The 144,179-nt window shown below is 39.0% G+C and overlaps 1 protein-coding gene across 3 annotated transcripts; it reads left to right on the forward strand.

Moving 5' to 3' along the window:
• Nucleotides 1–26,668: 26,668 nt before the first annotated feature.
• Nucleotides 26,669–115,522, forward strand: USP25 (ubiquitin specific peptidase 25). Of its 3 annotated transcripts, XM_056489687.1 has the most exons (26): nt 26,669–26,846; nt 47,576–47,653; nt 48,760–48,904; nt 57,826–57,949; nt 63,871–64,033; nt 76,787–76,873; nt 81,503–81,640; nt 82,531–82,607; nt 83,334–83,407; nt 84,856–85,004; nt 87,259–87,386; nt 88,155–88,250; nt 88,553–88,714; nt 91,117–91,325; nt 91,522–91,592; nt 94,965–95,193; nt 96,479–96,676; nt 98,104–98,243; nt 100,961–101,074; nt 102,839–102,934; nt 106,216–106,394; nt 107,115–107,193; nt 108,929–109,008; nt 113,466–113,589; nt 114,288–114,483; nt 114,926–115,522. In XM_056489687.1, exons 1-26 carry the CDS (start codon nt 26,802–26,804, stop codon nt 115,096–115,098), a joined length of 3,354 nt encoding a protein of 1,117 aa, XP_056345662.1. In that variant the 5' UTR covers nt 26,669–26,801; the 3' UTR covers nt 115,099–115,522. The 3 variants fall into 3 exon arrangements, with proteins under 3 accessions (XP_056345662.1, XP_056345671.1, XP_056345678.1); XM_056489696.1 differs by lacking the exons at nt 100,961–101,074; nt 102,839–102,934 and having other exon boundaries at nt 26,678–26,846; XM_056489703.1 differs by lacking the exons at nt 26,669–26,846; nt 47,576–47,653; nt 57,826–57,949 and having other exon boundaries at nt 48,816–48,904.
• Nucleotides 115,523–144,179: the final 28,657 nt, after the last annotated feature.

Consider the following 144,179-nt stretch of genomic DNA (forward strand, 5'->3'; position numbering starts at 1 on the left):
AAATGAGAAGGAGATTCCCTTTATGGCACCCTCATTAGCTGTCTTATTCTCAAGTGACTGAAAGGACTGATTAAATCAGTTTTAAGACACCATAAAAGAAGTCAGTCCTACTAATGGCTCAGCTCTGTCAGAGTGGGTTTTTCTGCAACCAAGAAGTTGAATCCAAGCACTGCTAAATGAAGATTTTGTGAAGTTGCTTTAGATTATGTTTATTATCAGGAATTTGGCATCTGCCAATTTAGCCTCTCATTTGTGAAGTGACATGCTTTTAAACTTGTCAAGAAAAATATTTGTCATTTAAAAAAAAATCTCTAAGAACTAACCCATCTGTAATTATTAGAGTTCTGTGCTCTTTATCTTACTGCCTGCCTTCCATGTCTTCTTTGATGGAGTTTTTCCTAGCATTCATAAATAATTGACACTGTTGATGATTTTTCCTAAAGTATGACATCTATCAAAGACCTTAAGAGCATGGCAAAGATAAAATAGCATAGTATAGTTTCTTACCCAGGGGAGAAATAAAAAATTCCAATTCCTGAAGATGCATGCCAGCTAGGATAGATTTGTCATTAGTATTATTATTACCTTCCTCTGTTGTCTGTCTTCCTTTCTGGTTTTGTTTGTTTGTTTTTGGGTTGTTGGGGTTTTTTTAATAGTGCTCAGTTTTTTTGTTAATAAGCAAGGCAAAACTTGAATCCTCCTGCACATTTGGGGTTTTGGGCTTTGTAGAAATATAAAGTAAATTCCTTTCAGAATGAATTCTTCTCAGTAAAAATTTCTTCTTGGAAAAATTTGTCAAGCATTGGAACAGACTACCCAAAAGTAGTGTCACCACCCCTGGAAGTGTTCAAGAAACGACTTGATGATGCACTCAGTGCCATGATCTAGTTTTCAGGCTAGAGATCTATCAAAGGCTGGACTAAATGATCTTGGAAGTCTTTTCCAACATAAATGATTCTGTGATCCTGCCTGGAAGGGCTTCCTGCTAAATTTTTTGCCACTAAACTGAAAGGAAGATGGGGCTGATCTCCTAGCCTATTTTCCTGTCAAAGTAGAAAACTCATAAATTATGACTTTGGCCTTCATGAAACAGGTCTGTTTTTCTAAAGTGAACACTTCCTTATCAGTGGTCTGAGACCCACAAACCCGTAGAGTCACTTTCCAGTGCATCATCAATACCCTGATACCGCCCACTAGCTTGGTTTGAGTGGAGTTTTCTTTGAGAACAAAGTATAAATATTTCTAGCTTGACCTTTGAAGACAACTGAGGTATTGCTTCTCTCTACTGTTTGTACTGAATTAAATCCTTTTCATGACTGACCCTGTGTCTGAAAATGAAGGGCTGACCTGTGTTAGTCCCAGCAAGAGTTACTGGCTGCCAGTGCCAGGTTCAGGCACTGCACACTAAAAAAACGCGGAGAAATGATACAAGATTCATACAATCTACAAGCTCACTGTAGTCTTAGATTAGCTATGAAGATTTAATCTGTTTATCAAAACAGTATGTAACTTATTAGAACATCACTGGCTTGGTTGATAAAAGAAATTGTCAAAAATGGTCTTCTGCAAGCTGTTCATCTCAGAACTACACTGTTATTTAACTTGTAAAAATTAAAAAAAAAAATAGAATTGTCAGACTGAGGGTAGCCCCTGGTAGTTGCTAACATCTCAGGGGAGAAAAGAATTAAGAAACTATTCAAGAAGACGTGGTGCACCTGCAAGATGTCTTTAAGTCAGGGATAAAAACCTGAAATTAGGTGGAAGGCAGTATTTGCAGATCTGTGTCTGAAAAAGGACACAGACTTTGTATGCTAAGACTGTAAGTAAGGTTTTAGAAGTAAGAGCCCTCTTCTGGAACTAAACAGATCTAGCATTATGAAAGTTGTTTTTTTTTTTCTGACTAAAAAGTGCTATATTGACAGACAGTATAACTGTCCTAGGACAAGGCAGCCCCCCTCCACTGTAGTAACAAGGAGATATTACTCAGGAGGTGATGGGGAGGTTTCATTTGGTGGTTTGTTTTGTTTTCTCTGCATCATGGTGAGATCACTGTCAAATGCTGTGTCCAATTCTGAAAATGGTGGCTTCGAAAGGATACTGACAAATTTGGAATGGTCTCAGAGAAGAGCTCTGAGAATTACTGGATCTGGAAAAGTCCAAGAATGAAAGATGAAGTGTATATATCAGTAAGCATATGCTGAGCTTGCACTTCAGCAGACTACTGGAGTTGCATACAAATAGATGAAACCAAAGGTTTGTTTTGTTTGTCATTACAAGAAAAAAAAAAAAAAAACACTCAGGATTTCCCATAGCAAGCTAAAGTTCAGCTGTTGTCAGTCCCTGCTGCTAGCTCCAATGGGAGCTGCGGCTCTGTGAAGAAAGAGCAGGGGCGAGGCGCAGAGGATCAAAGGCCAGGGCTGAGGGCAGCGCAGGTGAGAGCTCGGGCAGCTCCTGCGGGGCACGGCAGGACACACGGGGCGATCCAACAGGGACAGCCGCTCCAACACGTGCTGTGGGGCCGCACCTGGGCACGGGGGAGGAACGACTGCTCCAGCTTAAGCAAAGGGTTCAGCTCTGTCTTTGCTGCCTTCTCCTCAGCCCTCCTTGCCCAGGTACTGCCGCGGCCCTTCCCCAGGTGCCGAGCTGGGATGAGGCAGTGGCAGGGCAGCAGGACACGGGTGAACCACGGCTCTCGTGTGTTTGGGGCTGCCATCCCAAAAAAATCTGATCAGTGACCGTGTTCACCCTGACAACCCGCATGGTGGCTGTAAATCAGCGAGCCTGACCTGACTTATGAAAGCCTTAAATCCGTAGTAGGCAGGTATTTCCTTCACCTCTGGAACAGGCGGATTGACTTAAGGGAATTAACTACAAACATAGCGGCATCTCAGTAATCCCCTGGAAAACACTGCAGTGGGTGGGAAAATTAACAAGCACGGGTTCAGCGGAATCAGCAGCGAATCCCAAATCGTGCAGGCCGCACCGGGACCGTGAGGGCACCGCCGCTCCCGCCTCAGAGCTGGCCCAGAACAGGGCTCAAGCGGCTGCCCGGCCTTTCCTCCGGGTGTGCCCTCCCAAACGCGGCCCCTGCCCACGGCCGGCGGCTGCTCCACCACGAGGTGGCGGCGCGGGCCTGGGCTGTGGGGCCGGGACCGCCCTTCTCCGGCCGCCCTTTCCCTGCTGAGACCGCCCCGCTCCAGCCAGGACCGCCCTTGTCCGGCCGCCCTTTCCCTGCCGGGACCGCCTTTCTTCTAGCGGTGGTTGTGCCCTGCAGGACCCGCCGCGCTGCGAGCTCTGTGTGGAGCCCGCGGCCGGAGCGCTGTGCGGGATCGGTAGCTGAGAGTTTGCGTTTCACAAATCAGAATCGCAGGATACTGTGGTACTGCTCCAAACCATCTGCCAAGGCAGGGTCACCTGGTGCAGGTGCACAGAAATGTGTCCAGGCGGGTTGGAATGTCTCCAGAGAAGGAGACTCCACACCTTCCCTGGGCAGCTTCTCCAGTGCTCTGCCCCCTCAACAGAAAAAAGTTTTTCCTCATGTTGATGTAGAACTGCTTGTGTTTTAGTTTATAGACCCTGCTTCTTGTCCTGTTGCTGGGCACTGAAAAAACCTGACTCCAACCCGTTGGCACTCACCTTGGATATATTTGTATTTATTGATGAGCTCCCCTCTCAGCCTGCTCCAGACTACACAGGCCCAGCTCCTGCAGTCTCTCCTCATAAGAGAGATGCTCCATACCCATTATCAGCTTTAGTCAGATGGTTGCTGACCTATAATTGTTTTTTTTAGAACTACTTAGAGGATTGAAGATGTCGATTTGTGAGGCAATAACACTCTTTTACTATGGTGCCATTAGAAACTGCCTCAGGGAGATGCAAATACAGAGAGCTAGCTCCTGTAAATTCCTCATGGTAGTGTATTTAGCTGGATTAGTTCCTTTAAACACATCTCCTCAGGCTTAAGTTTTAAGATAGTGAGCAGTCTTGCTGAAGTTGGAGAAATAGAGAATTTGGTATGGAATTTCATTGAATCAGGACTAGGCTATATATTCAGCCTCTTCAAAACATTTTCTCTTTGGAATGTGGGTGGAAAACAGGTAGAAAACCCGTTTTACCTTCTTTGGATTTCCCCTGTACCCACAGCACAGCTGGTCAGCCTGCTAAAATGTGTGAGGAAAGTAGTAAAGATGCTGCCACGAGATGTAGTTCTGCCTCAGCATGACCTTAGACATTTGTTGGCTATAGCAAAGTTCTGCTCAATCCAAATGAAGGTCTGATAGGGATAGAGGTATGAATAATTTATTATAAATCTGTTATTGATGGCAAGAAAAGCAAGCTCTCTAAAAATGAGTGCAAGCCATGATGTTTATCTCAAGGATTCCATTACTCAAGCTGAGATAGCAACAAAGCACGTTGAAGGTTAATTATGGACCACATGATGGCAGCAACAGGTGAGATGTGGTAATCATGTCATCACCAGAGATGCTTTAGACACTTACATTTCCAAAGGTCTATATTTAAAAGATGAAGGGAGATACTGCAAAACCTAGGAAGCAGTGAGAGAGAAAGCATAAAAAAAATCTCACTGAATGAGCAATTCAAAGTGACTCTTGAGCCAGTGAAATACCATTCTGCTTGTCTAGCATGGGACATTTCATTTTAGCATATAGAGGAATTGAAGTGTCAGAATGAGTTTACAGAACAGAGATTAAACAATTAAACTTCATTCACACTTTCTGTTGTTAAAGAGAAAATATGCTGATTTATAATGATTATTAAAAATTACCATTTTATTTTGTTGGTTTATATATGGTTCTAGCTCTTTATTGCTGACCACAAATCTGAATTCCTAAGATAATTTTAAAGTCAGTTTCCTATGATGAAGGAAGTCTTGTCAGCTGTTAGATGGAGCCTGACTAATTAAGAAACTGCTTTCAGGCTCTGCTAGAAGATCATAGATTGTTCTTGATTTGCATCCTAATAAGAAATCATTGATGGTGTAAAAGAGCTCCTTTGGTTATTAAAATATGACCTGAATATTGCAACCTGTTACAGGTAAGCATGTGTTGATATGAAAGTGCCATGGAGAGGAAACATTCATCACACTTTTCAATTTTTTAGTTGCTTACAGTTCATACTGTCTCTGCAAATCAAATTAAGGGACTCTAGCATTCTTATTAAATTTACTGGTCAGGAGCTGAGGAACATTATTAAGTTCTTGCATTTGCTGCTTGAAATACGACAAGAAGCAAAGATGTGTAAGACACCAGTAAAGAGCAATTTTATGCCTGGTGCTTTCCAGCTCACCTCTTCAGATATTATTTACATATCATCACTAGTCCCTCTTCATGTTCTTGTTGTCACCTGCAGAAGAGGAGACACAGCACAGGCAGAGGGAAATAAATAATAAAAAGGATGAAATGCAAATGTAGGAGGCGGCAGAGTAATAATGAGATTTTATATAATTCTCTTTATTTCGATTCTTTCATAAAGCTGAAGTGAACGGTAACTGTAAATGAGGTGTTGCTTCCTTCCCTAGCTCAGAAATCCCTAAACTGTAGCACTATTAGCTGCCAGTCAGACTGGCATAAACCCCCAATCTGTCTCTGAGGCCCTGTGCATGTGTTACTACTGAGGGTAGTGTTACTAAGAGGTTGCTCATGCCCTTCTCTCACATGATGTAATTAATACAGGGCGAGTGACTCCAAAACCTAAGAGCAGCCAGAGAAGAGTAATTGTGGATTGTCCCAAATCTCAGAGAATGTGTGAGTGGATGGTGTTAATAGCCTGATTATGTAGCATAGATTATGAGGCATATAATTTTATTCCTTAAGGGGCAACTAATTTGATAGTGAGCACCTTGTGGGGGAAGATGGCTTTCTGGAGGAGCTGTGGGACTGGCCAGCTTTTATTCAGGGAGCACATAAATCCTGTTGGATGTTCCAAGTGTTCATGCCTGATCTGTAGTGCTCTGAGAGCATTTACAGGAACCCTGACTCACCAGGATGTCTCCTGCTCTTATTCTTTTTTAGGGCTTAGTGTTTTATGAAAGAAGTTCTACCTTGTTTATACCACTTCTGCATCTGTAGCAAGATTTGTATCAGATGTCACAGGCTCACTCCTTAGAAATGTCATATAGCAGACCTTTATGTTTCAGAGGAATAGCACTTGGAAAAATCAGCTCCAAAAATTTCAGTGACCTCTGAGCTATGTTAAAAGACCTATATTAGAACAGAGAACCAGCAGTAATTGTGTGCTCAGTTTTAGCTGCCCCAAAAAAGGTGCAATCATACACGTACACAGAAAGAGTCTGAGAAGAGACTATTCCTATAAAGTTTTATGTTTTTTAAAATTTTCCTTTCCGGTTATTGATGACATCTGCTTTGGAAGACTGTAATTGTTTATAATGTAACTTCTGTTCAATAACATTGCCTCAATTCTCTCTCAGTCAGCAATTCCTAAAACACAGTTTTGCCTAATCTATAGAAACATAACCGTGTGACAATTTCAGTGGAAGTTCAGCTTTATTTGGGCTGAACAGCTGGAAAAATTTTACTACATGATTTGCAAAAATGTTTCTGAGTTCTCTTAGAACCTCTCTGAGAGGTTTGCTTTTTTTTTTTTTAATTCATCTGATAGCTGCACAATAAACTAAATTATTATAACACCAGGAATCAACCAGAAATAATTTCAAGATACAAGGAGACTGTATATATGCAAATATCATGCAAGATATTTCATAATAACCCCTTCAAAATTGTAATTTGCAACTTGAAAGACTAAATAATCTGATTTTCTTAGAAGCGTATTTCAAATGCCTCTTGATTTGGAGCAACTGATACCTCCTAATTTGAGGGACCTTTTCAAGTCTGGACTAATCCCTGTTTCCTTTTTAAAACCAGAGAGAATGTGTAGGAGTTGTTGCTGTGAAGATGCATTACCATCTCAAAAGTGGCTGTTAAGAAATTATTTAGAAATAATAAACTGGAGTTATCAATACTTGAAGCAACCTTAATTTAGCCATTGAAGTAATGGAAGTAGCAATACAAGAGTTTGATAGAAGTAATTGGCTCTCAGCAGGTAAACTGGGTTAAACTCTATTCCTTCCTGCCATTGATGGCCTTTGATATAAACTTCTCACACTTGACCAGCCAGTTTCAGGTTAACTTTGGTATCTCTATAGTGCTGCTCTAGCTAAGTTCTCTTTGTGGGATAACTGCTCTAAGTTTCTAGCCTAAAATGGTTTCTGAATCTTCTTTTTTTATTTTTCCTTCATTCCAAAATAATAGTAATTCATGCTCATTCATAGAGCAAGACATATTTTTTCTTTTAGGAACATGGTATTTAAATTCTGTAGTCCAAGTTTATCTCATATAAAAGTTCATTTCCCATAGATTAAAACCCTGCCTTTCTTTCAGCTGCAAAAGGAGATTCAGATATTTAATTCTTGAGATCACCACCTCAAGCCTCAACATTGGAGATATCTAAAAACAGCAGATGAATTTCTTACTGTAGCAGCTGAAGCAGAATGAGTTAAGTATGGTGCCAAGGTAAATAACCCGTTTTAAGACATGTATTTTATGTCAAAAGATCCCTAACATTACACTCAAGTAATAGTCAATTACTGCTATCAAGAGTGTTATACTGCAGTGTGTAGTGGTTTCTATTCCATATGCTTAGAAAATGGGTCCAAAGACAGACATTCACATGAAAAATGCCCAGATTTTTATTGCTGTACCATCTGTGCTAAATAATTCTCTTGGTTTTTGTTTATATTAATGGCATCATGAAAACTGATGACAAAGAGAAGGGAAATAATCACAGGTTATTCAAAATTATTCCTGCAATAGCTGAAATTTGTAAATTTTTCAGATGAAATGTATTTAAACATTTGTCTCAAGGAAAGTTAATATTTTGAGCAGTGGTTTGAATGGAAGGGCAGGCCACAGATGTAGCTGAGAAGTGTATGGACCAATCAGAGCTATATTGTTCAGGTAATATCATACATACAATATTCCCTCAGAGCCTGTCCCTGCTGATTTTAAATTCTTCAAACGTCATTTTCCTTTCCTTCTCTGTGAGAGTGAAGAAAAAACTGTATATATGGATATTGTGTGTGTGTCTAGAACAACTTAGTGGAACTCTTAGTTCAAGAAATGAGATTTTAGTGTGAAATTTCGTTGGTGTGGGATGAGATTTAGTCATACAGTTTTGCAGAAAAGGCTTCCACAGTTCAAAGCCAGTTCTTGGAAAAGTTCTTTTCCTTGCCATGATCGTTTCTGTTAGAAGGATGCCATGATATATTTGTAGTTTTCTTTGAATTCAGAAAAAAATTTTACAGATACAGAATTGTAGTTATTTATAAAAATCCAAAGTATTATTGGATGGATTTGAGAATGGATGGCTAGATCTCAGAGTTTTGATGGTATCGTCATTTCTAAGTTGTTAATTATAATACTAATAATACTGAAGAGGTAAAATTACATGCAACAGGTGGAATCATTGGTTTCAATGGGTTTTGATATTACTTTTTCCATAAATTCCCAATGACTATGGTGTTATGTGCACTTGGCCTGTATCAGCCATGGTGTAGCAGAAGGACCAGGGCAGTGACTGTGCCCCTCTACTGGCACTGCTGAAGCCACACATCAAATCCTGTGTTCATTGAGTTTTGAGTTCCTCACTACAAGAAAGACATTGAGGTGTTGCATACAGGTCCTTGTAGGGAAGCTTTACATCAGGCATGAGGAAACTTTTCTTCACAGAAAGGGTTGTTAAGCATTGAAATAGGCTGCCCAGGGAAGTGTTGGAGTCACCATCCCTGGAGGTATTGAAAAGCTGTGTAGATGTGGCACTGAGGGATATGGTTTAGTGACAGCCTTGGCAATGCAGGCTTAATGGCTGGGCTCAAAAATCTTAAAGGTCTTTTCCAACCTTAACAATACCATGATTCTATCTGGGGAAGAATTGACCAGATGGAAGTCAAGCTAGAACCTGTAATAATGCTGGCCATGGATTTACGTACAGAATCATGAACGGGACTGGACTGCTGTAGAATGCATCTTGAGCTTTTTATTTTCCAGCATCAGTCTCATTACATGGTTAGGACAATGGGAAGATGCCAGCAGCTCATGTTCACAGCAGCAGCTGCAGAACTTGGTGTTACCACACACTTTGAAAGTTTTTTGACCAATCACAAAAAGCAAAAACGTAGTGACAGTAGTTTTATCCAACCACTATAAGTACATGTTATCTTCAGTTGAAACAATGCTTGCTTATTTTGAATACTTGTACTTATGCTTGTAAGCCTTACAATGCAATGCACACAGCTCCATTATTAAGTTTAGAACTTCTTAATATCTTGCTAGATATACTTTGCTGCAGCTTAGGGAGCTATTCCTGCCAAGTGTTAATACAAAGACTAGTGTTTTATTTGCCCTTGCTTTCTACATCTCATAGAACTTTTCTGGTGACAAATTTATGGCTACCACTTAGCACTAATTACAGTTCTGCTGTTTCTGAGGCTGCTTTTTGCAGCTTTCTCAGAACCCTCTAATTTTGAGGATTCCCACACTGTAATATCATTTTTTATCCTGAAGTCAGGTACTAACTCCAGACAATTTTAGACACCTGGTTTCAATGCTGAAAACTAGAATGCTAATCTCTCACATTTGTTAATAAAAAGCTCAGTGTTCTGGACTAAAAAGATGGGAGCTCCTGCAAGAGTCCTTCTGTTGTTACTCTGTTGCAGGATCTTCTCTATCTAGTCAGCAAGATATAGCTGACTAGATACCATTTCTTGATCACAAGTGAGGTACAACCATCTTAAAAACCTTAAAATAACTCCACAACTAAAAAAAAAAAAAACAAAAAAAAAAAAAAAAAAAAAAAAACAAAAACGAGGAGAATGCATTTATAAAACCATCAAAAATACTGGATTTGATATATTTTATTCTACACTAAGCTGTATCCTTAAACAAAAAGGTTACAAAGGTAAACACTGTCTGTCTCGATTCTAAGACCATAGTTGCAGAGAAACCTATCAGCTTATGTTCTCTGCCCTCCCCCTTTCTAATTTTGCAAATGCCTTTGTTCTGGAAAAGGGAGGAGACAGAGGCAATAATGAGAAAAGAGAGATGTATCTGCAATGTCTGTCTGCTGGGAAATAAATATATCCCATTGACTTTTCCATATTCCATATTTCAGCAAGGTGGCTGCCTTCTTCCCTGTGTGTTAATTAAAGAGTTGTAGAAGCAGTGAAGGCCCAGGCTTGCTGTTGCCCTTGTGTCACAGGGTTTATGCAGAGGGCAGGATCAGATGCGGCTGATCTCACATCTTGTCCTGCTCTGAGCTGTAACAGCCTCACAACTTCTGAGCACACAATGTGTGGGACCTGTCATTGCCTGACTTGGCCTGTGAGAAACCTGGAAATATCAGCATGACCAGTTCATTCTTCCTTTTTTGGGCTTTCTCTGCAGTCTTCTGTCCCAACCTTGAATGTTGCTGTAGTGTTTCAGAAAGCTGCTTCATGTGAAAATGGCCTGGCCTCTCCTAATTACAATAGCTCCTTGTTCTACTGCCAAGAAAATAACATCATCAGCTACTTGGATTATACAGAATATTACGGAATAAAGACAACAACAGAAATACACTGTTATTTTTCCTTCCTTATATCCTGCCTTGTGACAGGAGTCCCTCCCCCTGCTAAGTTCATTGGTTAACAATAAACAAAGATGCTTTTAGCAGCTGTCTCACTATAACCTCTGTCCTCTGTGGAGAGTAATATATACTAGAGCCATGATAGTGTTTAAAACTGGCTTACCATCATAATTTTGGTTTTTTTAGTAAACTTTATTTGACTTATAACCTCTCCTAAACAGAGATGTATCTTTTCTTGTATCTACATACAGTGGAGCATCTACAACTCAAATATTAAAGAATAGCTTAAATAATTTTTTAAACCGTTTTTTAAAACATTGACAGAGATAATTGTTCACTGAAGAGATACAGTGTCACCACAAAACTCTGGAAGTGACCAGAAGTTGTAGTTTAATTTGGGGATTTGGGCTTGCTTCTGCCTTTCATTCCTATTAATAGAAGGTATTGTTTCTCAGTGTTTTTGGAAATTATGTAAATATATTTGGCTGAATATCAAATACTGACTTATTAGAAACCTTTTTTTAAAAACCTTAGAAAATTGTCTGCTTTGCCCATGGGAAATGCTTTGAGGGAAGGATAACGACTTCACTTTCCCTACCTGTAGGTCACTAATTTTGGTCAACAAAATTAAGATTTTAATTTCCAAGGACTCCTGTAGTCCTCAGAGAGGAAGTTTATCTCTCGGGGAATTCCTGTGATCAGAGCTCTATCTCAGATATTCTGTGCCACCTTTCAGGGGAATCTTGTGGAGGTGAGGGGAGAGAAAATTGTGTCAGACACCTTCAACAGTGTGTGAGGGGTGGACGTGCCTTGGTGGTCCCAGTTTTTCAGTGCTGGAAGCTGGCTGGGGGTTTCTCCTGACAGGCTGCCAGATGCACAGATGGAGAGGGAGATGCCAGTTTCCACCTGCTGCTGTGCCCTGTCCCCTCCAGAGCTGATACAGAAAGGATGGTGAGTTGGAACATCTTGCGAGCCCAACACCTGAACTGTGGGACACAAGTTCACAGCCACCTTTTCTTTGGAATATCAGTCCATCCTTTCTCTTCTGTTACAGTTTCTCTGTTAACACCTGCCTTTTGTTTTTCAAAAATATTGTAGAAGAAGTATCTGCCATTTTGGGGCAAGATCTTCTTTCTCATGCTTATAGCAAGCAAGTTACATGACATTAAGATCTGACTAATGCTTTGTTCCAATTACGGTTGTCAGCTGTGGGTGATAATGTCTGCATTCAGCAAGCACTGACTCTGCCTTTGCACAGGAAGAATGGTCTCAGGAACATGTTCCAGCACTGCAGCCCTGCTGCCTTGCCACCTGCTGTCCCCACAGCTGTGTCAGCTGTGCCCATGAGGAGCCTGGTCACTTGGATCTGTGAGAATGGAGCTGCTCAGCTCTTTGAAGTCGTGGGTGCATATTCACTCATATCCAGAATTCAGATATACAAAACATCACAGTTTTGGTATCTACCCAAAACTGGACTTCAGGGGAGTGAGTCACCAAGAGATTTTGAGGTGCACTGACTGATTTAGACAGTTCTGTAGTTGGGCACTGACCTCCTGCATCTTTGTGACAAAAATCATGCAATTTGATCTTTTACACTGCACTGCTCCATCTTCTTAGTTTTTATTAAACTTTTATTCAAACAGAATGCTTTAAGTCTGTGGATCTTGAAATTCATTGCCAGATTCTTTAGTATTCATCATCCTCCTCTGGTAAAATTGCTCAGCTCTTCTACAGCAATTGAGACATGTAAAACTTCCTTGATGCTGAAACTTGGGTGAGTTCAGAAGTCAGAAGGATACTGTTTCTTCTGACCATAATGGCTGCACTGTTGCTTTTGCTGTCAGCAGTGTTTATTTTTATTAATAGATACTACTTTGTTTTGTTCTCATGTAGCCTAACATCTAAAGTAGCTGAGAATAAGGTTTTACCTAAAGAACATTTCATTTATAGAAGGCTATTTGAAATTACTGGTTTAATGAATGTATTGCAGCTTAACCAATAACCAATAACCTCACCTTGTTTCTGTGCAATTCCAGTTCTGCATAATAAAGAGAGGGCCATATGTATCCAGGGGAAACTGAATCACTTAAGCAGAAAATAAAGTCTGTCAAAACACTACATTAAAAAAAAAATGCTGTACATGCATCTTTTTTAATTGAGTTGAGTCAGTTGAGAGATTTCCAATGTATTCTGATTCTCTAATCCCTGGACCAAGTAAAAAAATGATCTGCCACTTCTCAAGCTAAAATACAAGTCACGAGTGAAACACATAGTCCTTTAAAGGAACAGTGAATATGTGTAAATTGGTGATGGTTTTAGAGCTCCTTGATTCAAGTCATCTCATGAATTTAGTTTATTGATTAAGAAATGCTGTGTCAGGAGCTTCACTGCCACCCTCCCCACAGAGATGGAACTTAAATTGCTAAAGTACAGGCTGACATGAAAAGGTTTTGAAGTCTACAGAGCTAAGCAGAGATGTGCCTGTATCTAAGAGTAGCTCTTATGATACATTTGGCTTAGCCCATGCAAAAGACCTCTAGTATTTCTGTCTTGTAATGAGGGCTTTAAAAACCTTCTCTCATAAAGAAGATATTTGAAGTGAGGGGAAGAAGCTTTTTAATGATTCTTTTCAGTGGGTCACTGCTCTGCAGTGGCTCTGCAGCAGCTCTCTAACTGCTATGGATTTTAACATTTTCTTGAGCACAGCTGGGCTTTCTTTGTTTCCTGGCATTTTTCATTCAGATATAAATAGCTACTAGAGCAATATTACCAAGAATGTCTTTAAAGAAGTAACTGATGAAGCCATAAAAAAAATCTTGAACTAAAGCTTTCCAGAAGAACTGCTATCATTTTCATGCCTCTGTTCTGAGTCTATCTAGAACTGTAAATTTAGGGAAAGAAATAGAAAGGTGTATGATAAGTATAGCAGACGGGATATTTAGTGTATCTTTTTAGAGATCCTTTTTCTTAATGCAGCATTATTTCTGTCAAAATTGAAATGCTTTGAAAAATATGCTAAGTTGATGTAAGTCTGCTCAAAGGAGAACTGATAAAGCATTAAAAAGTCCAGCAAAGAATATTTTTAAAATGTGACGTGTGTTATTTAATAGAATAAAAGAAATCTAAATTCTAGGGAATGTATTGCAGCAAGAGAACAACAAAAAATATTTGGTTTAAATAGGAAAGAATTGAAAATGGGAAAAAAAATCCTGTGAAACAGAAAATCCAGTTCCTGGCCAGGTCTGTTTAGTGAAAATTTCCTAAATCTGCAAATACTTTTGATTCATAGAATAATGAGTCATGATTCTGTAAATACTTTTGATTGATGGTTTTAAAGGGAGAGAAGATTCTTAAATGTCAGCTCTCAAATGCAAGTGGATTAAGATCTCCTGAGCCACCTGCTTGTTTTAATGGGGACGGCTTGATCACTGTGTGGAAGCTGTGTTCCACGTGTTCCTCAGAATGGTGCCTCAGCACTGAAGCTTAGTTGTGCCCTTCTCTGAAAGCTGGGTGAAGATATTTTCCCAAGCTGTAAATATCAATAGTCTTAGAAGAATTATGCTTTTGCAAAGCATAAAGCTCTCCATTGCCTGAAGTGTAGGCTACTGTTGTGCAGGAGGAAGGCGGAATGTTCGGAGTGGTGGTGTTTGTCTTCCCAAGTTATGTGTGATGAAGCCAAGCATTCCTGGGAATGGCTGGACACCTGCCCATGGGCAGTGGGGAATTAATTTTTTGTTCTGCTCTGCTTGTGCATATGGCTTTTGCTTTCCCCATGAAACTTTTATCTCAACCCACACGTGTTCTCACTTTTACCCCTCTGATTCTCTCCCCCATTCCACTGAGGGGGAGTGAGCATGTGCCAGTGCAGTGCTTAGGTGCTGGCTGGGATTAAAATTCTGTATATTTTAAACCGGGTATTACCTTTGAAGCCTAAAGAACATGTCAGATAAGCTGTTACCACATCTCACATGTCACCATGGAGTGCTGCACGATAGGTCTCACTGGGAGCTGGCCAGCGTTGGCAGCGGAAAGCTGGGAAACTGTTATTATAAAGGCCACCTTCATAACTGGAAGAGGTGTTGGAGGAGGCAGAGGCTTTTAGTGTGAAGGAAGCAGAGTCCATTCATTAGCTCTCCTTGCTATGTGGAAATTCAAACATGAAATAAAAAGGACTAGTTGTACTGTGCAACTCATCACTGTGCAATGAGCATTGCACCATGCTTTGACTATAACACCCACTAAATGTAATAATCATCTATGGGCCAGATTATCTTTTTCCTCTGAGGATTTTGACCTATTTCCTGTTGAAACAGATTTTTCTCATGTCCCATCCATGCATTTCCCATCAGTCTGTAAGATGAAGAAATATAGTCTGACAAATTAATTAACTGGAGTTCTCCTATGTAGGAGACCATGTAGGAGTGTATAGACCTTAGAGGAGTATTTGTCACCAAATGAACATGTCTGTGCTAGTTCAAAATGCCCTTCAAGCTATGTGTGAATTATTTCTCTGTTCAAATGAGTTACTCCTTCTTGTGGGTGGACTCAAGAATCTTGTCCTTCATCTTAATTTGTATACAGCAGATTCATGGCAGAGTAACTTAGTCATATGAAGGAATGCAGATAACACCTCCCTTGTACACCATGCAGAGCTGTTGTGAGCCAAGGAGTTGTACAGGTAACAGACTAGTAAAACCAGGCCTGGGATGTCTACCAAAACAATTGGGTTGCAAACTCTGCATAGTCAAGTTAATCTAATTTAGCTGTTTGTTCTTAATCATACATGTAATGTGTACAAGTTCACATTAAAGTTAGAATTAATTACATCTTTCAACTCATCCATCTAAATGAACAATGCTTTGTTTAATGCAGCTTTGTTTTTTTAAATATCCTCCCATTATGCAGCAACTGAATATTCCTGTTTTACCTTGGCTTTTGTGTGTGGGAGAGGCACTCTGGAAACTAAATATATCCAGTATTAATTAAACTATGTATCTCGGAAGGACAGCAGGATAATTCTTCTTTATAGTTTTATAATTAAATTTTTCTGAACATGAAAAAAAACTCAGCCAATTCAAAATTTTAAGTTCAATTTTAGATCTATCTTTACATCAGTGAGAGTGAGCAACAACTGGCTCCTGTATTTTACAACCTAGTACTTAGGAAAAGAGACTATTTTTGAAACTGAATTTTGCAAATACTCAGAAAACAGGAAGAAACAATGCACAGGGAAAGGATAAATGGAGAACAAAGCATGGAGGAAATAACAAACATTTTTGACATCTAAAGAAATGGGAGAGAAATACACATTAAATATGAATCTGAACATGAAAGTCTTGCTGAATTCTAAGAATGACTTGCAGTGTTAGCTCGTAATTTTCCTTTTATATTTCTTGCCCTGTTAATGCCCCACATATCCAACATTTGATCACCTTTGTGGTTATCTCCCTTCCTCTTGTCCCACATGAGCCAGCAAACTTACCCTGGCTCCCCTTGAAGCTGGCATATCCCATGTTTTGTTCCACAAGCCGTTTGCAGAGTTTCCATCATCCAGGATACAGCTGGTGGCTCTGACTAAGAAATGCTGAACACAAGGGCCAGTTTTTGCTCTCAGCTATCTGCAGTAACCATGGAAAGGTTCACTTCTACCTTGGATTCAACAGAATCCAAACCTGGAGGTACTGTGAACTGGATGATCTGAACTCAAGGGACTAGAATTTTCCCACTGAATTACTCTACTTACAAAGTCCCCAGTTCACCTGTCACACAGGTACCCTGTTTTTCATAACTTGTATTTATTCCTTGAACAAAGCAGTTTAGCCACTCTTGCAGCCCAGGGACAAGGAGGGGGACAGCCTTGCCAGTTGTGCTGAGGTTGTTAAGAGGCAGAACCCCTCCAGCTGTTTTGTGTGTCCTGTCCCTGCCACAGCTGGCCTGCAGGGATGGAGAACCTGCACGTGTCTCAGCAGAAAGTCTTCTTTCTTGGGCCAAACCAGCTTTTGTCAGCACTTTAAAGAAAATTGCTGGACTTTGCATCTGAGTCATGTACACACAGCCCCAGCAGCTGCTTTTCTGCAGGGATGGTTTTCCCTGGCAAACATGCGATAGCAAATTGTGGAGGGCCTAGAAGCAGCAGAAGGAAATAATTCACGAGTTTGCAAAGACTTCCAGACTTTTTTCCATGATATTTCAAAAGTCCATTCTTAGCCCCATATAACAGACAACAGATATCTATTACAATCATTCTCAACCAAATGAAAAAAAAATGTGGCAAACAAGCACCAAAGATTACAAATATCTATTTTCCAAAACTGCCTGTAATTATGCAAAGTCAATTTTATGCAAAAAGTGGCGCCACCTAAGTGGCAACATAACATATGCACACATTCAAAAAAGACAGTCTTTTCAAACAAACTATTGCCACAGTCATGCAATAGCTTGAGTCTTCAATTACAAGTTAATCTATCCTAGTGAAATGAATTCTTTAATGTGGGGATTGGGGTTTTTATGTTTTTCACTACTAAGAGTTTCTACTCTTCCAAGTTGAAACATTAAAGAGACATTATAGGAGAAGGCAGAGGTACCTCCATGTGTGGCAACATTACAGTAGTTTTGCTGCAGCTTTCCACTTGGCAAGGTAAGAAATCCAGTTTTAGATGGCTCAGATGTTACTGAAGCAGGCCTATAGCTAAAATCTTTTAATTTCTCACCCTAAACTCAGACACAAGCAGTAGCTTTTATACTAGCAACAGCCCTGATAGTTATGGTTTTCTCCAAATTACCCTCTTTTCTGTGTTTCCTGGCAAGTAGAGCTGGTCTTGTGGCATTGGGCTGCAGTGCTTTGCTGCATACCCAGAGAAAGCAGGACTGTTCCAGCTGTGGCAGTTCATATGTGCTGCCTGCTCTTGTAGCACGACGCATTTTCTTCATGCAGCCTCCCCAGGGAGCTGGGCTGAAGTTACAGCACTGTGGTTCAGAGTGAAAAGAAGAATGTGGTTCAATGCCTTAAAGAAGGAGGATACAAGTTTATATAGGCTGCAAACCCAGATGTTCATTATCTAGCTGGTGCAATGTAAAATCTAGTTGGTGCTTTGTACTGCTTGTATTTTGAAAGGTTCCAGAAAAGTCCATGGAAGGGGTTTTAGATGTGTTGGTGCAGGTACAATGATAGCTGTGTCAGAACCAGAAGGTGTTGCAACTTCCTAAGTAGTAATAATAGATGGGTTGATGCTGTCCACTTCCCTAGTTTGTCTTTTCCTGCTTTGTCATGAGGGTGTCTGTCTGGAAGGGCTAGAAAGCAGAAGACTCCTCTGTTTTGAAATATTTGCAGTTGTAAGCAGCCAAGAAGGAAATGAGTGCCTTGTCAGAGGCAGAGTGCTTCCCTGCAGTCTGAGTGACAAGCTGGGGTCCAAGCTCCACTGCATAGAAGGGGGAGTAGTGGTTTTGAAAGTTAAGAGTCTCAGTTGGCCTTTATAAATTTTCCTGGTCATCTGTGGCAATCTCAGGGATATGACTGTCAGTAAAGACACAGCATTCATGAACCTGAGTTTAGGTCACTTTAAAAAGTATAGCAGGCGTGAAGAATAGATCAAAATTGAATACATGAAAAATGACATTGATTCTAAAAAAATAGATTCATTCATCTGGGGCCTTTCAACACTGATTCTGAGGAAATAGAGGCCTTCATCTAGGGTCTTTCTAGATGAGTCCTAAATCCATGATCACTTGAGCCAAACTGACCCTACAGTTCATAACACTTGGTCTTAAAATAAAGATCCCAGACCCAAAGTTTCCCTTCCACTGAATTCACCTAGGGAAGATCCAAACTCATGTCATTGTGTGAATTAGTAAATACACCCTTTGAATCACAGAATCTTACACAAAGATGTTGAATTTGTCTATTACATTGGTCCACGTGGCTCCTCTGTGGTGACCAAAGGCCACTAAAGAAAAATTTAATTTTTTTTTAAATCATATAGCTGAAAGAAAACAAACAGCAACAACAAAACTCCCATATCATAAAGATGTGTTTACATGAACTTTTCACCTTACTATAGATGCACACTTGGTGGGATGGGTAGTCCCAAGTCTCTTGTCCTGTTTCTCTTGCTCTGTCTTCATGAGTGTGGAACTCGTATTTCCTGTGCAGCATGGTGACTTTTTGACAGGCCGATAAGGTGTGTTTGCAAGGGCTCCCAGTGTGGTGGAACACTGTACCCTGGCCACTTCCCAGGCAGCATTCTGCACAGCTTCCACACCAGTCACCTGCCTAACTTGGTGCAGAGAGCTGCTTGCCTTCATATTGTGGGGTTTTCCCACAGTCCTTGTGATTGTGTCATTCTACAGTTAATGCTTTGCCATGCCTGAGCTCTGTTTAGCCATTCCATCTCCCAGCCTTGGTTAACAGAAGTAGAGCAAGCCCTCAGAATGAACAGCTTTGCCCAGGTTTCTACGTGGACAACTAAACTAAGTGTATGAGACATGACCTCCTTGTAATGCTGACCAGCTACTGATGATAAACCTTCTCTGTCTCTGCCTTCACACTTAGCTAATCAATCTCCATCTTTTCCATGTGATTAACTATTTTATTATCTCAATTTTGTCCATTTTTATAACAAACACTTCCCTTTGGTTTTTTGCCTCTGGAGATTTTCTTGTTTCATTGACTCTCTGGAATACTATATTGAGCTTGTTTTAAATTGCAAAGTATGCCCATGTGTAGTGTGCCTCAATGAAACATGCACGAACTGCTGTTCCGAGCGGCTCCCGCTGTCATCTGTACAGAGTGTTTCTGAGGAGGCTGCTGCTCCCAAGTCCCCCAAGAGCTCTGCCTAATGTCACCACTTCAGTTCCTGTCTCCATTTTAAGCCATGGATTCTCCTTCTCCAAAGTTAACCCTTGCTGTAGCTGTTCAGCACAGAGTCCTAGCTAGTGTAGCACTCCCCCTCTTCTGCATGTTCAGTTCCATGGCAGTAAAGCTGACCCTGAGGATGGTTTTCTTTGAAAACTTGTACCAAATGTGCAATAGTGTAAGAAGCTGAATAGAGTTTTACTAGTGAATACTAAAGATCATCAATGAATGTCCCCACTGAGAAGCAAGTGCCACTGGAGATCATTTCTCAAACAGTCTGACTAATGCAATTTATGACCCTGTCTCATCTCCTCAGGCTCCTGTTTAGCTAATGTGTCATCCTTTCAATCTTATGTTTCACCCCAGCTGTCCATGTTTTTACATTTAAAGGCTTTGCATGAGCTGTGCCTGATACTGTAGTAGTAAAGGTCACTAAGCTGACTTTACTATTAGGTGGGTTTCATTTTTATATACTAAACGTGATGAGGAAGAGTCAAAGTGAAATCTGTTGACAAGATCAGCTTTAAATGTTGAACATATTAAATGACTTTGCTTTCAGTTGGTCTAGTCAGGTCAAGGGGGGTACTGGAAATCTCATTAGACTATATAAAGTGACAGATTTTGCGGCGCCAAGTGTACTCTTGGAGCTCAATATTGTCCCTCATGTGAATACACAAAGAGTAGAGTTGCATATTTATTTGGAGGTTGGCCTACAGCTGTGCCTATAGCAGCCACTGACAACAGTCACAACCACCCTCAATGCATCTCTGAGAGGGTTAATAGCAAATAAGGGGTCTTAAAGTGCTCTTATATATTGGTACAAAACTTCCTTTTTCTTTCTTTCTGGTAGGTAATATCCCCAGAATTAATTATTAAAATGATAACCTTTAAATCACCCAAATGAACACTGTGCTTAGATAAAACATGCCATGTATGTCAGGTGAAATGGTCTGCAGCTGTCAGCATTCTTCTGTACCATTTAGGCAAAGTAGGCTTGCTGGTTAAAACCATGACGAGAAAACAAAACACTTTTTTGTTTTCTTTTATGCCTTCTGACTTACAAAACTGCTATTTTTGCAGTCAGTAAATGTAGTCAGACACCATGGATCATTGAAGTAACATGGAGAATACACTATTTTCTGCCAAAATATGTTTTAGAAAGCATTTAGTTTCTATATGCAGGTAAAAAAATACAAGATGGTGTGAGCCTGATCATGCATATGTTAGTAATATTTTGTATCTACTTGATTTTTTACATAGAATCTTAGAGTCAGTAATAAGATACAAACCAAACAGACACTTATTTAAGAAAATGAAGGACATATTGTCCCACAACTGGATACAAAAGAGGGAATGTAAAAATGTAAACATGCAGTTCCTTTTGAGGAAACTTCTACACCTTTTACACAGTAGATTCATGTGATCCAGACTGAGAGTTATTAAGTTTAAAAATATATATTTGAATAGGCTGAGGGCATGAAAATTTTTTCAGTTATAAAAATCCTACAAGATCCTATTAAAATCCTTTCTTGGGAGAAAAAGAAGAGCTACAATTAAATCCTACTATGGAAGTCACGGATCTTTCGTTACATTTTTTACGGGATGGATACAATGAAACTTGTGCTAATGCCCACCATGGCCTATAGAAAACTGCCTGTCTACAGCTGAGTCAACTGAAAATTAAGATTTATAAGGGAAAAGAACACACTAAAAAGAGCAAAGGCCCATCTAAATTTTTAGACAAACAAATAGCTATCAGAAAAGTTTCCTAAGTGCTGAGGAAGCTCTTTCTGTGTGTGTGCTTCAACTCTGCCAGGGCTGAATACCTAAGAACATTCCCTAAATGGGAAGCAGTGGTATTCCCCAGTTCATCTTCCCAGACAGCACTTGATAGCTGAGCTCTGAGCATGCTGATGGGGTGAATCAATGTGGCATGCAGAGCCTTGAGTTCTTCATTTAAAAATACAGCCACTGAGGGAGGCAGTAATGATCTTTGTTCCGTATTTAAGGTCCTCACATTTAGAGTACTGTCCCAGTAGATGGAAGATTTGAGTGCTGCTCCCTCCTACACCGTCAGGGGTTTGGTGTCCACATTCCCCTCATTCCAGAGCCCTGGCCAAACAAGGAGGCTGCAGACCAAAGCTGTGATAAGGATGTGGGCTGGTTGGACCTGAGCAAGGATCATTAAGCTTTAGTTGTGAAACATGAATCCTTATGTAAAGCATCTTCCCACCCATTCAGAAGTATCTTCCCTGTCAGTAGCAGGGGTAGGATATTAGGCACGTGCCTTCCTCAGCAATTTAGAAGGCTGTAGGTTGCTGGATGTTGTACATCCCAGCTTGAAGCATCCAAGGCCATTCCATGCCTAGGACAGGGAACTTGGGTAACTAGCAGATGTATTTTAATATCACCCTAAGAACTCAATACCTGAAACCTATGCGAAATTATGCATTATGGTCTGGGGCCTTTATTTTCTTTATCTTTCATTGTGGGTGACTAGAAAGAAGGGCATGCAAAATGACAGAAGCAAACCATGGGAATTTTGTGTTAGTTCCATCAGCTTTGAATCCTACTTTTATGTGTGAATTACAGGATCCTGATGGAGAACAACCCTGTTTATCCACATAGACCATCAAATGTAAGGTCATTGTCTAAGAAAACAATTGTCAGTCATTATTCATTTAAGGAAGAGTGCAGCATTCATTTACATGACTGCATGTATGAGAATATTGTCCAGGAGTTGTGGACAGGCTGTCATCATGGTCCATGAGCATTTGTTTCAACAAAAAGCAAGAAATGACTGAGAAGCTGAATGGCAGAGAAGAATAGGGTGGTGTTTGCCACTTGGAAAAATACATGCAAAGTAAGAGTGGGAAAAAAAAAAAGTAGAACTGGTTTGATTGCTTTGTAATCCAAAATAAATTGTTTAGACCTTGAAGTGTGAGTGTTATACACTTATAGTGTGAAAAGTTATAAATGTTAAATAGTTTCAAAATAAACGTTATGTAATCATTAGGTAAAGTCTAAACCGGGGGAATGTTAATTATTATTTTGCTTAAAATGAATTCAGTGGAAATAGTGATTTGTTGTGAAACATGCTCATTTAAATGTTACCTTTTCAATGACAGAATAAAAGCATTTTGGAATTGGTTCTGTAACTTTCTACTCCTTGAAAAACACTGGGTAATGCCTATTGGAAGGACTAGTAGTCATTGCTGAGCTCTAAATTACTTTTAGCCACATACAAAAAAATGTTATGTCCTCTCAGGAAAGCCATGTGAAACAATATGATCAATGTGCAAGGGTGGTCAAGAAAGTAAATAAAACATGAAGATGGTTAGGGTAAAAAGAGCACTTTAACCAGGTTCTTGTAAAATCCATAATTTCTGTGGAATTCAGCTGCAATCACATGAACTCAGAAGTCTAAATATGAGAATTTTTATTTTGAATGTAGCACCTGACTTTAAGAAGGTATGTGAGCAAACATCTGCTGCCAGGAAGCAATTAGAAGGTCAGGGGCCTTCAATTTAAGGTCAATAAACAATGGAATATGAAGTTGTGTTTTGTAGAGCAGCAGAACCTACGTTCACCTCATTCTAGTTTTACTTCTAGGCTTTCAGAAGATGATTGCTCTCTTTCCTGAGCTACAACTTTGGTTAGTTTTTGTTGTGGTTCCCTTTGATAACAACCACGAGATCTTGCAGGTGCCAAAACAATGCTTGAATAGTTAGTAGTGACAGAAAGTAATTGCCAAATGATGATTTCAAAAGTGTCATGCTATAAAAGCTGCTTGAATGGCCGTGGTTTTTTCAGTTGGCTGCTGAACTATTTACTTCAGAGCCAAAATGCTCCAAGAGTGAAAGTGCCCCAAGATGGGGTTTATAAATGGGAATCCAGGGCAGCTCTTGTCCAGGTTAACTACAGAACCTGTGTTTGTAGCAGTGCTTTCTCATCCCAGTATAGTAGGTTACACATTTGGGAAAAGAAAACCAAGAAGTCCTGACTTCCCCAGCTGTAACTTATGCAGCCACAGTCTAATTAAAGCCCTAAATAAATGTTGCACTTAATTAAAGACAAACCCAAGTCTATTGAAAATGGAGTGAAATAATGAGCTATTTCTTGTTGTACATGATCTTTGTATACAATAAAACATATGCTAAAGTGTTTTGTGGTTGGCTGATGTTTTGGCTGCTCCTTGCAAAAATGAGAAAACAAGGATTCCTGTGAGCAGGCACAGGCTTTCCCTCCAACTGGCACTGTGCAGATCAGGAAGGCATGATCACTTACTGATTTGAGAAATAGGTGAAATGAAACTGCCATCGCTGAGCCTGGGTCACCCTCTGTTCTGGGCCAGCACAGCTGTTCCTGCAGCCAGTCAGTGAACCATTTTGGGGAACTGATCTAGCAGAGGAAAACAACCAATTTAGGGGGGAGGGGAGTCTGTGCTTGTATTTCAGGTGAATCACTTCTCAGCACTGCTGGTGAGGAGGTGCAGACGAGGGGGAGCCTTGCTCAGGGGACCAAGCAGCTGGAGGCAGAGGTTGTGCAACCTGTCACCAATTGTTTAACAACCAGACCATGTTTGGTAACAGCCAAACCCTGTAATATTGTTAAAAGATGAGGAGCATCTAAGGGGAAACTCGACAAACTTCTGTGAAAATATGCACACGCGCACACACATGCACATATATCATACTCTTCCTAAGCTGGCCCTGACAAAACCATTAGTGTTTTCTGATGAGATACACATTCCAGCCTTGTGCTCAATGTACTTCATAGAGAGCTTAAGCTGCAAACGGAACAGGGAACTCTGCTCACCCGGTTTCCAGCAACACCATAAGTACCCAAGTACGACACAATCCTTATTTGCATGGCTGTGGTTCAGATTATGTATTTCAATGGCAAATCCCTGTCTTGAGACTGAATTGCTCAGCCTTTTTTTATTTTAAAGAAAACTAGGAAACCGGAGCCCTTAAAAGTGATAATTTTATTGGGGTAGGGAAATTTAATGGAAGGTGATACTTTGTCATCCTACCCTGATTTAAAGAGAATTGAACAAAACGTAGGATTTCTTCTTTCTTTTTTGACACTTTTTCTTTTTTGGACACAGGAAAGCTATTAAATGAAACAGTGAAAACACTTGAAAAAGATATTGCAAGACAAATGTATTTCATTTAAATGCTAATTTGTTTATAATATTTTCAAGTAATGTAAATAATGATTAGTTTTCATGAGAGTTATCTGAACATAGCACACCTCAAAAACACAGTGAAGAAGTTGTAAAAATGTATACAAAAAAGCATGATTATATATTAGAAGAGGGTAGAGGAATTGGACTAGCACTCCTGTACAACTGCTACAGAAAAGTTTTTTAAGAAAAGCCCCAAGCTGCTACTGTTGTCTTCCTTACAAGTAGCCATCAGTCTGAGCAGTGACAAGTTCTGCTCCTATCTCTAGAAAAGTAATTTACAATTAATTTCTGATCCCGTTATATCATCTGCATACTTTCTTGTCTTTTGCACAATAAATTCTTTGGGAACATTAATTTTAAAAATTGCCTTGCATATTGCAGCACAAAAGGAAAAAACATTAAAACTGATACAATCTATGGGCAACAAACCTGAGAAGTGCAAATATTGATTACATTGCAACATCTCTTACACAGAAGCTACAGTGAAATAAAGCAGTGGCTGCAGGTTGTCATGGGCTGTGCTTGTGTTTTATTTAAAGTCCAGGATCTTCCAGCGATGTTATTACCTGATAACCCCAGTTTTAAAAAGATCCATACTCTACTGCGGGGAGAGGAGGGACTTGAATTACAGAGTCATAAAGACACTGTGTGACAGACAAGCAGTAGCCATAATTCATTTTGTTGCATTAGGCTCCCAGCTCGTGTTTTTAAGGTACTTGGGGCTCTCAGAATCGTGCTGCTCTCTGCAGCTTTTCCTACTGACTAAGCTTCACCAGCCTTGGAAATAGAACTGGGACACAGGTACCATGCAGGCATGTGGGGTGGGCTTCAATGCTGCCCTTCACTTGCTTCTGGGCAGATGTGTTTTGGCCAGCTGAATCTTTTTGCCCTGCTTGTGCTGATGCCCAAAGCAGAAGAACCCTTTCTTACTCTTTCGTTGGCACCCTAATGCAGGATGACAGAGGGACAATCTCTTCCCTAATACTATTTATCTGTGGTGCCAAAATTCACTGTGGGCTGCCATGCCCAGCTACCCCCCGCCCGCTTCCATTAGTGACATTCCTGTACGATTTGAATTCTGAACACCATCGCCTCACGGCTCCCCCAGTCAAATCCAGCCAAAGCTCAGGGAAAGGAAGACATGCAACTTTAGGATCCACCATTACTGTGTCTAGTTCTGGGCTTCTCAAGGAGCTCCTGGAGAGGCTACAAAGGTGGTAAGGGTCTGGAGCATCTCTCCTATGAGGAGAGCTGGGCCTCTGCTGGGTTAGTCTGGAGAAGACTGAGAGGGGACCCCATTAATGCATACAAAGATCTCCAGAGTGGGCGCCAAGAGGATGGTGGGGCTCAGCAACAGGGCAAGGAGCAGTGGCCATAAACTAAAACACAAGCAGTTCTACATCAATACGAGCAAGAACTTTTTTCTGCTGAGGGTGGCAGAGCACTTGGAGCAGCTGCCCAGGGAAGGTGCAGAGTCTCCTTCTCTGGAGACATTCCAAACCCACTTGGACACGTTCCTGTGTCACCCGCTCCTGGTGACCCTGCCTTGGCCATCTCCAATGTACCCTTTCAACCCGAACGATCCTGTGATTCTGCGATTCATTCGGTGACACGGTTTGTTGTCACTAGGAGCAGCTCAGAAATTCCCCGGCGATCCCCTGGAAAGCGGCGCCGCTCCGAGCTGCTCTCGGTTCCCCCGCAGCGGGGCAAACCTCGCCTTCCCCGAGGGCTCCTGCAGCCGGGAAGGACGCGGAGCCCTTCCCGGGGGAGGAGCGGGGCCGCCGCCGGGCGCTCGCAAGATGGAGGCGGGCGGTGCGACAGGGCGGGGAAGGGGCCGGGCGGGGGCTGCGCCCGGGGCAGGTGCGCGGGGCGGCGCCGCCGGGAGCCGCAGCCGGGCCGAGGGCGGCGCTCGGCGCTCCGGGAGCGGCAGCGGGGCCGGAGCGGGGCTGCGCCGCTCCCCCCGCCGGGCGGTGACTCGGGCTCCCCCTCCCGCCCCGCCTCCCGCCCCGCTCGCCCAGCCCGGGCCCGGCCCAGCCGCCGCCGCACGGCGCCGCCGCCACCCGCCGAGCCCGGGGCGCCGCCGGGAGCCGCGCGGGGGCCATGACGGTGGAGCAGAACGTGCTGCAGCCCGGCGGCGCCGCCAAGGTGAGTCTCCGCCGGGGCCCGGCCTGCAGCGGCTCCGCGTCCCCGCCGCGCCCGGGCCTGGCCGCGCCCGCTCCGGCCCCCGCCGGTTCCCCCCCGCGCCCGCGCCCGTGCCCGTGCCGAGCTTCTCCCGGGCCTTCCCCGTGCCGCGGCCTCGCCTGGGCCCCGCCGCTCCGGCGGCCGCGGAGCCGCAGCGGCGGCCGCTGCCGGCCCGGCCGCGGGTCATCGCGGCCCCGGGCTCGGCGCTGCCCTCGGGGGAGCCCCGGGCGGGCCTGTTGCGCTCGCAGGCCGCCGGGCAGAGCGGCGGCTCCGGGGCCGGGCGGGAGGAGCGCGGGGTCCCGGCCGAGCGCCCGCGGGCCCGGGGGGAGATGCTGCACATGCCCGGCGTGACCCTGCAGCGCCGGCATCCGCGCTCCAAAGGTGAACGCTATTTCCAGCGAGTGACGCGCTCCTGCTGGAGTGAAAAAGTGCCGGGTTTGGGGACTCGTGTTAACGTGCATCATGGAACGGGGTTAAGGAATGACGGCTCTTACTGTGCGCCAGGACTCTCTGTCAAAAGAAGAAAAAAAGGGATACCTTCTAAAGCTTTCCTTCGCTTGAGCTGAACTGTCAAGAGACATGTCTAAAACTAAATTGCAGTGCTTTTAAAATTATGTGTTTTAAAGGTAATTTGTAGGTTAAAGCAACTCTTAGTGGTATGACTGTTGCCTCTTCCCCTATTTTTCTTAATGTTCTAATGGCATGTGCTGCCTTCGTAAGAGGATAAAGGTATATGTGCTTTGGTGTAGTCGGTGTGGAAGTTAAATGGCTGCAGCCGTAAGAGTGGACAGTGGGAATGTGCTGATCGGGGTGGAATAGATTAAAGTGGTACAACTCGCATTTAAGAAGCTTTTTTGGAGGGAGGGCGTGTCTGGCCGAGGGCTGCTCTCGTACTTGGAAGTTGTTAGCAGTGATTTTGGCCGCTGCAGCAGGAAGGCAAGGGCTGAAGGGACAGATTTTGTTCCTCTCTCGGTGTTTTCAGCCGGGGTGTGCTCGCAGGAGAATGTAGCAGATTCACTGCTACATGTGCCTGCTGTGTTTGGAAACGGATGTTGTACATCTGACAATTTTAGTGAACAAGTATATCTTTTACAAAACCTCTTGTTAGTGGTTTACTTAATATATTGTAGTTATCACATCAGATACATAGTGCCTTCTGGACCCTGATCAGTGCTGCCTATTTGTGCTTTCTGACAATAATCCTGAAGGAGCTTTGTTAGTTTTCAGCTAAACTAGAAGGATCCTTAGTTTTTGGCTAAACTACTGCTTGTGGGTCAGTAGTTCAGATTCACTTGGGCTTCAAATTGAGGATAAGCCTGAAATGAGGTTGAAGATTGATTGTGGTATATACCAGGTAATCCATGCTGCAGTAAAAAATAAAGCCAGCAATAATTCTGAAGTTGTAATCAGTATCTGTGGGTGATGGTCACTTTTTTAACAGAGAAACTGAATAAAACATCAAGGTTTTTTAATGGCAGGGATTTTTTAAAAATAATTATTTCTGCTGAGTCGTCTGCAGATTATTTTATTATCTGCAATTGCTTGTTACCTGTTTTATCCTGAATTGTATGCATTTAGGGGATGGGGAGAAGATAAATCTTAAAAGTACTTTGTAAAAAAGCTTTATTTGACTCCAAAGTGAGTAGCTCATTGCTTAGTGAGATTAATGGCGAGCTAATTGGATGACAAACTTTAACATTGATCAGGTATTTGCATGTAAGAAGGCAAATGGTGAAGGTGCAGTGGGCTGATGGATGGATGGAAGGTGGAGAAACTACTATAGCACTAACTTATTGTTTTTCCCTTGAAAGAGGAAAAACCTGATCTCTGCAAATAAGGGAGTTTGTTCTGGACACTTCAAAGTTTGTTACAATTATTATCTGTTAGCGTGAAGAAGCCACATACAAGCAGAAGTATATTGGGTTTACAAGAGATGCCTAAGTCATCAGCATACCTTATTCAGAGCCATAGTTCCCAACATTGTTCATCAGATGTTTTCTCACTGTCATACAGGAAGCGTGTGTCAAACTTCAGCAGCACTTGGAGATGTAGGTTTGTATTAATAAATGCTCTAACTACAAACAGCCCATTTCCCACTGAAGCTATCTTTAGCTTATTGTGTAGTTAAAGCAGCTGCATCAGGTCAAAAGAAGTTTTTTCTTTCATCTCTACTGGTCATCTTGACCCATAGTTAAACTTGTAATTTATTTCCTGAAGCAAATAATTAATCATATTATTCTTGTTGCTCATGGCCCCTGTGTGTTTATCTGACATTGTTCAGTGTCTGAAGGTTATAGGTAATGTTCACAGTAAGACTAAAGCATGTGAATAAAGGTAAACAACTTGAGAAGTTTAAAAAAAAGTAGCTTCTTGTTTTGAGCAATCTCTGCTTCTGTCCTGTCCAATCCATATATTTTATTTTTTTTTTCTTTTTTATTGGGCATTTTGCTGCTGCGGAACTAAGGCACGTGTGTTGCAGGATTTCCCAAACTACATGGCTGGTGCCTGCATACATCAGTTTTTTCCTTCTGGAAGAAAATCTTCCCAGGCTGCCCCTCATGCTGTGCAGACCCTTCCCTTGGCCAGTGTCCCCTTCACAGCGAGTTCAGGGACTGGGTGAATGGTGATTTTTCTGGGAGCTGGAAGTTATGTTGTGGGGAGGTCAAATGTGTTTCAGCATTGTCTCAGCTCTGATAATTACTGTGATGGTCATCTGAAAACAGCAGATTGAAGAAGCTGGGTTTTAATTGGTGGCACTTAGCTGGCCTCTCAGCAATGCGTGTTATCAAGTTCTACTGCTTCTGGAGAGAGCCTGACATTTGGTTGATACATGGATTTAAAGGCTGTTTTATCTGTCCTTTGGTTTCCCACACCCGCTGTTATTTCAGACTTGTGATTGAGCAGTTCATTGGCAGTGTAATCTCAGGAATAGTAGAATAATAGTAGAATAGAGCTGTGTCAGCTCAGCTCATTTTTCTTTGTCTTAAAGAAGCACAAACTTTTAAGGATATTTACCACTTGAAATAATGCCTGGCTTAAAGCAAGGTGTGGTACTAAATTCTTCTCTTGGTTTTTTTTTTTGGGATAAAAAGGAAAAATTGTGCTAGCTCCTTCGTGCTTCTGCTGTGCTTGTCCACTGGTTTTGATGTACTTATTATTTAAAGATTTAGTTAATAATATGGCACTGAGTTGTTTTTGGTTTTTTTTTCCCTACAAGCAATAGCTGCTTCATGCAAAGGATGATAGAGTCATCTGTCTCCACCAATTGGCATGATGCAGTCCTGAATGGCAGGAAGTGATTGCAAAGTATCTACTTTGAGCACCTGGTATGCAAAGAAGTTATCTTGGGAGCTGTGTACTCTTTTTTTACCCCCCATCTTAATAGATGGCAACCTTCCAAGGATTTAAAATCCAAACCTTTAAAATCTCTGTATTTTGAGAGTTGGAAATCAGGGTTGTCTGGTGGATCCAAGAGGCTGCAGGCTCCCCCTCTCATCATAGGCAAGAGCCACTCTTGCCTGTGACCAACATGCAGGTGCCCCTCTGCACCTGAGAAATGGCTCCTGGTCATGGAATGAGGATGGTTTCTGCATGTCCCCATGAATGAATGTCTGTGTTTGGACTGTGTGACAGACAGGCTTGGAGGGCTTGAATATGGGGGGTTACAGCTGCCAGTGCTGGTACTCAGAGCTTACCTCCTTGTCCAGGATGAGCAGAATAACAACACTGTTTTACTGAAAGTGTTTGCACCAGCTACTAAGTCGTTTGCAAACATTATTTAAAGTACTGTGGAGTTAGGCATCTTGTTCTGTATTTTAGAAGTTCATATAAAAAGACTTTATAATGTTTGTAGTTACACCTTTGACTCAGATTCCTGTTGTTATATCTGAAAGCTAGAGCAAGGTGCAAAGGGCAGTGATTCAAAGTAACTTTGAAAGCCCTTGTCAAACTGGTCTGCTGAATGCCTTCTGGTTTTGTGACTGTTCTGATGGATTTTGGTGGGAGAGGGTGGAGGTGAGGTTAGTTTTTTTTTTCTTTTTCTTTTTTTCAAGCTTGCTGAATCTTGGTATAGTATGGTATGAATCAGCACCTTTATGAAACCTTTAACAGCAGTTTAAAACTTTCTGCTTTCAGAAAACCTTTCACAGAAATTCAGTAATGATTTTGATTGTGTTTGCAAGAGTTTACAAGTGTAGTGCTATCATTAGAATTTTTCTGAAATAATGTTTTTGAATATGTTCAATCCACACCTTGAAAGAAAGATACTGCTTCAGAAACATGAAAGTGTAAAGTTTATAGATTTTCCTGGAAAGCTTTTATAGTGTTATTTTAAAATATCTGTAATGAATCCTTAACACACATTCCCTCCTCCCTCCCCAAATTTTTAGGATAACCCTGTATTCACAGCTACTATGAGCAGCAGCTACAAAAGATGGTAAAACCCACAAGTTTCTATGAAAAGGTCAAAAAAGCAAATTACCCATATCTTAAAATAGAAAAGTATTTTACATTTTAAAAAGTGCTTCATAAAGATAAGTGGAAGGATAATTGAACAATTGCCTTTCTTACACCCTTGTGCCTAAGAAGATATGTTGTGGCCAGCATCTCCTTAATTCTGTGGAGATACAGCTGGTGTCCATGGACGTGGCAACTAAAGGGGAATGAAAGGTAGAACAGAAGACAAAATTTTTGTTCTATTTCTGGCTGAATCTTCTCTTCTTCCCTGCTGAAGGACCCATCCAAGAGTTGAGAGCCCAGTTTTTCAGTCTCTGAGCAGCTGGCTCTATAGCTCCAGTGATGTGAATGGTGAGGTTCAGGGATGTCGTGGGTGCTGGGGACAATGTGGCCAGGTTGGTAAATCAACCTGTGGCCCCAGGGGACTTGGAGGATGCCTTTTCAGGCTGGGCCCAGATCTTTGCAGAACCAGCAGGGAGGTCCCTGACACTCACCTGTGCCAGGAGCTGTCTGAGGAATTGCATCAGTCACCCCCATACAGCCATTGCTGGCAGTGCCAGTGACAGGGGGATTATTGAGGTGCCCAGAGCTGCCTAAAGAAATATTAAAATAATACTACTCTTTGCTTTCTCTAGTGAAGATACTGATTTTCAGCTCCCAGCTGGTCAAGAGTCAAATGTGACATTCCTGGTATTCCTTAGCATAAAAAGTAAACAAAAAGCTTAAGAGCTGTGTCTTCACTTACATGTTTCCATGTAGGAACAAATTCCTTTAAAGGCCTGAATTTTTGCTTTTGTTTTTCTGGTTGTGTTTTTGGTTTTTTAAGAATTGATTTTTCTATTCTTGTTAGGGAACAGAACTCTTAAAAATCTGAGGGGGATGTGTGTATATGTGTGAGTTCCTGGGACATGACTGAGAGAAAAATTCTTTTCTACTTCCTCTGAGTAGAAAAGCCACAGGTGTAGGAGCAGATTTTCTTGTAAAGTAAGCTGATGGCTTTCAGTTTCTAGTTCTCTTGTGATAACCACTGTGATTATTGTAAAGTGGGTGGAGGTTGCCTTGAATGACAGTGAAGGGTTGTGTGTCTATATTTCCTTTTGTTTTTTGTTAGGGTTTTTTGTTTGTTTCTTTGTCTGCTTGGGATGTTTTTAGCTGTCTTTATTATTAAACTTCCTCATCAAACCCTGGTGACCAGTGTGATGGTCTGCAGTCAGCAAATGATCACCTCCAAATTGGAAGAATTCAGATTCTCAGCGGAGGCCTGTTGATGTGTGCCTGGGGTAGCAGCACGATTCAAATCACAAGTTAGAGTATTAGGTGAGTAATGTAGGAGAGGCTGTTGTGACAATGTATTTCAAAAAGATTTTATGAATTCAGGGTAGAGTTCAGTCTTGTTTTTCACATTATGAAATGGAGGTGGCTTTTCACTTTATCAGTTGGGGTGCTGTTAAAGAAGTCAACATCTACCTAGAGTGGAAAATATTAGACTGGAGTGAAAATGGGTTCCGTTTCAGTAGTCAAGTGAATCTAATGTCACTCAGGTGTGACTTCTGCTAGGGACCTTAGTGTGTGATACATAGGATGAAAGCTCCCTCCATTCCCTTTGGGACTGTGATGTGTCCAGTGTTCTAGTTACTAGGTGGTCAACCATAATTAATAGGGAAAAGCTAATACTGTGAATCACAGGGGATAATTGCATGCAAAACCATGCAAGTTGAAAGCTCAGCTTTTTTATTATTTGAAAACGAGAGAGAATGCTAAAGCTGTGGGGTTGAAGGAAAGAAGAGGTGGTGAGATGCCTTCCTGCAGAGCATACCTTGCATGATAGTACAAACTCAGGCTTTGTGCCAAGTAAAGGTACAAACTCAGGCTTAATGCCAAGCAAGAGGAAATACTTTTGGCTGTTTCCTCAGGCTGATGAATGCCATCTCTCGCTGTTTCTTGTGAACACTTCTAATTCTTATTTTGGCAACACAGTGTGTTCTGAGCAGCACTTGTCAGATTTTTCCATATTACTTTACATTAATACTGTGCTGAATATTTATGTTATGTTATGTTATCATAAGCTGTATTGTGCCTGCACACCTCAGCCAAGCTTGCAGGTAAAATCAGGAGCAGCTGTAGTGTGTGCTGTGGTGCCCATCTAAAATGTTGCTTTCTTCCACCATTGCAGTTTGTTCTCTCTTTGTATTGCAGGGTTTACATTTTTTTATTGCTAGATTTCTGCAGGACTTCAAAACTTGCAATTCACCAAGAGCTCTACAGACCACTAGTGGAAAATTTTCATGAAACTTCTTTTTGAATGATCGTGTCCATACAATCTTCATGCTCTGTCACCACCCCATTTTTCAGAAATGGATAAAGTATCTCTTGGCTGCAGAGTCTGTGTTCTGGAGTGGCTGTGGGGGTGTGCTGACTCCTGCTGACACTCATAGGACTCTAACTTCTGGTAGAGGGATGGCTTTAGCATACTGTACTACACAGTAGTTTTTCTGTGGGTGTTGTGCAGAATCTGTGGGTTTGGGCTTTCAAGTGAATGAAATGTTAAGCAACATTGTCTCAAAATGTTGAGGTTGCTGCAAAGGAAGAACTGTGTCCTATGATGGTGTAGAGGACAGATTGACATAAAATGTCATGAGCTGGACATTGTGATGACTTCAGTTGTGACAGGCTTTCTGGGTTCTCTTCTATTTAATTATAGAGTGGTTTTCCAATGTATTAATAATGTCATTCATTCTAAGCATTTGAAAATCATAATGAAAATAATTTTTCAGACTAAACTCTTGCAATTTAAGAAGGCACTATTTTTTTTTTTTCCAGTTGGGTTGCATAGTTTTCATTGTTTTGTAAATGTCATTAGCTTTTCTTTGCCATAAAGGATGAAATTCGGGAGCATGTTGAAAGCTATCAGCATGAGAGTTTCCCTGAAATCTGGTGTTACCTGCTGATGGGACTTCAACAGGAGCAGCACTGTTGTGAGCAGTAGCACCACCGAGTCCACATTTTTAAGGTATCTCTCCTCCTAAGGGTGTTGGAGAGGTAGAATCCAAAGCACATGTGATGTGGAACAGCTTGAAGGCTGAAGTGTGCCTAGGTTAGCTTTGAAAACATCATCTGACACAGAATTGTATATGCAAAACACTTTTCTTTTAAGGGCATCGGAAATATTGGTATGCAAATTCTAACAAGTTTTATTCTGAGATGCGCAGCTTTGACTTGATGCTTTTGTTTATAGCTGGTTTCTGAATTATTTTACCTGGTCAAAAGAAATTATACTCTGCACAGTATTTCTTTTAAAATGTTTCTGTTATCAACTAATTGGCAAAAGTCAAGCTTATCAAAGTTTAGGTGCCAAGAAAATGCAGATTGTGCTTAAAATATCCTTGACTAAAGCTTTTTTAGACATCAGGTGAAAGCATATTTTCAGCTTTACAGTAAGCCGAGGTAGACAGAGCAACATATTTAATAAAAGCTTGTCAGAGAAACATTAGTGTTTTCAAGGCATGTTTTCAAGGAGCTATTTAAATCTAATTGGCCCTTGTATTTTACCATGCACAGAATTTGTGGAAATGAATGCATGTGATATAATGGCATTCCATCCCCCTGTGGCTTCATCCTGCTAATTGTCATCATTTCACTGGTGTTGTACCCAAAATCCAGAGGGCTCCCTTTAGAAGAGAGAAATGTTCACTTCACATTAGGGCCTGAGTCTGTGGTGTAAAACTTCTGGATCGTGATTTATGCAGCTGTATTTCATGCCAGTTTTTACTTTTGTTGAATAATAAATGGCAGGCTTGAGGTCACACGTGGTTTATGAGATAACTCTCCTTCTCACAGCTGTGTGACTCCAAGGAAAGTCAGATATCTGTGCTTGAAATTTCTATTCCTGTTCTTAAACCCAAAATGGCACTTTCTGATTTTCAATCAAATTTCCATTAAAACATAAAGCCACTTAAAAAAGTTGAATTAGCTGTGTTTTTACTGGGACTAAGCTGGGGAAAAAATGGAGAGTGTCACACTGAAATTGAAAATAGTATTCATTTACATTCAGGTGTGTGCTGTGAGAGTGCTTTAAAGTAAGCATCTGGAAAAGGCTGGGTGTACACTGACACATGTCATTTCTTCATTCTTTTCAGAAGAGGAGATGGCAGGAACAGACTTTTGGTTTTGGTTTCATTTTATTCTTCTGAAAGTTAGTTACTTTGAAACAGAAATTTCTCCTGGGACCACAGTTGTTGGAAGAGTACTTTTCTTTTTTTCCCCCCTAACACTTTACAGTGCATAGGTATAAATGGCCTGCTTAGAGGACTGAATACTATATTGTATCCCAGAAATCTTAGGTTATGACTGAGAAAGTGTTCCTGTACTTTGCAGATATTAACTTTTGCTTTGTTTGGATATAGAACCATGGGAAAATATATGAGAACATTTTAAAGTTTGTAAATGTGATTTTTTTTTTTTTAAAGCTAAGTAGCTTTATAGACAGCTTGCTCAGGGATTTCCCTTCTTGGTGTTACCTATTTTCCCATCTGTCAGCTGCTGTTCTTCAAATTCGGCTTGTATCTTATGTAATTTCCTGCCTTTTGAGGACCTTATTTTTTTTGTTTAGAGACGTTCCCACTACCATGTAGTTTTCTTACTTTAGAATGTTTTAATTATTTGGTGGTAGCAATTGACAAGTTTTATTTAATTCTGGCATCTAAACTTACAACTTTTTTTTTTTTTTTTTTTTTTTTTTTTTTTTTGGTGGGGTACTAGAATTAGTCTTCTCTGTCTGTATCCCATTACTTGTTTGGAAATTAAAAAAATAACCAACAGCTTACTGGCAAATTTTAAAAGTTCTCTCTGGTCCTGCACATGTTTTACGGGACTTGGTGCTGAAAGCCACAGGTCTCTTGTGACAGCCCTGTCTGGATCACAGTTGTCCCCTCGCCTGCCTGAGCTGCCTTTTTGGGTACAGTCTGCTGCTCTACAGGGTAAGCTCTGGATTTATTAATGGTGAAGATAGACAAATTTCCCCATCAACACCAGTTCCAGCTCTTGCTAAGTTACTGTGTTGCCTTGAAGCTTTTTCTGGGGCTGATTTTAAGGTGACTGGTAAATGTGCTAGTGCTGAGTGGGGGCTGTGTGCAGTGCACAGGCTCTGCTGAGTTGTTAGAGGCAGGGAAGGTACTGAGTGCCTTGTGACCTAACTGAATAGAAAAGGATTGAAGATTTTACTATCAGAGTTTATCATCTGTTGTTTGATGGAGAATGTGTTGGCATAATGCTGCTGCTAAGGAGGCTGCACAGAGTTTAAATTTTTGTTTCAAATAATTTTCCAAAAATGTGAACTTATTAGAGGAGTATTTCATACTGCTTTTATTCAAGTTAGCTTCTGAGGCTTCAGGTAGGTGTGTGGTGATAGCAGAAACTAATTCTTGCTGATATTGTTATGACACCACTGACACAGAGCAAGCTGGCAGGGCTGAATTACAGCAAGTAGTGCTTATGAACTAAAGTTGTCATAGATTTCTTGAGACCATGTCTGAACGTATTAGAATGTAGCAGCTTCAGCTTTCTGTGGGAGGTGAGGCAAATGTGTGTTTCAATATAAGGTAATTCAAAGTCCATTAAAAAGCCCCCCCCAAAACTTAAAACAATATTTTTTTTTCCTTTTTTCATGAAAGAAAATGGCCTAGAAAATTTCAGTTGCCCTCTGTGGAGAGCAATGCTGAATCTACTATTTCTTTAATTGTGAGGTAGTAAAATTACATGCTGATCCCTGGTACAGATCTCACCATGTCTTTGAATACTGTGGTGTCTCTGTGTTTGAGGTTCATTTCACCATCACCTTCATCCATAGAGGTTATTACCCAATGTGAGTGAAAGCTGCTGGGTGCCCTTCCCAGGCTGTGGTGTGGCAGTGGCCTTTCTGCAAGGACACAGCACATGCCAGCACCTTCCTGGTGCTTGACCCAGGAAAGGCTGTCTCACCCCAGAAGCTGAAGTGCTGTCAGAAGCCTGTCACCTTGCAGTTCAACACTGCCCCAGATTTCACATGGCTTAATGCTCTCTGTAGGCTGATTGTTGCGCCTTGTGTGTGTCCTTGCCCGCGTGCCCTTCTCCAGGCTAAAAACATTTCTCTTCACACAATTTCTGTTTAGATGATTAGTGGAGGACAGGATAAGCTATCAAGTAATTTTACTGAATGCTGCAAACAGTGGTGTGTGACTTTCCTGGTGTAATTTTGTCTTACAGTGCACCAGCAGTTGGGGAGGGGGTGACCAATTAATCTATGGGATGAGTTCGCCTCTGGCAGACCTCACTGCTGTGGAGTGGAGGTGCCCCACTCTGTTTTTCTTCCCAAGCCCTCTGTGTTGTCTCCTCTAACTTCTTGTGGCCCAAGATGTGGGCAGGAGCAGGCAATGTGATCAGGAGCTCCCTGCTGGCTGACCAAAGTGCTAGGAAGCCTGGGGATGCTGCTGAGGTTTTTGGAAATCCCTGGGGCCAGGCAAAGCTGCTGGAGGTGGCCTTGAGCTGTTTCTTGCAAGGGGCAGGAGGGCAGACGTGCCTGGGTACGTGCTCACTCTGTGATTACAAGGCATGTTTCTGTAGGAAATCATGTTGCTAATTTTTTTTTAATTGGACTGAATGGAAGAGCCTTTATTGAAAGGCTTTCTGTTAAGGCTTTCAGTTGTTTGATTTTTTCCCCCCTTCCTATTCAAAACAGACAGCTGAGCTCTTTCCCCAAATGTGTCCCTTCTATTGAATACAGTGGACTCTTTGTAATACAGACCTTTCTGTGAAAAAGTGCAATTTAAATTTTATTTACAATTTCTTTGCTGTACTGTGCTGAATTTTGTGTGGAAAAATTGTGAAATCTTCCTGGTATCGCTTACCTAGGGCATGTAGCAGAGTTGTTTGAGGTGAAGTGGAAGCTTTGATCTTTGTGCCATTAACAGCTGCAGTAAATGAAATCCTTCTGGATGTGCGCACCTAAAGCAGGGGGTGGAGAACAGTATATGGCATTTTGGCCCGTGCAGGAGTGGGTCTGATTGTGCATGTTCATCTGAGAGAAATGTACACCAGGAGCACCACATCTGTCACTGAGGGATTTTTAATTCATCTCCCATTGGTGTAAATTTTCTGCAATAGTGCTGAAGTAGAATGAGGACTGCAGGCAGCTTTCCCCCCCATCAGTTTCTCTCACTAGTTAAAAGAAGAATTAAAGTAATGGCAGTGAAAAAACTCATTCTTGTAAAGCTACTGCTCCACAACAGTTGAACCCAGTGGAAATTGATGCAGTCTTTGTTTCATCCCCTCAGTTGTCTCGCCCCTGGTTCTCACTAAGTTGTCAGGAAATTAATGAATGCAGAGAGTGACTCTCTGATGGTTTATTGAGAGCCTGGCCTGGCTTACCAGAGGTTTGGGTGCTGGCTCCCAGGGACCAGTGGCATCTGGCAACACCAGCCTGGGCTGGCCAGCACTGGCAGGAGCTACAGCCTGGGAAGAACAGCTGACTCCTTGGAAGTAGCTTGTGGTGTGACAGCTCCTCTGAGTGTTATTGTTTGTAAGTATTGCAGAGCCTGGGATCCCACTGATCTGAGGACACTTGGAATTTCCAGAGTTGGTTTGTTTGCTCCTAGAATAGTTGCCCTTGTTATCATAATAACAGAGTGAGGAGGATGAATGGGGCTAGCTTGGTGTTTCCTTGGGAGCTTTTCTATATTATGCAGAGCAGGGTGAGGTTGTCATGATGCCTGTTTGGAGAAGAACAGCCTTATAAATATGCTGAATGTTTGGATGGGCTAGTGGGACTGCCTTTTCCACTTGGGGAGTTAGGCCTGTGAGAGGACTGTGAGGAGTGTCCAACATGAGCCAGAATAGCTTGTATTTCATGTGATAGGTTAAACTGGATTGGAATGCAAAGGAAAATATCTCAAAGTGTAAAAATGTGGATCTCGTGGCAGTGTTGTTTCAGCCCAGAAAGACAAGAGTGAACATTTTAATAGTGGCTGCAGTTAAATTATACCCTAGGCAATAGTCTTTCCTGTGAGGAGAAAACTTAAGTCTTGGTGGTGCTGCCTGATCAGACCCTGTAAAATGAGCTGTTTATGCATGATTGTAAGTATCTGTGAACAAAAGCAAAAAATAAAGACATAAACTTTTAGAACAGAAAGTAGCCAGATGGGATTGTAAAAATACCATAGAATCATAGAATTATCTAGATTGGAAGGGATCTGAATGCTCATTTTGTTTCAACCCCCTGTACCATGGGCAGGGACACCTTCCACTAGACCAGGTTTCTCAGAGCCCCATCCAGCCTGGCCTTGAATAGTCCCAAGGATGGGGCATCCACAGCTTCTCTGGGCAGCTGTGCCAGTGCCTCACTGCCCTGACAGTCAAGAATTTCTTCCAAATATTAATCTAAACCTACTCTCAGTTTAACATCATTCTGCCTTGCCCTGTCACTCCAGGCCCTTGTAAATAGTCTCTTTCCACCTTTCCTTAGACTTCCTTCAGGTACTGGAAGGCTACAATTATCTTGAAGTCTTCCCTTTTTCAGCCTGAATAGCCCCATTTCTCTCAGCCTTTCCTCATATGTGTGTATGTGTATCCTGCTTTAGCAGAGTGTTGATGACCTCCAGAAGCCCCTTCCAACCCCTACCCCTGTGGCTCTGTTTGTGTATTTATGTATACACAGTTTGCAGTGTATCTGTTGTCTTTCACCCTCCTCCTCCTTTCCATCTGTAACATTGCCTCTGACTGACCCCACTGGTTTTAGTTTGCCATGGCTTGTTCATGTTTTTGGCAGGTCACTTGGTGTTAGGAGGTGGGATGGGCTGTGAACCACTGGTAGCTGCTTTCCATGGTGAGCTCTTGGAGGAATCCCCCTGAATTTTGTGTAGTTTACAGATAATACATGCTGGTGCTTTGAAAGGCTCCCTCCTGCTGTCACTAACTAATCACCCAACAGACTTGAATTGGAGCAGAGAGATTTTTTGCTAATTACTGTCACAGTCACTGGAGTATGTAAGAATCAAAAGCAATTTTTGTGAATCAGATTTTCCTGTGGCAGTTCCATTGAATACAACCTGAAGTTTAAGTTGTGTCTAGTTAAGTGAAACTGAAGATCTCATTTGTTTTAGTGTAGTTAATTAATTTCAGAGCTGCTGTCATTACTATTGGGAAGCTCACTGTTATGCTGAGCAGGGTATGGAGAAATCATGATGGTTTAAAACACACAGACCTCAAAATTCTCAGTAACTTTACATTTCTGACACCTCTTTGTTTTCAGTAAGTACTAAGGTTGCTATCATTTCTTGATTATCATCCTGTCACTGAGGTTCATTTGGGACTAGCTATCAGTAATAACTAGAAACACAGAGTCAAGCAATAGTGTTCATAAATCAGTTCATAGACTAATTTTAAAACTTCCCCCTGTGAACTGAGCAGGTGGTTTTCCTGCTCATTGCAAGAGTATTCCCCATGCAGGTGATGGTTTGGCTCATAACTTCTGGGTGGTTTTATGTAAATAACTGTCAGAGGTGGTTTGCCTTATATTTAGTGTCAGAGAATACAAACCAAACTCCTCAAGCCTCTCCTTAAAACCTTATTTCAAAATCTTTAACTATTAGCTTGAATAAAGACAAACAGATATATGCTGAGAGTGAAGTTCTTTTATTTTTTTCTTTTTCTTTTTTAGCCACACAAGAGGGTCAGAATTGTGAGTGTTTATATAAATGCATGATCTCACGTTGTGTAGAAGCCTTAATATCAAACATTGAAATTCATTGAAAAGTCACTCGTTAAAGCATGGAAATCTTATGAGGATATTCTGTGTGTTGTCTAGGATCAATATAGGTTACATAAAGCTATGATTAAGTAGAATCCTTAATTTACTTGCACACTTAGGTAGTGCACTCAAGCCTTTCCTCCCTTTAAGTTTTATTTGGGCTAGGCTGTGGTTGGCTGAAAGTTCCTGCCATGCACTGTGTCCTTTTGCTCCTTGAAATAAGTTTTTGCTCTCAGTCCAGTTGCACTTTGTACAGGCTGCTGCTGTAATTGTCAGATTTTGGCAGCCTGTGCAGAGCTGTCCTAGACTGAAAATCTGCTGTCTTTGTGCATGTCCTTTGCTCTCCACAGGTGATTTTTGTCTGAACCAAAGCTGAGGTGCATTTTGCATTAGAGTGTGTGTAAAAATACATCTCTACCTACTTTCTTCGAGGATACAATGTCATATAAGAGGCTTCTCTTTTCATACCTGAACAAAAGGAAGCTCAGTGAGCAGATGCTGGGCAAGGGAGCCTAATTCTGTTGTGCTTTAAGGAACACCTTAGAGCAGTTGCAGAGATTTAACTTGGTTTTTGCACTTGCAAATTGGTGCTTTAAAACATATATGCATCCATATAGCCACTTTCTAATTTATGTATTTTTATAAATACGTTTATTCTGCTCATGGAGAAAAATCTTGAGGACAGAGCTGGGAAAAGCAAGGCTTTCTGGAACTGACTGCATGTTTTCCCTGTGTTTCAACTCCATATTTTCATGGAAAGAGTTAGTTTTTGTTTGCCTATTTGGAACTTGTCCAACAGCATATTTAGAAAATGGTTAATGTATCTGTGTTGCTGGAAGCTGTAATGTACAGCAGTGTCTGTGGGCCTTTCAGCTATTCCTGGGAGATATGATTAATGTGGCAGAAAATTATATTCACAGTAGTAATTGAGGGTCTTTAGTATGCTTGTCCTTTGTATGTTAAACTATTTCTGTTTGTGTGTTTGTAGCAGAAACTTAAAGCCTGTTTAGAGAGGATTACATTCATATAAGCTCTCAGTGTTCTTCTCTTTACAGCAGCATCATATGAGAAAACCAGATTATTAGCTACTTGTCTGCAAGCAATGACATTAGCAGGTCCTCTGCAGCTCAGGCTTCATTTGAATTGTCTTTAATATAAAATACTTGTGCAATGTCATTTGATATTTCCTCCAATAAATAGGTCTTACAAATCAGTGTTGCATTAGAAAGTGAAGAAAGTGGAATTTGTGTGGAGGGCCTGAGTCAAGATGCCATTCTCAGCATTTGCATTTTCCTCTTTGGTTCTGTCTCTAATAAAAAGTATTCATCCCTCAGGAATCAGAATCATGGCCTGGGTTGGAAGGCACCTTAAAGATCATCTCATTCCAACCTCCCTGTCATGGGCAGTGACACCTTACACTAGACCAGGGTGTGCAGAGCCCCATCCAGTAGCCTGGCCTTGAACCCTTTTGGGGTTGGGGCACCCACAGCCTCCCAGGGCAACCTGTTCTAGTGCCTCACCACCCTCCCAGAAAATAATGTTTTCTTGATACACAATCTAAATGTACTCTTTGTCAGTTTGAAACTTGCCCCTTGTCCTGTCACTCCAGGCCCTTGTAAATAATCTCTCTCCATTTTCCTTGCAGGCTCCTCTCATGTGGTGGAAAGCTGTAAGTCACCCCTAAGCCATCTCTGTTCAAGGCTGAACAATCCAAATTCTCTCAGCCTTTCCCCACAGGAGAAGCATTTCCATATTTCTAATCAGCTTGGTGCCCCTAGAGCACTTTCATTATGTACTATTGAAATGTGAGCTGTGTTGTGAAGCCATAGATCCTGTTTTCTCCTGCTAATGGTTGGATCATCTCATTCATTCCTGAACATACAACTTTATCTGTGCTTGGGAATGGAAAAGGGTTGTTTTATCTTCTGAGTTTTTAAGTGTTTGTCTTGCAAATACAAATATTTGGATGCTGCCATGAATAAAGCCAAAGTGTTCATGTGCTTCATCAGAAGCTAGAGAGAGGACAAAATAAACAGATCAAAATGAGGCTTATTGTCCCCTAAAATTTATCTTCACTGTAATTCAGTATTAGTCAGTTTATGAGATTTGCCTTGTTCAAAAAAGCGTTTGTGTAATTTAGCTTTTCCTTTGATTGTAGGAAGTTATCAGAGTTTACAGTACTGTTGTGGAACTAATTTGGGCACAGTATCTCCCTAAGCTGATAGTAGTGCAGATCCTTTTCTGCTTCACTGGTGCTGGCACAGCTACTGAATATGCTATTGTGTGAGGTTAGGAACCAGATAATCTTAATTGGGCATTTCCTGAGAACGAGGGAGGGATGGCTGAAAAAGGAGAGACTTGGAAATAAGGGCATGCATTCCTAATACACAAATTCGGCTTCCATCCAGGAAAATGGGAGAATTTCCTGTTAGTTAAAATCTTCCAAGAGCTGAAAGCCTGAAGATACATAGTGCATACCTCAGGGAGCCAGAGGAAAGGGAAAGGCTGGGAACAGTTGTGCATGAAAGCCCCAGGGACATTGTGGGGGGACTGAGGGGTGTGAACAGCTGGATCCCCAGGCAGCCACAGCATCAGTGAAACATCTCCTTTGTGTGGCCAAGGACTTGGGGTACCCTGCAGCAGCTGTACCAGCACAGTCTGATGACCCAGATCAGGTCCTGGGAGCTTTTCAGAGTTGAGTCAAATGCTGTTCAGGCTCCATGGAGAATGGGTGTGTGTGTGTGACATGTGTGCACATATGTCCTAATACTGCAGATATTCATGGAGTCTTGACTCACTAAACTGGAGGAGCTCTGCTGGAGAAAAGATACAGAATCAGTCATGTAAATTTGAGGATAGGATGGCAAACAGAAGTAGGTACAGGCAGATTGGAAAGAATGGAGGATCTGGTTTTTGTCTCCATTTGAAAAGAGAGGCTGCTTAATAAACTGAATTAAAGTACAGTGAATTATAATTGAAAATTTGCTGAGGCAAGGTTGGAAGAAATAAAGAATCAAGAAAGATCTATGTTGAAAAAATACTGCAGCTTTTTTGTGTTAGAACTGGTGATTGTGATCTGAAACTTCCCTCACTGACCTGACTTCATGAACATGCATTGGTACTTCATTTTTTATCTTTGTTTTAGCATAGGGTGAACTCTCTTAGGCATTTTTGGTTTTAGCCTGAGAGTGAATTATTATTATAATTGTTTTAATGTATCTATGTGGTTTTAGACATTTGATGGTCTATATGCTACAGTTACTTCAGCTTGTTAGCCCAAGATTCTCGAGCTTTTAAGGTGAATGTAATCAGAATGAGCATTAATTAGGAGTAAGAAGAGTGGCTTGCTTTATATGTAGAAGTCTGTCTGTAGTACTGTATTTCTTCTTGTACTTCTTGTCATACAAAAGAGACTTAACTGTTTGGCAGTTGCACTAGAAGTTAATCTCCAAGCTTCAGTCATGGGTAATAGCAGCATAAGCTTTCTGTATGCCACAATAACCAGAGCTAAAGGAATATTATTCAAAATAAATAAAATTTAGCCATTTTTGCTTTGCAAAGTAGTACAGATGCACTAAAGTCACATCAAGAGTTAAGTAATATAAGCACTCTGGATATGGTTGCAATTGTTTAATAAGTGTCTTAAGTGAAAAAAAAGAAAAAAGCAGAAAACTGAATCTCATCTTCTGATGGTGAATGAGGAAAGGGTTTGATAGTTGCCTGCTCTGTCACTTGTAATGAAAAGAAATTAACTTGTGTTAATACAGTTTCATGGGTAATAACATACTGTCATTATAACAGTGAAGGAGAATTATGAAAAGTTGAACATCCAGTTGCAGGAAAGGTCAATGCACAGTAAAGATGATGGATGTAGTTACATCAGATTTGTGAGGATGAGGGCAGATGGTGAATTTGTGGAAGAGAAGGCCACCAGTCAGAGTTTTTAGCTGCCTTATGCAGTTTTACAGTTGTTTCTGAACATCTGGTAGTCTATTAGCAAGTATTAAAAGAAGATGTTGATCAGGTGGAAATAATTTCAATTACATTCCTTCTAGAAAGGGAATGTGTCCATTCTTGAACTTATGTGTGATTTGAAGTAAATAAATAAAAATTAGTGGCAACTTGTCCACATTTAGCTGAAGCAACAGTAATGTCTAAACCAGACAAGTGCCCCAAAGCTCCATTTAAGGTATTCAGGAGAACTGTTGATTTTCCTCTTAATTCCTGTCACTTCTAACAGTGATGCTTATGTATTCCCCATGTTGTTCTTTTAATTGCCAGTCAGAAATTCTGGATCTGAGTACCTGAACCTCTTGGCCCTAAGAACAAGTGTAGTTAGATACTTAAATCATCTCTTGATGAGAAAGGAGCATTTCTGGGTGCAGTTCTGATCTGTTAAATGTGTATGTCCATGGGAAGGGGGACTTGAAACACAGCTTTTATGCTGGAATCCTGAAATGTGGATAGAAACTACAGATGTCTAAGTTTATAAGTCACAGCTGTGCTCATAAATTAACAGCCAATATTTTGAACTGCTAAGAGCTTGTTTGTTGGTAAACTGTCTCTTCTGTCTTTTCCCAGTCTCTGTGAACGATGAATATCCTCCAATCACCCTTTTCAAGTGTTGTATATATTGTGGAAGATACAGTAATCTGTTATAACTTGTTGTTATAATAATTCATAGTGAAACTATTTTCTCTTTTGTTCACCATCATGTTGATGGCAAATAAAATAAGAAATCCACTTTATTTCCATGACCTTGAATTGCTGCTGCCAGTTTTAATGCTGCTGTAATTATTTTTCCCGAATACTCTTTTTCAGTTCTTTGACTCTTACCAGTCTTAGAGGCAGGAAAGCAAATTTATAGGAGAAACAAGTCGTGGCTTTGTACAGTGCTATGAAATGCACAGAGTAAACAAATGAGGGGATGAGAGATTGGGATAGAGTGGGAGTTTGTTTTCCTGCATCACTTTACTTTTCTTGTGAAGGGTTTTTAAAAGGAACAGAAAAAAGAAAGAGGCAAATTGGATTGTTAGCAGTGTCTCTTAGGATCATAAATGAAGGGAAGATTGTGTATGTAATTCATAAACATCCTGAACTATACGCCTTCTATTTCAATTTATTAGGGCATGAAGTAGTGCCTGCCAGGTTAATTTCTCACTGAGGAATTCAGCATTCATGCAGATCTTAATTTCCTCCTCTATACAAAGAGTGATAAGGGAAGAATAAGGGTATTTGAATATTTGATTCCAGATAATTCAGTTTAAAGATAAGTATTTTAGAAGAAGCTGCAAGGCAATTATAGCTTCTATTTTAAAATGAATTTAGAGAGTAGCAGGAGAATGTTTATTTGTTCCTGATAGGAAATACGCTTTTTTCATGCAAACAAAACCTTGTACTTTGCAAAAATTTTCTTTCATGGATGAAATTACTGTTTTGAGTTCAGGATGTGGTAGGCAAAGAATAAAAAAGAAAAACTATTTGCAAATGTTTTTTCTCCATTTCCCATCTGCCAAAGGAACAATTGAATTTGTTATTATGGAACAATGGTCAGTGCTCTGTGTTTTCATGGTTTTAATGGTTAAGATGCTTTTAATGGTTAACAGGAGTTCAAGGATTGTTCCAGTTAGTGTCTGATTTTTGCTTCTGTGATGGGATAGCTGAGCCTGAGCAGAGTGAATCATCTGTTGGCTTTTAACAGGGGTGGGACCAGATTTTTATTTAAATAAAAACAAAACCAAGCCTCAAAATTCTTATGGAGTGAATATTTAAGAGACCCAGAACCTTTTCTTTTTCTAATTCCAAATGTTGCTTTAAACTCAGTCTTGGGTGCTGACTTAAGTGATTTGGGAGAGTTGGATTCAACTGGTCTAGGAAGGCAATTTGGATGGATTCCTAAAGTTCTGTTTCAGTATCAAGAAACTTGTTTTGTTTGGAAACTTTATAGTATTTCTCTTTAAGCACCTCACTGATCAGCAAAGTTGAATTTCCTGGTTTTGTGGTTGGAATGACTAGGAATTATTTATATTAGGGAAATAATGGGGTTGAGAATAGCTGAGAGCTAAAGAAGTTGATTTTGGTGGGTGTTCAGTCAGCTATTTCCACTACTGCCTTTGGAGACCAAAGCTGTGGTGTTTAATTTATTTAGAAGGGTCAATTGTGGCTTTATATAGGCTTCTTAAACTCATATTGCATAAACTTACCCGTTTTTTTTTTTTGTTTAAAAAAATCCAAAACTAAGCAAACCCACCAAAATGCAGAATCATTACATTTGGGCATTAAAAGTGCCCAAATTGCAGAAACTAAGACAAACTCAAGTAATGAAGGTTCTACCCTTTTGTGGTGCATAAACCTCATATGGATATGCTTTTAATGTTTGTAGAGGAGTGTACTCTGTTAAGAATTGGTTTTGCTGTTATTTGGCTCTAATCTTATTTGGATGATCTGTTTTTATTTTTAGCACCAGCAAACATTTTTAAATCAGCTGAGGGAGATCACCGGTATCAATGACATCCAGGTACTACAACAGGCACTGAAGGTAAGATAACTGACTTGTAGCTGAATGCACCTGAATGCATCTTAACTCTGTGAAAGCCATAAATCCCACCCTTTCTTGCTCCTGTCCTTCTCTTCCTTCCCTTCTTCTCCTCCCTTCCTTTTTCCCTTCCCAGCTTGAATTTATTTCAGGGAGAAAGAAAAGCTAATAATGATAGCTTGTTCACTTTACAGTGAATCTTGTTCTCTTTTGGTGCTGATGTAAAAATGAATCAAATGTTCAAAAATGAAAAGACAGGAGTGTTATGACTTGCCTTTAACCTTTGTATGAATTGTTTTGGGATACATTGGTGCTACTACAGATGGTCAGCTTCTGAGGAATCGAGTGGTGTTTTCTTGTCAAGGTGTGGCTGTTTTCTATCATGCACAGGCCTTGCTCACTGTGTAGAATGAAGAACTCTGCTTAAACTTGCCAGCCTCTGCTAACTTGGTATTGTTTTAATGTTTTTTCAACCATTGTAGTTTATTTCACAGCACAGAAGAGTTCTTTGATGCAAGGAGAAAATGGCAGATCTCTCTGTATTCTGTTTTCATATACATAAATATATATATAAAAATTTTAAACGTTCTTTGTCTCCCTCAAGCAGATTTTTTTGCCATTTATACATGGTAAATGAGGATTTAGTAATTTAAATCAAAAATATATATCACACAAAAATAGGCAGTTGTAGTTAGCATAAGTCATGTGTGCAGCTGTTTATCAAAATCTCTGGCTTTAAAAATGAAACTATATTTTCAGAAGAATTCACCTGACTCCTGTTGAAGTTGGCCTCCAGGGAATGTGCTGGTTATGTTTGGTGAGAGGTTGACCTACACTGCAAGGCGTTTTTTTTCTTTCCTGAAATGAGTGGAATTCAACCAAAACTTTTTTTTTTTTATTTTATTTAAGATGTTTTATCTTTTATTTTGGTTAAAAATAGTGAAATATGCAGAGTATGTCAAGTTTTCAAACTTTGAGTCAGTATTTTACCTGACAGTGCAGTGGCTATTGATTTGAAGTTGCTAATCATGTCCTTTGCTTTTAAGGAAAAGTAAAGAAAGTGTGAGGGGACTCTAACTTCTTGGATTTTTTTTTTTTTATGCTTAAAGGACAGCAATGGTAATCTGGAGTTGGCTGTGGCTTTTCTCACTGCAAAGAATGCCAAGGTGCCCCAGCTAGAGGAGGCAACTTACTACCAAACAGCTCTTCCTGGGAATGACAGATACATCAGCGTGGGCAGCCAGGCAGACACCAGTAGGTATTTTTCTTTTCATAAGTTTAGTTTAAAGGCATGGGAGATAAAACCTTGCCTGTGACATAACTGTTAATCTGCAGATAATTCTTATTTATCAATTCTTAGATTATTATGTATTCTTTCTTTTCTTATTTCAGTGGGGTTTTTTTGTTGTTTTTGTTTTTTTTTGTTTTTTTTTTTTTTTTTTTTGTTTTGTTTTGTTTTGTTTTTTTTCTTTTTTTCTTTTTTTTTTTTAATTTGAGTGACCTTTAGGCATTACCTTTACCTGTATGTATGGTACTGATCAAAGGGTGAATAACTGGGCTTTCCATGTTTTATTTTCCTTTTATTTCCCCCCCCCATATTACAGACTTTATTTTGGGGTATGCAGTGAATAATTTAAGGCAAAAGCTGGGTACTCCTCTGTCAAAACAAAATTGGAGGAGAGTCTGTCATTGTTTGTCTTAATATGCTAAAGCTTAATATTCTTAAGAGTAGCTTCTCCCTGACAGGAATGGCTTTCCCAAAGGGAGAAATGGGAGGTTAATTGTGAATTTTGTACTAAAGGAGTAGGTATTTTATATATGAAATTAGCATGAACTATACTTGATTTTAAATAATTTAATTTAGTTGATAAATGAGGTCCCACAACCTAAGTCTTGCAGGTTCCTCTGCTTCCATGTATAGTTGTATTTATGGGGAGAAAAAGTAAATGTGTTCTGCAAATGAATATATGAAATAACATAGAAGTAAAAGTCAAAGAAAGTTTTGTAGTGGGATTGACAGCTGTATAATCTGAGTTTCTTGATGCTGTAGTTAGTTTACAATGCAATGCAAATGAAGAATATTTTGATTATATATCAGTTCTTTGACCATACGTGTAGTACACTTATGTAGATTTTATTAAACAAGTATAATTATTTAGTGCCTCCTGCAGTAGGTTTTTCCCCCTTTGTTTTGCTTATGATGGCTTCAATATAAAGAAGTTTAGTTAGATCTCTCTATCAATTGTACAATTATTTTTTGTCTATTGTATTTGTATTTTTTGTGTAGAACCTTCACATGAACTTTTTAAACTTTTTTTTATTAGAGATGCATTTATTCTCAGCATGTCTGATCTGAAAACAGATTTAAATCCTTGGTATTAATAGCAGCCCTGTATAAAGTGTCCTGAGTGCATTATAGATAGTTATGTTATCCATTTACTAAGTTGTGGTGGATGGCTTAGGGTTTTTTGTGTGTTTTTTCTTTTAACTCCTTTGGAAAGAAAACACACACAACCTTCCTCATACTTTTAATTTTCAGTGTCAGAAAATTGCCTTTGAGGAAATGAAGGTTATTAAGAGCAAACTCACCACTGTGTCATAGTTTCTAGTACTGACAACCTACTATGGCAGTGGAATAGTAAGCTGGATTCTCTTGGAGTCTGTGTTTAATTAGATTTAATAGCAATCCCATTAATAGAAGTATTTAGTTTTGCTGTTACTTGCTGTGCTGTACAACCTTACTGAAGAAATAGGGTGACAAGGGATATGAATCAAACCTGCAAGAGCCCACATTACCCATGGCAGATGGTCCAGCTGAGAAGAGTAGGTCTTGAGCTGTGCATTCCAAGGTGAATTTCAAGATTCTCTTTTCTGGAGAGCTGAAGGCAGATTCTTTACAGTTATACAGCACGACAAGTCAGTGATCAAGAAACACCAACAGCTGTGGAAAAAGTAGGTTTTTAGTTTATTTTTTTTTAAACATCATTAGCATCTGGTCAGGTCCTCACTGGCGGCAAAGATGAGAGCCCTTGGTCAGTCTTTGCTGTTTTACACTGAAAACACATAATGAGATAATGTTGTGAACTTTTCATCACATTGGAGGACATACAAGGCAAGAACTGAACACCTATAGCAGAACAAAAGCCCTAAACCAGTGTGATCATGAAGCCCACCCAGGCTGCTGTAGAGATCTAGTGAATGCTGCTGGAAGAAGGCCAAGTCTCAGAGCCCTCTGTTAGTAAACACTGTTGTGTAAGGGAGTGTGAAAGAGAGTGACTTGTGAGGAGAGAGGGGAAGGGATGGAAAACCTTCAGCAGATGTCTTTCACCATCAGCTCTCCCTTCTGCAAAAGAATTTATTAGGAGTTCTCAGTGGCTGTGCTGAGTTGCTGACAGGATCTTGTCTCTCAAATTTGATTCCCTTTATTAGCCCACCTAGGTAAAATTACATGAATTAATTATTACTCAGTCTTACTGTTCCTCACTGCTTAACTGCCTCTGTGTATTTGGAACTTTGGATGTCAAGAGTCACCAATCTTTGGGGTCCCACCAAGTATCCAAACTGGGGATGAGAGTCATAGATAAATACCAGAGCTGTCTTTCATGCCACAGAAAACCTCCAGCCATTTACATCGGCCACTGAATTTATTCCTTGCATAAAGATATGTCAGATGTGTGTTCTGTGAGCTTGACTGGCTACATTTCTTTGACATGGTTATTTAGTTAAGGGGTAAAATGAAAATACTGATGTGTACCATAACAGCCAGAATTGTGCGCTGGCTCTTCCAAAAGTGACAGTGGTTGTAAGTGGTTTGAGAGTTGCATCCTGGATGGTAGGAGGTATAAGGAAATCTGGTTTGCCTTACTACCAAATGTAACATTTCAGCAGCTGCAACAAAAGAATAGGTTTTTATTAAATCTTCCCCATCTGTTAAACAAAGACTGACTTGCACAGTCAGTGTTACTCATGATGACTGCCTTTTTGTCTGTTCAAAATGGCATGTGCAAGCACCTGCAAATGTAGTATTATTTTCACATCAACAGTGATGCCAGCTTAATCTGATCCTTTTGCAAAGGTGGTTTTAGAATTTTGGCTTTTTTTTTTTCCTTCTTGCACTCTGTGAGGAGAAGGTGCTTAAGCATTAGGCCTGCAATGTACAGATGCACACTTTTCAGTCTAAGTTAATTTTAACGTTCCACTTTGTAAAAAAAATCCTATGCATTGTACTTAGAAATGAGCAAGAGAAGTTTAGTAGTACTTCCAAAAATTTTCACTTTATTTAATTCTCTAGAAACATTTTTTTCCCATTTGAAGTAATTTTATGTATTTTCCTCTATGGCTGCACAACAGAACTGTTGGATTGCTAAGAATATATTCATTTTCTTATTATTATTGAAGGAACTTGAAGAACCCAGGGTTAAAGGAAGGAACAGAATGAAGAGATGTATTTTGGAAGTTGTGTTGTGTTCCAATGCTGTCAGGACAAATTTTCTCCTTTCCTTCTTTTGAAAACTCAGCTATTTTTCATTAAAACTGAATTATTAGTCTTTGCAATTGCACATTCCATAGCCAAAACAAAAGATTTCAAGCCGTTTTATAAGGGCATATTACAGTGTAGCTATGAAATGCCACACACAGCAATTGGAGGATTGTAGACTTCATGGCTTCTGGCTTTTTATCTTCCTGTTCTTACTTTGAGCCTTTGCATATGCTTCAAAAGTCACTCAATCCTTTGCTGAGAGTTAGAGTTTAGATTCAATGGTACCTAAATCCTCCTGAGGTTATGTTTATAAAACATTTCTTACTGTTCCATTCTAGAGACTCTGAAATGTTTATAGGGTAATTTCTTCTGAAACTTCACTGTCCCTACATTTAGATTCCTAGTGTCTTGCATAAATCCCTTACTCCTTGTATGCCCCCTGTGGAAATTATAGTACACTTCATTCCTTTTATCTCAGATGGAGTATTGGTGCTTGAAGACAGTGTTCAGGACTTCTCTCAGATCTAAACAAAGCAGCCTAAGTTCCTTTTAAGTATTTGGATGCATTTCCTATACCTATTGTCTTTTTTTTTCTTTCCATCTATGCCTTCTTTAGTATGCTTTTTTTTTTCTGAGCTATGGCACTCAAAACAATAATGAAGACATCAGCTTAGTTCTTAAGAAAAATAGGTGAATCTATAAATACCCACATAGTACTCTGACAGAAGTGTAACACTTCCTATTTTCTTCAGTGCTGGGATGATGTGAATTGCAGATTGAACATAAGTCTGCTGTAGCTCCTGGATCCTTCTTGGCACAAGTCCTAGTCAGTCCTCATTCTCTAGCTGTTCATTTATTGTTTCTGTGAGTAGAGTTTGACAGTGGCTTCTTCTGTCACCTTTCCTAACTCAGCCATTGCTATGTGTCTTCATCACATTTCCTTCTCTTTAAAGGATTATTTGTGTCACGTCCATCTGGTTCCTGGGAGTTTTTCCAGTTCAGTATGTCAAAATCCCTGCTTCAGTATGTCAAGAGTCTTGTACCTTGAGGTCCTCTTTTTATCTTAGAGATTCACATGTTGCTTTGTGCCATGATTACCTCTATCCTTCCCCATCAGTGTGAGACTCGTTGGTTTAAGGTGTTATAATTGTAGGATGTTGTAAATATAGCTGAGATGAGGCAGCTGTGGGATAGTGGTGACCAATATTTACAAGCTCCTGCACCAGTACAGCAGTTTGAGTTGGCTGAATTGTTTCAGGGGTACTGGATGCTCTGCCCCCATCCAGTTTTAACCAAAATTTGCACAGACAGCCACCTAAGTTCCTTTCAAACTTCACGTTAGGAGCCTGAGACCACTGTGAATTTAACTTCACAGAATAGGTGGCAGTTTGTAGGATCTTGCTTAGCTCTGCTTGTAATAAATTAACCAGATTTAGCCTCAACTCCATTTTAAAGTTTTTGCATTGTTGATGTGTTGAAATTGGAGTGTAGCTGCTGGATTTTCGTACTTTGCACTACTCTGTTAAACCCATCAAGGCTGCCCCTTCATTTTTTCTCTCCTCCTTCCAGTTGTTGCATCACTGTGGATGTTCATTGCCTGTCCCTGAGTTCAATTGCTACTTCTGATCTGTCCCTCATGCTGGGTTTCCCAGCCTACTTAAGTTTGAAGTTCCTACTCTCTGCCTCCTCCTTGTATAAGTACCAAGTCAACAACACAGTAATTATTTTAATGACCTAGGCAATAACCAAGTAAGAACCATTTATTTGAATGATGATAGAAACTTCCTAAGTAAACAGATTAATAGGTATTTTTTTTTAGGGAAGATTTATGGGGATACATAGAGTATGTGCATTTATTATATATACACTAATGTATTTGTCCCAGATTTCAATATACAACTTAAAATTGTTTTGTAGAATTACAGTGTCAAACTCTCTGAACCTTATGTATCAGAAGGGTACATTATTATATAATAATAATGTTGCAAACCAAGAATACATTTCTTAGTACAGCAGATGGTTGATTATGAATGATAATTTTTGTTGAATAAAAACACATGCACTAAGACAGACTGTGTTGATGAGAAGTTTCTTCGCTCATGGAGAATTTTTGCATAAGCAAACTTTATTTACTAGTCATGGCCTGGTTAAGAATGTTTGCATTTTCTAAGGCAATTTGACATTAAAATAATAAGTACCTTTATGAGGATGAGCCAGTGAGAACTGAAGTGTTCTGTGGGCTAAATGAGAAGAGTATTACAAAACTGGGATGTGTAAATTAAAGTCAGGTAACTAAATTTTGACAAGTGGCATTATTATTACACCTTTATGAAATTTATCCTTCAGCCTATCACAGAAAAACTTGTCTATGTTATAAAAACTTTGAGTAAAAGTCATCTTTTTTGTTTTTCTTCAAACTCATACTTAAAACAGAAATCTGTTGATCAGACAGGAAACTTCAGCAGCTCAGTTTCATGTTTTACTACTAATAGCTGTAAAATTAACATCCCCAGACAAGAATTTATAAAACATGAAGATACTTTAAAACAAAAACAAGAAAGAAAAGAAAACATGAATTTCATGTATTATATGCACACTTGTATAATGTATAGCCATATGACAGGAATGCAGAATGTGGAGACAAGGTAATATATAAAAAATTATAAATATTTAGTTTTGGCTTTTTAGGATGAAGAGTTTAGTCTCAGACTTACTCTTCTTTTAATACTTCCATTGAAGTCCTCTTTATCATCTTATTTAGGATTCAAGTTGTATGTGAGGTGTTGCAGCTTAATGAATTACTGTGTTACCTATAAATACATTAGCTTAAATGTCAAAACCATTTTTATTTTACATTTGCTGTGAGCTAAAAGCTTGTGTGAACTAGGTTACCATGGGTGAGCTGATATTTATAAATGTATTTTTGTGACATTTATGCTAGGTAAACCCTCTGTGACATGAATCAATTGCACCACTCACATGTAGTGGTGATACCTGGCAGTGTGTCTTCACTTCTGTTGGCTTTTTTTCATATAGAGCAGGAGCAATGTATGAATAGAACATTTCTGAAGAGAATCCTATGAGGTCTGCTCCAAAACCCTTGCATGACAAAATAAGCTCTTTTGGCTCATCATTAATTTTAATATTAAAATGCTAAATCTTTTACTTCTGCTTGCTTTTGGGAAGCAAACAGAAGTAAGAGATTTAGGGTTTTAATATTAAAATTATGTCGTTGATGTTGATATGAATGGTAATAAACATCTAAACACGTAAGATGGTGGTATAGATTAATAAAAATCAGAGCTAGGGAGTTGCAGAGAAATTGAGTGTTTTAATGGAAGTGTGAGTTGGAGCTGATCCAGATAGATTTGTGTATATTGGGAGAGGTTTTGTTAAATGCATCATTTTCACCTACTTTAAGAGTTCTTTTCTAGAAAATAGTCCCCATAGAGAAGCTGACTTCTTAATCTATCATTCTTTATTGTCATATAAAAATGTCATCACTCTTTTCTGACTAGAGACTTGCTCAAGGAACATTCCTCTGTAGGGAAGTGACCAGAGCAATCCCATACTTGTCCATCAGCACGTGTGGCTGCTGGTTGTGACCACTATTCCTAACTTGATAAATACAGCTTGGCTTCAGGGAAGATGAGGTGCTGTGTGTGGCTTCTTGTGAATGTGCAGAAAATACAGCACAAGCACCACATTTTAGAGCATAATAGGTAGTGTGTGTGTGTGGTGAGGGGATCCTCTCCTTTCTGTCAGCCTCTCTAGTCTCCTTCTGCTCTCAGGCTGCAGGACAGAGCCAGGTTTGTGTGTCACCCAGGCTGAAATAGTTTTGGTTTTTTTCTCCCAAATGATGTTCTCAGCATGGCAGCATATTTATCAAAACTTCTCAAATTCTGCAGCAGGTGGTGGTAATTGTTTTAGTACATCTGAAGGAGAATTTCAGGCATCTGAGTTGAAGTACCCTCCTCTTATGCTGGAAGATCTGAGCTGACTGTAGAAGGCCTAAGAATAAAATTAGGAAGTGCTGCTTTTATAGCAATAGTGTTTTTCCATACTTCTAGATCATGGCAGATTGCCCAGTGTACTCTGCAGGTAAGAGTGCTCTCTTTAAAGGCCCACTAAATAAAATAGAAGTTCAACCATTATTTGAAGAAAACAGAAGTTGCTGATGTTAACAGAAGAGTTTCTTTACAAGTTCTTTCTGGTTTCAGCTTTCTGTAAGGACAGGTCATCCCATTTTCTGTTCATGCATGACTATGGCAGTGATTTTTATATACAAAGTTTAGTGTTTTGTTCTGATCCAATGAGAAATGTCCCAAAAAAGAAAGCTGAGGGGAATAGGAGAAACTACAATCTCTACAGCAGGGCTGGCCCATACAGGAGAAAAGAGAAAAGTCAGAACGTAGACAGACAAGCTCTTTGGAGTAATTGGGTTGGCCTGTGGAAGGAGAAATGCTGACAAGCCTCTTGTCTCTGTGAGCAATTGCCAGTTTCCAATCTGTATCTCTCTCTCAGAGCTTTTCGGCTTCTAGTGGCCAAACCCCAGGCTGGAGTCAAGTCTCTTTCGCAACTTCTTGGGTAAACTTTGCCTTGGAAGAGGAAGACTCAAACCAGCCAATGCTCCATGTGCATGTCTGTCTGATATTGCACACAAAAGCCCCTTTTGCACTTTTACTTTTTTTCTGTCCATCTGACTTGGAAAATGAGACTTCTGACCCTTGAAATGGTCATAACTGGTGACCTTGGCATTTTTGAAGGTCTCATGCAGCTGGAGGACATTCCTGTAGTCTCCAGCTGCTCTAAAAGCTTGGCTATGCCTGATGGGGGCATGATTTGTGTTGTGATATATAGTGGGTTCCCATCTGAATTGGAAGCAGAGGTGTTGCTGCAGCCCTCAGGAAATAAGGAGGTTTATGGGAGATGTCAGTCTTTGATCCTTTTTATAATAAGAGTTGGTGAAGAAGGCAGAAGTAGAGCTGTTATCAGTCAGTAATCCATCCTGTATTCCTCATGTATCTGAGTATGGATCTTCATTTTGTCTCCAGTATTTGTTTTTTCCATGTTGAGATGGGATACTTTCAGTACATGAAATCGAATTTAAATATGTTCAGAAAAGGAATGCACAAACAGGATAGAAAATAATTAGGTTGAGTAAGGAACTCTCCCACTTGTTATGAAACTGTGTGAAAGTATTTGGCTCACCAGGGTGCAGAAATACTTGCAGAATTTGGGGCTGCATTGGGAAAACTTCATTGCATGTTCCTTCACGAGGAGGAAATATCAATTCTGCTCAATTAAGGTATCCTTTTTAACTAAGGTCCTCTTCATCATGTGTTCCCTGAAGCAACTGATCTCAGTAGCTGAAGTAATGCATTTAAGTGTATTGCTTTAAGAAGGCTTTCAGAAAACATGTATTCCTAAATTTGTCCCATAGCTTTGTGAAACTTAAGAACATTAGGAGCAACAACTACAGCCCATCATGCCAAGAGTGAGCTGCTGAGGTTTTTATCTGGCTTGGAAGCAGAAGGGGGCTGTTAGCAGGGTTAGTGGTTGGAAGAGTGTAGGGCACAGGAGGGATGGACTGGAATGGTGCTCAGCAATCCACGTGGGCTCTCTCCTCTACAGTAAGATTTACCTTTCATTCTGTTTCACTTTTAATTTTGAGAAAGATAGTTTTGCTTTTCAGATGTGATTGATCTCACTGGAGATGATAAAGATGATCTTCAGAGGGCAATTGCCTTGAGTTTGGAGGAATCAAACAGGGCATTCAGGGAGACTGGAATAACAGATGAGGAACAAGCCATTAGCAGGTAAACAACCAACTTATATAAAGCAGAAATTAAATTAAAGAGTTGGAGATTGGCCTGTATTGCTTTTTTAAACTTTTAACAAATAATAACTTGTTTACTTTTACTTGTGCTACTGATATGCCTGGCTTCAGGATGCTGCTTTAATGTATTGTATGTTCTACACTGGAAAATAGTCTATTGTGTGTGGACTAGGATTTAATAGTATGTTTCATATTTATGTATTTCTTTAAATATGGAGGAAGTGGCTGGAGATAGAGAATGTGTGGTCATATTTAAATAGGACCTAAACCCAGAAGTTTCTCTTGTGTACCAGGTAAAAAGCAACAAAACCAAAATATAATTAAGAAGCTAATAAATACTTTGTTCTGTTTTTTGCAGTGTTCATTTTACAATAACACTTTCTTCTCTCTATGCTAAGGCTGAGATTGGGGGAGTGGGTATTAATATTATGACTTGAGGATACTGAGAGCAGCTGCTGCATTTTAGCAGATGAAGAATGTTATTAACCTATTTAACAAATAAGATTTATAGGCTTTGGGTGAAGTTCTGGATTTAAAGTTTTATAAACTTAACTCTCATTTGGGTGTGATAAGAGTCTTTGAGCTAACTTTTGATAAGATTTTATGATAACTTTTTGTACAGTGTATGTTTTTTTGGTAATGTTGATGCAATTATGAAATATTTGGGGCTAAACCTGAGTGTAGAGTTCTGTGGGAGGGATGTTGTTACGTTTTTTCAATGTGTAACTGGCCTTGAGGAGAATGTTGAGTTTTTTATTTGTGGCTGACCTTGTTCTAGGGGAAACAGGCAATGATTTGATCCTTGATAGGCAGTAAAGTACTGCCTCCTTGTAAGAGACCAATTTTATAAAAAAATAATTTAGATGGGGGAGATTAAGCACAATAATTCTTTTTCTCAGTTCATTGTGTTTGACAGGCTAAATGACTTATTAGAAAATTCCATTTCTGAGAATATGGATATTTTATTGCTTTATTTATATTACTTTATCAACAGTAATTTTCTTTCCTCTTTTTGAAAAATAAATATGCTAATTGTGAGAATAAACATGCACTTCTGCCCTCCACCCAGCATTTATGAAAAAAGTCATCTTGTTATATGAATTTAGGATAACATTTTAGGAGGGAAGAGTCAGATGAAAGGGATTTTTATTCTCATTAACAACTGGAAGAAGCATTTAAGGGGCTGGTTTTTCTAAAACCTCAGTATGTGCATATATACAAGATGATGGTGGAAGTTCTGTCCAGTTTTTTTCAGAAGATCAGCTCTTGCATGTTCCTTTTTGAAAAGCAGAATTGTTGTGATTAGAGAGTTGTGATTTAGGCATTAAGATGGACCCATTTCTGGAGATGGAAAATTATCTCCCTCTTTTTACTTACCCAAGCCTTGACTGTTTCTGCTGTGCTCAGTTCTTGGGATCCTTGAATATTTGGGATTTTTTTGCTGTAGACTTTGTTTTTCACTTTTGAAACTGAAAACCCCTCTTTGGTCCTATCTGCTTAGCCCATAACTTAGTATTATAAACACTTTCTCCTTAAATTACAGTGTATATTTTTCTGGCTGAAGAAAATAACAAAGGATGCCTTATCTTTTCTGTATGTACAAAGGCATCTAGACAGTCTGGTTATTTGTAGAGAAAGTGTTGATCTTCTGAAATAGGGACTTGCATCTAATGGCAAAATTGCACACAGTAACAGGTGCAATATCAAATGAAGAGCTTGTTTCAGGTCATGTGCCCCTTGGTCCACTGCACCATGTTTTCTATGCTTGCTGGAGGGTTCATTGGACCATTTGTTGCACAAATTCATTTCACAAAGCCATAAAAAATTCACAGAAGGATCCATAGTATTTCATGACACAAGGAAGGGAATGGGACTTTGCTTGTGAATGGGGGCAGAGAAGAATGAGGATCTTGAAGGTTTTGGCATCGTTGGGACATTAGATCAACTCAGTAACGTAGCAAGAAGCGCCCTGAGCTCATGGCAAATTATGTCAGCCTTGAACAAATACAGGAAGTTCAGAATTCTTGAATTCTTGATTCAAACTGTTCAATCAGTTTCCTTAAGGACAGAACTTCAAACTGGATTTATTACAAAAAAGCAAAGAAAAGAAACCATCCCCCCTTCATAGTTAACACCCTGCAGAAGAATGTTGGCACTCCAATAGAAAGCACAGGATCTGTGCAGAATTTTTCAAAACAAAATGTAGAACACTGTGGTTGTAAACAAGTCAAGCTACAACCATTTACTTTTGATTTTCTAGATAAAACAAGAAGCAGAAATCAAATAGGAGGTCAATAATAAGCAAATTTAAACTGTGGAAATGTATAATTTTTAAGAATGTAGGCCATGTGCATATTTAAATAGTTTTTGCTGTTGTGGGTATTTTTTTCAAAGGTATTTGTAGTGGTTGGAACCTAATTTGTGCAGATTTTGTTAGGGTTTCCAAGGGAGAATTAATGGAATTTTTTTACTTATGTAATTAATGTTGTAATGCACATAGAATTTGTCTTCCTGAATGTAATTGCTTTAGAATACCTACTGAGGGCTGATCTGATTACTGTGTAGGTGTTGAGAGGAGTGAAATGTCCAGGTGTCTGAGCTGAACATCTTGTACATGGCACGTTTAAAGTCTTTTCCTGTTTCCTCTTTAAATCTCCCAGAAAAATGTGCATGATCAGGGTATTTCCTATTGTGAAGAAGTTTCTCCTGTTTATATTACTTTTCCTGGATTGAAGGAGTCTGAAGCTGGCCAAATAGGGATTCACTAGGGAAGCCAGTGAGATATTACTGGAAGGAGAAATCAGCTGGCCTGTGTTGTGCCTGTGGTACTATCCATATAAAAATTATTCTGTGCTGTCAGTGCATAAAAGGTGTGCGCAGCCCCTGGGCTTTTTTTTAAAATCAGGGTCAATGAAACTGCTGGGGCCTCTGCACTGTGGTTAAGCATTGTGTGTGTAGATCCAAGGTGGGGTTGTGGAATGCTGTAGAGTCAGGAATATATTCCTGGATATCCAGCTGTAAGACCAACACAATACAAATACCTCCCCATGCTCTTTTAGCTGAGTAACCTGACAGAGTGGGCTTTTCTGCAGCATGTTGTGTGGGCTTCCTTGGAGTGGTTTGACTGAATCTTTGTGCTGTGGGCTTGCCTTGCCCTGGCCTTTCTGCTTTGTCTGGTGGGCACCCTGCAGTTCTGCAAAGCTGCTTTGCTGTGCCCAGCTTTTTCCAGAGAAATAAAACACTGCTTTCAAGTCTCATGCCAAGCCTGGCACTAACTAACTCGTGCTACAGCAGTTCCCTCCAAACAGGGTTCCAGCCCTTGGAGGTGGGGGAGCTGTAGGTCTTGTGAATCTGGGAGTTTGCCAAACCCTGCATGTAGCTAGCTGATGGAGCTGATGGCTCTGTGCTGCTGTGCCCAAGTGGGGCTTCAGTTCTGTCTTCACAATTGCTAAATCCTTGCAATAACTCTCTGGAAGGATGCTTGTTTTGTCAAGCAGTGTAAGATTCTTGATCCGGGTGATATCCCAAATTTGTGACTCTATAAATGTAAGACAGTGAGCATTTTATGAGATCCTCACTGTGCTAATAAATACATTTATTTTTGTAGCTTTTGAGCTGATCATTAGGTTCCTATTTACTGTGCTCACTGTACTTTATTTCACTTATCATTTTTGATTTATAACTGCATTACAGCTATCCTTAGGTCTGAAAATTAATTCAGCACGTAGAATGTGCAGTTATTGCATGTGCTTTCTGAGGACAGAGAATGTTATAAGTAGAATTAAGGAAAAAATACCATGGTGCCTTCAGAAGCAAATATTTTACATGGAAACACATTTCAGGTCAAGCTAGAGATGAGTAAATCCCTTACCTGCTAAAGAAAAAATTCAAATACAAGAAAAATTTTAGTAGGTAATTAAGTTGATGAATGGTAATACACATGGGGTCAGGGAACCGTTTCAGTTGGAGAGTATTTATTTTTCTGAATTTGAATCTTGAAATACCTTGAAATATTCTAGAACTTCTGGGGGGAGCAAAAAATAGAAGCTTGATTGTTTACCTGAAACACAAGTGGTATGAAGTAGGTATTGTAGTCCTGTTACATTAAGGTCCCTTCAATTTAGTTAAACAAGATTTTAAGCAATTCTACCTGCATGGCAAATTATTTGAATTATGTATAGCATTTTAAAATTGATTTTTAATGTCCCCATTGACCAACTTTTGCTCTCAAAGCAGAGATACACAGGTTGTCTAACACTTTAGAAAGACTGTATTGATGAAAAGGGAAATGAATTTGACTGTTTCTTTATATTTTGGGGGTTTCTTAGCAGAAAAAAAACTGTCAGAAAAGGCTCTTAGAACAGTCACGGTCAGGTTCCATCCCTGTGCAGTGTTTGAAGAGATGTCAGAACAGAAACTCTTAGTGGATTATATGCTGTTTTTAAGGTGGTGTAAAAAACTAAATCAATTAATCCTTAGGAAATTACCAAATTTAGGTTCTTCCCGAGACAGATACAAAAGTGATGTATGTATCAAATGGTCTCTCAAATTGAGAATGCCTCTCTTTTACTGTATTCTTTCTGAAATAAGTATCAATGACAAGTTAGTATGTTGCCCAGTGCAGTGATCTGCAGTAAATTAATATAATGCTTCATAGTTCTTGGTAAGATAGCTTTTCTTTCTTTGGCAGGAACATAGCTTGAGTTAAAGATGTAGGTAGGAAATTGAGAGGTTATGGGGAGAGGGACTGTCTGTTTGTATGTTTTTCCAAAGATGTTCAACTTTATCCTTTAGGAGCTCCCTTTACAGACCAACCTAAACCTGCCTTTCTTTGGTGATTAGTCAGTCTAGAACTGAGAGGGGCAACTCTTTGTGCTGCTCAGACTGCTTAGATGCTTGTGATGCAGCCTGTGAAATCCTGTGCTTGGTGTTGGAGAGCAGCTCAGCCTTTTGTGTGGGACTTGGTTTGGATGGCTGGGGACAGTGGCTACTGTGTCAGTAATGCACATGCCAGACTCAGGACTTATGAGTTAGAGCCACTGTTACATGACCTCAATGCATCTATCTCCATCTTTCTACTTAAAATACACCTACCACAAATTACTTAAAAGGTGTATTTTGTCTCCAGGCTAAGGATAAGTGCTGATACAGAAATAATGTTCAAGAGTTCAATGTTCTTGAGTTCAAGAGCTTCCATCAGATCTTAGTGTCATGTGAATATGGATATTCAGCATAAATCACATAGGAACAGTTTCCAGCAAAGAAAGTGGTCATTGAAGCATACAATTAGAGTGTTGGGTAGCATTTGAAAAATTGCAGGGAGATGTCTTTCCATGGCTCAAAATAATTACTTGCCATGTAAAGTGATTAACACAGTTGCATAAGTTGCAAAAATGAAAACTAAGAAAATTACCCTTGTTTTTGAAAGTTGCCTACCTAGCTTTGGCTTCCTGTCAGTAAATGAAAGATTGGTGACTTTGTGCTTCACTTAGCAATAAAAGCATTTGAGGATGAAAGCACTGTACTATTAGTGCTGCCTAGAATTTGTCCATCCTGTTTGAATCTGTTTCTTAAATAATTGATGACTTGTAGACATGGCTCTTGTATCTAGAGCTTTTACAGGAGTTTCATGCACTCACCAATACCATTTTCCAAAGGGTAATGGAATTGCTGTAGCATAGCTAGAAGTTAAATAGCATTTTTGAAGACACGTTATTGCATATATTGCTCACTAACAATAAGTGACTGATGTCATTTTGATGTCTGTATTGCTACCTTAATGTAATTTACTGCTTGGTGGGGTGGTTTTTTTTTTTTTTTTTTTTTTTTCTGTTTTTTTTTTTTTTTTTCTGGGGTGTTTGTTTTTTTTCTCACATTTTTCTCTCCCTTCTGTTCCTGAAGAGTTCTAGAAGCCAGTATTGCAGAAAATAAAGCGAGTTTAAAGAGGACACATCCAGAGGTGTGGAGTGACTCTCCAAACCCTTATGATCGAAAGCGGCAAGACAACTGCCCAGTGGGGTTAAAGAATGTTGGCAACACCTGCTGGTTTAGTGCTGTCATACAGGTAAGCACTCTTCAATCAGCTGTGTGCATTCTTCTCTGTATCTGTTGGGAGGTGAGTCAGCTCTTTTTAAGTGCATAAATTAAAATAATCTCTTTTCCTGAGAAGTTTAGGCCACTGCATGAAATGTTTTTACACGTTATTTATTGCATCTCTGAATGTCTCTATCAATAAGTCAGATTTGAAAGTAGAAAGGACTGGTAGCATATCTAAGTGAAGCTTCAAAATGTTTCTTATTAAGAAGTTGATGAAGACAAGGAGTTGATTCTCTGAAGCTCTGAAGCTCTGGGCTTATGCAGCTCATGCTGACATCAGTGACAATTGTGGATGCCTAGAAACATGGGAAGACTGGATTTCAGATGAGGAACTAATTTTTTTTTTTATTTTTTTTTTTAATATTAAAAGGATCACATGCAAATGACTGAAAGGGGGTGGCTGACAATGGAGGTGGGTGGAAGAAATGAGATAAACACTCCATGACTGGAGGTGTTCAAATGGCTACAGCTGGATAGGGTAAAAGGAGGAATAAAGAAGGAAACTTCAGAAGAATGAAGGAGGAGGTCTGGTATGGATGCAATTGCAACCGGTTTGTGTTGTTTTATGTAGTAGAATCAATGTGTGTGCCTTTTGTTTAAAGATAGGGTGAGTAGGGAAATGAGTACACTATGGCAACTTGCCTGCTGAAAGCTAATATTCTAATATCAATAATTGGCATACATCAACTTTATGAATCCATCTTTTAGGAGATGTATGTTTCTGTAAATAATCTTTAGATCTACTGAAAAACATTTTAACCTACAGAAAACTGATAGTGAAATTGGAATGCAACAGTGGGAAATTTATTTTTAGTCTACTGGAAACAAATGTTGTAGTCTACAAGAAAGAAATGTATTGTAACTTTTCACAGTCTGAAGTTTTGAGAGACAGAAAATAGAATATTTAATACCCATTTTTAACAAATTATTCAGGCTGAAGCACTTCACATAAACTAATACTATTACTTTTGTACTGACTGTTGAAAGATGGCTGTTGTACTTCAGGCTGAGTCCATTTAGATCAATGTTCTGCCCAGCAATTTCCACAAATGGATGCTTTCAGGGGAGTACAAACAGTATGCATGATACTGCTCTGGTAAAACACTCCTGAGCCTCCCACTACTTTTCTTTTATCTTATCCTAAGATGTGAGTGTAGTGTGAACTGGGGGTGGTATAAAGGAGATACAGACTCCTCAGGAAAGACAAGTAGGGATGACAAGGAGAGGCACTGCCTTCCACCTGAAGGAGTAGCTCAAATGTGTGTGGTACTTGCATGGAACGAGGTAGCATTTTAAGATGAGAGTCTGTGGATCAGGTACAGAGGAGGGGCTGGTAGAAGTGCCACCAGGATTAGTCTGCTACAGACTACCCTCCTCAGGATGAGGATGTGCACACAGCCTTCTTTAAAGGCAAGGAAGTCTCTGGATTCCAGTCAGTGGTTCCCATGGGAAACTTTAATCAACATCCTGACCCATGCTGGATCCAACACAGCAGGACACAAGCAAACCAGATTTCTGGAGGGTATGAGGAGCAGCTTCTTGGTATGACTAGCTGTATGGGGCCACTAGGGGTGATGCCAGCTGAATCTGCTGTTCCCCAAAAATGGGAGAGCTGAAGCTGGAGTAATGTGGGTACTCTTCACTGCAGCAACCATGAAATAGTAGACTGCAAGATGCTAATGGGAACAAGAAAGGAATAACAGGACCCAGAGCCAGTGTTCAGGAGAGCAGACTTTATCTTCTAGAAGTATCTGGGGTTCCACAGGTGGCAGCCTGGAAGGGCAGAGATGCTTAGGAAGGCTAACAGCATTCCCTTATTGCCAGAGTGGTCCATTCTGCTCTCAGGGAGCTCATAGCCAAGCTTCAGGCAGGCAGTGTACAGGATCTGCAGGCAGAGAGGGGCTGCTGAGGAGACTGGAAATGTCCAGGCATAAAGGAATGGTATTAGTAAAGTGAAAGCTAACCTGAGTTGATGTCTCAAAGGTTGTCTAGGGTAACAAGCAAAGGTTTTGGTGTTATACTGGTTGTAAAGGGCTGAGCAAGGAGAGTGTTGCTGAATAGAGCAGATGAGGCACTCTGTGCCTTGCTTTGCCTCAGTTTTTACCAGTGAGATCTCCAAGACCACTGTTCATAGTTGAGGGAATTCTGAACAGGAGTTAAGGATTTGAGTGAGAGATTACTTGGGGAAACTTGACTCGTACAAGTCCACGGGACCCACTGAGCTGTGCCCACTGAGAGACAGTGGCAAGAGGTCTTAGCAAGGCAATTCTCTCTCATTTTTGCAAAGAGAATAAAAGAGTCTTCTGATGTACTTGAGCCAGATTTTTAGAGCAGTGCATATTGGGAGGATGAGAGGCAATAGGAGTCATTAAGATAAGGAAGATAAAGCCTGGATATAAAGAAGCATTTTTTTCCCACAAAGACAGGCAGGCAGTGGAGGATGCCTATAGAGGCTGTGCAGGGTTTGTCAGACCTTGGAAAGTTTGAAGATGCCTGAAAAAACGCCCTGAATAGCCTGGTCTGATCTCATAGGTCAATAATGTGAATAATGCTAGTTAGTTTGGTACCCATCATCTTCTATAAATTCCAGTGTTGCTTTCCACCATGTACCTCACTGTATATATAGTTTTGAATTTAGCTTTCTTCTTACTCTGTCTCATAGGATGTTTTTGTCAGTTCATGTTTTCCAACTCCTGTCTCTACCATGCTGCAAATCTCTTTACTAAGCAGACATGGTCAAAACTTGCTGTCCTTTTCAAATCACTTCTGAATTTTACTTGCCAATGCAGAGTTGGTGAATTTGCAGTAACCTCCCTTCAGGCTGGAACAGATGGTTATTCCTCTCTTAATTTTTGATTGCCTATTTGTTTGTACCTGGACCTTCCATCTCACCTCATTGGTGCTTAGTTAAAAGCTTATTTTGAATGAATTCTTCCAAATTTCCCCTCAACTCCCAATAGACTGCATAAATTGGATTACTGTTTTGCATGTACTGCTTGACTTGGAGGTTTTTGAGGTGGGTCATTTTGTTTGTTGGTTTGGTTTTGTATTTTTAATGGGAAGGGTTTACTTACCTGCATGTTGTGTGTAGGTAATGCTGTAGATAATGAAATTGAAAGATTTCTTTATTTGTTCTATTACCTTCTCCCTTCCCTCCCACTGAAGTTTTTTTGTTCTTAGGCCTCTTTTCTTTCAGCATTTAGTAATCTTATAGTTGTTTGAATTTTCCTGCAGATCTTTTGGTATTTCCCTTGTTTGTCTTTCCTCATTTCCTTATTCCATTGGATGCATAGCTATTTTTGCAATAGCAGAAACATTGTCTTTGTCCTAACAGAAGCAAAGATTTTATTTCTATGAAGATCTTTATGGTGCTCATGTGACTTGGTGTTTTACCCTCTCTGTGTAATCAGATTTTACATTCCTAGCAGTCCCAAATCTAAAGGACTGATTTTATGTACATGTGCATTTCTATTAAAGACTTTTTTATGTAGGAAACTGAGAATCTTTAAGTAAATGTTTTTATGGAAACTTGAATTCTTAATTTGTTAACCACAGAGATAAGAGCTGAGGGCAGAGCATGTAAAAGCCTATGCTAGACCTATGATCTCATGTTATTTATACCCAGTGTGCAACTTTATACCTTGAAAACAGATTAGAAAGAGACCTAGCTAGTTCTTATGGTCACCAGCCATACCATGTGAAAGTCTGTGGTGTCTGGAATTATAATGGCTTGATCCTAAAAGATAATAAAACTTCTGGAGTTAGGTCTATGGAATGTAATTCAAGCAAACCATCGAAAGATTTATAACTTCACTTGGTTGAAAATTTAGGTTATTAATATTGTCTGTCAGCCAGGAAGATTTATGTTTTGAGCAACCATCCCAGGAAATTTAATGCATGTTAATTTAGAACATTAGCTAATACCATATTTATTTATCCACAGACAGATTGGCTACTTGGGTTGCATTGACTATGTAGAAGTATTTTCTTGATTTCTTTGGGAGGCTTTTGTAACCTGACACATCACATAGGTCAACAATATCTAAATGTTAACTACTGTCAGTCACAATGATATATTGTGTAATATAATCTAAAACTAAATTGCAAAGAAAGAAAAGCCTTCTATTTAAGGAGTGCTTGTTAAGGAAAAAAGGGTTTTGACATTTTGATGCTTTCCTTTTGCAATGTATGTTTTTTATAGGCACCAATTAACTGACTTTGTGAAATAATGTCATAAATGGTTTGTGTATTTGCCTTAAGAGTGTGAAATTCCTGAAGACACGTTTGTATTGAGTGACAGCAAACTCTCAAGATTCAAACATCACTGGAAATGTTGCCTTTACCCTGTATTTATTTGTGCCTTAGAGAAATAGGCACATGTGGAAGTCATCCTCCTCTGCAGGGGAAGAAGGGAGTCTCTCTTCAGAGGGCTCTGAAACAAAGTTTTGCTTTCAACAGTTACATTCAGCAGGGTTAGAATGAGCAGTAGTATTTTTCCTACAATGTAACTTCTAAAAGTCTTGCTCTTGAGGACTTCTGACTTGATAATAACATGAATTTAAAACTGAGTCCCCAAAAGAGTATGTCAAAACAAAACTGTATTAAATCATGTTCATTTCTTCCTTACCTGCCAAGAAATGAATCAAGTTCCTCAACGTTTTTTCTACCTCTTCTTAAACTTGTAATAAACCTACATTTGGGACACGAGTTCAGCCATGCATGATTTTGCTACTGTTTAGTTAGGTGAACATTTATTAAAGGATCCATAAATCTTGAGGCTTTAGAATACTTCTTTGTTGGTTGTGTGTTGTTTTTTAATTTATTAATTTTTAAAATTTCTCATTATTATATTATATATTATATATTATATATTATATATTATATATTATATATTATATATTATATATTATATATTATATATTATATATTATATATTATATATTATATATTATATATTATATATCATATATTATATAATATTATGCTCTTGAAATAGAACTTAAGACATCAAGTTCTTTAAAGAAACAAAACACAAGTGTTCCACTGTATGTTTTTACTTTCCTGCAGTAGATTTTAGTGGCCCCCTTGTGAAAAAGTAACGTCACAGTTTTTCTTGGCTGTAAGAGTTTACAGCCTGAAAATGGCTTAGAAATAATAAATTAATGGAGCCTGTGGAGTGGTTCCTTCATCCCATGCTGAGCACAACTTAAGAGTTTTCAGGACATGGGATGCAGAGGGGAAGTAACTCACAGGACATGGATATGTTGCCGGGATCATATCTTAGCCTTCCTTTCTGTGCAAGTTTTCCCCCAGATGTTTTAGTTTAAAACACTGCACCATAGTTAACTTTATCTTTTGAAGTTCCAAGTGGGCTTCTGGTCATGTGCAAGAAGCAATGTCCTGGCAGGACCAGCCCTGTGGAAAAGGTGCCATGGGAGATGCCCAGATCATTCCGAGAATGTCACTGAGTTGGTGTGCCAAGGTGGATGGCTGTGGGAGAAGGAAAATGTGTGGGGAATCAGTGAAAACTGTACTGAGTGCTGCTGTTTCCCCTTTCTCCTGTCCCATTCCTCATGTACCATGTGCAGTCTCTCCTCCAGTCTCATGACTTGCAGAGGGCTGGATTGCAGCTCCTCCCTTTACCAAATGAGGTATCCCAACAGGACAGCTGGGGCTTGGCATCCCCCCACACTCCTTTCTCTGTGAGTTTATCACAGTCTGATAAGTTTTCTTCCTCCAAAAGTGCATAGCTTACTGAATGAAGTTAACAAGCATAAATCTCCAAGGGTACTCTTTAACTTCTGTTTTCTGGGTCCCTAACACCAATTCTGGCATTTTACTCTGTTGCATTGTGTTTGAGAGCAGCCTTCTTGTTTTCCTGATGTCAGTATATTTGGGGTCAGGATCTCCTTTGATCCTAGACTTCTAGTTCTGGGAAGTAGTGAACCAGCTTGATGGGTGAGAATCAAGCAATTATTTCCTTCCTAGTTGGTAGCTCAGCTACTTACCAATATTGTTCTTTTTGAAAGCAGCCTACCACAACTATCTATCTTTTACATTGCTTTATGTTTCTTATTTGTCATGATGGATGCAAAGGGTTGTGATGGATGATGTGGTAGTGCATTAATACCAAAAAGCCTAGGATTATATTATTAAATGTATACATTTCTACATCATACATGAGTACCTGACTTCCCTGGGCATGCAGTGCAAGGTTGTAGGCTGAAGAACATTCAGCGCTCAATCCCCATATGAGTTAAAATGGTCATTGATGGAGTATTTTTTTTCCACTATTTCCACAGTGGGACAGCATGAGGCAGGGGTTGGTGGGGGATATGATGTAAACTGTTCTGTAGAGTTTCATGGGCAGAGGAATAAAGGTGTTGGAAATTTAGTTTCTTGCTTGCCATTTCTCTCACTCCCTCTGTTTCTCTGTAAAGTGAACCTGTCCCTTCCAAATTCAGTCATCCTATGATATTTGCTCACAGGGTATTCCTTTTCCTGCTTTTTGTGCTTCTGTAGTCTCTGGTTCCCTCAGGTTGCTTGTGTGATATTTCAAACTTTTACCTTAAATTTGGTGATTGGTAATATTGCAAAATTTGTCACAAAGGCATGGGGAGCTTTAATGGATCATTGCTTTCACTTTGACTCATAAATAGTTGTGCATGTAATTAAAATAAAGGATACAGGATACATTGTTTAGGTGTGTTATTTAAATTTACATCACTAAATTTGGGCAAGAAGTTGAAAACTGTAACCATGTAAGGAAATGTTGGCTGTGATTTTTTTTTTTGTCCTAACAGATTTTTTTTTTTTTTTTTTGCTTGACCATGTAATAGAGGAGTGGTTGGATGGCATTTCTTAGTATGTGCCAAGACACAAGCATAAAGTGAATTCTTCTGGACACATATCATACTTAGCTGTCTTCTGAATTGCAGTAATGTTCTGAGTTTGTTGCTATAAACAAGTAAATGTTCTCTAAATGCAGGCTGGTAATTCCATGGTGAGCTGTTTGTTTAAAATGTTGACTTAACCCAAGCCTGCTAGAGGTCTTAGTTTGGCTTTGTAGCTCAAACAGTGTGCAAGCTGTTTTCCATCTTCTTCCATGTTGCACCTCAGCCTTCTGGAGATGTAAGACATGATAGCTTAAAACTGCAATTTATACCTAGGTTTTCAGCAGTTTGGAATGCTTATTGGTTGTTTGTTTATAGATAAAAATGTCCTTTTAGAGGTGCTATTCAAAGCTTTTGAGACCTGGGATTGAATCTGTGAGTCTCAAATTGCTAAATGTTTTCCTCATCAGTACACCTGTACATGTTGGGTGATTGTGCTGAAGTTCAGCCATCAGGCAGTGTCATATCTGTCCATAGGAGCTTTTGTTTCAGAGGGGAAGAGAAATAGAAAACTCCTCTTTCTATACTTTCACAGTGAAGTTTGAACAGGAACCTGCTCAAGTCCGAGCTTTGAAGCTGCTTTGCTCACTTCCCTTCTGTCTTCCTTATGTGAAATTGTCTAAAGAATGCAAGAGAAGCTTTAGACTGTGCCAAATCCTCAGTGTATATAAAGAGGCACAAAACTATGTTTTGAGTGGCTTCCTGATTTTCTTAATGCCTATTATTAGTCTCTGCTCTGGAAACAGGATTTACCACTTAAGAGGAATTAGACACAAACAGGTGGAGGGGGAGACAACCCCAGAGTAAGTTATAAGGAGGAGCAGAGTAGAAGGGAGTGTTGTGTCCAGCAGAGCAACCAGTGCAGTAGCAACAAGCAGCCACTTTATGGACTTTGTTGTGAGAAAGTACTTTCAAGAATATGAACCAAAAAGGAAAAAAAAAAAATCGATAAATAGGAAAAGTCTGGAAAACCTTAAAGAGGAGAGAGAAGTGATTCTTCCAGTTTAGAACCAAAGAATGGCCTGGGTTGGAGGAGATCTTAAAGATTAACTGTTTCCATCCCCTGCCATGGGCAGGGACACCTTCCACTAGACCAGGTTGCTCAGAGCTCCATCCATCCAGGCCCTGAACACTTTCAGGGATGGGACCTATGCCAGTGCATCATCATCTTCCTAGTGAAGTATGTCTTCCTGGTATCTTATCTAAACCTATTCTGTGGGTGTGAATCCATTCCCTCTTGTCCTGTCACTCCAGGATAGTCTCTCTCCATCTTTCCTGTAGACTCACTTAAGGTGCTAGAAATCCACAGTTAGGTCATCCTGAAGCCTTCTCTTCAGGCTGAACAGTCCCAATTCTTTCAAGATATAGGGATATAGAGTCCAAAAGGCTTGCAAGCTGGTGAGAACTGGACTCAGCTGTCATTGAAGTTGCTTGTGTTTTTACTCTCCACATTTTCCAGTATGGAGCTATGGGCACTAATATTCAGAGGCATGCAGGAATATTAAATCATTAAGTGGTGCAATATTTAGGAGTACTTTTACTTTAAACTTTAGCACTTCAAATATTGGGAACTAGTAAACTCCATATTCTTGAGTCTTTTGTAGGAAACATGGCAATCATGCAGGTAGGACCATGTATTCCATAGCTCTATGTTTTTCTTTGAGTTAACATGGATAAAATGTTAACCCTAATAATACTCAATCTTCCTACTAAAACTGGCTCTATATATCTTAAACCACCAAAATTGTTCATAAAGTGAAGTAAGCATAAATCTAATTGTCATGTTGGCAGAGGCAAACTATTCCAAATAATATACTTTATGACATAGGGCTCTATGTTTGCTTTTTATTATTAGAACAGTAATGATGCTTGTTACACAAAGTGAAGGTAGATATGGTATTGGCTATGCGGCTTTAAATAAAAAATTAGTTAAATAAATAAATGTCAAATTGGAAATGCATAGAAGGCTCCAGATGACTACATGAGGAAAATGGGTGTTGTGATGTGCTAACACATACAAGTTTTCAACTTTTACAATATCATGTTTTAGCTAAATGCCAATACCTAAAGGAATTTGGTTTAGGAGCTCTGTGGGAGTGCATGCCTTTCTTTTTCCCTTCCAAGAGTTGCTTTTCAAGCTCTCCTAGTATGATATATTTAGTTTTTGGATTTCTTCCTTCTGTCCTATCTCCCTTTGCTTTCCAAGTTTAACCTTTACAAATTCAATGGGAAGCTGTCTGTGTTCATAGTATTATGAACTTCAGCTTTTCAAGCAAACTTGTATAAAGCTGATGCATATTAAAAATGCACAGTTCTTGTGCACATTTATTTTCCTTTTTCTTGTTTTTTGTTCTCAGTGCTGGAAACAAATGCAGAATTGGAAGTCAAAGAGAACCAAATGTTTTAATCAATTTGTTAGTGAAATAGCTGTTTTTAGTGGCCAGTGCTTACAAACTTGCAAGAATCCACCAGAAAGCTTTCTGCAACAGCTTGTTGTATGATCTTATATCTAGACTCAGAAGCAGGATTTTCCTACCAGTGTTATTGGTGTTAGTAACTTTATTAATTTAGGTCTGCTGGTGGCTTTTAATGACCTGTGTTGCATGCTAGGCATTTATACATTTAATATGCTGACTAATTTATATTCTTGCAGCATTAATGCAGCACTGCAGTTCTTGAATGTTAAGAATTTTTCCTTTACTCAGTCAACCTAAATTTTGGCAAGGTCCTTTTATTTGATAATCCTAGACTTTAAGGGAGGAAAAAGGAATAAGCAGAATGTTTTAAGGGAAACCAAGGCAACTTACATTGAGCTCAAGCACAATTTCTAAATGTAAGTAAACATTACTCATAAAAGTGAATGTGTTAGTACCTTACAGTGTAGAAATTACAACTCTTCCTAGTTCTCTCTGGTATAACTGAAAATACATTATAACCACTTATTATAGAGCAGGGCAAAGTCACAAAGTCTTGTTGCTGCTCAGTATTGTTGGTGTGAATGCCTTAAACTGAGACTGGATTGCTGTTCTTGTTTATTCTGATTTACTTTTACTGTCTTGTTCATCCCCCAAAACTGATAGAAAACAAGGCAGTATTCCAAAAATCTGTTGGTGTTCATGGCAGTTTGAATTGGTGTAACTTATCTTGGCTTGGCCTAGTTTCCAGATGACAGTTTTTAAATGGTTTAAATGCACTGGGGGAAAAAGCCACAAACCCACCTTGTAGAGAGGTTTTCTTTCATGCATAAGTTTTGCACACTTTAGTCAGTTGTAAAGGTATTTGATCAAGGGCAGTAGATGTGAAGTATCCCCCTTTCAGATGCAGCCTTTTTTCTTGTACTGATACTCCTGACACCTTTGTGCAGCTGAAGCCAAGTGGGTAAGAGGTGAGGTGCTGTTTCATGCACTGTGTTTGGAAAGCAAGTGTGTTTGGAGCTTTAGGCTAGGGTCAGTGCATGGCACTTGGGCCAGGGACAGTCTCTGCTTTGTCTCTTGGTGGCTGCAGAAGAGCAGCTTCTGCCTCATGGGCCACTTACCCTGGGTGCAGGGAGCCTGGACTGAAGTTGGCTCAGCAAACTGCAAAATGTTTTGCCTCACTCCTTTCTGGAGTGGTTGGCCTTGGGAGGGTTTAAGTGAGCAGGTTCCTCACTGAGATACTTCAGGGACAAAAATAGTTGTATTCAGACACTTGTTTACACTTACACTGAGAAATGATCTTTTTAAAATGAAGGTAGAAGTTTCCTTAAGTTGGTTTAGCTCAGTACAGGAGAGCTACAGCATGACACTGTTCTGTGTGCATTAGTGGTGTTGGCAGCAGATAAACTGTGAGGGCTCTGCTGCATCTCAAAACAACCATGCATAGTGTAACCTTTTCTGGCAAGAAGTTTAATGACTAAACATCATGCATAAGAAATTTTGAATAGAACAAGGCTGAAGAAGAAAAGAGCAAATTGGACAATCCCCTTAATTACTCTCAGCAGATTGCACAGATAGGTTTGTTCAGGTCAGTCGGAAAGCATGGGATTATATTCAGTAGAGTTCTGAATTAAAGAAACTGAATTTTTGTGAAAAACTTGTTGAATTGAATGCCAGGCAAAAATGCTAAACTTGAATACAGTTTTCTGTACATAATTTGTGTGTTTGTATTATGAAATTGGCCTGCTCAGCTGCTTGGCACTTTGATGGCACTTGGATTAGTTATGGAGAGAATTCACCCTTTGGACATTATATTTCAGCAGCTGGTTTATTTTGTACATAAAACATTGCTATGTTTTGCTTGATGAAGAGCCCACCAGTGGAATTCTATTACATCATGAGACATAACTTCAATTAGTATCAGCTTCTAGACTGACACTTGAATTAAATATTAACATTTTCTTTGCTTTGAGTAAGTAAACAAAGGACTCTGTTTTAATCTCCCATCTCTGCAAGGATGGATAAAAAGGGAACATGTATTTTGAACAGCAAAACAGGAGAAAAGTTTGACTATTCAGTTGTCTACCTTGATTCAGCAAGGTCAGAGAGGTCTTTTCTTGGCTGATGTTTTTGATACTTTTTACATCTAAAAAGAAGTGTGACAATGGTACCTCTTTGTTTTGTTGGAGATGCTGTATACTGTGGGGTGTGGGAAAAGGTTAGACTCTGGACAGGCTTTTTCACAAGGAAAATCAGGAACATTACAATTTTGCACAACCTTTTTTTCCCTACCAGTATGTTCTAAATTACTGGAATAAGTGCATAACCTCTTCACAATTTGTGTTTCACTTATTTGGCACTTTGGTGTTGAAAACTTGTTACACTGATGTGATCTGTGATTTAAGTCTTTACATGGGTAGGACAAATTCTGGGATCAAAGTCTATTGCTGGGGTAAGCAAACTCTGCCTTTTCAAAACAAATAGCTAAGATATGTGATAGAGTGGGAGGAGAGTTAATTATAGATTGAAAACCCAAGAAAGTAAGGAAGGCAGATCTTTCCTGTGCTCCTCTGAGTATGTTTAAGGTACTTCAGACCTTTCCTCCTACCCTGTCTTCATCAAAATGCTCTTCTGTAATGAAGTGATTTTTAGTTAAGATGTTTTTTATCTGTACAGAAAAGCACTGATGCAGTTCCACAAGTTCTGAGGCATCCAGTTTTCAGCCCAATGTGTTTCACTTTTATTGTTTGCAACCCAGAGTCATCTTGCTGTTGTACTCTCTTGGCTCCAGGCTCTGTGTTACACTCAGGAGTTCTTTGTGGGTGTGCTTGCAGACACCTGTTTTCATGTCCTAGACAGACAGACACCTGTCTATTCATGTGTCCATAAAATGGGAATGTTATCAGTCCCTTACCTGAAAAGTTGTATAACCCAATTTCCTTACTGTAATGTGCATCCCTCAGATCATACAGGAATGGGAGGACAGAATGCAAAATGTTCAGCTAATGCAAGTGGAATTAAGTTGCACATGCAGAGATGTATTCTGTGCACTGAGGAGTAGATGCTAGAGGGCCTACAAGATAAATTTTAGATGGCTAAACAGTGTTTCATGTCAATTTGAAAACTGACAGTTATACAATCCATAAAATTCCTGTTGTAAAATGTAATTTGCCTATCATGTAAAATTATTGTTCCTTTTATGTGATTAAGTGCAGAGATATTTTTTTATTGCACTGTTTTCTTGGCAAAAGTAATTGTCTTTTGGTGAAAATATGTTTAGCAATACTTTGCCTTCTGAAATAAAACTTAACATTGCATATGTTTAACACTTCATTTATTTTGCTAAGGCTTGTTTGGAAGAGTTTTGTATTGTTTGTAGAAGTGCTAAGATTTTCTTAATTTTTTTCTTTTCAGTCATTATTTAACCTACTGGAGTTTCGAAGACTAGTTTTGAATTTCAATCCTCCTGCAAACGCTCAAGATTTGCCCCGAAACCAAAAGGTAAAACAAGAAGCTGACTTCCTCTTGTGGCTGATGAGGGCATTTCTGTTTTGTACTTGAATTTTGCACTGTTCTCTAGCTCATATCAGCGTGGGTTTTAAAGGTGTCAGTTAACAGTTCTCTGAGCTTCCTGTTGTGGATCTTATATAAATGGCATCAGCCTCACAGCAGAGTATGGGGCAGGGTGCTGAGAGAGGCAGAGCATTTCTCATGTGAGTGTAACTTGTCTTAGCAAATGTATTTTATTTCAGTTCCCTCCCACTCATGATCCGACATTGAGCTTTCATTTATTAGCTTGTCTCTTGTGGTTTTTCAGGAGGTGATTATAAGTATAAATTTTCTCCTGTTTATCCTGGTACTCATATAGGACTGGGGAGGGGAAGGCCTTGCCTTAGGTTTCTTGTGGCTTCAGACTAGCAAGGGAGAATGGTCATGGAGTGGGGGACAAGACAGACCTGATTTTCTACCTTCACAAGCATCCTTTGAGGAGAGATACAAAGGGAGCCCCTTGGCTTCTGTGTTATGAAATGGGAAGGAAGAAGTGGAAAATGAGGTGGCTGCATGAAATGTGAAGACACTCGATTGCCTGATTTTTAGCAGGGACTTACAGAGCAATGAATTTTTGCATATCCGGAAATTAGAGATTAGAAGGGTTTAGGTTGAGAAGAACCTTAAAGATGAATTAGTTCCAACTCCAGTGCCATGTTCAGGTGCACCTTCCACTGGACCAGGTTGCTCAGATCTCCATCCAACCTGGCCTTGAACACTTCCAGGGATGGGGCATCCACAGCTTCTCTGGGCAACCTGTGCCAGTGCCTCACCACCCTTACAGTAAATTAATTAGACTGTTGCCCCTTTCTGTCAGATTTAAAGAAGGGGGTGTGTTGTCAGCCTTTTCTTAGTTGTTTGTCCCTTCAGGCTTGTCTGGCATGTTCACTATCAAAAGTAAGAGCTGTAATTAGAGAAGCGAAAGAAAACAGACAAAGAGAAGACAGTGTCCATTTCTAAACCTCTGGGTATGTTCATAAAAGGGATATTGAATGTTCAGTCAGGGCTGGATAATTTCTCCTCTGCCCAACCCCCTTCTTTCCTCACCACATTCAAAGTGCAAGAAGTCACTTTTTTGGTTGGAAAGCATATTTGCATTAGGTCATGAGATGGTGTGAAAATAAAACACAGGTAGTGCTCCCAACACAAGGTAGGGATGGGGCAGTGCATTTTAATAAGAAAGATAAGTCATGTTTTACGAAGAGTTGTGCTAAAATCTTTCTATTTTTAGATTGACTTTCTGCCCAGTATTTAATTTTTCATCATATAATTTGTTTTAGTAATATCCTTCAGTACTCAGAAATTCCATGTTCATTTTTCAGCATGTAAAAAGCAATTGACATCTAAAAAGTGGTATGAAATAGCTGATAACAAGCTGTTGTCTTCATAAACATCTTGCCCAAGCACCGACACTTGCAGCCAAATACCTTCAGCCATTCCAAAGTGCTTTATTTTAGAAATTCTGACCATGACAGACAATAAGTTTGTGTGGGATGGTGTGACACCAGGCAAGTGCATGGATATGTGCAGAAACCTTGTGTTCTGCAGGCCTGCTGGAAAGAATCTCTGGCAGTAGTTTGTGTTCTCTCCTTTCTTAACTAATATTCCAGAATGAAGTAACATTATTACTTGGTGTACTCGTCTGTCTTATCTACAGCTGCAAAAGGATTGAAGAGAATTTAGGATAAGGGATCGCTTTTCTTGTTTGGATTTAGGCAGAAGACATAAGCAAGCATGGCCCCAGATGTGGTGCCTTTATTTCTTTATAAGTCAAGGCAATTAGAGGCAAATTGATTTAGAGTCACAATATAAATTACCGGTTGACAATAGAAAAAAAAATAATAAAGTCCTGGAACTTACTTCCAACTTAGTTAAGACTATTTTGCCTCAGTTTTGGTTTTGTTTTTATTTTTATTCCGATATTAACTACCATATGTGACTGACATTTTCTGGGGTCAAATTTCCTTGCTAATAAAGGACATGTTTTAATAATCCCAGATTTTGAATACTTGGGTTTACATCCTGTTCTTCTTCCAGTTGGTGGGAATTAGAGTTTAATGCTAGGGTCATGACAACCTCTTGATTTAGAATTAAAGCATGTGGTTGTACTTCAGGGAATATTGCAGAGCAGAGTGTTTGTTCTTTCCCATCAATATATTGAATCCAAATGCTATGAATAATTTGGCATATAAACTTTTTAATCCAGAAGTAATTGGTATAAATTTTTACTTCAAAAATCCTCCAAACAAACAACAACCCCACCCTATTTGTCTCAGCTAATTAGGCTTTGATTTTTCTGGATTTGAGTATACACTTAAAATCTTCAATTTGATTTAATTAAAATTATTTAAATTTTAAAAAAAAATTGTCTTCCTTGGTTTTTTTTTTTTTTTTTCTGTAGAACAAATTCAGTTCTCTGTAGTTACTGCAGCTTCTTTGCTGTCCCAGTTCTCTTGTCTCTTGCTGTCACATGAACAGATCTTTTTGCTGTACACTGAGACCAGCTAAATATTTGTCCTCGGTGATATCTTCAGGAAGCATTTTATTATCAGAGGAAAGGGGTTACTGTGCTCCAGGTTAGCACATCCTTCTGCCTGTCCTGATATTATTGTAATATTATCATTATCTTACTCTCCTGGCAAACTGATTTGCCATAATGAATGTTTGCTATGTTTTAAATATGTAGGGTGCTTTAAAAGCATTTCTAATAGTGAGTTATTCCTGCATGTATTAAGAAATTATTTATGCAGGCAGGATAGGCGATAAAATGGAGAATGTCTTAATTACAAAATCTCCATACAATGCTTAGTTAAAAATTATTTTAATTCTTTTTTTGTTGGTGCATGTGCAGGATGCTTTAGAGGTGAGAGCTATACACTGTGCTGAGATCACTTCATCAGTTCTTTGTTTTGATGTGCAAGTCCTTTTGTGGAACTCGGTGCCTTATTTTAGGGATTGGCTCACCTGGGAGATTTTGGCCCATTTTGAAGATTTTAGAGTTTGTTCTGGTCAAGGGTCACATCTAATGCATTAAATTGAGCTTTTTCAAAAGCAGCAAGGATTTTCCTAGTTTTAGAGAACTTTTGTAGCTGTTGTAGATACTTGTGTTGGGTAATCCTACTGACATTGGTGAGCAGTTGTTCAAGCTACAAGTACAGCTAAAATTCAGCCAAAGTTGTAGTGTAAATTTGAGTAATGCAGTAATGTGCTATGTACATTATAATAATGCCTATGTACTTCAGATTTAATGAAAAGAAAGTAAGATCTGGAGTATTCTGTGGTTAATCATTTGAATTGTGCATATGAACTATCACTGGTATTGAAGCATCCATATAAAATGTATCTAAAATCTGAAATCCCATTTGTTTTAATAGAACACTTTATGAAAACAGCAAGAAAAATAGAATTTTTCAGTTTTATTTACTTCTTTTGTTGTTATATAGTGCTTTAAGTATCTAAATAGGAGACTGAGTTTGTTCTTAAGTTAGGATGATTTGATGCTGTATTAGAGTGGCACTTGAAGTGCAGCCTTTTCTGTGAACAGTATTTATAACTGGCAGGTATTTTGCCAGGTGGACTAGAAGAGCAAGTTAAATTCTGAGATTTACATGGCTGGAAGTATTTCCTAGGTATTACGTGGAACACATTGAATTCACTGTGCAATTTTTAAATCTAAAGTAAGCCAGATTTTACATACAAAAATCTTTCTGCCCCCTGGATTGACACAGGAGTGACTAAACAAGTCTGCTGTTTGATGAGCATCTGAACTAGTTTGTTATCAAGTAATTCCAGTTTGACCAGTATGAGACATCTGTGCTGCCTTTGAATGATACTTTGTTCTAAATACAAGTGGATATTACATGGGGTTTAATTTCACAAGTATTTGCCAGCTATCTACTCAAGAGTAGATATCCAATCTCCACAGCATTGGTAGCCTGTGATTTAATCTATGATATTTGTGTTTCAGTTTATTTGTTTTTCATTATGCAGGCAGAAGGTATTTCTTCTCTTCTGGAAACCAGCAAAAGAATGCCATAGTCACATGAACTGTACTTTGGAATTGGGTAGAAAGGAGAATAGCTATTTTACTTGTGTCAGGAGAAATAATAAAGGTTAATATAGACCTTAGAAATTTAGTCTTTAGTAAAAAATAAGCTTTAAAAAGGTGCTAAATAACGTGTAGGCTCATAAGAAATTCTTCTAGAGGTATGGAGTAATGCTAGTTACAATAAGTAATGCATATTGTTGCAGTGTGTTACTTAAGGCTTTGTCAGTCTGAAGAGAAATATTTTTCTCCTAAATGCAACTCTCCTTGTCCAGTTGTCAATTCAGGCCACTTCCAGACAAACAGTATAATCTAGATATGATTTCAGGGAGCTTTTAGTTTCTGAAATGGAATTTTCTTCACACTGAACTGCATTATTTTTTAATACTGACAAATAAAAGGCATGCAGCATTACCTTGGTAGTAATACAAGTAACATTATATATTATTATGACATTGCTCAGTTTATTGGGAAATGCTTCTGTTCAGTAGATTTCTGTTATCACTTTGTTAAATGTTTTTGTTTTTCACATACAGGAACATAGGAATCTGCCTTTCATGCGTGAATTGAGGTACTTGTTTGCACTTCTAGTTGGTTCAAAGAGAAAATATGTTGATCCATCAAGAGCAGTTGAAATCCTTAAAGATGCTTTTAAATCAAATGATTCCCAACAGGTAAACTCCATGTATTTTCAATCAAGTTTATGCATGTTTTTATATTGTAATATTTTATATTTATATTTTTATTTTTATTTATATATTTATATTGTGATAGGAGATACTTACCATGGACAACAGAATTTCAAAATGTCCACAGAAAAGCAACTTCTAATTAATCTGACCTTTTCCTATAATGTTATGTGATTTCTGGTTACATTTATTGGAAAGATTAAAAAAGTCCAGACAACAGGACTATTTTGTTCAATACACTTTCTTCCTATTATTTTAGAAATAGTTCAATATTCTTGCTTTTAGGATTTAGTTTAGCTTCTAAGACTGGGGGTTTTTTAAAAGAGAAATACTGCTCTGATCTGACAGTACATCCAGGGCTGTACTGTTAATATACAATCTCATTATACTGCTTGTTTAGATACTGGTTTGGAGGATCTAAATATTCATGTTCAGGATTATTACCCAAATCTTAATGTGCGTGTTCTCCTTTTTTTGGAGAAACATTATGTTTCTTCAGATGCTTTGTTTTTCCACATGAGGTTATGTGGCAGAGGTGTTTAGTCACAACAGCACTCTGAATTTAGTGTTTGATGAAAGTAATATTAGTCAGTGCTTGCTAGATACCAAAGGGTTTGAACAATGGGATTCACGAGATGCCTTTGGACTAGCATGGTGTGAAAGCTGAGCCCAAGTAACAAGGATCACAGGACAATGTCACTGCTGAGGAACACCAGAGCCACTCATAGAAAAAATTAATCATGGCACAGTCTTAGACATCGTGTTGTTTTGGAACACTGGTGGAGGGGGAAAGAATTTTGCTAAACTGATCTTGTAAGGTGACACTTTGTTGTGTTCTATTACATATGTGAACTGATGACTTTATTTTTTAACAGCAAGACGTTAGTGAATTTACACACAAATTATTAGATTGGCTAGAAGACGCCTTCCAAATTAAAGCTGAAGAAGAGAGGTAAGATGTTTTTTTTTTCTAGTTCTGTATGTTGAACATTTGGATGAGAGCAATCAAACCAAATGACTGAAAAGCCAATTCTCTCTATGGCTGAAAAAAAATTGACTCTGTAGCTTGTTTTAGTTAAGTGTGGCTTTTTCCATACATGTTAATACTTTTGGATTTTTTCCACAAGTTGTCTTTTTTCACCCTCTTATTTCATGTTAGAAATCTAGCTTCATTAAGTCCAGAGTATATAAAGAGTAGAGGTGTTTTGTAGATGATCAATTAAGCTTTTTTATTTTAATGCTATTTTGCTTTTTGATTCTGTAGTTAAAGCACTTCAAAACTCTGTCTCATCTCAGAAGTAAATACTCATTTTATTAGTGAACATCTGGAAACTCTTTTTGAATACATGATTTTTTTCTATAATGTTTCAAGAAACAGTTTTTACAAGGGTTTTGTAGAGTTTAACCACTCGTTATATTTGAATTGAGTATTAAATCTGGTTTGCATAGATTGTCTTAGAATGAAACGCTTTTGAAAATTAGTTTTTAGAATATACTTTTATCCGGAAATATCTGAATCCTTGTTATTGTCATTAGAGGAAAGTACAAAAATAAATTAACAGTAAAATGGGCATCCTTTTAATAATGAATTCAGAATAGTCTGTTCATAGCTTTGTAAGTCAAAGGTTGTATCTTTGATTTGGATTGTTTTGCACTAACACAGGTCCTGTTTTTTTAGGGATGGAGAGAAACCAAAGAACCCAATGGTGGAGTTGTTTTATGGACGATTTCTAGCAGTAGGTGTACTTGAAGGTATGCATCAGAATTTACTTGGACTTCTCTGGTCATGTCTGTTCTGTGCTTGTCCAAGCACACAGGAGACTGATGCAGGTTTTAGGATTTTAGCTACTTCTGCAGAAGCAGATGGGGAGAACACACATAGACGTTTGTCTTTGACAAATGGTTGGTCAGGTATGAGGCTGAGGAGCAATGCAGTGAGCTGCAGGGATCCACAAAGACTGTTTTCATAACCTTCAGGAGCTGAGTGTAGGTTCTCAGTGCAGCAGAAGTTGGGGTGAGATGCAGAGGGAAAATGCTTGGAAGAAATTATCTGGGTACTGTTACCACTTACTAACAGTGTACAGAAGGCAAGATACTGTATTTCACTGAGCACTTCTCTCATGCTTCCTCTGACTCATTTAATCCAATTTAAAACTTCAGCTATTGCATTTCCTTCTGCACAATTTCTCATATGGAAAACTCACCCTCCTAAAAGTACAGTTTGTTGGAAAACAAGTCAGTGGAAACCTGCTCAAGGGCAGTGTTGGAGGGAGCACTAAGGAGGTACAACAAGCTTCCCTTTATCTTATCTGTATGTAATTAGTAGATCTGCAGAATTGTACTGTTCTCTCTTTCCAAGAGCCTATGAAAGTATTTTTGAGTAATTTTGGTGTTGGTGATTCTTCCTCTCATCCAAATGAATGACTTTTGCATTCAAATGAAGCAGGTATAATTTTTAAAGTGGCTTCCAGGTTATTCCATGACCTTGAACATGTTTCTGAGTTGTCAGATTTCAGAATCATTCTGCAGATTTCTTGCTAGTAGCTAGCATTCTTCCTCCTTTATATTTAGCTACTTTTATCCCTTATGTTCTTATTTTAACAGAGAAGACTTGTAAAAATCAAACAAATTAAAAGAAACCTAGGAGATGCAAGACTTGTTACTGACTTTTAGGTTGAAATAACTTGTTCCTCATATTTCTCCTCATGCTTGCACTTACTTCTTTATACAGTGTTACCAAATTATAATCTTTTTTTCAGTACAGAAATGAGTGTTCTCTTTTGTGGCTTTTATTTGTAAAACGTACTTATACAAAGGGCTCTTTCAAATGAGCAATTCCACTGACTTTGCTAATACAATATACATTTGTATTATGAAGCTCCTATTTGTAGGGGAGGACTTTGATTTATATGTGTAAAACTTCCCCATATGTCTGTGGTGCCAAGTAATTTTGACTTTTGCTTATTACCAAAAGATGCTAAAACAATATAAAAATGGTCTGAAGAGGAGAATATAGTAATTTTCAATATTGTTTGAGCAACAGTTTTGAATAAGTTGTCTTTGGGCATATAATTAAATTGTTCAATAAGAAAATTTGGGTATTGTTCAGTAGACTAAATCAATTGACCTAGGATTTATAGGGGTTTTTTTAATGTAAATGTTTTTTCTAAAACATTAACTGTTCAATTTTTCATGTGAAGGTAAAAAATTTGAAAACACAGAAATGTTTGGCCAGTATCCACTACAGGTTAATGGCTTTAAAGATCTGCATGAGTGCCTAGAAGCTGCAATGATTGAAGGGGAAATTGAATCTCTCCATTCAGAAAACTCTGCAAAGTCTGGTCAGGAGGTGAGTTAAGTGTTTGTATGGACTTCTCTTGGGATGTTGTTGTAGTGCCCTTTATTTTTCTTTGGGTTTCCTGTCTGGTTTTTATGGTTCATGGCACCTGCTGTATAGGTGGAAATCCCCATTGCCTGTAAACGCAGAGCTACTTTCTCTTTACGCAGCTGTTCATGTTTCATCACAGTTATTTTAAAGATGGGAAATCTTATGAGATTTTTTCTTGCATAGAAAATTCAGGTATAATTTGTTCCTTAAAGTCAGTCTTCTGCAGTAACGAAGTTTTGCTTCCTTTAATCGTATCAAAGTACACACGGGTTTAATTGTGAAGCCTGGTGACACACACTAAAATCATCCTCCAGTCTGAAGTTCTGGTGCCAATTCTGTGTTTTAGAACAATTGTTTCATGGCATCTCTTTTACAATGAGCATATTTCCTGAAATATAATTTGAAGAAAACAGAATCTCATTAATTTCTTGGTATAATCCCAAGTTTAGTTTCTTTGTGCAAGGTGAAGAAACCTTGTATGTACCTACTACAAGAGCACAATTGTTCATCTTAAGAACTAAAGGTTGTCTTGCAGTTATAACCTGTGTGAATTCATGCATGCAATGTCAGTTCTGTTATAAATGCTTGACTAGAAATGTCAGACTTGGGTGTTGTGGGTTTTTTTGTTTTGGTTTTGAGGCTTTTTTACTTGTAATATTGGGAAACTGGGAAACAGCAGGATAGTGATGTATAGGTCTATACTGTTACTCTTCTAGTTCTGTGAAATTCTCAGCTTGTCTTTTTAGCATGTGGAAATAGAATTGAAATAGTCATATGACAGACTTACAGTGGTGGAAAAACTAAGAAAAGTAATATGTTAAGTCCAATTCTAGAAAAAACATTGCTTAATTTTTACCAGGGCCAAGTAAATTGGTTATGTTTCCCAGAAATCATCCATAGTAATATTGCTTCTTTTAGTAGCTGAGTTTCAATATAATGCCTGAAAGATGTTACAGTGCATTGGAAGGTTTGGAAGTACTAAAGAGCTCTGCATTTCTTGTAGCTTTAACATGGTTTCTCTCGACTGAATAAAGACTTCAAGTAACTTTTCTCAGAGCTGATTGATATCAAAGCTTAAAGAGAGCAATAATGTGGTGCTCACATGTGTTGAAAGATCTTCAAAGTAAAATTCTGGGTTTTTTCCATATTCTCACCATTGACTCTAATGGGGTATTTAGCATGACTATTATTAGTATTATTAGTAGTAGTATTGTTATCATGATACCTAAAAGCCTCAGTTATTGAGCAAGGTGTCAGCAAGTGAGCTAATGTAGGAACAGAAAAAAGAGACAATCTGTGTCCTGAGCAACTTGAAGCCTGCTTCAAGAGAATTTTAACCATGGGCACAGGAAGAAAAGGCTGTTTGCCAGGTGTTGTATGAAAAGACTGTTCAAGACATTTGGCTGAATAGGAGAACTTGAAGTGAGCCCTGAGTCAACTGCCACATCTGAGCTATGACACTGATGACAAATATATGTCAATGGTTTCTGCAGCAATCAGAAACTTCAGATGATGGTTAGACACCCAAAATTTATTAAATGGGTAGACTGTGATTGTTATGCTTGAGAATGGAGAGGAAGAAAAAGATCTTCAGTGCTGAAACTGGAGCTGGACTTGTAGTTGAGAAACTATGTAAAAAAAGAAATGAGGAGTGTGGATAAACCTCTGCTGAGTAGTCAAAGACAAATGGGGTAAGATGATGATAGCAGTGATTAGAGATATGAGTAGAATCTTTAAGCTGTTAGTATGGAGGAAATGTCAAACACTTGCTGATCCTGTTTCAGAGGGTATCATTAGAAGCTTTGAATGATACCAGGTGAATGAAAGGATCAGAAGTTGAGTCTGAGGAAGCAGGAAGAGCTGGTGTAAACAACTCTTTTGGTGTTATTGAGGAGTTAAGGGAACTTATCTTCCAGTTGGCAAGGCAGGTGGCCTCAGGCATGTGCTGACTTTTATATGAGCAAAATAAATGTGAGTAGAACAAGTATTTCTGCCTCCTCTGCTGGAACAGAGCAAAGCTCTTAAGCAGCATGGGCAACAAATGGTCTGTGATTACACTGAAGGGAGAAGGTGTTAGCATTGGAAAACTTAAGCTGACCCATCCTCTAAACCAGTTTCTCTCACAGCTGTGTCAGTCTGCAGGTATTGTATCATTATGACTGAATTTCTGCTATTGGAAGGCATTAATTTTGGGGATTTCTGTTTCTTCATCCAGCACTGGTTCACAGAGCTTCCTCCTGTCTTAACTTTTGAGCTATCAAGATTTGAGTTTAATCAAGCTTTGGGGAGACCAGAGAAGATACACAACAAATTAGAATTTCCTCCAATTTTGTATCTAGACAGGTATGGTATAATATTATCAACAAAATTGTGGTGTGAATATAAAATAAATCTTGTAAGTTTGTTAAAGTCTTATGCTCACTTCAATCATAGTAAATTTATGTTTTGTTTATACAAGTTAGGGTTTTCATGGGTTTCATCTGTTTCAGAAAATACACACAGATCACAATTTAAGACAAGGCTGCTTTGTGTCAAAAACCTGCTTCCACTTTCATTTATTGCTCAGTACTTGTATTTCATGTATTGCTAGGTACTAGGTACACAGGCAAGATACTCTGAAAAATCACATAATTTATGGGTGCATTTGGGAAACAGGGTGACAAGTGGGATATTTCATGGTGTTACACATACTCTTCAAACATGCAGTCGGTTCTCAGCATGAGTGCATGCAGTTTCTCTGTAGAGCAGAAATATCAGGATAACTTTCAGTTAGCTGCTGAATGTTGTTTATGAACCTAAATAATGCAACAGGAGTATTGCTGTGGTTGCCACTAAAACTACTTGATTTAGAGTATCTCTAAAAATGGCTTTCTAATACATGTTTGTCATCCATGGTATTAACAGAGCTTTTGACACTGGGGAAAAAGCATCATCTGAAAGTTGTGGAAGGGAAGGCTCACTTTCTTTTCAGTTCTGTTTTAGTCCTGAGTATATTGTAGGTTCTGGAAGGTGTGAGTTTTTATTAGTACTAAGCTGTATGGCTGATGGAGACAGATCTCAGTTTCACTATTGGGATACTATGGGCTGACGCTATTTTCTCATGTTTTACAGGTATATGCACAAAAACAGAGAAATAACAAGAATCAAACGAGATGAAATCAAGAGACTCAAAGAGTACCTCACAGTTTTACAGCAGAGATTAGAACGGTACTATAATAACTGTGTAAATGCAAATAATATTGTGGACTACATAGAATAACTCTTTGCAATTATATACTTTGTGCATAGTTATTTACCTGAGATCTCCTTTCTGTATCTCTTTTCTTTTACCCTTTCTTTTGAAGCTGTGTATAAGTGTTGTAATTCTGATTCATGAAACATGCTAGGAAAGGTTTTCTTTAATTAACTGCAGTCAATCAGAAAAAAAATACAATTTTTTTTTCTTTTTTTTTTTTTTTTTTTTTTTTGTATGTGTGAGTCATGGCATTAATACATTTTGTGGTTAACAGATATTTAAGCTATGGTTCTGGTCCTAAACGATTCCCCTTGGTAGATGTCCTGCAGTATGCCCTGGAGTTTGCCTCCAGCAAGCCGGTGTGCACGTCCCCCGTGGATGACCTGGGTGCCAGTGCCCCTGCCAGCGGCACACTGCCACCACAGATCCCCCCCAGGTAAGGGCTGCCTGCTGCTCCCCGGGGCAGAGGCCACAGCAAACCTGCCTCTGGGGGACAGGGAGCACGTTCAGCTGCTCTGTTCACCAGACCAATAAAACCAGGCATCTCCTAAGGGGGGTAGTGTAAAGTTTCTACACTTTTCTTTCAGCACAGCAGGCTTAAATAAACAAAAATGTTAATGACCTGGGTTTGTCTCATGCACTCACAAAAATGTCTTCACAAGGAGATTACCATTTTCAAGCATAGCCCAATTCCATCTACAATTCTAAATAGACAGAAGATTCTGGTGAGGTCATTGATTTCCGTGTGTATTGTTTAAGAATCTGAATTGAGCAGTGTGTATGTGCTGCATAGCATCAAGGTTTCTGGTGTGCAATTTATCTGTTACTTTTTGCCTGGGAGCTAAGCTCCTTTTCTGCTGTACAGTTTGCATATCTTACCAAATTTGTCAGGAACCTAGATAATCTGACTTCTTAAATGCAGAGTAGCTAAAGTACCAGAGAGAAAAATGTCCAATAGCATTGTTTTTCTCCCTGTTTGAGATAGTAACTCAGTTTAAGGTATTAAGTGTATGCTCAGTCAGTTTGCTCATGATGCATACCAGAAAAGGACCTGGGGTGCTGGTCAGCAGTGGCTGAATATGAGCCAGCAGTTCCCAGGTGGCCAAGAGGGCCAGTGGCACCTGGGCTGGATCAGCCATAGTGTGGCAGCAGGACCAGGGCAATGACTGTCCCTGTGCTGGGCACTGCTGAGGTCACACCTCAATCTTGTGTTCAGTTTTGGGCTCCTCACTGCCAGAAAAACATTGAGGTGCTGGAGCATGTTCATAGAAGGGCAGTGGAGCTGGGGAAGGGTTTGGAGCACAAGGCTGAGGAGCTGCTGAGGGAGCTGGAGAGACTCAATCTGGAGAAAAGGAGGTTCAAGGGAGAACTGATCACTCTCTACAACTCCCTGACAGGAGGTTGTAGCCAGGTGGGAGCCAACCTCTTCTCCCAGGTAACAAGTGACAGGACACAAGGAAAGGGCCTCAAGTTGCACTAGGGGAGGTTTAGATTGGACACTGAAAAATACTTTTTCACATAAAGGGTTGTCACATGTTGTAACAGGCTGCCCAGGGCAATGGTGGAGTCCTCTCTGGAGGTATTTAAAATATGTTTAGATGTGGCACTGAGAGTCATGGTTTAGTGGTGGACTTGGCAGTGCTGGGTTAATGGTTGGACTTGATCATCTTAGAAGTTTTCTCCAACCTAAGTAATTCTATGGTAATAGAGTTTAATTTAGGATTAAGTGGATAGTAACAATTAATAACATAGCTGTGTATGCTGTATTTGGACAGTAGGGTTCTGTCTTCTGGGTCAGTCAATGTTGTTAAATTTGTCATTCAGAGAAGTGAAGTACATTAATCTAAAAAGGCTTTAAAAATGTTTCCCATGCCTGACTGATATAATGCCACAGAAATTGTGATGATTGATAAGAGAAGACAAACTTCTGAAAGTTAGCATTGCTTGTGTGAAATGCAGTATCAAAAGTAATAAACTGCTCAAACTCCTGTATAGGAAGTTTGTTCTGTAGAAATGTAAGTATTGTGGCATTTTTGTCCATTTAAGACACTGCAGCATGCTACATGGAGTGATATTTTCAGCTTTTAATGTTCTCAGAACTTTCTAGACTCCTGAAGAATCCAAGTTCCTCAGGTTGTATCATGATGTTGTACACAAAGTAAAAATTCAGTGGCGTGCAAGAAAGATATTCAGATTCCTCTTATGTAGTGTAGTTATATAGATGTGATCTTGTTGATGGGAAGAGAAAGACCTGTAACAAGTCTTAATTTTTATTACCCTGCTGCTCTTGCAGAATTCTCTTAAGATGGCTGCTTAGCAGTTTAAGTTAGAGTGGTTTGGAACAAATTTAGATTGGTTGGTAGCACATTTCCGGTGGGGCATAAATATCAGAGGTGCCTTCATTATTGCTGTTCAGCTAAGAAGCTGTAGGTAAGACATTAGAAAAATTATGTCTGCTAGGAATAAGACACATGAAGGAAATTTGTGCTGATTGGATTTTATAGTCCTTGGCCATAAGACAAACTGCTGTGATTTCTCTCTCTGCCATTTGGCTGTAAATGTTTCAAACCACAGTGTATGACATGATTTGAAATTGTTCAGTAGTGTTTCAAATAAAGCAAACTTTGTTGTTGTGCTAATATGTAATGCACACAAAGCTTTCAGAATTTAAATACTAACTTCATGTTGCTGATGTAGTTACCTGTTCTGGATTGCATTTAGGAAATTGTTACCTTTAAAATGCCCGTTTTCAGATGAAAAGTTTATTTTTATGGTGTAACTTTTAGTCTTTCTATGTGATGATTAAATTCTTATATTTCATGTTTTGAATGAATGCAGCACAATAGAGCAGCAAGGGCCTTCATCATCAGATGTCCCAAGCACATCCCCTGTCCAAAGATCAGTAATACATAAACCATTCACACAATCACGGATTCCCCCTGACCTGCCCATGCATCCGGCCCCGAGGCACATCACGGAGGAGGAGCTGTCTGTCCTGGAGGGCTGTTTGCACCGCTGGAGGACTGAAGTAGAGAATGACACAAGAGGTAATGCACACACATGGGAATGCATTTGTCCAAGTGGGGGAAATCTTCCATCCAAGAAGGTTTAGCTTTTAGCTTGTAGATAGATGTACCACGTGTGAAATGCACCCCTGCTTGGCTTTTCTTGAGATAAAGATACAGTCATGTGCAATTATACAGCCTTGTGGAAGAGAGGTTCTTTCTTCTCTTTGTCTTTCAGATTTACAAGAAAGTATATCTAGAATACATCGGACAATTGAATTGATGTACTCTGACAAAACAATGGTCCAAGTAAGTACAGTTTTGGCATGAGATAATTGAAAATAGATCCTCTTTGGCACTTTTTAAAAGTTTTTAGATGCTTGAAAACACAGCAAGTATACAACAATTATGTAGTGTTTTGAGAAATTTCATTGGAAAGTCATAATGGGTTTTTTAAGCCCTTTAGTTGAGCAGAGTCAGATGAAAGACAGTGTTGCAGTATTTTACAGGTGACATGCTTAAATTCAGGCAACCGTGATGAAAAGCCCAAATATATTCTATCTCTGATCCCTGTTTTTTACCTGAATGCAGATTCATGCAACAAAACTTTCTTGCCCTGATTTGCCCATATTGCTCAGTAACCTTATGGCTTTAAGGTGGTGAAGCATTAGACACAGGAAAGTACTATTTTTACTTTGCTGCTTAGTGCCACTGTGTGTTGCAACTTCCATGCTAATGCACAGAAATTCAAGGCTGCTTAATTCCAGTGAGTGGTTTTGTTGCTATTGGCTTTTTTGTTTGTTGCTTTTTTGTTGTTGTTTTTTTAAACTTTAGATATTATATCAGTCACAACTTTGATTATTAGTCTAAGCTGTCTTCTAGCAAATTCTCATTCTGTGTAATCTTAATAGTGTTTTTAGAATGTTTTTCTATGGAGTTGTGGCTCCTCTGCTGTTTCTTATGTTCACATACTCATGTTCTCTCACTCTGACAGGTTTTAAGGTTAAGGATTACTTCCTCTGTTACTTTCTGTTAGTAAAAAGAACTATTTTCAGTCCAAGTAAGATCTGTTCAGCTTACAGTTTTCCGTGAGGTATGTTTTCATTTTGTACATGGCTTCTAATAGTTACTGGCAGCTGAACTCTGATGTTAAGGATTTCAGGCAGATTTACCTAGATGACTTTCTTTAAGCTTGCTACTAGCAGGCACTTTTTTTCCTTAATACTTGTGTTATAACAAGACTACAGGCTACATGTCATCTAACAGTAAAATTAATTAATTTGGTAACATGCATCTGAATAGTCCACCGGTGTTGACTTAGGTGTTACAGGAGGAAATACCTCTGGATAGCAAAGATGCTAGTCAGATGTCATTGCAAAAGAAAAAAGACATTACTTAGTAAAACACAAAGTAGGTGCTGAACCCATCTGAAATCACAGGCTGGAAGGGAAGCTGCCCTTCTGCAGTTCAGCTGGTTTGTCCCTGAGACTGTTTTGGCACAGTAGGAAGGAGGGCAGGTAGACAGAGCTTTTCCCTGCCTGCCTCTCTCTCGGGGTGATTTGAGAGCTGGGTATTGCCCCATTTCCTGGGAGCAGTTTCACAGTTCCCTCTGCACAATAGAATTGCAGGATTGCTGTCTTGAAGTCAAGTTCTAGGCACATAAAACTAGACACAATTTTAAGACAAACATATAATATTTGCAGGATGCTTCCTAGTGTATTTGTGAACAATTTGGGAAGCTCTTTGTTTTTGTTCTTTTGATTTTTAAGGATATACAGTAGTCCATAAAACATTTGTCAAATTGTCATATGAAATACATTCCCAAAATCTTCGTTGCATTCTCCTGAATGAATGTTTCATCAACTGCTTATTTATTTCCTTCCTTCTGTGAGCTTACTTTTGGGAAAGAGGCATAACTGGTTTTTTTTTGATGGGAGTTCATCTTGGATATAGCAGCCTTGACATACCTGTTCTGTAGCTACATGTGATGGGGTTGGTGAAGCTCCATTCTTGGTTCATGAGGAGTAAGTGTAAACGAAGAAGTTTAATGCCACTTATGTTCCTGTGTGCTATTAATTACTGTTGATATAATGGCTTATCACAAGAGATGCCTGTTGGCACTGAACTCATCTGTCCCCTGGTCACAGACCTCTGTGAGGAATCTTCCTGAAAGTTCAGTGTGCATTACTGACAGCTGCTTTTCATGACTTGGAGGAAAGGGTGGAGACTCTCAAGCTGATCCAGTTAGCATGGTTTTAAGTAAAACGATTTAAATTCAATGGGGATATTTAGTTCCTGATTTTAGGGTAAGAAAATTTTATTTTGACAACCTGTAAAGAGATACCTTTTTAAAAATCAGGATCTGCATACATTTTTGTGCATATGCACAGGCTTTCAGTAATTTTAAGGAGACTTTCACACTGGTTTAATAGCAGATGTTAAAAACCACAGAGCATTCAGATTTAAGGATTTCTTCTGTGTGTACTTCTTGTGTTTGGGAGATTTAGAGTGCATTTTTGTCTCTGGAATGATGGGCTGTTTTATTCCAGCTGCTCTACAGTTCAAGGGGAGTTTCAAAATCTCCAGCACTTGTATATAGCCTGGAAGAGCATGGTCAGGTTAAAAATAACTTCAGGGAGTTTTTCCAGTTACAGTTATGTGTATATTTACAGTTGTTGCAGTACTTGAATGATATTTGGGGGAGATACTGACTACACCTTGAGTTAAAGAGACTGTTTCTCTTCAGTCCAGATTGTGACATCAGTACAAGCTGGCTTTGGGGTTTTTGATCCCAGCTGAGCTGTTGTCATTAAGGCACACTTGTGCTTAGTGGGGCAACTCAGCTTTCCCTTTTATGTTGCATGTGCTATTCCAGCAAGTTAAAGTGTGTCAATCACTAAGATGTTTTCAAAAGATTTGTAAGTAAGGAAGAGTTCATTCATTCTGTTTCTCCTTCAGCTTCCCAATTACTTAGGTAGAACTAAGTTTCCCATTGTTCTTACTTGTTGGTTTACAGATGTTGCCTGGAATTAATTTTACACTGATCCTAGAAAGTGCTATTGTCCTTTGCCTCAGGAGGAGGAGAGGACCTTTTCAGGTCTTCAATGCTTTATTTAGCTTTTCCTGATACAGTTAAAATATTGGAAAACAGTTGTATTCCAATTCTAATGCACAAATTTTAGTTTTAGGTAACTGAAGCAGCTATTAATGTAAATAAATTCTTTTACTGTCACACAGAAAACACTGAGTTTATTACCTTGAATTTGCATGTGCCTTTCCAGACTTTTTGACAGGTTTGCCAGGTTGGAACTGAAGGAAGTCATAGACAGTTAAGGCTGACTTGAGGGGTTTTTGGTAGATACAATGAAGATAGGAATATTAAGGAGTTAAGAAAAGAGGATGTATGGCAGTAAAGACAGCAGAGTAGACATTTATGTCATACACTAATATTTTTAAAATTTCCTGTAACTAGTAGTGGTAAGTAACATAGTTCCAAGTCCTTATGCTTAGTGGATTGCTAGTTTTACTTGTTTTACCTCTGAGATGTGTTTTGATCCTGATTAACTTTATTTCAGTTGCTTTTATTTCGTGTAGCAATTATTGCTGGCATACAATAGAACTAAATGCTGTCAAGGAGGGTTTCACATTTGTTTTATATTTTGTTTTCTTTTTTTTTTTAAGGTTCCTTATAGGTTGCATGCTGTCTTAGTTCATGAGGGTCAAGCAAATGCAGGACACTACTGGGCATATATTTATGACCACCACCAGAACAGATGGATGAAATATAATGATATTTCTGTGACAAAGTCAACTTGGGAAGAGTTGGAACGGGACTCTTTTGGTGGTTACAGGAATGCCAGTGCATATTGTTTAATGTATATCAATGACAAGGAGCAGTACTTGATACAAGGTAATGTTATCAATACAGATTCTGCTTTAAATATATATATATATATATATTCTATGATATAGAATAGCTGAATACATTGGTAAAGCAAACTTCTTTCAGATGAAATTCCAGATTTTTGAAATGTTTTTAATAGTTATTGAAAGTTTTATTCCTGCTCCTAACTGTTAGATGACTTTTATGGGTGGAACAATTGCTGTTTAACTTACAGATCAATAAGGATAATGCCAGTGTTTCAGCATTATTAAGATAAAAAACAAACTGTATGCTAGTCTGTCAATATTTTAGAGAAGGGATTGCAGAATTTTGGAGGATTTATCTCAAGATTAGAAGAGAAGTATGGAAATAGAGAAATGAGCCTTTTGACATTTAAATCCTCATTTCACTGCTTTTTTCCCCCCTAAGCTTCAAAGCCCTGATACACTCTACTGGAGCATGGAAACTTGAAATCTTATGCAGTAAATTGAAATGTGAATAATTTACCCTACCAACCACACATCAAACCTGAGTAATACATGGGTTGGGAAATTCTTTTCAAGTCATGTAGGAGTATGTAGCTATAAGGCTTCATATGGAAGTGTTTTAAAGAGAGGACAGAGATCCCTTAGCACTAAGTTTTTGATAATGGTAGACAAAGAGGTATCTGTGAAAAGTGTCCAGAGATTCACTAGAAGGTCATGGAAAATATTCAGGTTCCTGTTTTTTTCATAGGGCAGAAGACTCAAGTGCTCATTTGTTCAGTTTTAAATGAGAGCCAGTATTACCTTTGACATTCTTGGGTTGCCACGTTGGTGTTGCATTTGCAGCCATAGGGTGTTTGGGCTCTGTAGGCTGCCTGTGCCATTCCAGTTAAATCTGAGACCTGCTCATTGCAGGGCAATTATTGCTGGTGGATCCCCTGGGATCTGGGATACCCCTGCAGAGACCATTCTCAAAGCAAAATGAAGATTGCTCAATTTAACTGGCTTTCTGAATTGCTGTAGATCCACTCTCCCACTCTCCCACTCTCCATCCCCTTTTCTCTTGGGTTGTTGAAGTTTAGTTGTGTCCAGCTCTCTGTAGCAGTAATACAGTCAAGCAGTGATGGGGATTTTGTGAGTATTTTCTGAATGTTCACTTAGAGTGCTCCACAGATAGTAAAACCAGTTAAAACTAATATAGTTTTGGAGGTTTGGTGTTACACTGTACATTTCTAGTAATTCACTTGAGGATATCTGTTGAACATACTTTCTACGTTCTTTTATCCTATTCTTTCTTTTTCTGAAACTTATATTTCATGTTACCACAGAGGAGTTTAACAAAGAAACGGGGCAGATCCTTGTTGGAATGGACACATTGCCTTCTGATCTAAGGGATTATGTCAAGGAAGACAATAAACGTTTTGAAAAAGAACTTGAAGAGTGGGATGCAGAACTTGCTCAGAAAGCACAGCAGGAGAAATTGTTATCTCAGATACCCAGGGCACCAGCACCCTCACCTGCTCCAGGTTAGCTGCTTCTTCGTGTTTGGAAAGGGAGTAGGACCAAAAATCACTGGGGCTTGCATGCATCATTTTACAATATAACAGAAGAAGAAAAAGTTAATTTTTGTAGTCTTGAATTACGGCTATTTACTTGGCTGGGGTAACTGTACTTGAAATATAGCCTGTTGGGGTGGGGTTTTGTATTTCTTTTTTATTTAAAGAAAATAATTAATTTTTCATTTATTCTTCTGCCTTTTCCCTTCCAGGTATTCTGAGCTTTTTTCTTTTTTTTTCCTGCATAGAAACTGAGACTTTTTAAGATAGGTCTCACCAGTCTGTTTTGAGTATTTGTTAGTCTGTAAATGATGTATTTCTTCTATTCAGGATTATTTAGTGTGAGACCTACATTCACACTTTAAATTAGAACAACCTTTAGATCTGAAGAGCAGAATAATGTCTTTGGTGTGGTGCATTGAATAGATTTAATTATAGTAGGGCCTGGTTAAGAAATTACTGTGTGGAAATGAGGGTGTTAAAATTACGGAAAAGATTCTGACCAGCAGCTGTGAGGCTTGTAGGAGCCCAGCAATAAGGACCACTGGCAATCTGATTATAAACCAGAGCTGCCAGGTTTTCGGTAACATCCACTTTTTGCTCCATTGCAGTAGGCTGTGCATTTTATAGGAAAGATGACATGATGAATTTTCTGTCCAGATGTTCTCATTGCTGTATTTGAGTCCTAAAGATTGAGCATGCATTTCTCATAACTGTGTGACTGCAAAATGAGTGTAGGAAGATCAGTGATTTAATGGCATTGTTTGTTTTGCAAACTCTACCAACAGTTGCTTCATCTTTTTTTATGAGTTCACAAGCACTTTGAGATTCATGCTATTTCTTTTGTTGGTAATGGAAAGTACAAAATGAATTTTTAGTCTTGCAAAATTTGTTTTCATCATGTAAGGAATATAAGACGTTATTTATACTAATCCATTTATTGCTCCCAAGTGGAGGAGACTGACATCTCCCTTAAGGCAGAAAAATATAATGTATTTATTATTTTACAAAGTAAAAATAAATCTTGCACTCAAGTGGCTGGAGGTCATTCCATATGTTGAGCCTGTATCCCACAGAAACTCCAGCTAGAACCTTGCCTTTGTTCTCAGTCATCCCTGATGATTGATTGATGAACACCCTTCACCCAAGAGCCTTAATGGGTCTATAAACAGGACAGATCTATTGTTCCTAATATAAAATCAGGTGCATTTGTAGGGAAGTGTTTAAAATGGCATGAGACACAGACTGGTGTAAAGTTGTATTTGTGAATTGTGACCTACCCTGCATTTACTGTGTGCTCACCTTACCTATGAGACAATGATCCAAATAAAACTAATCAATTTAAAATTCATGCTTATGTTAACACACAACATTGTTATCTTATTTCTGTCACTAAGTTCAAGCAGGAGAACCAGAGTATTTAGAACAGCCATCAAGAGCTGAAATTTCAAAGCACTTAAAAGAAGATTCTGTTCAAGCAATCAATAAAGCTTTAGCTGAACAAGAAGATAGAGGTCCAGAAGCTATAATGGATACGGTGAGGATATTTTGAAGCTTGAAATACTTATTTTGGTTTTATTTTGCAAGTGGAAATGATATAAAAACTGATAAAAGGATGTGAGTCTGGAAACTTTGAAGTAAAAGTTGCTTTTTCTTCAGGGACTGTCCAACACTAAAGTCCATCCAGAAACTGTGTACAACAGTAATGGCTCTAGTGCAAAAAAAATATTAAAATCAGTGTTCTCTATGAGATTAAAGTGCTTGTCAGGACTACAGCATATTGTTCAAATTACAATCAGCTGTTTAGGCCCACCATCTTTTAAAAATGTTCAATGATCCCATGTATTTTTGAGGAGTAAACATTGGCAGTCCATGTAAATGACTTGAAAAATATTGCTTTAGACATTCAGGTTTTTATCTGGGAAATATAAGAATATAATGGAGTTTCTTTTGACAGACCTGTGGAGGTTGATGTAGCTTTCAAGCATAAGGGGTTTTTCAACAGTATTCTGTAGCTTTAATGCAGATTCAAAACCTGATGAAAATAAATTTTTGTCATTCATAGAATGGCTGTATTATATGGCTATAATAATCAGTGTTGGGTGTTTGTTTTCACTTCATACAAATACTAAGAGGAATGGGACATTAACTATTTTATGCATTATTAATGAAACTAATATTTGACATTTTTTTTCTTCCCTCTAAGTATGTAGATAAATGACAAACGTGTTTGCCACAAAACTAAGTGCCATTAAAACAATATATGCATCTATCTTGGAACTATATCCATAAATGTACAGTATGGCTTCCTTAGGCATCCCTAGTAACCACTAAGGATATGAACAGTTCAGATCTGTGCAAAATGCTTTCTATGATCAGATGTGAAATCTCATTAAACAGAAGCAGTCTGGCCCCAGATACCTTACAATCTTTGAAAATTATGTGACAGCTTGTTGGCACCCTGTTGACTTGCTGTGTTTTCCAGCCTTCCTGTGGTGTCAGGAAGGCAGGGTAAGCACACTTCCTCTGCTAAACTGAAATCAAAGCTAACAGGGAAATTAATCTAACTCTGGGTGAAAAGATGCCCTGCCACTAAGGCCTTAGACTGCTGCATATTGGCCTTTTTTGAGTTCTCAGAACAGTTTAGTGGGAGGCTGTTAAATATGTGTTACTTCAGCTGAAAAGGTGGCTATGGAGATAGCAAAATTCATGATAAAATGTCCTTCATAAGGCTGTTCTACTTCCAGGGTTTGTGGGCACCATCCCAGTGGGATGTGAAAGTCTTAGACCTTTTTCCATGGATGAAGTGTTGTAGCTCAGGACAATGGCACTTGGCACAGTGGTCAGCCTTAGCACTTCACAAGACTGTGGTTGGGGAACACCACAGTCTGTTTAATGAGACAAAAGGAAAAAAAAAAAACAAACATGCAAACATTATTTAAAACAAATTACTTCAGCTGTTAAAATAAAAATTTCTAGTTAATTTGAAATCTAGTTAGACTCTGTTAACATTTAAAAGCTGTTCTCTGTATCCTCAAATTTCACTTATGCAGAATTGTGCTTCCTTCTCAGTGTATCAGCATACTTTCCAATTGTTCTGTTTCCATATGCATTCAGACATGCAGGCATATATTCCATTACTTCACTTTCACTTTGTCCATTTTTAAGAGAAGGAAAGCCAACATCAGCACATGTAACAGGATTGTAGTTTATTCACCACATATTCATTATGTCCATTTTATGCCTTTTGTCCTTTTGTTCTGCCCTGTGATTGCAGGGCAATGCTTCATTTGTATTTATACACTGTTGGGTGTAAATAGATACTGAGTATGTTTTTGGAATATTTGTTAAAAGGTGAAGCTGCTGTTACATTGTAGGACAAGTAGCATAGCACTTTCCAATTGCTTGGATTAGGGTTAGGGTTTAAATTCTGCAAATGTTGCAAACTGCCTATTATTCTGTGATAGACTATAAGAGCCAAGATTTGTCTCTGTTGTTGTTTAAAACTTAGTTTAACATACCAAGAATCTTAGTGACTAGGATAATCCCATTTTCTCCTTAATTACACTTCTAAAAAATAAACCAGTTGAATGCTCCTTTAAATATTCTTCAGAACATCCATCTTGATTGTTAGAGCCTTTTTTTTTTTTTTTTTTTTTTTTTAATTTTTTTTCTCCCAGAGCATTGGGAAATCTTAGCTTTTAGTTATATTTCTATCCTTTGGTGTGACTTCATGAGGTATTTCAGATATGAAGTATCTGACCTGGCCCTCTTCAAGGCTAGACTGGATGGGTCCCTGAGCAACCTGATATAGTGGGTGACATCTTTAGGACTAAATGATCTTTGAGGTCCCTTCCTAAACTATTCTGATATTTCATTATATGCTTAGTAATTTTGGCGTGAAATGTACAAAAAATGGTGGTTCACAGACTCATCCTTTGCCAAGTGACTTAAAATTATAATGAATATTTGAGTTGTAACACTGTAAAGATAGAATTAGTGAATAAAGGACAAATGAAATAAATTTAGTAATTATGGCTTAATTTTAAAATGTACCGCTTAAAAAGTATAATTATCACTTATTATCTAATTAGCTACAGTCTCTGAATTCTTTCAGAATTTCAGCAGTGGACATCATTGTACTAGAGATCAGCCTGTCACTTTGCATCTCTCCATAATTCTGCTGTATTTTCTGATGATGATGATGATTCCTTTTTTCCCCGAACACGTACTGATAATGGTTTTCTTCTGCAGAGCTCTGATAATGCCCCAGCTCAAGCAGCTCCTACCCAGCGAGTGGTAGAGGTGGCGATCCCTGATGTAGGGACTTTTGTGATTGAGTCAGAGGAGGGGGGTTATGACGATGAGGTACCTCTGATTGTGTGCACCGCTCCTCCTCGGTGCTTCCTTGTGCTGCCTGATGGGAGGTTTTGGCATGTTTGCACACTGTGGCACCTAACAGACTTCTGCAAAATAAATGCTTAGCGATTTTTTAATCTTTAACAATATCAGTTTGTCGTGAAATATGGAAGGAAAGCACTACAAACTCTAATTGGGCACGCTTTGCATGGTATCATTTACACTGGAGGTGTATTTGTCTCTTCAGCTGTGGAGGTTGAATGTTTGTGTTAGGCAGGTAGCCTTCAAAATACTAGTGATAGACTGCACACTGCTGCATTATTTAAAAGGTTACAGGACACTGAGGGATGTTCTTCATGTTTGTGCCTTCTTGTCATCCAGTAAAGCTCATGTTCAAGTCTGATTTCTTACTTGCCAAGGTTAAGCTTTTCAGATTAAATTGGCCATGGAAATAACCTAAAACTGACATGGCTGGTAGAACTGAACCTTGCAAACCTTAAAAATAATTCAGATTCAGCAGACATACCTGCTACTACTTGAGAAATAATTGAGAGGCTCATTGTTTTTTTGCTGCCCAGTTTCAGCAGTAGAAAGCAACACTGCCAGTCATCAAACTGACCTGCCTTGTCATTGCTTTCTCCGCTTTTGTTTTGGGTGGGAATAGGGTTGTAGGGTGGGAATAGGGTGCAGCCTGTATTCTCAGGTGTCTGAACATGGATTCTTGGGGGGGCTTTAGCTTCCCTAGAGAAATGGATATTTCAGGTCATTCTGCCCTGGAAGTGTGATAAGTTATAACTGGGAGGATGGGAATAAAATGGTTTGACATCATCACAGAGTTTAGCTTTTCACAGATGTGTAGTCTCCATCTTGAAAGAAATGAGGATTTAACTTCATATAATGACCTGCCTGCTTGTTTGTTTGTTTTTACTTTTGTCTCCATGCCATTTTCTTTCTAGAGGGTAACTTTCTTGACTATTTCCCTGTTTGTTTTGTGAGTGTATTCACCGTTTTTATGCTGCACCAGTAATACCTTGGGCAGGTAGAGAGGGAGTGTTTTCCTTTGCTTACAGATAAAAAAGGAGAAAAGCTTTTCTGAGTAGCTTGGATGTATCAAATTGTGTGTAACTGATGTGAATAACAGTGAGATATGTCTTGTGTTTCACTTGGTGTTTGTTAATTGTTTCGGGTTTGATGTTTAAGAAATTATCTACAGATGCATTAGGGATTGATTGCATTTGCAGCAGTGAGTCTTACTTTGACCTTGAAATATGCATAAAATACAGGTGGTATAGTTTACTGTGATTGTAGTATATTTGAAGTGTGATGGGATGATTTTTCTACTTGGAACTTTTTTTTTTTTTTTTGGAATCCTTAGATGGCCATGGGTAGCACTCATTCAGCGTGCAGTTTCTGCTTGGTACTAATGCTGAACTGTGCATGATCCTTTCCTGGAAAGTTTGGTCCATGTAATTTTTTTGACACAATTTTTTTTGTTTGTTTGTTTGTTTGTTTTGTTTTGTTTTTTTGTTGGTGGGTTTTTGGTTTTTTTTTCATTTTTTTGTAAGATGCCTTTAATGTTGCAGTAAAACTATATATACACATGCCATGATTTGATTTGCAGAATATGCTCACCAGATCTGTATTGAAATGTGCCGTATCAGTGTATGCATGCATTAAATTGCTTTTTCATCTTGCATGAGACTAAAAGCATATTGAATTCAGTCATTAAAATGTTAATCATTCAAAAATTTTACCTTAAATCCCTTGTGGCAGGTCATGCTGACCCCGAACATGCAAGGTATTATCATGGCTATAGGTAAAGCCAGGAATGTTTATGACAGGTGTGGGCCAGAAGCAGGGTTCTTTAAGGTACAACTAACCTTTTCAACTTTTTCTACTCTGACTTTTCCTGTTAGATATGCTACTCCCTCTATCCTTTTCTGCATATAGAGTCTTTTCCAGCATTTTATACTTGTCTATATCAATCCCTCATTTAGATACTTCTTCCTTGAAAAATAGACAGATATTTTTGCCCTTTTGATATCAGTAGCCCATATATCCTTGCTTCATTTTAGCTTTTTAATAATACTAGTGAGTAACATAATAACATGAAATCTTGATGTGTAATCAATAAAAGGGTGTGGGTTTTTTTCCTGTTAGTAATAAAACCCATGCCTTTACTAGACTGTGGGACATCAGGATTTTTTTACCCAGGGACTTTTAGTCATTTGTTGTTTATTTCAAAGAAGTTCTTGGTTTGTACTACTTGAAAGATTTTTAATAAATTTAAATTCCTTTCTTTTTTGTAACCACATAGGTGTCAATACTATTTTTTTAAACAATTTTTTATTACTGGGTATTAGGCATTGGTATTTTTATGGTGATTAGTCTTCACTGTGATGCCAGATTTAAAAATATGTTCATTTTCTTAAATACACAAACTTCTGAGCACCTTTAGCTATTGGCCTTTTGAATTTTCAGGGTATTAGAAAGGGAATTGCTTTGACATGATGTAAAGTGGAAAATACTCTCAAATGTGATTTGGAGAGGAGAAAGAAGTTTGCTTGTCATTGAGTAGCAGTCTGTTTTCTTCTTAATTGTTATGGTGTACTTTCACAAGAAGAAATTCTAAAAAGCAAACCCCCAAACAAGCAACAAACAAACAAACAACCCCATCTTCACCAACAAAAAGTGCTGCAACCCCTCAGTAAGGAAGTTGAAACCTCGTGGGTTGGTTGGTTTGTCTGTTGGTGTGGGTGTTTGAAGTGGATACTTAGAGAAAGGTTATAACCATAAAGTGTTTGCAGGGCTGTCTGTTAACTGTGCCTGATCTCAGGGAAGGGAGAGACACCTGCCACAGTCTCTGTTCAGAGAAATTTGGTTTGTTTGGGATTCAGTGCTGGTTGCCTTTTTTTTTTTTTTTCAAATTTATTAATGAAAATATATAAATTATTTTTAAAGCTGAAAAAAAAATTGTCATTTGATCAAATCACTCCTTACCAGAAAGCTCAATCATATCTAATTATGTTTTTTAATATAAAGGGTTTTTGATAATTTTAAAGCAGAAAATTGCTTCAAAATAAAATTATATTTAATACTTTAGAGTTATCAAAACAATGCTCAGTTGAAATGATTTTCAGTCTTTAATTTCAAATCCTTAAACATTTAGGCTTCATGTGGGCAGAATGTCTTTGAGTGAGAAAATGTTTTGACATAAAGTAGAAAACTTTCCTTACTCATTTTCTGCTGAATTGTGTTTGCAGTAGCTTAGAGGAGGTGAAACATGGTTCATTTTGAAGGAATGTATGAATGGATGCAGATGAAGTGGGGTTGTTTTGGGAATAAAAATCTTTGGTTTGGGATGCATCAGATGAAATCTCACATTTTCCAATAACTTACTATAAAAGCTTCTAAGATATCTTTTAATACTGTTACTGTATTATGTATACTATACACTAATTCCTTTATGTGTTTTTTAATGAAATTAGTGTTTTCAGAAAGCTGGGGGGGTTCTAGATCTTTGTTTTAATGTTACTCAGGTGAAACTCCTTTGGTGTGGGTCATTGTTACTGCCTAGGATTCACTCCCCCTCTAGATCTTAGGTTTAAGACATGACTAACATTCAGATATTTCTTGGTCAGTGAACTCTTCAAATCATTGTTCTTTAACCTTTATAGACAACTTCTTGCAGAATGTTTAAGATCTCTATATAATAAAGATCTTTAAGATCTTTATATAATATCCTCAGTGAGGAATAGAAAGCATAAAATTTTTCTACTGTCCCTTTTTCTGTTAGAGAAATGTTTTTCATTTTATTAAAGATTTCTGAATCTGTAGAATACCACATTATTTTAAAAATTATAAAAGTAATATAATTTTTTCCTACTTCTGAGTAATTATATGAAAAATAAATGTCTAATAGCTGTTTCATTTGCTTCCTCTATAAATAAGGTTTAATTATTAGCCATGTTGACTTTCTAATGGTAGAACTTCTGATGTAAGATAATAGAAGCTCTGTGGCTTTTGGCATTTATAATGTTGTCCTAAACATCCTTTTTAATGGCAATGCAATTCTGTGAGTATTTAAAGATATTGATGCAGAACATTCTCCTAAGTTTTAGAAATCTCCACATGCTCTATGTTTAAACCTGAATGATTATTACCCTACATGTTTAGTCCTGAAACAAAATATGTTATTAGCAGAGGATGGGAGCCCAAGTTTCTGATAGTTAAATGTCAGGTATTACAGCATTTGAAATACTGAACAGGGTTTTTTTTTAATGACTGCTTTAGTGCTTTACTTTGTGCATATGTTGTACTGAAACTTTGCTAATGTGTTAGGAAAACCATCTGGTCACCTCCCTGTTTTCAGAGGGAATTTATGGAATGTGTGTTAACATTTGTCACCATTTTTCTAATTATTTTTCTTGTTGCTCCTGTTCATGCTGGATAGTTTCAGTGAATAAAATCTAATGAACATATCAAATCATGTTCATTAAAACCTAATGTGCTGGCAAAGCTAGAAAAAATAACGATTAATGATTCTGATGACCTCTAAAATTTCTCTAAAATATTCAGTGAGGGCTGCATCCTGTCATATAGGGCAATACTGTTCATGTCGAATTATTATTTTCTTCAGAAATCCTATCATTTGTTTTTCATTTAAAGACATATTTCATTCCCATTTCCAAATCATACATGTTCACTAAACTTTCTGTAGGGTATTTTTTATTAATGTCTTTGCATTTAACTATGTATTAGAGGTACTTTTTATACCTTATGACACTTCAGAAAATTTCTTAAGGTCAAGTGTCTGGAATCTTATACTTGTCTTGGGCTTAGAGAAACCTCTCTAAGGATTGGATAAATCTCCTCTCAGGGAGACATGGCACAGGATTGGAACTACTTTTGAAGGGAAGGTTTACTTGGGTTTTGTCAGGCTTAACTGGTGAGAGAAAGTGCCAACTTGGCAATTTATCTGTGGTTTTGTTTTCTTTTAAAAAACTTAGTTTAGACTTTTGAGAAGGGTGGTCTATGAAACTGTTAAAAAATTTTATAGGCAAAATGCCATGGCACATAAACTATCTTGTGTCTGTGTTGTTTGAGTTAAAAACCAGAAGGAATAATGTCAATTTTTTTAAATTATGTAGGCAATTAAATTGGAATACACACGTCTGCTAAAATTAGCCCAGGAAGATCCACCACCTGAATGTGATTATCGTTTGCGTCATGCAATTGTTTACTTCATCCAAAACCAGGCACCAAAGAAGATAATTGAGAGAACATTGCTGGAGCAGTTTGGAGATCACAATCTCAGCTTTGATGAAAGGTAATAAGATCTGCACATCTCATTTCCTGTGTTCATGAACGTTCTCTGATGTGTGGAAACACCCCTTCACATTTGGCTGGTGTGTTTGGCTTTATCTCCTAGTTAATAGTTGCAAGTTTACTTTGCAGAACAAATCACGTTTATAAAAATTCCTATTAAAAGAGTAATCAAGAAGTTGAGTTTCTACTCATCTAAAATAAGTAGAAATGCTCAGTATTGTTCATAATTTTGCACATAGATTTCTCCACCTTCTTTTACTGTGTTTCCTCACTATCAGCAGTGGTGGCAAAGCCTTTCCAACTGGGTGAGTGATCATCCACTCAAAATTCCATCTACTTATTATATAAATAGGTAAATTAAAAGTTAGAAAATAGTCTGATTTCTGTGTAGGGAATAATCTTCTAAACTTCTGCAAAGTAATTGTCAGGGAATTTCAAACTATCTGAAATTTAAAATTAAAAGACTGAGCAATGTAGCAATTTAGCAAAATAAAAGAAATAATCCTTTAAATAGCGCAGGCCTCCATCACACATACTTCAAAAGTATGCCCTCTTCTGCTGATTATGCCATGCATAATAAAATGTACATTTTCCATGGCATTTTCACACTGGTTTGCATAAGGCTGTAGCTCATACTGTTTGAGGCTCCTGTCTTTGTAAGGATAATATCCTCTCTGAATTTCCAGTAATATTTCATGATTTTTTAATTGCTTTTTATAAGGTGCCGTAACATAATGAAGGTTGCTCAAGCCAAACTTGAAATGATAAAGCCAGATGAAGTAAACATGGAAGAATATGAGGTCAGTACTTCTCATGCTTTAAATTAAGTTGTAATGTGAAATAGTTATCAGTAAAGCTGAATTTTGTCTTCACAAATTTCTTCTTGTCTCAGACTGAGAAGATAAAACTGGCTATTTATTTAAAGACCCATTATTTGTCCAAAGGCTGCTCTTGAGCTGTTTTTTCCACATCTGTAATTCCAGTGTTTGAGCCATAAATAAATGTCAGGTTGCAATCTGTCCTTACTTTGTTAACGAGTCTTGACGTCACTAATAATATTTTGTAATTTATCACCACATGAGCCACATGGCTTTTTGTAGGCAGACACAACAGACAGGGAAGGAGGAAAAGTGGTCTGTGCCTAGCCTTGCTCATCCTGATAGCTGCATAGCAGGCACAGTCCCATTTGTGCTTTTCCTCCAGCTGTCTCTGCAGCCATTCTCATTTTCAGCAGATTCTTTTCTTTGCCAAGACCATGCATAACCAGCTTATGCATTTAATTTTTCCTCCTGTGTTGTTTAGAAAAACTTGGAGGGAAAGTGAGAGTGAATCTTAGACATTAAATAATCGTGACTAATAGTTGCTAAAATAATTCATCTCACATTTAAAGCTAAGCCTGGAGCTGATTTTGCAGCATCAGTTTCAAGTCTGAGTAATACTATTCATTAAAACCTCTTAACAGTGGGTATTTATGTCCTGGGCAGATTCCAGTGCACCACCTATAGCTCCTTATTCTGCTGGTAGGTCCAAACAACTTGATCAGGAGGATAATGGGGGTAATCTTTTCCTCACAAATCCAATAAAAAATATTTTAATTGCCATTTCTCATTACCAGGTTTAGGACCTGGTAGTAGATGCTGCTGCATTACAGCGTGCCTCCCTGGTTACTGATAGAGAAGGACCCTCTGAGTGGCATTTTAGTTGCATTTTCATGGCTGTGCAGGGCTCAGCATTTTATCATTTTCTGAATGATGCTGCACAGAGAGAACAAAAAATTCTGGACTTAGCTGTAAGAGTGTGAAGGGGGGATATCTTCTGTTCCTCTGCAGAAAAGTGCCCCTGGTTTCTCCGGTATAGTGAGATGGCATTTTATGGATGCTTTCTCAAGCTCTTTCTGTTGAATCTGCTAATAGCTGTGTCTTATGGTGTGTTGTCCCCTATTTTATCTTTATTGCACAGTTGAAAGTTAGCAGTTAACCCTCTGTAGAGAAAGTGCCTTTCTCACCTGTAGCATTTACCTGTAAAGTGAACCAGGAGTCACTTGGTATAAAATGGTGATGCAGTAAAATAAATGTTCTGCTCTGGCACCAACATCTCATCTGTGTTGCATTTGGGTTTGTTGTTTTTTTTTTAGCACCACCTATGTTCAGGCTTTTTCTATGTCATTCTTGTATTGAAAATCAAGCTTAATATCTGGCATATAAAAAAGCTTTTCAACACTTTCTGAATAGGGAAGAAAAAACAAGATCTTGTATAATTTTACCTGTGGCTTTCCTAAGATGCTTTGTGTTCCTTTCAAATGGTGATAGGTTCTGTAAGAATACTCTCATCTAGAAATGTTTAAGACATTTAAGAATTTTCTTTTTATTGAGAGAGGGTGGATTCAGGTGGACTTTCCACATATGCAAGCCTACTGGTGTCCTTAGTACTTACTGTGACATTGGATACTAAATTTAAGTGGAGGGGAGTTGTGTGTTTAAAAAAATAAATTATATTTTTGTTGATGAAGTTCTGTTTACCCTTTCTTACATGCAGAGATGGCATCAAGACTATAGACATTTCAGGGAAACAACCATGTTTCTCATGGTAGGATTGGAGTTTTTCCAAAAAAAGAGGTAAGTGGTAGAATAGAGCTCAAATGTAGTAGAACAATGTGAAGGCAAAATGTAATATTGATAAGTAAAGCTATGTTTTAAATTAAGAAGTGTTTAATGTATTCTTCATCTCAGATAAGCATTATTCAGTCTACTCATGTCTTCAGTCTTGCATCTTCCTATTCTTAATTTCCATTTCCAATCTCTTATCAATCCATGGGTTCTTTTCAGAGCACCCTCCACATGCACCCCTATTCTTCCTTCTCTTTTATTCTTGAGTGCTCTGGGTATCACAACTGTGAAAATCCTCCTTCTCTGGCACTACCTGTGCACATACATTTATCTGCTTACATCAGCAGACACAATTAGTCATGTCTGTGTCTTTCCTGCTTTTTGACTGGATCTTTCCACTGAAATGGTTTTGCCTTCTGCATTAGTCTGGGCCAAAACTCCACCTATGGTGGGCTCTAAAGATCAGGAAGACAGAATATATTTGAGAAATACTGTTATGCATAGCTGTCATTGTTACAGCTGATTGTCCTTAACTCCATGGTGATTCATTCCCTTCTCTTTTTGAACAAGTCAGAAATTGTGACTGTATAAAATGGGTGACATTTATGTGCTTAACTCAAAACAACTCAAATTTATTCTGATCTACACATGCAACAAGAATGGTGATTACAGTATAAATGTAGTCAATCACTGATGATTCATGTATAGAACAATAGGCAGGGAAAGCTAGAGCAGGAGTCAAATTTAATTCTGTCTCTTTGTTGTGTAGTAAATTGCTCCATATTTCTCATCTTGTGTCTTCTTAAAAAAGAAAGGCCTCCAACAATACAGGAAAATTGATTGCCAAAGACACAGCCTTGCCTTTGTGAATGATCTTTTTATACTGACTAACACAATGAGCCCAGAGTCTTGGGTTGCCTTTGGGTTACCACCATGTAATAAACAGTACATTTACTAGTAATCTAAACTGAAATATGCTACACTATTGGTCTTAAACATTTTGTGTACAAAGGTTAGGCAGAAGATTGCCTGGCTTATTTGAAAAATAAACACCCTGGTGTTGCTTCATTCCATAAAGAGGCAAAAATGTCACAAGCTTTGGTGTGGTTTATAGGAACCCCTTCATGCAGTCTGTAAGATTGCAGGCAGGGGTGGATCTTCTTGAGATTCCTTGGCACTGGGACTCCAGAGTGGCACCTTCAATTGTAAAATACCAATGTTTTCAATAAATTCCTTCTTGCCATAGCATATTCTGGTTATGCCATGGAGGAGAGGGGGAAGCACAGGTTTCTGCTATGTGCTAAACAAAGTTCTCCATTGTTTATAATAACTTGCAGAACTAGGGTGAGGTGTTTGTTAGAAAGCACCTTCATAATTTAGAAAACAAGCCTGTTATCACCACTCTTACACTCTAATATGGGCCAGAAATAAAAGGTACAATTTCAGAAGTGCTTCACAAAGTGTTTGATACAAAGACAGTAGGATTAAAATATAGTTAGTGCATGAGTGAGATCTGACTGTCCAGTGACCTGCTCTAGAGGCATCTTGTGCAAATACATACCTGTATTTCAGGTTCCCAAAAGACTCAGATTTACTGAGGTTCCCACCTTGCACACTTGAGAGAGCAATTGTACCATCTTATGCTGGAAACAAGACTGATCCCTGCTCACTGATCCCTGTCAGTTAATTTAACACTAAAACCATAAAAACATAACTTTAAAAATATTAATGAAAGGATAGACTTTCATAATAGAAATATGATCTTCATTAGTGGGACTGTTTTAAGGCTTTTTATTTTTTTTGCCTCATAGACCCACCTCTCTGTTGACAAACTTTTCTTAGCTTCAGTAACACTAAATGATAACCTAGCAGCACTCCATGTCTTGATGGAGCCAAAAGTCGACCATTATTCAAGCAGTATTTATTTCTTTAATTGTAATGTGCTGAACAAACACAAAAATCAACATTAAAGTACTGTGGTGTATCTTTTTCATGCCTACTTGCAGTGGTCTCTCGTGATCCCTGATGGTGGGTGACAAGGCTCACCCTTCCCTGCAGGTGGAAAATTGAGTCTTTCAGGCATCTCTGACCGCTCTGGCTGAGATGAACCCAGCCAGCTAATGAGCCTTGGTAGGAGTTTTGCCTGCAGCTCACTCTTGTGGCAGCAACTTAAAAATGAACAAACTGTATGCTTTAGCATTTGCCTTTTAAGTTTCTTGCTTCTTGGTTTTGACTCAAATGCCTTTTTCAAAGCAGTGCTAAAGTTTTGTCATTCTGTGTTTTCTGTGTCTTTTCCAAAGCCTCGACCTTGTGAGCTCTAGAATTTTGTGAGCAGCTTCAGTGATTTTAGGCTTAGGCTGCACAGGCTTGAGCTTATGTGCAGTTTAGCTGTGAGAAGGCAGAAAGCCAACCATGTCCCACATCCAAAGCCCTGTGGGATTCTTGCCCTCTGCCCCTCTGCTGAGACCCCACCTGCAGGGCTGCATCCAGCTCTGGGCTCAGCACAGCAAGGACAGGGACCTGCTGGAGCCAGCCCGGAGGAGATAACCAGGATAATCTGAGGGATGGAGCACCTGCCCAATTAGAACAAGATGAGAAAGTTGGGGCTGTTCAGCCTGAAGGAAGAGAAGTTTGCATGGAAACCTGAAAGCAACCTTTGAGTATCTGAAAGGAGCCTACAAGAAGGATGGAGAGAGACATTTTACAAGAGCATGGAGTGACAGGACAAGGGGGAATGGCTTCAAACTGACAGAGAAGAGGCTTGGATTAGCTATCAGGAAGAAATTCTTTACAGTCAGGTGATAGGGCACTGGCACAGGCTGCCCAGAGAAGCTGTGGCTGTCCCATCCCTGGAAGTGCTCAAGGCCAGGCTGGACGGGGCTTTGAGAAACTTGCTCTAGTGGAAGATGTCCCTGCCCATGGCACAGGGCCCAAATGACCTTCAAGGTTCCTTTCCAACCCAGGCCACCTTATAATTCTGTGGATCTGTTTGCTAATTTTACTGTGGTCTCATTCCTCAGACCCAAGATATGAGTCTGAGCTTAGATATACAGCCATGATAATCTAAAATAACTTACCTTGGTGTTAAAATGGCACCACAGTTGTTTCAGGAAAGGGTCACACACAAGTGAGGGAAGGAGCTAGAAAAGGATGACTGGAAATAAGGCCACTACCACTTCTGAGTTTTAATTTGCATCAAGAGAGCTGTTGACACTGTAGCTTCAACTTGCAGTTTCATAAATAACTGAACTAAGAACGGAAGGAGAAGGTCCTCCTCGTCTGGCTTTATAACCAGCATCTCCAGTTCTTGTTATCATCTTTTCTTCCCCTTTCCTCCTACATTGAGTTTTCAGCTGTCTGGTCAGTTTTATTGGTGACCAGTGGTATGAAGAGTTTTCACGACTAGGAAAAATGGGCTTCAAGTAGCCCTTTCCCTTATTTTTATATAGTCTCATTGGGAGGTATTACCTTATGTCTTGAGTTTTCGACTGGAAAATTCTTGACTTGTATTCAGGTATGCTCTGTGTGTGCACATAATTTTTAGCCTTCTTCAGCATCTTGGTTGTTTGATTTTGGTAGCTTCAACTTGACCCATGAGCTCCTACTCTCATCAAGAGGGAGTGGAAATTGCAAGTTTCTGTAACCACTCCCTTAGGAAATTCCTCCTCTTAGATTTTTTTTTAAATTTTAATAAAAATGAGATACCAAACTGCCTGTTTTTAGGGTAGCTACTGGAGCTACTTTCAGTGCTTGTCTGTCATAACTGGGTCTCTCTGTAAATCAGAGAATTCAGCATTTCAGGTGTTTGCAAGAGATGGTGTGCAGCAGTGTGAGGGGAGATTGTTCATCTGTGCATGAAGGATCTCTGTCAATTATTAACTCATAGGTTCCTGGGTGCTCTCTTATTCCTTCTCTACCAATTAGTCTTGCATTTATCTTCTGCATTCAGATTAAAGACAGAAATATTAACACTTCTGCTTTTGAAATGCTGTGATGGCTTCTTCCATCACATTAGATTTCAAGTAACTTGGAAGAACTTACAGTTAGTGAAACTTAAAAATTCACAGTTTTTGTTTTAGAAATAAGGTGACAGTTTTAAATCTTATTTGCTGAGGTGGAGAGCACTATCAAGATATTCATGGAAGCTCAAACCCAATAATGACATAAATGCAGTCAGGAAAAATTAAGTTTTCATGGATACTCAAGGCAAATTTAAAGCTGGTTAAGTGAGTGAAATTATACCCATTGGTTTCAGTGAGCTTTGGATCAGACTTGGTGTGTAATGATCTAATCTAATAATAAAATAATTTGTTCTTATGTGTGTAAAAGACAAAATTGTATTGGTGGGGAGGGGTGGACTTTCCATCTAGCAAGTAGAGTTACCTGTCCTTTGAGGAACACAGTAGTTACCTTAAAGCAGGTGGTATGTGGATGTTGCTCCTAATACTTCTGTTTCTTCTCCTCAGTTACATGGAAGCCTTGCTTTACCTTATCTATGCTTACCAGAATAACAAAGAACTCTTGTCCAAAGGCCCATACAGAGGGCACGATGAGGAGCTGATATCTCACTACAGACGAGAGTGTTTGCTAGTAAGTGAAGGGGGAACCCTGTGTCTCAAAATGTTGTTTGCTGCGTAGCTCTAATAAAGTTAATTAGTAGAAAAGTGCTGCCCAAAACCTCCCTGCATTGAGCAATTCAATACTGAGGCTTCTAAGGGGAAAAAAAGTAAAAGTAAAAAAGAAATCATTATTTCCACCCCCCAACACCCCGCCCTGTTGTTTTTTGTTTGTTTTTATTTTTTTAATAGCCAGTCATTTTCTTTGTGATTTAGTGGGCTCAGTGCTATCATGTCTGGGCTAGGTGGGAGCAGTGGTTGACAGTGTTGTTAAGCAGACTCACCCTGCTGCCATGGTTTAATGGGGAGACAAATATTGGGAAAGGCATCAGCAATGATGCCTTGCCTAAAACAAGTATTTTTATCTTGTTATGTCACTTTTAACAATAGTGAAAAAATAAAAGCAGGTGATGGAATCTCAGTCTTAACAAAACAGCTGCAAAATTGGAGTTGGCAGGTATGAAATGAAGTGGCTTGAGGAACTGCACAAGTTCAAGTGGATTAGTAAAGCATATGCATCTTGAAGTAAATGCTAAAGCACAGCTGTGGTTAATTCAAATTGCCAGGTAATTCTGTAGGAAGACTGTGCTTTAAAACAAACTGATAATGATGCATGGTAGACTGAAATGCTGTGTACTTAAAGGCTTTCCTTTTTTGTTGTGGTTTCTGAAGAAACTAAATGAACATGCTGCAGCACTGTTTGAATCAGGAGATGATCAGGAAGTAAATAATGGCCTGATCATAATGAATGAGCTTATTGTCCCGTGTTTGCCATTACTACTGGTGGATGAAATGGAAGAGAAGGATATTGTTGCTGTGGAAGATATGAGAAACCGTTGGTGTTCCTATCTTGGACAAGAAATGGAACGTAAGTCATTTATTATTAAGGGAAAAGGCCCTTTTGCACCTTTTTTATAAGTATGATGTTTTTAATGTCTGGAATTAAACCTGTGCCTTGTTAATATTTTTTGACCTGCCCTGATTTTTGAATAATCCTTTACACATTTAAATAAAAAGTTATTCCTGGGATATCAGGCTGTAAAGGAAACATGCTTTTTGAACAGAAAAAGATTTGTGGTGTAAGACCATCTAAAGGGAGGGGAATTTATATCAACATCTTACTAGGAATTGATATGTCCTAGTTATTGCTGGAAGGTCTAAAGAATCTGAATTATTCCAAGTAAAACTCCTCCTCTTCTACCCACTAATTAAAAAAAAAACAAAAAAAAACAGTCAACACTGGGCAGAAAAAGGACAATTCTACATGTGAACATAAATGCTTATGTTTGTTTTTCTGCTTTGATTTGCAGCAAACTTGCAAGAAAAACTGACAGATTTCCTGCCAAAACTGCTAGATTGTTCTACAGAGATTAAAGGTTTCAATGACCCGCCAAAGTTACCCTCCTACTCCACACATGAACTGTGTGAAAGATACGCCCGAATCATGTTGTCACTCAGTCGAACTCCAGCCGATGGAAGATAAATTCTGCAGACCTTCCTAAGCACATTGTATAAACTTTTTTAGTTCTTAAACCTTGCCTTCCTGTCACAGGGTTTGCTTGTTGCTGCTATAGTTTTTAACTTTTTTATTTTAATAACTGCAGAGGAGAAATGACTGTACAAACTTTAGCCAGACTGCAAACGATTAAAGCTGAGAATCGCATGGCACTCAGTCGTTTCAACCAGAATTGATGCAACATGCAAGTCTGATCATTATGGCAAAACTGCTTTTTTGCCATTTATCTGTTACAGTATTACTTTGCTTTTATCTTAAGATCCTTTACTTTATCAACAGCTGTCTGGATCATTTTGTGACTGCAACTACTTTAAGTGTCCAGTGCTGTGTAAATACATGGTACTTGGTAGCTTGTAAATGAAAAGAAAGAATAAAGTTTTATTTATGGCTACTTCTGTGTTTGCAAGCAGATACCTTGTATATTATTGTAAAATACGGGTATTTTTAGAAGAGATACAGTATATTGATGGGTTACTCAATTTTATAGATAAGGTTCTTCAGGATTTATGGCTGATTTCCTTTCAGGTACTCGGCAATTACTGTATGTGAATATATTGAACAACTGTCACAGTATTATACACAATGGTGTTTTGTATATTCTTCACTGGTCTGTATGATACTGCACCTGAGCACTTTAGTGTGCGTGTGAATGGCCATGCCAAGTCTTTTCTAATACTATGGGCTGGCTTCTGAAACAAAACAATAATGGCACCTTCCTTCTATTCTTAGAAAAAAATTGAAGTTAAAAAATTAAAAGTATTTTCAGTATAAATATATTACACCCTCTAAGCAAAACTTCTAAAAATTGATTTAAGTAGAGAAAATAAAGGTTTTAAAAAATTGAATTTATGAAGCTGAAGGATTAATCAATTTTTAATTGGTATTTGAGTCATGTAAGTGACCAGAAATAAAATCTTAATTTTTATTCTTGAAATGGGTTGCTATTGTTGCAACAAAATATCTCAAAAATCTTTTATCTGTCCTAATTAAATTTCTATTGGAAGTAAAAGAACATATCTATTGGACTTGTTTTATAGAACTGAAATACTGTCTGGTTTTAATGAAGAAACTTAATTATTTTGTGGAAAAAGAGATTTAATGCGTTCTTAGGTAATCCTGTTACCTGACACTATTTTGATTCCTTCTCTTTTTAGAGAACGTTTTGTGTTAGATCAGTAAAATATGTGAATATTTATTTGTATGTTTTTATTGGAGCGACACAACTTTTCCTTACAGGCTTTCAAGTGGTGTTTGAATATCTGCTGATAAAAAGCCAAAGAGGAAAGGGAAGGAGTGATGAAGTTCAGACCACCTAGAAATGCAGTGGGCAGAAATATGGGCATCTCATATGCAAGAGGTAGCAGAGTTCAGTCTTAGCACATACCAGTCTGGGAATCTGTTCACTCTGGAGAGACACTGGATCACAATGTACAGGGAACAGAATGTGGCCTTCAATTCAAAATCTGTTCAGGGCTGTTTTCCACTCCTCTTTTCAGTATTGCAGTGCTTCACACTTTTTCAAACCACTCATTTATTTTATCAAGCTCTTTTGTAAAAAAAATATTGACCTTTTACAAGTGAAATACTGCACAGGAGCATTACTTTAGGTCTGAGACTCTTGAAGTGTGAAATATATCTCTTAGAGAAAAAAGGTATACTTACTATGAAATGGGAGAAGATACATTTTAAAAGCTTTTACATTTTCCACCTGTTCCACTTTGATTTGAAACTCAAGAATGTGCCTACTTAGCACTGTATTTTTAAAGAAGGTTTTGAACAGATCAGACTTCCTACTTTTTTAATACTACTAAAAGAATTAGATGTGAAAGAGCAACTTTATTTCATTATGGCTAACAGGTTTTGAGTGTTTGTGGAAGATTTTAAGGAAATCTCCCCTCTGACCCCGAAGGAGCCAGTTACCCTCATCTGTTTAATCTTTCACAACAAACACATGGGAAAAGGCACTCTTTCTCTAAGGTAAAAAGAGAAATAAATTATTTCATTTGGGAAGAATACCTAAGGTATTTAAATTAAAATGAAGCAAAGAAGGATGAGACCTGTTTTTTGTTTTGGGTTTTTTTTGTATTCAGTTCCTGAAAGTAAAATAATCCATTGATGGTCATAGTACTGAAGATAAATGTGTATTCCTTTGCAAAGACAAATTTTTGAGTTGAATTAAGAAGGCAGAAGAGCAGAAATAAATATATATATATTTTGCTATTTTAATATCTTTTAAATATCTGAGTTTAAAACTTCAGAGAAATTATTAATGATTACATTAATGTAAAAACATTAATAATTACATGAATTTTGTCTTAAAAGCCTTGCTTTTCTCACTGCAGTAAGGCAGTCTGATAGCTTGGATTCACAATGCCCAGCATAAAACCTCAACAAGTAACTGTAAGGCAGTAAAGCACACAGTCCATTTGGCTACCTGATAATCTCACTGAATTATGGAAGGAGGTATGGTCTCTTCAGAATGGGGTTTATGAAGGGTTTTATAGTTTTTGGGGTTTTTTTTTTCAGTTAATATAACACAAAAAGATTAAGGAAATTTAACCAAAATTAATTTACGAAGTCACTTGTACCATCAAGTGAAAGGTGGAGGTTTTTCCAGATATTGCTTCATAGTGAAAAACAGGTGAATTTACCCTTTTTCAGTTAATTTCCTTTTTTTTTTTAATCTCTCCCAAACATGTGTCTTCATGTTAGTCCTACTGCTGTACTTAAAGTGGTATTTTGGTAGTATCAAGAATCCTGTTGTTTCCAGTTCAAGCTACCATAGCAGGTCTGTCAGCCTCAGCCTAGCAGAAAACCACAAGCAGCAGCAGAATTGAGCTGAAAAAATGAAGAGGATGGATGGAGTCAGTCTGTACTTAGATGTGGGATATTTGGAATCGCACCAGAACCAAGAATTTGACCTTCACTAGTGAGTCAGTGTTGCTTTGTGGACAGTCTGTGCTTTACTGCAGGGAACAGGTTTGCTCGAAAAAACCCAAAATATGAGCAGAATCAAAAGCACATACTTTGTGTTCAAGCATTAACATACTAAAGTTTCATAATGTCTGCATTAAGTATCTTTCAGGTTATTTTTAGGCTACTCCTGTGAAGATTGCAGCTCCTGAAAGGAACTGAGCACCACCAGTAGCACACAGGAGGCAGCTGGATACTGTCCAACAAGCGTAAAGGTTCATAAAGGGAGACAATGGTTGCTGCCTGTATTCTTCATTTTGTCATGTTTCCTTCTCTCAATCTTCAGTGAGTCCAGATGTCTGTGGGAGGCCTTATATAAGCACAAGGTAAAGAATTTTGATGGAACAATGCGCCACTCTAGGTCTGCAATGACCTCATCTGTACAGCATTTTTCCACACAAATGTGTGTGTTTAAAAAAAAAAGAAATCTATTCTACGTTTGAGTCTATAAGAATCCAAGAAAAGTGAGTGTCAGTCTTGGCAGCGAGAGAAAAGTGGTTGCATCTTTCCATTTCTCTTTTCTGGAGAGGATGATAATACAGATATGCAACTGCTCTTAAGAGGTCTTTTAGCAAAATGTAGTAGGTAGGATTCCAAAGGGGAGTGATTCAAGTGAAACAATTATTTTTCATGTGCTTTTTTTTTGTGGACTGTGTCCTTGAAAATCTTTTGAGGTCCTGGTCTTGGTGGGTAAGTTATTAACTGGAAACACTTTTAACTCCTAAAGAGCATCATTCTTTATATCCAAGAATCAGCAAAACACTGCTGCTTGGTTCAGCATTTCTACTTCTGTTCTGATCCATATGGGAGCAAAGCCTCTGAACTTTGGCAGACATGTTTGTTGCTGCCATACACATGTGTGCTCCAGCTGTATTGTCACGCCCTTAAAATCCTGGACTTGGCTATGGAATGTTCTCAGTTACAAATTTCAGATCTTTGCTGTAAGTAGAAGGAAAGGACTCATGCTTCTCAAAAACTGTTTCTTGACATAGCACTTTGAAAGAACAGTTTGATTTGCTTTCTGGTGGTTGGGATCAACCCAAATCCCCTTTTCACAGTCTGTTAAATTCATAGTGGGAAAGGCTTGTTTACAGGATGATGGGCACAGAATGGATTCATCATGAATGTTAAGATATGGTCATTCTTCCTCACTGTCTTCATATCTAAGCTGAAGTACCTCTTAAATAAAGTTTGGGCTCCATGGTTCATTCTTTCACTTTTCATTTCCCCCTCCCCTGTTGTTCTCCAGTGAAGTCACTTGAATATTCACTTTTCAGGCTTTGTAGTTGGTTAAGTTTTTGATTCACCATTAACTTGAACTAACTATACTACCTTCACCACCAGGATACAGAACCAGGATTCCTCTGCTTCCATCTGATTAGTGTGGGCTTCAGTTTCTGTCTTGCTTTTTCCTGGAAATGCCTGTGCATGATCTGCAGGTCATATAACACCATCCATACACATACTGTCTGGCAGTTAAGCATTTGAGAGCATATGTCTTGGCATATCAAGAAAAAAAAAAGAAAAAAAATAATTTGTTGGAGCCTGACTTCACTGAGCAGTTTAGCAGTGTGAGGGGTGTCTTGTGCACTGTATCTCAGCACTATCCTGGTTTATGAAGGTTGTAGAGGCCGTTTCTCTTGTGTAATAATTTTCAGTTTACCCTGATCTTTATACTTTGTCTTGAATTATTAAAACTGCATTCAAACTAACTTCTGGCAAAAAGCAGCTTTTCCTGCTGTGTTTCCACTCCTTACCCATGTCTGTGGTTCTGTGTCTGGGTGTTGCCTATCAGAGTTCAGAATTGTATCTGCATTGTTATCTGTGTTAAAGTTCCCTGGACCCATTTGTACTATGTGGATATACAGACAGTAGGGGAAGGGCAATAATTCCTGTAGATATTCAAGAAATAAAATTTGCATTTTTTCTGTGACCTTTAATCTGTAACAGTAAAATTTCCAGTGAAATGTGGACTAAAGGCTTGGGAAACCTGTGGGAGTTTGGGGAAGGGTTGCTTTCTTTAAAAATTATCGATAATACAGAATCATGAGATGGAGGGAATTGCTGTGTAAACAGAGTAAATTTTTATGTGGATTAGGAGAAAAAAAGTCATTATTTGAAATAAGTTTCAAGCAAAGAAGTCAGTGTTACATAATGTAATTTGAAGAAAACTTCCTGTGTTCTTAGGGAAGAGGTTGGAGTGTTTGGCTTTTGTAAGGAACCTTTATCAGTGAAACTGAAAACTTGTAACTTTATCAATAGCTTAAGGTAATACATTCCTGTAGTCTGCTTATAAAGCTCTTTTGTCTAGAAAGTAAAAACTGTCTCCACAAAATTAAATAACCCCCCTCCCTCATTCCTCCAGGAAGATATTGTTCTGCAAAGTCCAAGTTGAGTTTGGATGTTCAAAAAATTTACTTCTTCCTTCCCTTGCTCAGTCTGTTTGAACAAGTACATTATGTTTGGAAATGCATATAATTTCTCTTCGAATTTCTGAATGAAAATTTTCATCTCCAATACTTTTTAATGTGAGATTGAGACCTGTCATTTCATTTGGCACTGGCACTTGTTCCACCCTCAGGTGATGGTGATTTTTAGTTGGGTGGTTGTTGCAAGAACCTTGAACAGATGATTTGTCACTTCAGCTTCCTTCTGTAGGATGTAATCCTCAACATTCTTTGCATAAAAATGTTTATACTGCTGTGTTTTAGGAATTTACTCTCCTTCCCCCTTATCTTTGTTCAGTTTAAGGCTGTTACTCAAATGCTTTGCATTCAGCAAGTGAAACAGCACTGATTCTGTTTGCCGGTGTTCTACTCCACTGGAGACAGTGACATCAACTGGACTTGGACTTCTTAAGAGATTTTATAGTGTTTTGTGCTCTGTGAATTTGTTTGAAATGGAAGGTGATGGAGTTAATTACCTGTTGTTTGCAGTTGACAGAGAAGAGCCATAATGTTGTTTTCTGTTTAGTAACAAAGTAAAATGAAATAATTTCTTCCTCAACACATATCCCCCACAAGATTAGGAAAGCTGTGTGTCTTTTCTAGGAAAGTAGAAGTTTCTAGGTAAGATCTGGTAAGTGTTCAAACTGGTCACAATCCTTTCAGGAGGGCACTTGCATATAGTGTGTTCGTCCTGTCTTTGTTCTAAACATACTGATTTAAAAGTATTTATGGTGGATTTTTATTTGCTCTGTAGCAATTTCATATGTTTTCTTTGGATAGGCTTGTTTTGTAAATGCCTAATGTCAGTTCTTGGTGTTAAGCAAGAAAGCATGGTGCATTCCAGTAGGAATTTTCTGTCAGTTCAGTGAAGTTGTGAAACTTTGCAGTAATTATTCTTAGTTATGTCTATGATATTACCTGGCTAACTCCCTACTGTCCCCAACCAAGGCACTTCTAAAACTAAGTAGTGGGCTCAGGGCAAACTATAATTTTGTTGATTGCTTGGGGTTTTTTTTCTTGCTTTGTTTTTTTTCAAAGAAAAGACCACTTGTGTGGCAAAGTGCTACAGGAGGTTTAAGATAGGTACCAAATACTGGTAAGCTCTGGCTAAGAGAGGAAGAGACACCGGTAATACAGCCAAACTTGTCTGTCTTGAGTTATTTCTCCTATTAAGACTGAATAATTTGGAGTAGTTGCAAAAAGACATCTATAAAAGGATGCTGTGCCAAGAATGTCTACAGAGAAGTGCTGGATGATGAGTAAATGTTGAGGGCTTCTAAGTATTGTAGTCTAATACATCTTTCCAGAGGGAGAATATTGTCGAGTTTGATCCCTGCAGAGTTCAGAAAATAGAGGACAGGTGATGTCAACTACAGAGACACTCAGAGGTGTGAGTTGACAGAGGTATTCTGTCAGGATTTCTGCAGGTGGCTTCATTCCCTCTTTCTCTGTTTGATTAACCACAGGCTCTTTGCTCAGAGGAGACTCAGTGCTTCTCAGTAATATAGACAAAGCTGGGTTGGTCCATGAGAAACGATGGAGTAGGGCTCCCTACTGTAGAAGCAGGAAAACAGGTGTATTTCAGACAGTAACCTTAAGGGGACAGACATGTCTTTTTTGGAATAGGGACAGCTGAAAATAGTTGGGCAGAACCCCATCTTTTCCACCAGAGTCACTGTCTGCACACTGGCTGTTCCCCTCCTTGTCACCAGCTGAGTCTCAGCTGTCTGCTCCCTCAGCTGAGCGCCAGCTTTGCCACACTCCTGTGTAGTGTCACACCTGTGAGCTCATTTTTACTTCAAGTCTCTTCTGAGCCTCTACTTTCTAGGTACAAGCCCTGTGGATAAGGGAAGAATGGCCTTACTTTCTAAATAGTGAATAGCAAATCCTATTTTAAACTGCACTCAACTGAATTCAGCTGAGTACTCAGCTACATTGTGATTCATGACTGATTCATGGCAAAATATATCCTTCAGGTTTTTCAGATTTCTATAGTCATTGCTTGTATTTCAGCTCCCTGATGAAGAAGTCTTTGCAGGACTCCTTACCTTCACTAGTAATACTTCCTCTGGAAAGAAGTTCTCAGTAAGAAGAAACTCCTCCTGTCATGACATCATAAAAATATCTGTGGAATAAAAAAAAGTTGTGAGGCCAATGGGATCCAGGGCTGCATTAGGAAGAGCATTGCCAGCAGGTCAGGGAGTGATCCTGCCCCTCTGCTCAGCCCTGCTGAGGCACATCTGCAGTGCTGTGTCCATTCTGGGCTCCTCAGGGCAGGAGGGACATGGAGCTCCTGGAGAGGGTCCCGTGGAGGGTGACAAGGATGATGAAGGGCTGGAGCATCTCTCTTATGAGGAAAGGCTGAGGGGGCTGGGGCTGTTCAGCCTCAAGGAGAGATGAGTGAGAGGGAACCTCACCAGTGTCTGTCAGTGCCTGCAGGGAGGGGCCAGAGCATGGACCAGGCTCTGCTCAGTGGTGTCAGCAATGGGACAAGAGGCAATGGGCAGGAACTGATGCACAGAAATTCCACCTGAACAGGAGGAGGAACTTCTTCACTGTGCAGTGACCAAGCACTGGAACAGAGCACCCAGAGAGAGTGTGGAGTCTCCCTCACTGCAGATATCCCAGAACCATCTGGGTGCAATCCTGTGCCATGGGCTCTAGGTTGATTGTGCTTAAGCAGGAAAGCTGGACCAGATGAGCCACTGTGGTCCCTTCCAACCTGACCTAGTCTGTGATTCTGCAATAAATCATCAATTTTGGTCCTGTGACTGTCTCAGACAGCATTAAAAGCCATCAGATTGTAATGGAAAAGATCCTCTGGTGATTAGTGGTCTCCCTGAAGGGAATGATGGAGTTCCATGTAGCACCTGGCAGAGCTGGACTTGGGACTAGGCTTTCTTTGACACCAGCACAGTGTGCTCTCACAGAACAGTGTGCACAGGTCTGCAGTGATAGCAAATGTTCCAACAGCACGTGCAGCAGGACTGCATGTGATAATCAACTTTTACATTTACAAATTTCAGCATCAGTCCTTCTGATTCAGGCCTCCTACACTGGAGAAAGATAAAAAGGTTAAAATGACATCAAACACACTGCAAACGAACATAGATGTGATGAAACTGAAAACTTTGCTCTCTGAAAATCTTATATGGTGGCAGCCTAATGATGAGGAATGTAGCTAAAATACTTGAAGTTCAGTTTTGACCTGAAGTTCAGTTCGTATTACAATATTTTAAAAGTTTCTATTTCTTATATGGCCCATCTAGTTAAACTGGAATAATCTGGAAATTTTCACTGCAGTGCTCAGTGGCAATGTACATACTTTTTGATCTATTTTTAAAACTTGTTGGGCTTTACTTCTGACCTGCATAGGAAACTGTTTAAAGGGAATGCATTAATTTGGACAGCTTTTCTTCTGTAAATATATAGAATATGTGTGGCATTGACAATGCTTTTATATTGCGGATTTTTCAGTGCCTGGGGGTTTGTCTGGGCTGGGGTTAGTTTGCTTTTAAGCCTTTCTGTGTTTTTTGAATAGCCTAATGCTGGCAGTGATCCCTTCAGAGCCTCTGATGCTGCACTGTCCCAGGGAATAGGGGCTGCTGGGGGCTGGTGTATCTCTGCCATGCTCTGTGAAAAATGTGAATGCTGCCCTCAGCCATGGACACAGCTGCCATCTGGGACGGCTGTGGCACCTCCAGGGTAAAAGGATTCTGGAATACTCTGCATTTATTCAGTTTATCTATATTTACTGAGAGTGCTGAAGTCCGGATTTGGGTGGTGAGACTGTGGACTGCCCAGGCAGCTTGTGCCCTCCCCATGGCTGGCAGCACGTAGGGCCGGGCTGGATGGGGCTCTGGGCACCCTGGCGTGGTGGAGGTTCCTGTTCCTGCCCGCGGCAGGGCTGGAGCTGGGTTCAGTTCAGTCCCATCCAGCCCAGGCCGTTCCCGTTCCCTGCCCGTGGCAGGGCTGGAGCTGGGTGCAGTTCAGTCCCTTCCACCCAGGCCGTTCCCATTCCCTGTCCCTGGCAGCATTTGGAGCTGGGTTCAGTTCAGTCCCATCCAGCCCAGGCCGTTCCCGTTCCCTGCCCGTGGCAGGGCTGGAGCTGGGTTCAGTTCAGTCCCATCCAGCCCAGGCCGTTCCCGTTCCCTGCCCGTGGCAGGGCTGGAGCTGGGTTCAGTTCAGTCCCATCCAGCCCAGGCCGTTCCCGTTCTCTGCCCGTGGCAGGGCTGGAGCTGGGTTCAGTTCAGTCCCATCCAGCCCAGGCCGTTCCCGTTCCCTGCCCCTGGCAGCATTTGGAGCTGGGTTCAGTTCAGTCCCATCCAGCCCAGGCCGTTCCCGTTCCCTGCCCCTGGCAGCATTTGGAGCTGGGTTCAGTTCAGTCCCTCCCAGCCCAGGCCGCTCCCGCGGGCCCGCAGCGGCACCTGCCGGGCCGGGCCGGCACTGCGGGCCGGATTCTCCGCTCCGTGAGGGGCCGAGCTCCGGGGCGGCTCCTGCGGGAGAGCCGGAGCCCTGCGAGCCCGTCCAGATAAAGGTGGACACTTGTGTTTCCGCAGAGCCAGCTCCCTGGGGCTGAAGGGCTCCGTGGGAGCTGGTTTGTCACAGCGCTTCAGACAGCGAGGGAAAGTAACTTTATACTTTTAGTGGTGTGTTCTCGTGAATCAGAATGATTCCTTTCTTCCCTTGGGCTGCAAATGGGGTGCAGATTTTACCAGGGACTATTTTAGGACAGGCAGTTTCTTGCAGTAGTTTGTTCTAATGGCTGCAGTTCCTGTGGCAGATTCATACTGAGCTGCATTCTGAATTTAAAACAACCTGGGGTGATGCTCTTAGCAATTGGTCTTTTTCCTCTGAAATTTACTTTGCCATTGGTACCGCTGCCGTGGCTGTGGCAGCATGTACCAGCTCCTAGGAAAATCAGCGGGGCTTTCTGAGACTCAGGTGTGCCTGTGAACAAGAGAATTTAGGATAGTTTATCAGCAGATATTTAAAAAAACAAAGACATACTGTGAATTTAGCCTTTCTATCTTTAAGGTTGTGTATAAATGGGAGATTTGGGATAGCCATACACTGGAAATTTTCAGGAGCTTTTGTTATACATCATTTTGATTTCATTTGGCTTAAATGTCTATGAAAATAGTAACTTACATATTTATATATTCACTTTTTATGTCTGCTAGTGATATCTAGCAGAAAAGAGAAAGAATAGCTTATAAAATAATGAATTAAGTTTTCATTCAGATGCCTAGAGCAGGTTAACTACTAATTAGTGGGTTAGTAACTAACTGATGGGTTTCTTTGCATGTTTGGAAGTGTGTGCATGGGAAGAAGCAGCAGTGCATGCAAGATGGTCTGGCTTAGTTGAGCTCACAAAGGAAAAGCTCCACGGAGATATTTGAGTGAAATAAAATTGCTGATTTTTTTTTTTTTTTTTTTACTGCTACTCCTCCTAGCAAATGAGATAATTTTGACCTCATGTGCCCAAGAATGGCAAAAATAGCATGTATGGCAATGTTTGTCATGGTCAAAGTATCATGACAATGAAACACAAAGTTTGTGGCTTGAGCTTTTTTGCTGGGTTTGAATTTGCTCTGAAGTTCAGCTCTGAGCTTGCTCAGGTCATTCCAGTGCCCTCCTGAAAAGTGAGGCATTCAGAGGTTTCCAGCATCCTCTTTGCTGCCTGCAAAAGAACGAAGAACAGATTAATCTTTATTGTGCTCACCTATTTTGAGATTCAGTAGGCAGACCAAAGATTGCTTTAGCTAATTAGGCCCTCTAATTGGATTTTAAAAGTTATTAACCTTTCAAATAGGCTCTCCAGAGTGGCATGTCAGCATGTTCTGAGCTAATGTGCAGCCAGCTATTGGTTCCACTTGCAGGGCTGACAAGCAGAGGGCAGGCAGGGTTGAGTTGCTCCTTGGGGAAGGGAGGGCAGGGAAAACTCTGTATCCCTGCTCTGCTGTGGCAGGGGTGCAGGAGAGGAATGTGGTGCAGGTTCTCAGCATGCCCAAGTAGCTGCTGCCTTACATTCTCCATCACTGCCTGCTCATGGAACCAGCGGAGATTTTACATGGAGGCTGAAAGAAGAAATAAAACTCTCAGAAAGTGCTTTATTTTCTCCTTTGGTGCTTTCTTGCCTTTGTGTTTGCCCCTCTTGTGGCATGTATTGCATTTCTTCATCCCACAGACTGTAAGGGGTTCCCCCTGAGATGCACATTACAGAGTACTGAGGCTTATTGGAAGGTATGATTAGTCTTCTACAAATTTTGGACCAGGTGTGTTGGTGACTTTTTAATTCTTAATGAATTTGTGCTTCTGTGCCACTCAGTCCTCTATGTGCAAGACTGAAACAGCCCTACATGAACATGTCAGAGATAACCTGAGATGTTCAGAGTTGTGACTCTTGGTTAAAGTTATAGAGATGGATGAATTTGTTTTGCTGTAGCATGTCTGTGAGAAATTTCTTGCAGACATTTCTCCTTACCTAATGTGCTGTAGGACTTGTGAAATTTTCTTTTTATCCCAATGCACAGTGTATGAGGTCATATGGGCGAGAAAGAAGATTGATGTGTGTTTACTCAAAGTTGCCCTATGAAATGGGAGCCAACATACAGGAGAAAATCTCTCTGATATTCAGTTTTCATATAATAAGGAGTTTAAACACCCCCAACTCTCAAGACCCATTACATTTTTCTTTCTTGCCATCATAATTACTTTTCCATGGCTTATAAGTTACTCTGAGAGAACTGGAGACCTGAGGCCAGCCCTGAGCCATTTGTGTTCATGCTAAAGTAGTGCCATTTGATGGATTTAATTAACACAGCAGCTGCTCCATGCTTGCTGCTCCCCTTCCTGCTGTCTGGAGCAAAGCTGATGCTCTGCTGGCTCCAGAGAGCTCAGCCTGACTGTCCCAGCCATGTCACACCATGCCTTGCTGGCAGCACGTCACAGGGCTGCCAGCCTGGTGACAATGGACTTCTGTCAGTGCTCAAAGCCCCAGACAGCAGCCCCCAGCTGCCAGCCTGCTCTCTAGCACAGAGCAGGAGGAAATATGTCATGCTTCTGGTGCTGAGCTTTTTCCATAGTTCCACTTCTAAACACTTTGCTGTGAAGCATCAGGAACTTTCTTCAGCTGCACGTCATACTCAACTGTGAAATATTCAGAGAGAAGACTGCCAAAAGTCAGGGATGGAGATAATGCATGCAGTAGTAGCACTCAGTGATAGTGCTCGGTTCTTTTATCTTCATTCTTTTTATGCAAATTTGCCACCTTCCACCTCGAGTGAGAAACCTGTAGCTATGGAATTGCAGGCTGAAATATGGAATTTTTCTTAATGGAGTACCTACAGTGCTGTAGGAAGTAAAATAAAAAGGGCAATTTTCTTAATATAAACTCAAAATTCCCAGTACTTTGCTTGCCCTTACATTATTTCCAGCTATATTGGTGTCTTGTTGCAGAACCAAAGCATGCAGTAAATTGGTTTTTTGCCTTATAATCCTTGTTTTTGCAGTTGCTAAACTTTTTACAGAATATACTAGGAGATTTCTGAACTGATTAGTTGTATTATATGTTAAAACTAACATAGTGCAGTGCTATCCTCCCTCACATATTCTGTGTGGTTCATTCAGCAGGGTTTGTGCTGTAATGGAAACGCTCACTGGGAATATGTAGTTGTGACCTGTGCAGTCTGAAATGACGCACACTTGGAAAAAATCTTAATGTGATATGTTGTCATGAGGGGTTATAAAAGCATGAAAAATAGATTGCTGCCCTATTCCTCCTCTGAAAGATTGATTATACGCTTCTTAGAAATGTGTTTTCAATTTTGGAGAGTCAAGTCGTGGTTTATGAGCAGGTACCCCAGAGCAAACACAACCCTGCAGCAATTGGACCTGACACTCACTTGAGGCAGGGAGGGACACAAGACTTGGGGATGTGTAGTCTCATCATCACCTTCTGGTTTGTGTTAGAATATGTTCTTGAAACCCCTGCTGCTAGTGTAGTAAAATCAGTGATGGTAAGAGTGAATAATGATCTTGAACATCTTTAAATTTTAAAAGACAGAGTGGAGAAAGATGTGCCCTCCCCAGTGTAGGGAAAGGAAGTTGAGCAGAAATAAAAGAAGGGTAAGGTTGGGCCTGAGGACTGTATTTCTGTTTGAGGTGGTGTCTCCCTTCTAGAACCACAAGCTTCTAGTGAAGCTGGTTGAATGTTCCTTCTTTCCCACTCAGGAAAACTGAAAATATGTTTAAAACCAAAAAGTTCTGAATATGTGCTGTCAGTCTTCATCCAGACAGAACAGCTGCTGTCTGAAATCTGGGATTGGCACAAATAAGTGTGTATGAATAGACATATATGTATGCATGTGCTTGTGTGCTTATTGGGATTTTTTTCCTCCACAAAGGAGAAAATGAAATATGCTGTGTGTTCAGATAAAGGCAAAACCCTTCAGACTCACATTTTAACAAGTCCTGGGTGGCTGTAGGCTGCTACTCCAGCAGATTTGTTTGCAAGGGCTTGGTAGTTCCACCTTGAAAGCTGATAATCAATATTTTAGTTCAAAGCTACTCAAACCTCTGCAAGCACTCTGCCTTAAAATAACTTTAAAGTTTTTTTGTTTTTTTTTACTTCTGAAAAATTAATACTTTAAAAAATCACTTTCAAAAGTAATGAATAATATAAAAAGCATAGAAGTAACTGAAAAAATCTATAGAGATCATAGGTCAAATGTAAGTATCCAAGTTTTAGAGTGCTGTGTGGAGCCAACACTCTCCAGAATCTTAGTTACCATTTGTATTTGATATGTTCACATCACAAGTCTTGAATAATATTGTCACTTTAAAAAGAAAATGTTACTTATGATTTAGTTGAAAGCAGAATAAGACTCATTATAGGGTAACTGTAACGTCAAAGTCAATTAAAATTCAGCTTTATTATGCTGATATAAAAACTATTGGAGTGAGTGCACCATAGAGAATTGTTCACCTATTATCCAGTTCTGTGCTAAATGGAATTTCAAAAAAGCTATTTTTGGGGAGTCTAAATGCTAAAGATAAAAGTGGACATAGGCTGTCATTTTCAGCTTCTAATTTGTACCTTTTTTTCTCTCTGTTAAAGCCTTTGTGTTCCAAGTGAAGTAAGATTCTCTATTGCTGTTCTAAGAGACTGTAAGACTCCAGAGGTCAGAAGTGTTTTGTGTGTGGCCTTTTGCATGGCTACCATGGATCACAGTTTGTACAAACAGCACCAGCCACTTGGATACCAATTCAAAACACCCTTGCTCAAATGACCATCTAGTGGCAGCTCGTCCTTGGATCCAGCTTTTACTCCTTATTTAGTTGTACTTCTCCTGAAGGAAGAAGAGGGGAAGAGGCTTTCTGTCATCACTCATTTCAGAATGAGCTGCTTTCCAGTCCTTTCAGTCCTGTTTCAGATTGCACAGAATATTGTGAGCTGGAAGGGACCCACAGTGACCAATCACCAAGTCCAGCTCTTGTGTATGGCCCGGGCTGGGATCAAAACTGCCAGCTTGGTGTTATTAACACAGTGCTCTGCCCAGCTCAGCTAATGTCAGGGTCTCCTAGTAAATCAAACCACTGTGCTAGCTCCTCTTGGGAGCATGTGGAATAAGAAAATCCACAGTAAACAACTCCCATCCCATGATCCTTGGGAAGTTGAGAGGAAACAGAATTGAATGGAGAGTTGCTGGCATGGTACTGATGATGCTGCAGAAATCAGAGAGGCTCACAGGATATGCTTTCACACAGGGGATGCTTCCTTGTAAAAAATCTTCAGCACTGTGCTGTACAATTGCTGGTAGCAATGATACAATCATAGTAATTGCACTTAATAGTAAGGCCCATTGCCCCACCAGGACTCCAGGGATTGATGAGTAAGGAGGATGGGCCTTAGCAGTCTTTAGCTCTGATAGTTTTTGGTGCCAAGTGCTCCTTGTACAGTAATAGTAGTAATATTGACAAAAGTTATTACAATTTTCCTTTACAAACCAGTGCTGAATGTAGTCCTTTAAATCCCTCCTCCAGTCTTCAAAGCTAAATGCCCTGCTTGGTTTGGAAGTGGAGGAAACAAGCAGGGTTTGAATACTAGTTTTGGAAATCCTGTTCTTTCTATAATCAGGGAGGGCAGAGAGCAACATTAGACACACGTTCAAAACATGACTTTATTTGCCTTCCTCTGGTGCTTTCCCAACTCTTTTTCTAAACTCCTTTCAGCACTTTGAGAAAAACTTGTAAGTGCTAGAAAAATTCAAGCACAAGGTAAAAAGTATTTATAAAAGGAGTGCCAAAACTGGGAAAATGTGTAACAGCAGTGTTTTCTATATCTGGTACTCTGATTAGTATTGCTTATAACTTATACAAGATTATATTTCTAACTGTAAGAAAAAATCATTAAAAAATAAATGCTATTACTTGCTATTAGAAGTGAATGAAGCACTGAAGTTTTTAACTCCTATTTCTGCAAAATAGTTTTGATGCCCAGTCATGCCCCACCTTTTCTGTTTGTTTGTTTGTTTGTTTTGTTTTGTTTGGGTGGGTTTTTGTTTGTTTTGGGGGTTACTTGTTTGTTTTGGTTTGGTTTTGATTTTTACAGCTGTCTGTCTCCTACATAAAAATTTTTACATGATAAGGTTTATTTTGTTTGGCTTAGGCATTTAAGTACTGTGAAAAAGATGGAGAAAAATGGTGAAAAATGAGTACTAATGATTGCTACATCTATGTCTATGCCTTTCATATTTTCTTTTTAATTTAAGGTGAGCCATCAAAAGGGACACTACTTCAGTAAACACCTTAGCATCATTGACATTAGGGAACACTAAATCTCCTTAAACCTTTGAAAATCCAAATGTTTTCTAGGAGATTAAGTATTTAAGCAGTAGGATGCATGAAAACTCTCTGCTCTTCATTTAAAAACAAGAATGTGATCTATAATTGCTTTCATAAATTTGTTCCACTTACATAGATGTTCAAGTTTTGATCCCTAAACAATGTGGGTGTGCAGTTTCATGGTGTTCATGTAAATGTACCTATCTTCTAACAATAATGGAGTGCAGAGGAGCTGTGTCTGTGCTGCTTTAAGTACTATTTTGTTGGGGTTTTTTTTAACTATTCAATTGGGCATCTCAAAGTCATACTTGAATTGTGCTTTTAAATATTGACTTTTCAGAACCTCAGTCAATTGTTTAAAGACATTGAAGAATTTTATGGCATAGGCTTGGGAAACACTGTACTCTTAATATGTCTTCAATATTGTGTTTTACTAATAGTTCAAAGATCTGATGCTCCTATTGCTAAAAAAAAAAAGTAAAAAGGTTTGGGGTGTTTTGTTGTTTTTTGTTTTTTTTTTTTTCCTCCAGAGGACTGACAAGACACTAGGAAAAAATTGAGCAGTTTTAACAGAGAAAAGCTTGCTCTTCTGATAAATATATTTTCTTGCCCATCTGATACGAAGCAAGCGTTCATTAGTAGTATAAACAGTCAGGTTTTTTTGTTTTCATATGCTTCAGGTTAAATATCTTATGGATTTTTTTTTTATTTTTTTTTGCTAATAGAAGATGAAACTGGGCATTCCTTTATCCTGCATTGCAAAACATTTGCCTGTTCAACAATATACCTGCATGATTTCACTGCAAATGAATCAGTGAAACTGCTCATGGTATTAAAACAGCCCAACTTGGTTAAGTTTCTGCTATAAGCAAACATTTTAAAATGTTTTTATTACATCATCTCAAGGCTTAAGATTGTATAACATATAGCCACAATTGTTTAATTGTTGGCCCCCCTCCAAATGCTTCATAAGGTGTCACATGCTTTGGTTCAGTTTCCAGAAAAAGAGTCCTCTTCCTAAATGTGTTAGGTGGTGATGAGATTATGTGATTTAATTTCTCCAGTTTTTCTCTCCAGCTGAATTCTTTGCTCTATGAGGAACTTTTCTGGTTGAGGTGGAGATAAATGAGTCCTGTAAATCCAGGAGAGCTTTAGCCCTGCTGTAGCCCTGGAAAGATATGCCAAGGCTACAGGGTGCTGGAAGCTGGGAGCAAACAGTAGAGCAAAAATCATGGTGTGCTTGTCTGTGTTACCCCTAGGGCAGCATTTGGGACAGGATGTGGGGCTGGAAGAGCCTTTTACTCTGGCCAGTAGAGCCCTTTTAATGTTGTTGTTACCAAGGGGTCTGAGCTGTCTTGCCTGCCTTACCCTGCAATGTGGACTTTTGTAGCAGGTCCTGTGACACTGGAAGGGCTGGGGTGGGAAACCTCCCTGCACCTTCTGTGCCCATTTCTGCAAGAGCAGGTGCACCTGTGCTCAGTCTTCCATGCAATTTGCTGACCCTCCATTAACAAGAGAAAACCAATCCCAGCAAGGTGCTTGGATAGGGGAAGGAAAGAAAGTAATTAAATTGAGAAACTTTTGTACCATCTGTGCTTTGCAGTGCCTCTCAGTAGAAAGTATTTTTTTTGTCATTCTCTTGTCTAAACTAAGGCTGAAATTTAATTTGAATATCTTCTAGTCATGCAATACCCTGGGAATGTAAAACAGCCTGTATCAGGCCTGTACAAATTGTAGACCTGCTAAGTCTGAATGAGCTTTAACTCCATTATGTTAGTACAGAATAATTAGCAGAAAACTGAAATGCAATTTTGTCTAAAAGAATGGCAGTTCTGGGGCTTCACCTCACCTATAGCCTTGCAAGGCTTTTAGTGTCCTATCAAGCAATATGTCAGAGCAGGAATGTTGAGTGCACTCATTTTTTACTTCAGTTCTTTTCTTACAGGAGCTCAAGTGACTCCAATGAAATTCTGGCATTTATCACAGACAAAATTAGGTCAGAAGAGAGCACAGAGGTACTGAACTGAAAAGAGAGAAATTAATCTTTAGAAGAAAACACAAAGTCTCAAACTGCAAACTTGGCTTCTATTTGTCTCCTCCCTGTAAGGTAAGACTTTTCCTAAGGGATTTTACAGACAACCTAATGGTGTCTTTGATATAAATGTATTATTAACTTTTGTAGGAAGAATTTTTTTTTTTTTTTTTTTTCTGAGCTATATAACTTAAAGTAACTGAAGAACATTATTTTTCCTAAAAGTAAGCAAAAGCAGCCTGGGGAAGACTCTGTCCCAGTTTGGTCTTGTGGTCAGTGTCCAGTCATGGAAGTTGCTGAGCACGTTTAGGTAGCAGCAAAAGTGGTGGGATTTATTTCTCATCATTAATTGCAGGACCCCAGTACTTGTATTCTGGTTACTGGTGATAAAGCTGATAGATAAAATCTGATTGCATGTGTGACTGACTGGTGGTGTGACATTACCTGATGTGAAAAATTGCAGCTTTCCAATTTGCATTTAAGGAAACAAATATTAGCATCTTTGTTATAGAACATGTTCCTGATTGCATAGGCTGTTACAATGTAGATAAGGTTTGCATTTTTTGCTGGACCTGATGGAATATGTAAATACAGAAATATCACACTCCCAGGAAATAGCTTCTTGAAGAAGACACCTCTAATTTTACCTAAATATCTTTCAGAACACATTGGTGCATTTGCCACTTGCTCTTCTTCTCATGTAAATCTGATTTTACCCAGATTTTTTTTTTTCTAGAGGAATTCTTCTTGTCTAAGCAAAAGACCAAAAAAATTATTTATTAGTTATTTATGATACAAATTTCCCATTAATTGTTAAAAACTTTCTTATAACTAACCTACAACTCTCTGCAAGAGGGGAATTGTGGTTCACACCATGCATCACTACAGCTAACATTTAATAGTCCTGGTGAATCAGAGTCTTTTGCAGCAGAGGGGATGTGGGGGAGAAGATTGGAAAATGTAGGCAGGATACACAGGAAATGGTTTCTGACAATTTTTTGTAGTGGCTATAATGTGTTCCATCATGTACTGTGTACTAGTTAAAATAAAAATGAAGAAAGTCAGAAAAATGCATGGGGTTCCAGATGTTCTATGGTTTGTATCAAATCAAGGTTATGAAGAGAGTCCACATAGTCCAATAGAATAGAAGAAAATTTGTCATTTGGACCTTAATACTGATTCCTCATCGTTGGGGTTCAAGTATAGTGTGTTTAGAAAACTACACAGACATATTTTGAATACAAAATAGATATTAGTTTAAAAGAAGTCTATTTGAATGAAGATCTTGTTTTCCCTTATCTCTTAACAAAACTGTGTGGGAGTGTAGTGCTGCTATGCAAAATGTATTTGACAAAAGCAGTAGGTGTCTTTTTAAGAGCTTCTCTTATTACCAAGTCATTTCTAATAATAGCTTAACTTTTGATACTCCTGATATTACAAATATTTTTATATAAATGTTTTATAACAAATTGTCAAAACATTTGCTGTTTTTGCAGCCATATCTTGGGGTGTGAGACATTAACTTATTTAGCTAATTTAAGAATTATTATTCTCATTTAGCACATCCTGTGGTAAAGTCAGATTCTGAAAGGTAAGGACAGACTTTTTATAAGGCTGGTAAATCAAAGTTAGTCTGTCAAGATCTTACTGTTATTGCTAGAACATTTAATTAACCAGCTTCTAAAGAATTGCCACATCTGCATATGAGAAGAATAAATCACTGAGGTAGAAAGCACAAGACCTTCTTAATGTCCTTGTAAATAACATGGAAAATCTGAAGATTTGCCTGGAAGCTATTGTAAAAGAAAAATCTAGTTTAATGTGCTGACCTGATTCTGTTCCTTCTGGTAACCTTGCTATAAGGTTTTAAGTCAGACAGAGCATATCTGAAGATGTAATAGAAAGCAGAATAGATAATGAATTGTTTTAAATGAAATGCAGAGAAATATTGGTAACTTTTGGTTTGGGGTTGGGATTTTATTCTTGAGGTTTTCAGGCTTTCAAGTATGGTAAATGATTTTAGAACGTAAGTATGTACATCAAAGTGTGTTTGTTTTCATATCCTGTCACTTAAATTTAAAAAAGAAAAACTTGTGCTTTTGTGCATTGGCATACATATGTATGAGTGTACACGTGCATTATATCTCATTGAGATGGAAGATAATGATTGTTTTCTTAAGGATAAAAGATTGTATTTTAAAATAACCTTTAAGAACTTAATGATGTTTTTTATGTATTCCTACCCCAAATGGTTGCAGCTATTATTTTCTTCAGATTTAATGAAAAGAAATACATTAAATTACCTTTTCTTCATTTTAAGTATCAGCCTTGTCAGGTACCACAGCCTAAAAATAGGACTGAGAAAATTAAGCTGTGTGTCTCGCTAAGCAATAGTATATTTTTGAAAAATATGATATTGGGGAATTACAGTAGCTCAAACTATTTTCTCTGATACAAGATGCCAGATCATTTCTTTTTGAAATGTTCCCAAAGTTGCAGTAGCTCAGGGGCTATGAGGGACAATCATTTGAGACAAGGACAAGTCAAATGTCTCTTTTGAAGTGCCAAATTGTATTTTTTTCAAGCAGTATTCTCAAAATGGAAGACAAAAGTTCAGAGTCTTTTGCAGGAGAGCTTCAGTGCAATGTGCACTTTGGAAGAAAGTCACTGTGGTTTAAGTGTGAGTGATAAGGACATTTTGCTGTACTAAATGAAAGAGCAGGACTTCAAAGTTCAGTGTTTGCCTTGCAACAATTGCCACTTTCTGATGTCCAGACTCTGAAGTGAGGTTGATCTTTGCTCTCAAAATTACTCATTTTGTCTCAGGGGTTGAAATTGTCAGGGAGAAGCCAGACCCCTCCCAACAAAGCTGAATTCTGGCTTTCATTTCAGAAGTCTGCTTCCAGGTAGGAACTGTCAGCATGCCTGCACAGCTCTGCCTTGTACGAGTGGAGCTGATGGGAAATTTTCTGGTTTAAGAAACCTGATCTGCTTCATAAGAAATGTTCCTTACCACCCTTTGGGTGAGTGAAAGAGGAGAAGAGAGAAAGGTTGGGCTGTCAAGTAGCAAGTAACACTGTTGTGAAAGCTCCTACCAGAAGGCTGAGGTTCATGTTGAGGTTTCTGCCTTGCCTGCATGAGTGGAGGGGTCCCCAGCCACCAGCTGTCCAGGCAGAGTCTTCTTGCACTGTTTATACAAAGTGGGATAGCTCCAACAGAGCCAGAGGTGCTTTCTCCAAAGTAACAGCTGATCAGGTTACAGCTTTGGGATCTTGGACATTAGAGTTCAAAAACTCCTCCTAACTCACTGAGAATAATTCACTTTTGGAACAGCTTGAACACAGTGTTTCTCTGTCAGGTAAAATCACACTCTGAGCAAATCAGATGTGTCTCTGTGCCTCTGTCTCAGAAGGCCAAATGAGCCCTGAGAGCCAGGGTGTTCTGAATCTGGGGCCATAACTGTGAACAAATAGCAAAATTTGAAACTCCTAGATTCCTGTCCTGATGAGATTCTTGTTGTTTAACTGTTGACCGTCTGCAGAATGTCTCTGTTTGTAGGGCAGTCTGTAATAACACCACATGGGTGTTGCTGACAGGGTGAAAGGGACATGTGACCACACGACCCTCTCTTGCCTCCCTCCCAGCTCTTGCAGAATCTTGCTAAATGCCAGGCATTGCTGCCATCACCTGCTAGGAGGCAATCAGGGTTGTGGAGGGTGTTAGACTGTCTGTGAGATCCTGGCTTTGCCCTGAAAGGTATGAAGGTAATGAGGGAACTGGAAAAGGAGGGAAGTGCAAAAGGAAGCAAGAAGTACAGATAATTTAACTATTATCCCACATACAGTGAACTAAAAATTCCTATCTAAAATAAGGGTGGTGCCCACTAAGTGAGCCACAAATTGGCTGGCTAAATAGAGGATGTCTGCATGATAGTGGGCTATGTGAACTGATTCTTATTTCAGCAAATGGGACCCACTGTCCTCCTATAGATCAATCTGTTGTGAGACATTCATGTGACTTTAACCTTGTTCTCTTGTCTTCTTAATTGTGTCCTCCTTGCTCTATTCCCTTACTGTCCACCCCAGGCCTCTGATCAAACTGCTGCCACCTGCTCCTTTCCTCCTTGTCTGCCCTGCCTGTGCTACTGCCCTTTTCAAGGGCCAGAAAGTGGATCAGAGGGATGCAGCACCTCTCCTATGCAGAAATGCTGAGTGAATTGGGATTGTTCAGCCTGGGAAGGCTCTGAGGTGATCTAATTTCAGACTTCTGTTACCTGAAGGGAGCCTACTGGAAGGATGAGAACTCTTTGCAAGAGTATGCAGTGACTGCACAAGGGGGAATGGCTTCAAACTGACCCAAAGTAGGTTTAGATCAGATATTGGGAAATAATTCTTTGCTGTGTGAGGCACTGGAACAGGTTTTCCAGGGGACTTATGGATGCCCTATCCCTGGAAGTGTTCAAGGCCAAGTTAGATGGGTCTCTCAGCCTGGGGTTCTGGTCTAGTGACAGGTGTCCCTCTTCCTGGCAGGGGAGGGGTGTTGGAACAAGATGAGCTTTAAGGTCCCTTCCCACCCAAACTATGAAATCAGACTGAACAAGATTTGCCCATCCTGTACCCAGGTGTGTGTTCAGGCATTCTTCAGTAATTGCAACAAAATTAAATTAAATTATTGCACTTTAAGTTGCAGAGAATTTATAGATCAGTTGGGCTTTCTGATTTGCTACGGAAGACCTATTTCAAAAATTACCTCTAAATATTTTTACATGTCAAAATATACACTTAGATGAAGACATATTTCTTGCTCTCAGATAAGCATGTATTCCAGAACATATTGAAAAAAAACTAAACTGGTGCAGTAAATGCAGTTTTCTGACATATGAGGATAAAAGCAGCAGTGTTAACTGCATGTGCAGTGTGTGTGTGATTGCAGTAACCAGTCCAGGGTTACTGGGACTACAGAGCCCAGCATTCCATCCCTGGAAGTTGCCAGTGCTGGCTGCTGAAGGAACAAAGTGTAATTTATCAGCAAATGGTAAAACTTCCCAGGAATATTTTCCTAACCTTCAACCATTTGTAGCTCAGGAACTTCATGAACCAAGTGTAGTGGCTCTGCAGTGAAAAACTAAATAGCTGCACATTGAGTATTTGTAGTGAGGGAGTGAATACTCATTTAGCAAATGTTATATGAGCACATAAAGAAAGTCTGTTCAGTCTGCATATATGAATGAGATGAGAAATTAATGTCCCAATTTCCTGCCTTACGAATGTTTTACTTAAGAATCACAATAAAAATATTCTGAGAATCTGGTGCTTTTAGCTCTAAACAAACACTTGGAAAGTCTGTTGAGGAAATCTTTTTTAGAAGTGCCTGGAGATCTTTCCAACTTGCCTATCTGGAATCTGAATCTTATCTAGCAGGAAGGTGGTTTGCTCCAGGCCTCACTTGAATGGTGGCTATTTATACATTAGTCTGTTGCCTAAAAAGTAGAAGTAATGTTGGAATTTAAATGGGTTTAAATTATCTTTCCTTCCTGCACAGGAATGGCAAAAGGCCAGGTGCTCCTGCCAGCAATCCTTACAGATCCACCAGTTTTCATCTCCCAACTGCACACTAGTGCAGGATGGCAAACACTCCTGGTGGGAGGGTGCTCATTTGGATTGTAGGAGTGTATTGTAAGATGTGCATGTATCTGGAATTCAATTGTTTCAGTGCCTAGGAAAATGTTCCAAATGTGATTCCCTTTCCACCACAAAAAGATGCTATTGGCTTCCACTTCTTTGAGTGGCACAGGTGTCTGTTCAGGTTTGTTCCTGAATCAGCCTTTAGAACTCATGTGTGCTTGGCCTTCAGTCTACTGTGATAACTCTTGTTCATGACAAATTCCCTCTCCTCACACTTCAGAGTCCTTTTGTGAACTCGTGTAGATGTGATTGACTGATGTTAAATTTGTGTGGTTAATTTCTGTAGTACCAGAACCTCTTGTGGCTGGTTTATTTGTGGCTGTTAAGCTTCTGTCAATGAAGAATTTTAGACTAATAGAGGAAAGCCAGACCTGTGAGGTGATGTGGATGGTCTGAGGCTGTAGCATTCCCATTGCCATGGTTGTTTGCCAATCTCCTATCTTCTCTAATTGGAGCATAACAGCCCTGGCCATTTATCATTAAGCATTGCAACATCAGCCTCTGGCCTTTTGCTGAACTCTGAAGAATTGTGACTTTTCTTTGAACTCTCAGCTTTTAGTTCCACTGACCCTATGGCCCATTTATAACTGCTGTGCCATTTATCACTCTGGGGCTTAGAAATATGGTTGGGAGGAAAGACTCAAGTGCAATCATTCACACCTATGGTCTCTTTGTATTTGGACTTCACAGTTTCTGTGTAGTGTAACTGATAGGGAGAGATTAGTTACCAAACTGTAATTCCATTGAAGGATTGTGATAATACCCTACCATAAACTGTATATGATGCTCAAGAGGTTTGACATCATTGGGGTTCTGAGATTAAGTTACAGCATCCACTATTAGTCTCTGTCAGTATCTGTTTTAGGGGTTTTGCAACCCCAGTGTGAAATATATGGTATTTTCTGAGTTAGGAGACTTGCTGCTGCATTAATCGTCTCAGAGTCCTATTAATAGTTAAACTATGGCATGACATAAAACAGATTTGGTACAAAAAGAAATATTTATTTTTCCATGCTACAGAGGAATTCTCTGTACTGACTGCTAACCAGGTCTTGGGATATCAGTTTAAATCAGAACTTTTTTGGCATTTTAACTGTTTTGTGTTCTGATTAAAAAAAAAAGAAAAAAAAAGAAAAAAAGCAAGCAGCACGTAAAACTCAGAAGGAGTAACTAATGAGCCTGAAGTATCATTTCTGGAAAGAAATCAGTGTATATTTTACAAGCAAAACAAGCTGACTCCTTTTTATTCTTTACATTACTCTTTCCCTGAACAGCTTCTGCTATTTATACACACACACACTCATACTGTTCCTGCGCCTTTAAGAAGCTATGGCTTCCCCTTCTTTAAGCTTTTCTTTACATCTTTCTTTTATCTGATTTTATTTCATTTCTCCCTCCCTCTACCTTTTCTTGTAAAATTTTCCATCACTTATGAGAGAAACTACCGTGTGTGCTGTGCATTAAAGTGATTTTGGCCAAAGAATGCTTATTTTTAAAGTGATTTGCCCTTGTGAAGAAGAAATGAGGAATTCAAAACTCCATAAAAGTATGAAGTTGAGCATATGGGTGAGAGATCTTTTCACAATTCATATGAGAGAAACTAGATAGATGAATAGCTCCAAAACTTTAGGAAGAACTTTCTTCTTCTGAGAATAACTCTCCTCTAATGAGAAAAAGATCAGGATATTATATCAAGGTTTGGAATTTCATACCATGGGAAAAAAAAAAAAAAGTTTTCTTTGAAATGAGAGAAGTGTTTAATTATTTCTTCACTACAGTATGAATCACTCAGAAGGAGAATGATTAGAATAATTATTTCACTTGGCATTCTCTAATCAAAGACTCCCATTTTTATCAACAAGAATCAACAAGTTTATTCACTATTCTTCCTTATGCTTCTTTTTGCCTGCCATGTCCAGACTTTCTGGTTGGCTGGTGTCTCCTGCCATTCCACCTTTTCATGAACACAACATTCCTGTGCCATTCCTGTTATGATGTAGGATGGAAGGAAGGCTGCCCAGGTGCCTGAGCCCTTTTCCTAGTGCCTACATTCAGTGTACTTTTTTAGGATGGAGAAACGTTAAGTTCTTACAAAGACTTCAATTTATGCCCAAAGAGTAATACAATATTTTGAGATATATATCAAATTTCACAGTGAAACTGGGCCAAGGCATCTGACAACTTCCCTTGCATTTTCAAGTCCACCTTTCTCCTTACTATAGAACATTACTCCCTCTCTGGTGCAACTTGGTTTTAGTATGAATTTTATGGAAATTTCCAAGTTGATTGGAATGAAAAAGCAAGTGATAAAAAATGAGCTATCAAAAGGACCAATTAGCCAGAAATTCTCAAGTCACAAGAAAAAACTCAGGAAAAATTGTGGACATAATTTTTCTTTTTCATCTTTGGATCCCAGTGCATATAGATACTTTCTTGAAATTTTGATTAAAATATCCAATGTCCAGGTGAGGCATAAAGTTGGAGAGATGGGGTTTTTCCTTTAGTCTCAGCACTTCCTGTTATTCAGCTGTAAGTAGTTGCACACCAGTATTCAAACTTTCCCTCCTCTGCTTTAAATTAAGCTTTGCATTAATTATCATTTGGAATATAGAAATATTGTGGTCTCCCAATGCAGCCATTGCTTAGGGTGCAATGCCACTTATGTTTAATTAGCAGATAATTGGTCATTAGTAATTGTAAATGTATGGACTGCAAGCCTTTGCTGTGTTGAAGGAATTTCAATTTTCACATTCAGGACAAGGCACTTAAGCCACTTTGTCTCTGTATTCAAAGTTAGTACTCAAATGAAGCCCTGCAAATCTTTGTTCCCCTCAAAGGGGAAAATGTAAATGGCCCAAGCCAGTCACCAGGAGATATTTTAGTGCTGGCCTGTTCAAGATGATGTTGTTCATACAGTGTTTCATAAATCAGTTGGGTTTTAGTGTCATTTAAAATACTCCATTTAGTTTTAAAACTAAACTGAAGCGGAGACATAGAAGAAAGAGAAGGTTATTCTGATTTAAATGGAGAAAAAGTGGTAAATGGTTTGATTCTTGCATTATCTATTGGAAGCTTCTCTGATACTTCCTTAAGTAGCTCTCTTAAGTATTGTTCAGCAGTATTTAGTTCATATTTTTTAAAATTTCTATTTTGCAAAGATTGAGACAAACATTTTGGTTGAAACTTTGGAGCTTAGCTATTATGTGCAAAACAGGGTTAGTAGTACTTCTCTTTTCTAAGTGATAACTGTGTCCTCTCATAAAAACAAAACAGAAGAAAATGAATATTCTTCTTATAGAGTTTGGAAAAGGGATCTTAATTTATTTTTTTTGATCATTGATTGAGGATTTGATTTAGTTACATAAAAGGTGTCCCTCCACAAGAGAGTTGATTGCATAACTCTACCTCTGTAAAAAAAAATTGTCTGTCTAAGAAGCAGGTGCATACATTTTAGGGCTACCTGGGTGAAGTGAGTTTTAGCTTTTCCTAAACAGTTCAGAGACCATTGAATATTGATCTGTGTATCATAGTGATATAACATCGTACTTTTCAGATAGCCTCCAAACATGCTCTTCTGTTTTGGGGAGTAGCATTAACTTTTTTATTCCTGAGTCAGTAAACTCCAGGGAATTTCCCTCCCATGTGCACACAAAGAGAAATTGGGACAATTAATTTGCTTGTATTTTTAGTTAACTTTTTTTCTCAGTGGTTTATGAAAAATTAAATAATTAAAATTGAACTATAAATAATTTACTGAGCTTGCTCTGCTGAGAGGTGCAATGTTGTCCTTCTCAGTAGGAGGACAGCTTAGACTGTAAATAAAACAAGTTTGCTCAGTTGTCCAGGGACTGAAGGGGCAAGTGGGAAAGGAAGGACCAGCACAAGCTGCACAGTGGTAAGACCCAACTTTTCACCAAACCTACCCTTGCTTCTGCAGGTCCACACAACTTAAAGAGTTGTGGGTTTTGGTTTATTTTTTTTTTAATAGGGTTTTTTTTGTGGCTTTTTTTTCGTATGGTTTATGTTATCTGTAATAGTTAGAGTTACCTCTCCCCCTCAGATTTGAAAAAAATTGTAGTGGCTGCTGACTCAGTTTTGTGAAGTGTTTTTTTAACATCCTGTTCTTTAAATGTGAAGTTCAGGAAAAAATCTTTTATTTTAATGGCAGCAAAATGCCTGCAGCTTGGATTCCTTGAAAAAGTGAAAATGCTTTGTGACATGAATGCAATTTACCCTTAACATTCTCTGTCCAGTACTCTCTGATCTGTTTGCTTCCCCTGCACTTTCAACCCCATTGAAAATGCCTTAAGGTCCCACTTGATAACAGTCATGAGCCAAAGTGTGCTGGACTTCTGCAAGATGATCAGATTGGTCTGCAAAAAAAAAAACAAAAACAAACAACAACAACAACAACAAAAAAAAAAAAAAAAAAAAAAAAAAAAAAAAAAAAAAAAAAAAAAAAAAGCCAAAATATGCACCTGAATGTTCAGAAAAGCTTGGGAGAGATTGATTTCTTCCAGAGCTGCCTTGCAGTTTCACTTTGATGGTTTCCCTGCTTGGATTTATGTGTACATATTGAGGACTCATTTTTGGCAGGTCTCTACTTCTGAATATTACATTACATGCAAATTCAGACATGAAAATATATTTTGAAAAGTGGTATCTTGATTCATATTTCCTTGAGTTAAGCTATTGTAGGAGAGCAAAAGGAAGAAGAATAATGATGAAGCAAAAATGGTCCTACAGCTTTTATGTGGGAAGTTGTGTGGAGGAGATGCTGACTCAAGACAAAAAAAAAAAGAAAAGAAAATCTAGTAACAGTGCACATGATTCTGGGTCTTTTTGTTGTTGTGTGGCTTCTTTTTGTTGTTGTTGTTGTTTTGTTTTTCCAAAGTTGTGTAACTTGGTGTTATGTACAGGTATGATTTTGCATATTATATTTTATTATTTTTATGGAAAAATTAGAAAGGTTGGATAATTTTCCTTTAGTCAATTTCATTAGAAGCAACCTGTCTTAAAGCAGATGCTGTAAATACAGTAGCATATGTTTAAATATAATATATC

Source organism: Oenanthe melanoleuca, chromosome 1, assembly GCF_029582105.1.
Source record: "Oenanthe melanoleuca isolate GR-GAL-2019-014 chromosome 1, OMel1.0, whole genome shotgun sequence".
In the NCBI taxonomy this organism is placed as follows: domain Eukaryota; kingdom Metazoa; phylum Chordata; class Aves; order Passeriformes; family Muscicapidae; genus Oenanthe; species Oenanthe melanoleuca.

Bases quoted from the DNA above. Each gene is read 5' to 3' on its own strand.
- USP25 (XM_056489687.1), top strand. From the start codon at position 26,802: ATGACGGTGGAGCAGAACGTGCTGCAGCCCGGCGGCGCCGCCAAG. The intron at 98,244-100,960 runs GTGAGGATATTT...TTTCTTCTGCAG, and splicing joins CAGAAGCTATAATGGATACG to AGCTCTGATAATGCCCCAGC. The intron at 101,075-102,838 runs GTACCTCTGATT...CCCTTGTGGCAG, and splicing joins AGGGGGGTTATGACGATGAG to GTCATGCTGACCCCGAACAT.